A 144,179-nucleotide genomic window follows, 5' to 3' on the forward strand; every position below is an offset into this window, starting at 1 on the left:
TTTCATAAACATATCATTATCTATCGGGTTCATCATAAAGGTCATTCTAGCCATATTAGCAAAGTCTAACATTTTATCTATCCATTCAACCACATCTGGTATTGTTGTTTGCTTCCATCTTCTAGCCAAAATAACTCTTGCTGCTGTTGTAGCATACTTAAACAAATCTTTAAATCGTGAAGGTAAATCAGATGGCACTAAACTTAATAGAAAAACTTTTGGGTCCGTTGTATTTATTTTTACTCTGTAAGCTTCCTCAAGTAGGTCAATGGAGATACGGCATATACATTTTCTAAATAAATAAACACAGCTCCAAGCACGATTTTAGACACACATCAATGTGTGTGAATGCAACTGTGCCTACATTTCTGTATGCACTGTGGGATTTTTGTTTTGGTAAGACCGCCCTGACCTGGATGGCCCGGGCTAGCCTGATCTCATCAGATCTCAGAAGCTAAGCAGGGTCGGCCCGAGTTAGTATTTGGATGGGAGACCACCAAGAAATACCAGGGCTGCTATGCAGAAGAAGGCAATGGCAAACCACCTCTGCCTTGAAAACTCTACTGGGTTGCCATAAGTTGGCTGCAATTTGGCGGCACTTTACACACAACGTGTGCACTGATCAGCTGAGCTGGCCTAACGGCACAGAGGGGTAGGCCAGGCAGGGGGAAAAAAATCACTGGCTGCTGTTGACTGAAGTGCCCTGATACCAAAAGAAGGGCAGGTAGAGGTGAACGTGAAAGCCAAGCTGAGTCTCTGCACAGTGGAATTCTGTAGTCTGACCGCTTGAGGAATAAGTTTGCATTTTGGCCTGTTACTTAAAACAGAAATAGAAAATCTGTATTGTGAGAGAACGCCATACTAGATAATAAAGGCAGAGTAAAGGCCGCTAGGGTCTTTCATGCATGGGCACTTTAACTTATTTTCTCCGCTGGTCCGACTTGGTTTTTTTTGTTGAGGTTATGCATGAGTTTTGTGTCCCTTAGAGATGACCTTGCGCCCTGCCCACTCAATGTCCAGGTCTTTCCGATCATGTTGTAATGTGATTCTTCGATCTCTCCTGAGATCAGCTCAGGTCATATCGTCCCCATTTCTCCATGCATAAGCCGAAGTGCAGGAAAGGGGAGCTTGCGGGGGGGGGGAGTTTTTCTCACAGTAAGCGCTACAGACAATTACAAAGCAGCGTTTTCAAGGGGGAGGGACTCAGACGCGTATGGATTTCTGCTGGTGATTCTGCAGTACTCCGGAAACCCCAGGATTTCCTTCAGGGTAAACAACAACATGCATAGGATTTTTAGCATTTGAACAAAAATGTGTGGGTCAAGAGAGCCTCAACCCCCAGGTAAAACTCCCATGCATAAAAAGACCTAGATGTCTATCTAAGCTAGGGTAGAGAGAGATTGTAGAAGGGATGTCTGGCCCTCATGGTGGACAAAAGGAGAGAGAGAGAGAAGGGATGTGTCTGGAAGGAACCCCTGAGAGTAGCATTCTGGGTAACAAAGGGACAGTAGCAGGAGTGGACAAAGGAAAGGTCAGAGAGCAACCTATCTACCACTATACTAAGTCTCTACTGTCCTCCCCTGAAACGTCTGTGCTAGCATCAAGCTTCATTGCACAGTCCATTCCTTCCATTAAAAAGAAGCAGGAGTCTGAAGGTGAGTGGGGAATGTAGAGCACTCAGTGGTCCAGCAAGCGACCAGACGGAGAAGTCATAGGGAAAGCAAAACTGGAAAAGAGGACATGCGGTCATCAAATGTGGGTGCGCATAGGCAGGGATCACAAGGGAGGAGGAAGTTTGAAACCCACATTCAAATCACCCACCAAATGTTTTGCTGCACGACAAATGAGAGTGTTCTGGAACCAGGAACTTAAAAGGCAGCCACCAAATATAGAAGACCTTCCGCCCCAAGTATGGCTACAATCTTTCAGGGGCATCCTTCGGCAGAGTCAGCCACTGCCTTTTCTAAAAGCACAATCGGCGAAGCCCATTTTCTGTTCCGTTTAATGTGACAGCGGCCAACCTGCATCTCTCTCAGTCATGCAAAGCAGAGAGGATGGGGCATGTGAACAGATGCATGGGCAAGAGTGCTGAGAAGCAGGATTGGACTAGCAATATAATGTACTGGGAAAGTTCCCAATGGGCCGTTGCCCTGGAGAGCCAGCAGAACCAGTGGAGTTTTAGTTGAGATGTCAATGCTGTCGCAGCCCAAGTAACAAGGTGAACAACACACCCTGCAGCTTTGCCAGCACAGCAACAGCCACTTGGATCATCTAACTCCTGGGTTGCGTTCGCTTCCCAGTCTGCTCCTGCTAAACAGGGTGTCCCCTTGGGGCTTTCAATGGCTCGCTACACTGCTTTACACATATGGGGCAAATGGAAAGACACACATGGCTTTAAAAGGGGAGTGGACAAATTCATGAAGGATGGGGCTATTGGTGGCTGCTAGTCATGATGGAGATCTGCTCCCTCCAGTAGTAGAAAAAGAAGAGTTGGTTTTTATATGCCAACTTTCTCTACCATTTAAGAAAGAATCAAACCGGCTTACAATCACCTCCCCTTCCCCTCCCCACAACAGACACCCTGTGAGGTAGGTGGGACCGAGAGAGCTGTAAGAGCTGTGACTAGCCCAAGGTCACCCAGCTGGCTTCATGTGGAGAAGTTCTCCAGATTAGAGTCCACCACTCCAAACCACCACTCTTAACCACTACACCATGCATGCTGGCTCTCAGTACCAGTAGGCCTCATTGGCCTTTTATATAGGGACTGCTTCAGGTAGAGTTGCCAGGTCCCCCTTCTCCTCCGGCGGGACCTTTGGGGCAGGAGAGCGGTGCCCACGCAGCACTTCTGGTTTGCGACCAGAAGTGCCACCTTGTGAAGAGCCTTATGCCATTCAAACTTTTAGTTTGAGTGGTAAAGGGCCGCTTGTGATGCGGCATCTCCGGGTGTAAAAGCATTGCAAGCGGCCCTTTACCACTCAAACTAGTTGAGTGGCATAAGGCTCCTCGGGAGGCAGCACTTCTGGTTGCAAACCGGAAGTGCCGCCCACGCGCGCACATTTGCCCACTGACCCTCAGGTGGTCGGCGGGCAGATGGGCAAATTACCGGGGGTTTGCCCACCACCACCGGGCACCTGGCAACCCTAGCTTCGGGGCTTCCTTTTCCATCTGTCAGAGGTTGTCTCGCTCTCCCTGTGTATTTTGCCTGTTTTCCAGATGCTGTTTTAGCCATAATCTGGAAAATGTGGGCAAAACCCGCAGGGAGAGCGAGGCGACCTCTGATGGGTGGAAAAGGCATGCACAATCAAAAGGAAACCCCGAAGCAGTCAGGGGGGGTGACCGCGGGGAAACGTCCTTGCATAAAAAGCCTTTATATCAAATTCAGATACAATTAACCTTTAATGGCATAAGATTACAATTAATATAAATTTCACTCAGATATCAAACAACCATAGAAACATAGTTAAATACATCAGATTACCCCCAGTTCTCTTTTCAATGAATCTTTAGGACGTTATTAAGAAATTTGGCCACCTCCACAGTGATGTCGGGAAACACATCTTTCAGTACATGTCGTTCTTTAGCTTGATAAGTCAAGCCCATTAGATTAATAAAAATGGGGTCAATGTATTTAAGTCGAAGGTGCGTATAAAAAGGGCAATAGAAAAGAATATGCCCAATTGATTCTACGCTTCCTAATGCACATGTACAAAGTCTATTATCATAAGCCACTTTTTGAAATCTGCCATATAAAACCGCAGAGGGCATTACATTGAACCTGGCCAGGGAAAAGGCAAATGTGGGTCTTTATAAAGTTAAATTTATAAAGACCCAAATGTGAGTCTTTATCGAGTTAAGATACGGCCTTGATATCTAGGGTTGCCAGGTCCCTCTTCGCCACCAGCGGGAGGTTTTGGGGGCAGAACCTGAGGGGGGAGGGGAGGGACTCCAATGCCGACATTGGAATCCGAGGCATAGCCCTTCAATGGTTTCACTCTTTCCTCCAAGGTCGGGGACAAAGAGTGGCGCTAGGGGAGCAGGTGTCACAGCGGCACCCCTTGGTGTGTGGGGTGCCGCAGGGTGCAGTCCTCTCCCCTATGTTGTTTAACATCTTTATGCACCCTCTTGCCCAGCTTGTCAGGAGTTTCGGGCTGGGGTGTCATCAGTAAGCTGATGACACCCAGCTTTTTCAGCTGATGGACAGCCATCCGGACCCCACCCCGGACACACTGGCCAGGTGCTTGGATGCCGTGACTGGATGGTTGAAGAAAAGCCGACTGAAATTAAATCCATCGAAGATGGAGGTCCTTTGGCTCGGACGGGGTGGCCTTGGGGTGGGGTGCCGGCTCCTGACGCTTGACGGCTTGCAATTAACATCTGCACCTGCCGTCAAGAGTCTGGGTGTGATCCTTGATGCCTCCTTGTCTATGGAGGCTCAGGTCACAGCCGTGGTTAAGGCGGCCTTTTTCCATCTCCGCCAGGCCCGGCAGCTGGCGCCTTACCTCTCCCGCCCCGACCTAGCCACAGTGATCCATGCAACGGTCACCTCTAGACTGGATTACTGTAACTCACTCTACGTAGGGCTGCCTTTGAGACTGAACTGAAGGCTCCAGCTGGTGCAAAATGCCACGGCGAGGCTCCTTACGGGGTCCTCGCTGAAGGATCATATAACACCAGTGTTAAAAGAGCTGCACTGGCTCCAGCTGGAGTATCGGATCAGGTTCAAGGTGCTGGTTTTGACCTTTACAGCCTTACATGGTTTAGGACCGTCGTACCTGTGGGACCGCCTCTCCTGGTATGCCCCCCAGAGAGCCTTACGATCTGCGAATAGTAATTTACTGGTGGTCCTTGGCCTGAAGAATGTGCGGCTGTCCTAAACAAGGGCCAGGGCTTTTTCAGTACTGGCCCCGGCCTGGTGGAATAGTCTTCCTGGTGACATCAGGGCCCTGCGGGACCTTAGGGCCAATAACTGAGGACAGCCGCAAGAAAAAGATCCATTTTTACTGGCCTCCCCATCCCGCCCCCTTCTTGAAATCTGGGGCTGATCAGCTAATATTTGTCACTGTGGCACCAAGGGTAGTTACAGCCATCTGAGTAGGGTTTTTAATGGTTTTAATGGTTATGGTTTTAAGGATGTTTTAGATGTATTCTGGATGCGATCTGTTTTTAATCATTGTTATCCGCCCTGAGCCTGGCTCGCTGGAGATGAGGGCGGGTTATAAATTTGAATAAATAAAAATAAAATAAATAAATAAAATGCCATAGAGTCCAATTGCCAAAGCGGCCATTTTCTCCAGGTGATCGGATCGCTATCGTCTGGAGGTCAGTTGTAATAGCAGGAGATCTTCAGCTATTACCTGGAGGTTGGCAACCCTATTTATATCAGTTGCTGGGGAGCACAAGTGAGAGGATGCTGTTGCAGACTTGCAGGCTTCCCAGAGGCAGCTGGATGGCCACCGTGCAGACAAAATGCTGGACTTGATGGGCCTTTGGTCTGATCCAGCATAGTTCTTCTCATGTTCTTCTTATGTCCTTACGTCAGCCGCAGCCATGTGTCGTTTTGGGGCCCAAGGCCTGGCAACATTTTGCCAATAAAAAACGATGTGGGATTGAACAGAGGCACTGAAGGGCAGTGTGTGAGGAGGACAGCAGGAAGCACACGAGGCAATCCCAGCCGGTTTACGACTCTGGCTGGAGATCAAAAAGGGGGGACTCATCCTTTTCTCCTTGAAGTCACTCCCCCTGCCGCCACTCCCTCTCGGAGAGATCCTCATCATGCACGGCTCACAATCAGATACTCCTCGGTGGTTTAACTAGTGTCCTGTTTGGGTTAGGCCTCCAAGCAGAAGACGTGGGGCCACCAGGCTTAGGGCTGCCAACAATTATTAACGTGGATTTTGAGGAGGAACAGGAATGCCCTGCATCTGGAGATCGAAGGCAGATCTTGCAGTATATGAGATGAAAGAGATCAGAGTGAAAGCAAACTTGGAAGAAGTAAAACAAAATGGAAATGAAGGGGGGTAGATCAGCTTCACAATCAGTCTACCGCTCAAAGTGACATGGCCTTTTTCAAAGAAAGATGCTTCGGCTGGGTTTTGTCCTGGAGAGAGGATTACTACAGCCCAAACTTGAACGTAGTGTTTCTTATATTTTCAGTCCTTGGGGCAATTTTGTGTGTGTTTCTGCATTTAAAATGGAGGCACTTTTCATTCATGCACTTTTCATTCATGCTAATTCATTCAAGACTTTCTATTCCTTGGCTCCACCATCAACCAAAAGGGAGACTGCAGCCGAGAAATCAGAAGGAGATTGAGGCTGGGAAGGGCAGCCATGAAGGAGCTAGAAAAGATTTTGAAGTGTAAGGATGTGTCACTGGCCACCAAGATTAGACTAATTCATGCCATCGTATTCCCTATTTTTATGTATGGGTGTGAAAGCTGGACATTGAATAAAGCTGACAGGAAGAAAATAGATTCCTTTGAAATGTGGTGTTGGGGGAGAGTGTTACGGATTCCATGGACTGCCAAAAAAACAAATCAGTGGGTTATAGATCAAATCAAGCCTGAACTGACCCTAGAAGCTAAAATGACTAAACTGAGGCTACAGTATTTTGGTCACGTCATGAGACGACAAGAGACACTGGAAAAGGCAGTCATGCTAGGAAAAGTTGAGGGCAGCAGGAAAAGAGGAAGACCCAACAAGAGATGGATTGACTCAATAAAGGAAGCCACAGCCTTCAATTTGCAGGATCTGAGCAAGGCTGTCAAAGATAGGATATTTTGGAGGACTTTCATTCATAGGGTCGCCATGAGTCAGAAGCGACTTGACGGCACTTACACACACACAATAAAGATTCATATATACTTTGTGGATCAGGCCCCAGAACAAACGGGAAGGCAATTGTGCTATTTTTTGTTTGTTTGTTTGCCGCCAGTCACATCTGACTTATGGCGATTCCTGGTGGGGTTTTCAAGGCAAGAGACGTTCAGAGGTGGTTTGCCATTGCCTGCCTCCGCATCACGCCCGATATTCCTTGGAGGTCTCCCATCCAAATACTTGCCAGGGTTGACCCAGCTTAGCTTCTGAGATTTGATGAGATCAGGCTAGCCTGGGCTATGTTTGTGTGTTATGTGAAGTGTGGTCAAGTCGCAGCCGACATGACGACCTCTTATGGGGATTTCAAGGCAAGAGACTAACAGAGGTGGTTTGCCAGTGCCTTCCTCTGCACAGCAACCCTGGTATTCCTTGGTGGTCTCCAAATACTAACCAGGGCTGACCCTGCTTAGCTTCCAAGATCTGACAAGATTGGGCGATACCATGCTGCCTTCCCTCCAGCCTGGGCCATAGCCCACTTAGAAACTGTCTCCTGTTATCCCACTTTTTGCATGGTCATTCAGGATAGGTCTGTATTTTCAGGGTAATGGTGACAATCTGGAGATTCCTGACTATTACCACAGGAAGACATGAAGCTTCCTTATACTGACTCCAGGGATCCCCAACATCTTTGAGCTTATGGGCTCCTTTGGGATTCTGACAGTGTGGTGGGTGCAGCCATAAAAAGGCTGCCACAAAATGAGTGCCACAGAAGGTGAAGCCAGTAGGGTTGCCAACCTCTAGGTACTAGCTAGAGATTTCCTGCTATTACAACTGATCTCCAGCCAATAGAGATCCGTTTCCCTGGAGAAAATGGCCGCTTTGGCAATTGGACTCTATGGTATTAAAGTCCCTCCCCTCCCCAAACTCCACCCTCCTCAGGTTCCGCCCCCAAAACCTCCTGCCAGTGGCAAAGAGGAACCTGTCAACGCTAGAGCCAGCCATGCAATGGCTGCTCACAGTGAAGATACAGCTCACAGTGAAAATCCTTGTGCTGTGGTGGCACAGCCAATCAAATCTCCAATGGCCAGTCAGAAGCCATGCTGGGCAAAAGCCCCACCTTGCCCATACCTTTTAAGGAGAATCAAACTGGCTTACAATCACCTTCTCTTCCCCTCCCCACAATAGACACCCTGTGAGATAGGTGGAGCTGAGACAGCTCTAAGAGACCTGTGACTAGCCCAAGGTCACCCAGCTGGCTTCGTATGGAGGAGTGGGGAAACAAATCCAGTTCACCAGATCAGCCTCCGCCGGTCATGTGGAGGAATGGGGAATCAAACCCGGTTCTCCAGATCAGACTCCATTGCTCCAAACCACCGCTCTTAACCACTACACCATGCTGCCTGTCACCATTACTCTTCTGGCAGTAAGTCCACTTTTTAATCACTTGCTGTGTAAAGAAGTATTTCCTTTTGTCTGTTTTTCAGTGAGACATGCTGTGAATTCCCATATTTGGAAGGGTCTGATTCGGATCGGAACTGCTCCACGTGGAGAGGAGTATATGCCTTCCCTACCCATGCTGTTTTCCCAACCTGAAATATCCCCAAGGAGCCATGTGCCACAGTCTCGATCCAAATGAGGTCCCTGATCGCTGTGGATTAAGTTCCTAGCACAGAACGTCCAGTGCATGTCTTGCTGAATGTCCTCATGGCGGCCACATGGAAGACAGAAGGATTTTGTAACGTGTGAATCAGCCCTTTAAGCAAAGCGCATTCTAACACATGAACCTTTCCTCATATTGAATACCAGCATCCCTTTTAAAAAACGAAGTCATAATAAAAAGATAGTGCCTCTGAGCATGCGTAGAGTGCTTTTCCTTTGAAAAGCTCCATCCCATTCCTGGCCCAACTTAGGTTACATGTAAGAGTTGGGGAGGTGGACCGTGTCACAAAATGTGATGTTCAGGCAGGCTTAAGCCCCGGCACTGAACTGTATGAAATTAAGCACTGACTGTAAACATGCTTTTTCACTATTGGAGCGCAGCAGCAGAAATAGTATACAAAACTGTTGCTCCAGCCTGTGGGCATGCTCTTCTCTGATCCCCCCCCCCCCCAATTATCCTGTCTCTTCAGCTTAGGGGGAGGAATGTTTCATGATAGCAGAGGAAGAACGGCCGTCCCACACCCATTCGGTGCAGAGAGGAGATAAGGCCAGCTCATCCATTTTTACACCTCCCTTCCTGATCAGGGTGACAGAGTGTGTTTTATGCAGAAGCCATATACAAAGGCAAAAAACCACAATAATTGGTGCAAGGGAATTATATTTTAATAAATTCTTTAACCCCTACGTGTTTTGCACATGTTTCCTTAGGGGGAATCTAATGAATAAAAATAACACAATATTAACAGATATATGTGATATAGAGTTTAAAAAAACTATTTAAAAAAATTGTAAAGAATTTACACATAGGACAATTCCTGAGCATAAACAGAGTGCAATATTAAAATGCATCTTAGTATTGAAAACATTAACACAATACAAACAAGCCCATATTCTATATAAATTTACAACAAAAAAATCCCTTTTCTTGCTTGAAGTCATATACTAAACAGGTAGGGTTGCCAGGTCCCCCCTCTCCTCTGGCAGGAGGCTATTCGGCTGATATCAGGAATCGGTGTGCATGCGAAATGTGCGCATGTACATCACTTCTGGTTTAGAACCGGACGTGCTGCCTCGCAAGGGGCCTTATACCTCTTAGTTTGAGTGGTAAAGCGGCCCTTTACCAAGAGTTTGAGTGATATAAGGCTTCTCGCGAGGTGGCACTTCCGGTTATAAACCGTAAGTGATGTGCGCACGGTATGTACGCGCTCGTGCAAGTTTTCCCACCACCCCTAAGGTGGTCGGTGGGAAGAGGGGTAAATTGCCGGGGGTTTGCCCACCACCAGCGGGCACCTGGCAACCCTATAAACAGGACTCGTGTGCTTGGAAGGGTCTCAGAACAATTTCTGCCTGTGCTGCTGCTCAAGCCACACTGAAGCATCCAATCCATAATTTTCTAAAATATCAAACTGAAAGCAGAGCACGGGGATGAGCGGCCAAGTCCCTTCCTCTTTTCCCTTGATTTTGCCATCAGCAACATCATAGTTGTAAGCGGCAGTGCTGCAGTCCAAGCTCTGTTCATGACCTGAGTTTGATCCCGATAGAAGTCAGTTTCAGGTAGCCAGCTCAAGGTTGACTCAGCCTTCCATCCTTCTGGGGTCGGTAAAATGAGTACCCGGCTTGCTGGGGGTAAAGTGTAGATGACTCGGGAAGGCACTGGCAAACCACCCCATAACCATAGTCTGCCTAGGAAACGTCGGGATGTGACGTCACCCCTTGGGTCAGGAATGACCCAGTGCTTGCACAAGGGACTACCTTTACCTTTTTAACATCATTTGAGCTGAACGTTCAAAGCTGCTACACTGTCCTGAGCTGCAGGATCTGGAAAGGGGCAGGAAACATATGGGTGGAAATCCCAGGCAGACAATTAGTTCACACACATCTAGACCTTTGGCTGGCTTCAAAACAGGCCTAAGCTTCAAAACTTCTCTGAAGATTTTTTTTTAAAGTCTTAGTTATAGCCTTGTAGATAGATGCCTCTATCTAATAGTAAAGTGGCTAGCCACAGAATTGATCTCGAAAACCCCACAATGGGGCCACCCACAGACAAAGGAGGGGTCTCTACATTCTCAGGGGACTCCCCAGGTAAGCAAATATGTATAAAATTTTGGAAATTGACCAAAAGAAGAAAACAACTCTCAAAGAATGGACTGTTCCCAAATGGGAAGCTGAAGGGGGGAAAGGGGGGGGGGAGGAGAGCATTCTGACCACGCCAGCCCCTGAGAATTTAGAGAATCCCAGAGAAGGAGAATTTGGGAGTGTGAATCGTGGCATCGGATTCCCAAATTGAATATCTCCTTCCAGGATTCCTTGCCAGCCCCCTGTCTTTCGTAATATTTAACAGAAAAGTGGTTAGCTCATGTTATGATAACAGAAGCAGCAAAACCAGGCCACCCACAGCTGAGGATTTCGACAGGCGTGGGGGATTTCCAAGGGATGCAGAAAAAGATGACTTTGTAAATTAACCCAAAGGGGGGGGGAGCCTGAAAAAAAAAATAGCCTACAGAGACTGAAGGTGGAGTGGGAAATTCCAAATCCTCCCCCCCCCAAAAAAAATTGGTTCCTTGTGAGCTTCTGGCTTGTAACCTCCATTTCAGATGTGGACGTATATAAACAGTACTTAATTTCTGCCTGTGCCCAAGACTGCCTGAAAACCGACTAACCTTTGCCCACACTATTTTTTTTGTATAAACCAGAAGGAAAAGCTTGTATAGCTTTTCGTGCGACCTACCTTATTTTAAGAATCACACTATTTTCCTTCCTCCCAGCCAATATTTATAGATGAGCCAGCTAGCCAACACAAGACAGCTTCCAACATGAAACTGGGATGGCAATAAATGACAGACCAGAGATGTGAGTATCAGCAGCATTAAAACAGAGTATCAGCAGCACTAAAACATTCAGTAATACAAACAGAAGCAATAAAATTATTAAAAGACTTTTTAAAAAATGCAGATAAGGGTACCAATAATGACAGAAGCGTAGCAGCAATAGTGTTAAGAACCAACAAATAAAAATCACAATGAAACAAAGCTATTAAAAATTGACGAGGCAAACAAATAATAAAGAAGAAACGTGTTATCAACATTGAGAGAGTTCGCTACAGGGAAAGCCAAGTCCTGTCTAGCTGTATGTATAAGATTGTTGGCCGGTATCCTAATGTGCCACAGAGCAAAGTTGGAAGCCTTATCCCAGCCTAAAAAGCCTTCCTCCAATGGAAGAGCCACTTCCGTTGGAGGAAGAATGAAGGAATTTCCTCCATCCTAAGACTGGATACACATCATTCTTTCTAAGCAAATGAACATTGTTAGCCATTAGAGGACCCTTTAGGTTGAAACATATTAAACATTTTTTTCTTTCTGCAAGACAAACAGCAGAAAGGTATTCTAGCTATGGGGGAGGTCTGAGAAGGTCCTGCTTCTAATGTCAACACATCTAACCTCGGAAAAAAGGGAAGGTGGAGCAGAACCTTCAGATATGATCATCATTGCCAGGCAGGAACAAGAGTTGCCAACCTCCAGGTGGCACCTGGAGTTCTCCCGCTATTACAGCTGATCTCCAGACGACCAAGATCAGTTTCCCTGAGGAGGTCCCTCCTCTCCCCAGACCCCGCCTTCCTCAGGCTCTACCCCCAAAATCTCCAGATAGTTCCCAACCCAGCGCTGGCAACCGTAGCAGAAAAGAAGCAGGAAGTCCTTGAGCTATTCTGGTCCCAAGCAGCTTAGGGCTTTAACAGTTATAACTACCACTGTGAACTGGGCTAGAAGTGAATTGGCAACCAATGAAGTTGTTTCAGTATTAAGAGAAATATGCATTCTATTTAGGGTTGCCAACCGCCAGGTGGTGGCTGGAGATCTCCTGCTATTACAACTGATCTCCAGCTGATAGAGACCAGTTCACCTGGATAAAATGGCCGCTTTGGCAACTGGCCTCTATGGCATTGAAGTCCCTCTCTTTCCCAAACCCTGCCCTCCTCAGGCTCTGCCCCAAAAACCTCCCACCGGTGGTGAAGTGGGACCTGGCAACCCTAATTCTATTGGAGGTGATAGTTGAAAATCTGGCCACCATGTTCCACATTAGTTTCCAAACTGGGTTCGTGCCGGAAGTGACATCACAGCAATTATGTGACATCATTCATCACACACACACCCCATCTCCAGGGTTTTGCCAAAGCTGGGCTGCCAACGTTATCTGGCCCGGAAGGTGTGGATTTTCAGAAGTCCTGCTCACTTTCGGGCCATTTTTCTTAGCCCTGCACACTCTCCACTTTCCTTGCCACAACACTGGATCACTGCAACGAAAAGCCCAGAGATCCTTCCTTCAGCTGAGCCATGACTGAGCGGATCAAAAAAGGCCCTGTTAAGAGGGCTAAAAAGCAGGATTTTCAACTTCTAGGTGAGGCCTGGAATTCCTCTGGGATTACAACGATCTCCAGACTACAGAGAGTAGTTCCCCTGGAGGAAATGGCAGCTTCAGAGGGTGGACTGGCCTGGGTGGCATCTAGGGTTGCCAACCTTAGGTACTAGCTGTAGATCTCCCGCTATTACAAATGATTTCCAGCCGATAGAGATCTGTTCCCCTGGAGAAAATGGCCGCTTTGGCAATTGGACTCTATGGCATTGAAGTCCCTCCCCTCCCCAAACCCCACCCTCCTCAGGCTCCACCCCAAAAACCTCCCGCCAGTGGCAAAGAGGAACCTGGCAACCCTAGTGGCATCACATCTCTGAAGGAAGTGTAAAACCTCAATTTGTTTGGCTTTCATTGTGCAGCACAAGCTGAAATCCTAAGCACACAAGCTGAAATCCTAGAACCCCACTGAGTACCTGGGAAGACTGATGAATGCTATGAGGGGTCCGGGGGGTATGGACCCTGAAGATGCAACAAATAGCCGTTTGCTAAATTCACTGTTTGTGGGACAGGCAGCTAGTGACATCTGGAAGAAGCTGCAGAAATTAGAGAATTTTGAGGTGCAAAGCATAGTGTCACTAGTAGAGAAAGCTTGGAAGACAGATAGTAATAGGGATAAGAAGGCAAAGAAGGAACAGGAAATAATGATAGTACAGGCAGCGTAAGGGAAAGTGAAAAGGGAGAGAGAGAAGCAAAGGCAAGGGGACAAGGAGGAAAGGGAGGGCTGCAACCTTTAGGATGGTGCCCACCCTTAGGACCCAGTCAATGCACAATATGCAAGAAGGAAGGACATTGGGGTTGAGAATGCCCAGAGAGGCAGGGACAAAGGATCATGGTGGAAAGGGGGGAAGACAGACAGCTCCAACTGAAGGTGTTAGGGACCAGACACACCCCAGAATAATTTGGATAAAGGACAATGGCCACCAAATTGTAGTTTTGAATGTATTGTGTAGTACTGCTGCAATTGTTGTTGTTTTGAAGCAAAATAATAAATGGGATAAAAGGGTAAACCAGGATTTTAAAATGTTCACCCCTGGTGTGTGTATGGGCTAACAAACAGAAGTGGAAATTGGATTTCATTCCACGGATCAAATTATTAATGGGGATACAATGGCCAAGGTATGGGACAGTGTTGTCCCCTGGGGGAACATACATGATCCCCCCGGGGGTAAGAACTGTGCCCAGCTTAGCAAACAAATCAAATGGAGGGGAAACCAAATGTACTGGTAACTGGGAATTAAATAAGATTTTTCAGTGGAATAATTGTTTTAGATTTTAACCTAAAGAATGATTTGTATTGGGCTTTTTTTTTCTCTTTTATTGACAGCATTGAATGGCCTTGTTTCTTTTAAGTGCCAAGCTGTTTGTATTTTGTGAGGTCTGGCTGAAGCAACAGACACTCTCAGCCAGAAGGAAAAAAATTCCTCCTCTCTCCCTCCTTCTCATTCAACATATATGCCATCTCCTGGGCAGGAGCTGGGGTTTAAGGAGTGAGGAGGGAATGGAATTTTAATTTTTGGAGTTAATAATAATAACGAAAAGTGTTTCTATATAAAATTGTGTTCTCTATTGGAGGGGGGAGACATCGTTGGGTTGCTGTTTAGAGATTTAAGCTCCTTTGTTATCTAAATGCCTGTTCTACTGGTCTCTGCCTCAGCTGCCAGGCTTCACTGTGTCTCCCTTGAATAAGCTAGCTCACTGCTGAGATGCCACATCCCTGATGGGAGAGGGACACAAGTTGGCAGCTGCGGGGGGCGGGAGAGGCTCATGGACGCTCTATAAGCATGATTCAACTCTTTTTATTATGTTTTTATCTGTGCTCGGTATTTTCCTTTTTCTGTAAAAGACTGCTGTCTCTTGGTTGCTTATGCAAACTGTTGGAGCGGGGAGTGGGGGGGCAGGCAACTATAACCTTGTGAAAGTTTCCTTGTCTTTATCTGGCCACCCCTTCTCTCTACCATGCCATCTCCAGCCCTGGAGATAGGCCACTTACACTGCCAAGAGGAGGGCAGATTAAAAATATTTAAAATCTTGTAAGCATTGCCTTTAGTTTGCCATAACATCTGTGAGCTACTTTAAAGTGTTTATTTTCTTTTGGGTACAGAAAGAAGATATGATGTGAATATAATATGAGATTTGTAAATGTTTTGTGGTGATGTGAAGCAGATAAAGGGGTTTTGCATGTGGAATTTTGAATAATTGCTGTAGAAGTGTGAAGAGGGTAAGTTTTAAAAGTGGAAGAGGGGAGCTGTCTACTAGGTTCAGGTCATGACAGACTGTTGTGCTTGATGGATCTTGGTTTAATGAATGTTGAAAAAGGTGGTAAAAGTGGTTTGTGCATTAAAAGCCAAAGAGGCAATATAAGAAAGTTATTGAAAATGGTTTTCAAAAAGTGTAACTGTGCAAATAAATGAAAGGAATGAGAAAGTAAAGAAACGAGTAATATGTATTGTATACAGAAAAGCAAAAGAAGTTAAAATTATTTTTCCTGAATTTTAATTGACCTTTTAAGTTTGTCTTGATTAATAGACACAGCCTTAAAAGGTTTAACAACAATGTTTATAAGAAATATTATATATACACACACACACACACACACACACACACAGACCTGTTTAAAGGGGCCCCCGGGCGCCTTCAGGTGGCTCCCTGAAGGAGCGCGGGGAGCCCTTTAAACAGGTGTGTGCCTCCCGGCCGGGAGGCACAAATCTGTTTAAAGGGGGGGTGGAACAGATCTGTGCCTCCCCGCCGGGAGGCGCAGACCTGTTTAAAGCCCCCCCGCGCCTTCATGGAAGCCCCGTGAAGGCGCGGGGGGGGGGATCTGCTGAATTTATTCGCTGAACCCCCGAAGTCGGTGAATTCGGCTCCCCCGAATTCACCTTTTTTGAGTTTGGTTCGTCTCGAACCAAAAAACAGCCAAATCGGGGGAAATTCGGCTGTTTTTCGGTTTGGGACGAACCGAATCAACAGCCCTAGTTGCTGGTTCAACATAAGATCACTGAAGAACAATATTTTATTGCTATAAACAGAATTCTTGTTATGTACTTTTATCACTGTTATGTTTTTCTTGTTTTAATGTGTTTGGCTAAGAATGAGGGAAATCTGTCAATTCTGTGATGACAAACACAGATCTGGTAATTAATTTTGGGTCTCCTGGGTCTTGCAGCTCAGCACTTGTTGTGCGCAAAAGCTTGGCATGGTGGCTCATGCTGATCTAATAGTCATGTTAATTCTGATGTTAATGTGTTGGTGTAAACAATGTATTTTGTTGTTTAAATCAGGTCCCCACAGCATTTTTATTCCTAGGGGGAAGACTGGCTCCTGGACAGAAGAAGACATCAGAAGAAAAGCTTTGTGTGTTTTGGTGCAAGAAAGTTATCATGTCAAATGAATCTACTAAAGGCTATCCCCACAAGTGGATCAAACAATGCAGGGTTGAAACAACCCCCCATCCAGCTTTTAATGCCAGAAGTATGGCATTCAGGTACTGTTAATGTTGCAGTTTATTGCAGGGTTTCCATCAAAGACAATGACCCCTTTGCAGAGATGTTTTTCCTGAGAGTCGGAGGACGTGGTTTCCAGTGCCTGACCCTCTTCCAGCTTCATCATTACTCTAGCCCTTATCCAACACTCACAAAGACTGACTCCTTTTGAAATAGGGCTTGGACATTCATTACTGCTGCAAACGATGTCTGTTCTGACTTTGCTTTTTACTACAGGTGTTTAAAAAGCCTAAATACTCCTGAGGGCCTGTGCCAGCTATAATGTCATTCGAGGCGAGTGGGTGCTGATCCAGGAAATCTGCGAAAATGATTGCCTGAGAGCGGACGCTTCCAGGTATTGCTCAAATACCTCTTACAGTGGTCAACATCACGGAAAGGACAGCGTGGGGGCACGCTAGTCATATGGAAAAGGTACCCCAGATGCCTGATGCTAAATCAACAATGGGAATCTCAGGCCCTAACCCTCACCTTGTTCTGCAGAGAGGGAGCAAAGAGTTTACCAACTTAGGCACTCCTCTGGACGATGGGTGTCCTTCCTGAGTGTTTGAAATGTGATTTCTGGAAACAATTAACACTGACATTAACACTAACAAAAGGACTAAGTCTTGTTGTTTAAAGAGTTTGTGGACTGACTAGGATTGTGTCTGATTTTAATACGGACTTTGGCTACACATCTCCATCTTTCGGACTATACATTAAAAAAAACTAACTGTACGGACCATGCCCACATGTACAAGGCCAAGTGCCCGTCAGCCCTGAGTTATCAAAAAGTGACTACTGAACTGAAACCATCAACACAGGTGTACTAAAGAAATTGTGGGAATATCAAAAACAATGGTTTTCTAATCATCATAACCAGGACATATTTGGACTTAATAGACTTTTAATGTTGTCCATCCCACATGTTTAGTTGCAAGACGAACCACTTAAAGACATTTTGTCCGTGACATTCAGTTTGATACTCTAGATGAACAATGGACAATATTACAGTTGCAAGTGTTTCATGATGCATGTCAAGTATGAACTGGGGATTTATGGGGGGATTCTTAATATGTCTACATGGAAGGTTGTTTATTGCTTAATGATCCTTTTTGTTTTAAGTATGTGTTTTTATTGTATAATGAATTGCTATTCTCTGTGTGTTTTGCTGTGTGTTACAAATGGGGGGATTATGAAAACAAAGAAAAGAGCCTCTTAGGCTAAAGAAAAACTATCCTGGGGTTGTTTATCCATGACAATGGCTTACACATTGGTTACCCGATTTTAACTTGGTTCAAGAGCTTATTTAAGAACTGCAGCAAGTAATACAGGATAATCAAAGTGGGATTGGTAATTCCTGGGGGAGGTTGACAGCATGGCTGCCGAGTATTGATTGGTTAAAATCAGTATTCTGTGTAATCATTATGATCTTGAGCATAAGGCTAATTTGTTGCTTATGTATCCAGTGCTTACCTGCCTGCCTAGGCTTTTGTAAAAATTTGATTCCAAAGCCAAAAGAACCGACAAAGGCTAAAAGACTTGTAATGATGGTTCGCAAATGTGGTGTAGCATATAAAATCCACAGAGGCAAAGAAACAATGGATTGATCAAGGCTCAAAGTTTTGAGACTGATCAAGAGGGGGGACTGAAGGGAGTGTAAAACCTCAATTTGCTTGGCTTTCATTGTGCAGCACAAGCTGAAATCCTAGTTTATAAGGAAGGCATGTTATGCACAGCTTTATGAGCATAGGATAACGTTATGAGCACACATTATATATGTACCACCATGTAGTTGATGCCACTTTACTGAAATATGTCAGAAATATATGGAAAGCACTTTACTGAAGTATTTAAGAGAATGTATGTATAAGCTTTAGATATCTACATAGGCCAGGAGGAATCTGGCTCGCCTTAAAGGGTAGAGATCAGCAAGAGTTCATTAGGAAAGACAGAAGTTTAGAAACTACTCCAAGGGTTAGATCACACCTATTTAATTGGGAGTAGGCATGCCAAAATAACATTAAAAGGTATACCTTTCAAATGTTATCTCAAGCAGGATGAGCTAAGCAGGGGTCTTTGGCCAGTTTCAAAAGTATAGAGGTTGGCATAAAATCGAAGCTATGGTAGAGAAAAGGCCAAAGGCCAAAAGTGCTGCACCAGTTAAGCTAATTGATAATGTGAAATCACGGGCATGTGTAGAAGGCACCTAGGTGAGATCATGGGACATGCGTAGAAGGCACCTAGGTGAAATCATGGGGCATATGTAAAAGCACCCAGGTGAGATCATGGGACATGCGCAAAAAGCAGAAAGGTAGACAAAGAACTCAAAATTGTATAAATACTCCCATGTGTTGCATGGTGTCTTTGAAGAGTTGTATTTGACTGTCCTGAGACAGACTCTTCCTGCTGGCATAATAAATTACCTCTTGCTTCTAAAAAAATATCACCCATTCTTAAAGTAATCCTCACAATAGCTCTGCAAGGTAGGCCAGTATTTATATATATATTCCTGTTTGAATATTGGTTAGGGAATGTTTCCTCTGTTTTTATACAAGCCTTATCATATGCCTTGTGTCACAGATGTAAGGGGATAATTAGGGGTCCTCAGTCTAAGGGAAAGGCACTCTGCTTATGCTCAAAGTAAATATCCTCTTTATATCCTATTTCCATGTTATTGTCTATATATCCTATTTCCATCTATATCCTATTTCCATGTCTGGCCAGCCTAAAGGCAGAAGACTCTGTGTGCAAACTCATGTGCAGGTACGGATGATAGATGTTAGTGAGGTGTATATGTAAGGGGTAAGAGCACATGCAAATGGATACTGGGTACTTCCAAGGTATTGTACTAGGGTTGCAAGGTCCCTCTTCCCCACTGGCAGGAGGTTTTTTGGGCAGAGCCTGAGGAGGGCGGGGTTTTGGGGAGGGGAGGGACTTCAATGCCATAGAGTCCAATTGCCCAAGCGGCCATTTTCTCCAGGTGAACTGATCTCTATCGCCTGGAGATCAGTTGTAATAGCAGGAGATCTCCAGCTAATACCTGGAGGTTGGCAACCCCATTTGTGCGCAAAGCTAGAAATACTTCTGCTCTCCCGGGCCTTAAGAACAGATTCCCATGTGTAACACTGGGCGCTTTCACACATGCCGAATAATACATTTTCAATCCAATTTCAATGCACTAACGGTAGTTTGCAAGTGGATTTTGCTGTTTCAGACAGTCAAATCCAGCTGCAAAGTGCACTGAAAGTGGATTGAAAGTGCATTATTCGGCATGTGTGAAAGCGCCCACTGATGAGTCGCAACTCAGATTAAGGTCCTCTTTGCCGACACCCAGGGGGGATCCAGCGCCCATTGCTTAAATAGCTTCCCTTCTTTCTGAACTGTTGATCAGGTAACCTTAGTGGCAGTGGCCAAACACAAGCCCGTGCCTGCTGGAGGAATCCGAGTTCGGCTGCCAAGCGCATTCTATGCCTGTCCTTTGCCGGTGATGCCGTGCTGTCTACGCCTTTTCCTCCTGCTGAAAGGTACTATTATCAAACAGCTGCTTGAAATAGCTTGGGAGAGGCCACCCAGTAGCTGCGTGGGCAAGTCTATCAGGACAAGCCGGAGCAGCTCAGGCAACCAAACCACACCCCGGTGGGCGCTCCCAAGCTTGCAGGGCTGGCGTGTGGTTTGTTGAAAGAGCGCTTCCCCAAACTGGGCCATCCTCCTCCCTGCCCCTCCCTCCTGCCCCCGTGGGCTGGCCCTGCTCCTGGAGGGAGGGAGAGGGAGGGGACGCTCTGGCTGTTCCACATGGCTTTGTTTTCTTCCTTAGCAGACACACACTCAGACAGTCATTGGCCCAAGAAACTTTTTTACATGACAGAAGCTAGTTTCTGACAATGAAGGCGGGGGGGGGGGCAGTGGTTTGTAGTGGTTAAGAGCAGTGCTTTGGGGCAGTGGAGTCTGATCTGGAGAACCAGGTTTGATTCCCCACTCCTCCACATGAGCAGCAGAGGCTAATCTGTTGAACTGGATTTGTTTCCCCACTCCTACACACAAAGCCAGCTGGGTGACCTTGGGCTAGTCACGCTCTCTCAGCCTCACCTACCTCACGGGGTGGCTGTCGTGGGGAGGGGAAGGGAAGGGAAGGTGATTGGAAGCCGGTTTGATTCTGCCTTAAGTGGTAGAATATTCTGCATATAAAAACCAACTCTTCTTCTTCTTCTGGATTGCTGTGGGATGAGGAAAATTCACAATTCTTTATCAACGGGTCAGAGAATTGAGGATTGAAGTTGGCTGTGCAAAACCAGGGTTCACACTGTGTTGTTAGATGGGCAATTGGACACTGGATTGAGAGACTTCAACCATTGCCAGTAACAAAAAATAGAACACAACTTGATTAGACAGACAGGCTTAACTTAACTAACTGTACACTCTAGGCTTTAACTCTTATCTCCCCAGGAAGTGGCTCGAATCCAGGCTTCCCTTTCCCTAGGAACTATCCTCATACACCTTATACCATTTCCAGATCTCCAGGCTTTACCTGGAGGTTGGCAACCCTGCCTCATAATGGCCTTTGCTACAGCAATCAGAACCTAATATACATTACCTTCCGGCTCTTTGCTTGTGGCACACTGCAGCCTGGATTGTGTCAGCTGATCTGTGGGTGAATAAAAGGATCGAGAATCCTATCTTAAAGCCACAAAGTTGCCAACCTCCAGGTAGTAGTGGAAATATAGTACTGGGCTCAAACCAAGCACAATAAACCAATACTCAAGCAAGCTATGCAAACATATATTGTGAAAGACGTGTAACATCTACAAACAAGTGAAAACAACGGTGAATCTATATATACAAGCAAGTCCAGAGTGGAAAGTCTTTTCCAAGGTAAGTAAAAGTCTTATCTCTGGGTTGTTTCTTCAAAAAAGTAGCACAAGGAAAGCTGGGTGAGGATGAAAAAGTCAACAGTAACGCGGTCCGGATGCTCTCAAGTGTTTTCACTGCAAAATTGCAGCTTCATCAGCTGGAATCTTCATAAATATTAAATAATTTGTCTTTGTAGATGCAATAGTAGCAGTCTAATACAGAATTAAATAATCACACTAGCTGTGCCAGAAGGCTGCAGCCTTCTGGCGCAGCTAGTGTGATTATTTAATTCTGTATTAGACTGCTACTATTGCATCTACAAAGACAAATTATTTAATATTTATGAAGATTCCAGCTGATGAAGCTGCAATTTTGCAGTGAAAACACTTGAGAGCATCCGGACCGCGTTACTGTTGACTTCTTCATCCTCACCCAGCTTTCCTTGTGCTACTTTTTTGAAGAAACAACCCAGAGATAAGACTTTTACTTACCTTGGAAAAGACTTTCCACTCTGGACTTGCTTGTATATATAGATTCACCGTTGTTTTCACTTGTTTGTAGATGTTACACGTCTTTCACAATATATGTTTGCATAGCTTGCTTGAGTATTGTTTATTGTGCTTGGTTTGAGCCCAGTACTATATTTCCACTACTATCCTAGTAGTACTTGTGCATATTTCTCTCAGTTCAACCTCCAGGTAGTGGCTGCAGAAATCCTGTTTGATTATTGGATAGGGAATGTTTCCTCTGTTTTTATGCAATGGATCTCCAGGCAACACAGATCCGTTCCCCTGGAGAAAATGGCTGCTTTGGCAATGGGACTCTATGGCATTGAAGTCCTTCCCCTCCCCAAACCTTCCCCTCCTCAGGTTCCACCCCAAAAAATCTCCAGGCATTTCCCAACCCAGAGTTGGCAGCCCTATAAAACCAGCATGTGTTAGACATGATTACCTTTACCATGTGGTTTTATTTTTTTTAATATTGATTTGGACATGGAATTACCACTAATGCTGCTTCTATGCGGGGATTTCCCCCCACACCGAAGCCCTGATTTAAATGGGAGCATCCATACGTTGTTGTGCTCATTCTCAGCATGAGTCTCCCTGGTCTTTCCGGAAAAACTGTAAGATGCCAGCAGGTGAAGCAACTGTCAATCCTTGAGGACGCTCTGCCCACAGCTGTTATGAAGAGAAGCGGAACTAAACTTCACTTTCAAAATGGCAGAGTGAAGACTGGCATTCTGCCACTACTATCCGCCTCTGCCTTTTGAGCCACCGAAAGGGCTTATTTCTTTTCTCAGCTGAGCCACTCCGCAGCTTTATAGCACAGCTCAGCTGGGAAACAAAAAGGGAGGGGGAAAGCGTTGCCAGCACTGGGTGGGGAAATACCTGGAGATTTTGGGGGTGGAGCCTGAGGAGGGCGGGGTTTGGTGAGGGGAGGGACTTCAATGCCGTAAAGCAGGGGTGGGGAACCTTTTTTCACCCAAGGGCCATTTGGATATTTATAACATAATTCGCGGGCCATAAAAAATTGTCAACTTAAAAATTAGCCAACATAAGAACATAAGAAAGGCCCTACTGGATCACACCAAGGCCCATCAAGTCCAGCAGTCTGTTCACACAGTGGCCAACCAGGTGCCTCTAGGAAGCCACAACAAGATGACTGCAGCAGCACCTAATATAATAGGCATGCTCCTCTGATACTGGAGAGAATAGGTATACTAGAGAGAATAGGTAATTCTCCGTGGCCCGGGTGGGAAAGGGTTAACACAGTTTCTTGGGCAGTCCTAGCAGCTCCATAGCTAATGACTCTTCTGCAAGGAGGGAAAAAAGGTTCCTTTTCTTGGCAAAACAAACTCACATCTGCCTTGAATAGAAGCTATTCCTGTCCAAGGGAGGGGGCAGATTGCCAATCTTAGATCCTTCTGAGCTAGAGATCTGCCAGGACCCACGAAGGGCCAGACCAAATGATTTCACGGGCCTTAAATGGCCCCTGGGCCTGACGTTCCCCACCCCTGCCGTAAAGGCCAGTTGCCAAAGCGGCCATTTTCTCCAGGTGAACTCATCTCTATCGGCTGGATATCAGTTGTAATCGCGGGAGATCTCCAGCTATTACCTGGAGGTTGGCAACACTAGAGGGGAAAGGGGGGTGGAACTGGGAGGGAAGCACAATCTCTGTCACAATCTCTGTTGTGCTTTTGCGCAGCAGAGGGAAAGGAGGATGGAAGCGGTGTGAGAGGGCAGCAGCAAGCGGTACAAGGAAGGGGTGTTCCCATGCCTCCTGTTGCTGTCTTGGCAGGGGTGTGTTTTCACAGCCTTGTGTCAAGACATCCTACTATTGTTTCACTGGAGAATATTACTTCTAAAGTGGAGATGAAGTGGATGGTTCATCACGCAGTAAATCTGCAGTTGGGGGGGGGACAAATTAATATTAGCTCCCCTTAGGGTTGCCAGGTCCCTCTTTGCCACCAGCTGGAAATTTTGGGGGCAGAGCTGGAAAGGGCAGGGTTTGGGGAGGGACTTCAATGCCATAGAGTCCAATTGCCAAAGCGGCCATTTTCTCCAGGTGAACTGATCTCTATCGCCTGGAGATCAGTTGTAATAGTAGGAGATCTCCAGCTAATACCTGGAGGTTGGCAACCCTATTCATCACAAATTTCCCCCCAATCTCCAGGGTTTTGCCAGTGCTGGGTGACCAACGTGCTGGGTTGCCAACAGGCTAATAGCCTTCCGTTTGAATATAGCACGTATATACACCAAGCAATGTGATAGACATTAATCCATTGCGACTAATTCCCGATAGACAAAGCAATAGCAAAATGGGATTCATACCGGGTTCCCATCTTGGGGATTCTTCAATTTGATCACAACCTCCGTGATCCTTGTCCACTCTGATCCGCAGCTCAGGTAGATGCTCTACACCCGGAGCGGAGCTACACTTACCTCGCCTTGAGTGTTTCACCAGGAGTGTGGACTTATTTTTGGGGACTTTGTGTACCGTTCTTTGTGCCTTTTGTGATTGTGCGTTTGTACATCTCATATTCTTGTTATTCATTACCTTTGGGTATTGATTATATGTCCAGTTAGCCATCAGTGCTGTCCTTGTTTTCTTTAATACCTGGAGGTTGGCAACCCTAGCTCCCCTATCCAGTTCTTTCCCTGATCTGATCTCATCAGATCTTGGAAACTAAGCAGGGTCGACCCTGGTTAGTTCTTGGATGGGAGACCACCAAGGAAGTCCAAGGTTGCTATGCAGAGGCAGGCAGTGGCAAAACCACCTCTGAACATCTCTTGCCTTGAAAACCCCACGAGGTTGCCTTAACTCTTGAAATCCTCTTGGGAGGGCAAGAGGAGGAGGAGGATCACATAACTCAGTGTAGGGAGGGGAACCCACCTCAGCAGGAGAACACGTGGAAGAATGTTACCCACAGGAATAGGAAAGCCAGGAGACATTCTGTTCCTCTGCTGCTTAGCAATCGGTTTGAAAACCTCCCCACAGTTGTGGAGTCTGCACCATTGGAACAAAGGTTAAGCACCCAGTCCTGTCTGGTCTCTCAGGACCCTGAGGATGACAGGACTCAATCCTCTGCTCCCCATTGTAGAAGTAGACGAGTGTTGGTTATTGGGGATTCCCTACTGAGAGGGGTTGAGGGTAAAGTGTGTCGACCAGACTTGTCATCTCGAGAGTTGTGCTGTCTACCGGAAGCGCACATCCGGGATGTAATGGAAAGTCTGGATAGACTTGTTAGACCCACAGATCATTATCCCTTCCTGCTTATTCATGTGGGAACAAACGATATTGCCCAGTACAGCCCAGAAAGTATTAAAAGGGACTATACAGCTTTGGGTAAAAAGGTGAAGGAACTGGGAGCACAGGTTGTGTTTTTGTCAGTCCTTCCTGTAGTAGGCAGCAGCCTGGGAAGGGAAGGAAAAATTCTGGAAATAAATGAGTGGCTGTGTTGATGGTGTTGCCAGGAAAGGTTTGGTTTTTTGGACCATGGCTTACGCTGCCTAGATGATGCTCTTCTATCGGGAGATGGCTTACACCTCACAAAGGTGGGGAAAAATGTGTTTGGCCAGAGCCTTGCAAGACTGTTAAAGAGGGCTTTAAACTAAATCTTCCAGGGGAGCTAGACATAAATTTAAAGCCTCAAATGAAGACAATAACTGCAGATATAGATATGAAGGATTTGCGGAGGGTAGCACATACACAAGGAAAGACAGTTCAAAAACTCATCAGTGAGACGGAAACAATCTTAAATAAGCTGCCAAGAAAAAGGACCCGTGGTCTAAGATGCCTTTACACTAATGCACAGAGCATGGGAAATAAGCAAGATGAACTACAACTCTTAACAGAACAAAGCAAATATGATATAATAGGCATTACGGAAACCTGGTGGGACAAGTCTCATGACTGGAATGTAATACTTGAAGGGTATAACTTATTTCGGAGAAATAGACCAAATCGAAAGGGGGGAGGAGTAGCACTATACGTTAGGGATGATTACACCTGCGAGGAGGTCTAGGACTTAAATACTGAAAGCCAGCTTGAAAGGATCTGGGTAAAAATTAAGGGGGAGAAAAACAGTGATGTCATTGTGGGGGTATATTATAGATCCCCAAGTCAGACTGAAGAGTTGGATGATGCCTTCCTGGAACAGATGTCTAAACATTAAAAAAAGAGATGTGGTAGTGATGGGAGATTTCAATTATCCTGACATCTGTTGGAAGACAAACTCTGCCAGGACAATAAGGTCCAATAAATTCCTCACTTCCCTTGAAGACAACTTCATTGTCCAAAAAGTGGAAGAAGCAACAAGGGGAACAGCTATTTTGGATCTGATCTTAACCAATAATGATGACCTGGTTTATGGGGTGGAAGGAGTGGGAGTGACCATATTCTCCTGGAGTTTGTTATACAGCAGAAAGGAGAAGCAAGGAGTAGCAAGACATGTATTCTAGATTTTTAAAAAGCTGATTTCAATAAATTTAGGGAACTACTGGGGGTGATCCTGTGGATAAGAATACTGAAAGAGAAGGGAGTGCATGAAGGATGAAAATTTCTTAAAAGTGAGATACTGAAGGCACAATTTCTATCAGTTCCAATGAGGAGGAAAAATGGTAGAGGTTGGAAGAAACCAGGGTGGATGTCTAAAGAACTTTTGGTTGAGATAGGATTTTAAAAGGGCATGTACAAGAAATGGAAAAAGGGGGAAATCAACAAAGAGAAATTCAAACAAGTAGCCAGCATATGCAGGGAGAAAGTCAGAAAGGCTAAAGCGCAGAATGAGCTCCGGCTTGCCAGGGAAGCTAAAAACAACAAAAAAGAGTTTTTTGGTTATGTCCATAGCAAAAGGAAGATCAAGGTAATGATGGGGTCTCTGCATGGCGAAGACGGTGAATTATTAACAGGGGAGGCAGAAAAGGCAGAATTACTTAACACGTTCTTTGTCTCAGTCTTCTCCCAAAAGGGAAATAGTGCTCAACCTGGGAATAATGGAGCAGAGGATGCATTAGGGGAATTACAGCATAGCATAGACACTGGGGTGGTAAGGCAATACCTGGCTACTGTCTCCAGGGCCGGATGAACTGCATCCAAGGGTGTTAAAAGAACTGGCCAAAGTGATCTCAGAACCACTGGCAATAATCTTTGAGAATTCCTGGAGAACAGGAGAAGTTCCAGCAGACTGGAGGAGGGCAAATGTGGTCCCCATCTTTAAAAAAGGGGATAAAGAAATCCCAAACAATTATTGCCCAGTCAACTTGACATCAATACCAGGTAAGATACTAAAGCAGATAATTAAACAGACGGTCTGTAAGCACTTAGAGAGAAATGCCGTGATCACGGACAGTTAACATGGGTTTCTCAAAAACAGGTTATGCCAAACTAATCTCATATCTTTTTTTGATAGAGTGACAAGTATGGTAGATTAAGGGAATGCTGTAGATGTAGTGTACCTTGATTTCAGTAAAGCCTTTGATAAAGTCCCCCAAGATCTTCTTGAAGCAAAGCTAGTAAAATGTGGGCTGGACACTGCTACTGTCAGGTGGATTGGTAATTGGTTGACCAACCGAACCCAAAGGGCGCTCATTAACGGCACAACTTCATCCTGGAGAGGAGTGACCAGTAGAGTGCCACAGGGGTCTGTCTTGGGACTGGTGCTATTTAACATTTTTATAAATGACTTGGAGGAAGGAATAGAGGACATGATAATTAAATTTGCAGATGACACCAAGTTGGGAGGGGTAGTTAATACCCCAGAGGACAGGGTCAGAGTTCAGATGACCTTGATAGACTGGAGAGCTGGGCCATAAACAATAAAATGGATTTCAATAGGGAGAAATGTAAGGTACTTCACCTAGGCAGAAACACAGGTACAGGATGGGAGATAGTTGGCTTGACAACAGTACATGTGAAAGAGATCTGGGAGACTTAGTGGACCACAAATTGAACATGAGTCAACAGTGTGATATGGCGGCTACGACGATCAATGCAATTCTGGGCTGCATCAATAGGAATATTGTGTCTAGATCAAGGGTAGTATTACTACCACTGTATTCTGTATTGGTCAGACCTCGCTTGGAATACTGTGTCCAGTTTTGGGCTCCACAATTTAAGAAGGATGTTGACAAGTTGGAGCATGTCCAGAGGAGGGCGACCAGAATGGTCAGAGGTCTGGAATCCATGCCCTATGAGGAGAGACTTAGGGAGTTGAGTTTGTTTAGTTTGGAGAAGAGAAGGCTGAGGGGAGACATGATAGCCATGTTTAAATATTTGAAGGGATGTCATGTTGATGAGGGAACTAGCTTGTTCTCTGTTGCTCCAGAGACTAGGACCCGGAGTAATGGATTTAAACTAATAGAAAAGCGATTCCACCTAAATATTAGGAAGAACTTTCTGAGAGTGAGGGCGGTTCGACGGTGGAATGCCCTGCCTCGGGGTGGGGTGTGTGGAGTCCCCGTCTTTGGAGGTCTTTAAGCAGAGGTTGGATGGCCAACTGTTGGGAGCACTTTGATTGTGGGATCCTGCATGGCAGGGGGTTGGACTGGATGGCCCTTGTGGTCTCTTCCAACCTTGTGTGATTTTGTGATTTGTGTGAAGTCAACTGAAACTACATGGCTATACATACACACACACACATTTAAAAATCCACTTCTCACCCCTGGAATGTTCTAATTTTTATATGGAAAGAATGGGCCGTTAGATTACTCCCAGTGACCTTGTAAAACTGTTCACCATCTTTGCAATGAAATAAATGTAGTTTTGTATTTTACACTGATTTTTCCTAGGGAGATAGATGGTGAATGTTAACCTAAGACAAACTCCCTGAAGTGGTGGATTGGCTTATATGTATCTTGGTCTGGGATCTGAGGACACTAAAGTTTGTTAACCTCCTTCTCATCCCCATAAAGTTGAGCATGATATGGTCTCCTGGTGCCTATTCCTTTTTTACTGCCTACATCCTTCTTCTGCTTAATTATAATTATTTAATGTAATAATAACACAGGAAGGCTCTATAAAATCTTCCAAGGGTTCGATGGCGGTCGTAAAAGGCATTGGGTCAAATGAAACTGCATTTTCAGTAAACCAGCAATTAATTGCCATGACTCGGTTCCCAATGAGGCCATTCAGATCTTCCTTACCTGGATTAGGAAATGGACTCTGATATCACCAAGCTGCCATTTGCCATTAGCCTGTGAGGTTGCTTGATCCAGACCGGCAGAGGCCACGTCTAAGGCTTCAAGAGGCCACAGCAGCTCCAATGCGTTGTTCTCATGTCTGCTTAATAAGCAGATCTATAGTTGCGGCTGACAGCAGTGAAACAGCAAGGTTGGGGAAGTTCCTTTAGTTTGTCAGAGCCAGGTTTGTAGACAGCCATGAGAGCGAGGGGAGGGGCCGTGGCTCAGTAGTAGAACATCTGCTTGGCATTCAGAAAGTCCCAGGTTCAATCCCCAGCATCTCCAGTTAAAGCAGGGGTGGGGAACCTTTTTTCCGCCAAGGGCCATTTAGATATTTATAACATCATTCGCAGGCCATACAAAATTATCAACTTAAAAATTTGCTGACCAAGCCCCAAGCAGGCAGCTGCCACAGATGATCACCCCCACGTGGGCAAGCAGGCAAGCATCCAACCAGTGGCGCACTCGCCCACCTGGTGGCACACGATGGTCTGTTGCACCAGCCAGGCATAGCTGTCCAGCTGCACACCAGAGTTGCTCCTGCTCCACATGGTCGGGGCCAGATTCAACAGCCGGCTCCTGCTACCTCCACCTGCTGGGATGAAATGAGGACACACTGGCTAAGAACTCCCCCCACCCCGCAAATTCTGGCCCTGCCCCCTTTAACCCCTCTATTGTAGCCACTTCCGCCCCCAGCCCTCTTGTAGTGGAAAAGGGTTAACACAGTTTCTTGGGCGGTCCTACAGCTCCATAGCTAATGACTTTTCTGCAAGAGGGGAAAAGGGTTCCTTTTCTCGGCAAAACAAACATCCACCTTGAATAGAGGCTATTCCTGCCAGCGGGAGGGGGTGGATCACCAGTCTTAGATCCTTTTGAGCTAGAGATCTGCCAGGACCCATGAAGGGCCAGACCAAACGATTTTGCGGGGCTTAAACGGCCTGCAGGCTCGACGTTCCCCACCCCTGAGTTAAAGGGACTAAGCAAATAGGTGATGTGAAAGACCCCTACCTGAGGGTAGGAAAAAATGTGATTGGTGAGAGCCTTGCAAACCTGATCAGGAGGGCTTTAAACTAAATCTTATGGGGGAGTGAGACAACAACTTAAAGCCTTGTATGCTGACAATACCTGGAGACGAGAACAATAAAGATTTGTAGGGAGTGGCATGTATGCAAGGAAACATAAACTCACAGGTAAGTACAGAAACAAAAACCACGGGGCACATAAACCATGGATGTCTGTACACTAATGCAGAGTATGGGAAACAAGCAGGAAGAACTCAAAGCCCTAATACAGGAAGGGGATTTTGACCTAATAGGCATTTCTGAAACTTGGTGGGATGTCACACATGATTGGAATATTAAGATTGAGGGGTACAACTTGTTTAAAAGGGATAGACAGATAAGGAAGAGGGGAGGAGTAGCACTGTATGTCAAAGATGTGTATACTTGTGAAGAAGTACATGAATCTCAGCATGGTAGTGCAGTCGAGACTATGGGTAAACATAAAAGGAATAAGAAATAATCGTGATATTCTGGTGGGGGTCTGCTATTGATCGCCAAACCAGGCAGAGGACTTGGATGGGATGCTCCTAGACCAGACCACAAAGTTCTCAAAGAGAAGGGACTTGGTGGACATGGTGGTCATGGGAGATTTTAATTACCAGGATATCTGTTGGAAGTCCAACGCTGCTAAAAATGCAAGATCCAATAAATTCCTGACTTGTCTTGCTGACAACTTCCTATTCCAGAAGGTGGACAAGGAAACAAGGGGGTCTGCTATCTTAGACTTGATTCTCACCAACAGGGAAGAACTGGTCGATGAGGTTAAAGTAGTAGGCACCCTGGGTAGTAGTGACCACGTACTCTTGGAATTTACAATCTTGGGGAAAGGAAAACCTGTACATAGTCAGACATATAGGTTGCACTTTAAAAGAGCAAATTTTAACAAACTTAACCTTATGCTAGGTAGAATCCCATGGTCGGAAATACTTAAGGAGAAGGGAGTTCAAGAAGGGTGGGCGTTTCATAAAAATGAAATACTGAAGGCACAATCCCAAACCATGCCTATGAGAAAGAAAAATGGGAGGACCCTAAAGAGGCCAGGGTGGCTCCATAAATAGCTTTTTAAAGAGTTGAGAAATAAAAAAGTCTCATTTAGGAAGTGGAAGGAGGGCCTTATAACCAAAGTGGAATATAAACAAATAACTAGTGCTTGTAGGGAGAGTGTTAGGAAAGCTAAAGCTCAGTATAAACCTAGGCTAGCGAGAGATGCTAAACGCAACAAAAAAGGGTTCTTTTCCTATGTACAGAGTAGGAGTAAGGACAAGATAAGCCCATTGCGTGGACTGGAAAGTGAAATTGTAACAGGAGATGGAGAGGGCAGAACTCCTCAATTCCTACTTTTCCTCAGTCTTTTCTCGTGAGGGAAGTGGTGCTCAACATTGTTGTGCCTAGAAAATGTTACCCCAGGTAGATCTAATCAAGGATAACGCACTGGAGATCAGGAATTACTTTTACAACTTATGCTATTTAATGGTACCAGTTTAACAATACAAGCTGGGTTCAAATTTCTCCAGCCGAGACCAAAAGACAGAATCATACTGCAGAAAGAATCACATTGTCATTCAGAATTGATCAAGCTTTATAGACTTCTAACAATAAGGATACATTTTCTAATTTTCCCACTGCATCTTTCTTAGCTACTGAAATCAACAAGCAGTTCTACAAAGCAAAGTCTTTTGCTGAGACTCGAAGGTCCCTTTAACGAGATAAACTAGCGAAGCCCAAGGAAGCCGGCAGTATTTTGAATGTTGCAGATTGAGGAATGTATGTGCTTTTATGCAGACTTCGTTTTCTTGAAAGGAAGAGAAGACAGAGGAAGGGGAGGCGGTTCTTGACATGCATTTATCTACATGGGTGTCGTGTCTAAAAGGAGGATTCCTACACCTGTTCATGTACACAGGGGCAGTTTATAGTGCCACAGGTAAAAGACCTTTATTTGGGGCACTTCAACATGGCATAAACAGAACATGTGATGAGGTAGGGATTTGCAGCCTAGAATTGGCATTGGGATGGTGCACAAACACCTGGTTTCTTTAAATGAAACAAAATCCTCTGGGCCAGATGAACTGCACCCAAGGGTACTCAAAGAACTTGCAGATGTAATTTCGGAACCTCTGTCCATTATTTTTGAGAAGTCTTGGCAAACAGGTGAGGTGCCATAAGATTGGAGGCAGGCAAATGTTGTCCCCATCATCAAGAAGGGGAAAAAGGAGGATCCGGGTAACTACCGACCCATCAGCTTGACTTCTATACCAGGAAAAGTGTTAGAACAAATCATCAAACAGTCAGTCCTTGAGCATTTAGGTGATCACCATCATAGACCTTTAATGGCATAACAATTATTACAAAAGAATGGGATCATAGAACTTAATAACAATAATTTAGAAGTAGATAAAATAAGGAACAATATGATCAAAGATCGGGACTTCCAAGATTTTGCACTCTCAGCACATCCGCTAAAAAATTGGCAACATCCTCAGTAATCTCTGGAATTGAATCATTCAATAAAAATTGACATTTTATTTTATTAGACAAATGACGTTTGGAATATAACCAGGTTTTAACCATTTCCCACAGGATGTTTCATATAAAGAACAATCAAACATTATATGTTCAATTGTATCTAGGGAGTTGGAACCACAAGGACAAATCCGTTCCTGTTTTGGAATTTGATGGTACCTTCCACGAAGCATCCTTGATGGAAAAGCATTAACTCTAGCAAGAGAGAATACTCTACGAAGGATAGGGATATCCAGATTATAAAAATAATGGGTGTACTGCCAAAATTATTCTTAAGGCCCAACATTGCAGAAGAGCAAACATAAGGTTGGATTGAATGCATTTTTTTGAATCTCCATATCTAAGAAAGTTGTTTAATAACTTTTAAAATGTGGGCTTCAGTAGTTAGAACCAAATCCTCCAAAGAAACACCAATGGATCTTATTTTGGTTAAAATTGTATGGTCCCAGGAGATATCCTTGCTTTGTGTATTTGCCGCAGGAAACCATGCTGCACATACAGGCAGCGGAGTTTACCACAAAGCCAGAAGGTTGCTTGAGGATTGTACCCATCAGGTATTTCTAGCCTTCGCGGAACTATTCCTGACCCAAGTGATATTAGAACCGCGGGCTAATGGTCCATTTTTGCAGCCAGGACACTGTAAACTTGCACAGAGCTAATAAAATGCACTTCAACAAAGACAAATGTAAAGGTCTGCATTTAGGTAGAAAAAATCAAATGCATAATTACAGGATGGGGGAGACTTGTCTGAGCAGTAGTGTGTGTGAAAAGGATCTTGGGGTCTTAGTAGACCAAACACTGAACATGAGTCAGCAGCAGTGTGACGCGGTAGCTAAAAAGGCAAATGCAGGCTTGGGCTGCATCAACAGAAGTATAGTGTCCAGATCACGCGAAGTGATGGTATCGCTTTACTCCGCTCTGGTTAGAACTCAACTAGGGTACTGTGTTCAGTTTTGGGTACCACAATTTAAAAAAGATGTAGACAAGCTGGAACATGTCCAGAGTTGGGCAACAAAGATGGTGAGGGGTCTGGAGACCAAGTCCTATGAGGAAAGGTTGAAGGAGCTGGGTATGTTTAGCCTGAAGAGGAGAAGACTGAGAGGGGATATGATAACCATGTTCAAGTACTTGAGGGGCTGTCATATTGAGGATGGTGCCGAGTTGTTTTCTGTTGCCCAAGAAGGTCGGACCAGAACCAATGGGTTGAAATTAAATCAAAAGAGTTTCCGTCTAGACATTAGGAAGAATTTTCTATCAGTAAGAGCGGTTCCTCAGTGGAACAGGCTTCCTCGGGAGGTGGTAAGCTCTCCTTCCCTGGAGGTTTTTAAGAAGAGGTTAAATGGCCATCTGTCAGCAATGCTGATTCTGTGACCTTAGGCAGATGATGAGAGGGAGGGCATCTTGGCCATCTTCTGGTCACTAGGGGTGTGAGGGGTGTGAGGTAGTTGTGAATTTCCTGCATTGTGCAGGGGGTTGGACTTGATGACCCTGGTGGTCCCTTCCAATTCTATGATTCTATTCTATGATTCTACTGCAGGCCTGATCAGGATGGGGTCCTTGCAGCATTTTTAGACCACTTTAAAATGGTGGCGGCAACAGCATCCCTGCAGTGGACACAAGAGATGTTGTCATGTCTAGTTTGGCCCCTAGTCATAAGAACGTAAGAAAAGCCATGCTGGATCAGACCAAGGTCCATCAAGTCCAGCAGTCTGTTCACACAGTGGCCAACCAGGTGCGTCTAGGAAGCCCAAAGAGAGAAGAAGAAGAGGTGATTTTTATATGCCAACTTTTTCTATCTTTTTAAGGAGAATCAAACTGGCTTACAATCACCTGCCCTTCCTCTCCCCAGAACAGACACCTTGTAAGGTAGGTAGGGCTGAGAGAGTTCAAAGAGAACTGTGACTGGCCCAAGGGCACCCAGCTGGCTTCATGTATAGGAATGGGGAAACAAACCAGGTTCACCAGATTAGAGTCCACCGCGCATGTGGAGGTGTGGGGAATCAAACCCAGTTCTCAAGATTAGAGTCCGCCGCTCCAAACCACTGCTCTTAATCACTACACCACGCTGGCTCTCACGCTGGCATTGTGTAGAGAGCCAGCATGGTGTAGTGGTTAAGCACGGCAGAGTCTACTCTGGAAAACCGGGTTCTTTTCCACACTCCTCCACATGAAGCCTGTTGGGTGACCTTGGTCAGTCATAGTTCTCTCCAAACTCTCTCAGCCCATGCAGAGGCAGGCAATGGCAAACCACCTCCCAACGTCTCTTGCCTTGAAAACCCTATGGGGTCGCCATGAGTCAGCTGTGATTTGAGGGCACTTTCCACCACCACCACAAAGAGGACAGAGTGTAACGGACTGGAGATTGTGGTCCGTTGCAGACCTTACCTCATGAGGTCAAGCAGTGGATCCTGAAACACCTTGTGTCAATAATCCTGAAAGATGTTCAAAACCCCTCCCAGCTCTCTGATTTCTATTCTGGATGTCCAATCAGAAAAGAGTAGTGATGGTCATGGAGAGTGGAAATTTTTTTCTGGCAGGGTTCCTGTGCTGCACACACCAAGCCAAGATTCAGTAGCTGCATCATTTCCCAGAACAGGGATGCTCTGGAGGGGAAATCTTCAGTGGCTGGGTTTTTGCCAGGTGTGCTGCCAACAGAAAAGGTGGTCTTGGATATCCCGATGAGATCTTTTCCTGCTTTGTCCCTTTGTGAGGAGGCTTCCATGAAGGCTCTCAGCCGCAGGTGCAACAACAAACTCAGGCAGTCATAGAGTTGGAAGGTCATGACAGGCCATCTCAGCTATCCTGGCATATAAACCACATAATCTGCCCCTCACTACAGTGAGGTCTTTTGCCCAGGACGTGGGCCGTGCTTTTGATCAAGAAACTATCAAAGTCTGTTGCCGGCCTGTAATTCAAGGGTTTCTTCTTTTTTAGGGATGCCAGCATTGTGGTGGGACGTGGGGATCCCCCAGAGTTACAGCTGATCTCCAGACTACAGAGATCAGTTCCCCTGGAGAAAATAGATGCACTCTATGGCATTGTACTCCACTGAGGTCCCTGTCCTCCCCAGGCTCCATCTCCAAATGTTTCCCAGTGTGGCTCTAGCAATCCTACCCCCCCATCCCCTGCCAGTGACCCTGAGAACCTGACAGCCCTACTTCTTTTCCAAGAGCCCAGAGACCCCCTCCAAAATGGCTACCTCTCCAAAGCCCCAGAGCTTGCTACAGTGCCCCAAGGAGGTTTCTATGTTCGCCAATGATCCACAGAGACCCTGCTGAGCCCTTTCCTACCAAGCTTGACTTATGAATAGAGTTGCCAACCTCCAGGTGGGGGCAGGAGTTCTGGAATTACCACTGATCTCCAGATAACAATGATTAGCTCCCCTAGAGGAAATGGCTGCTTTGGAGGGTGGACTCACTGAGGTCCCTCCCCAAACCCTACCATCCCCCAGACTCCACTCCCAAAATCTCCAGGAATTCCTCAACCTCAGGTTGGCAACCCTACCTCACAAAGCACCATTCACTGGGCTGAATACGTAACCAGATGGTACAGAAGCAGTGCCGTTGCTTATCCATATTTATTTATTTATTTTACTTGTTCCACATGCAGTATGTTTTTGTCCAAGAGTATTCACACAAAAAAACTTGAGCTGTTGACTATTAGTCTGCCTGCGTTTGACTTGCCCTCTGAACTCCACAAAGAGTGAAATGAAAACAATCTCTTCGGATGGGAATGGGGCTGTGAGGTCATGCTTGGTAAAGGCAGAATTTTCCAGCTGCTGATTTAGCATGGATGGAAGCTGCTCTCACGTTGCATTTGGGGCTGTCTCGAAGCCAGTGCAAAGTTGAGCGACAGAACAGAAATTTGTCTAAAATCAACAAGAGGGGAAAAGATTCATTCAATCCCACCAGAATTATGGGCAGAATTGTATGAAGTAGCATTTTCTCATATTTTCTGGTGCAGTTTTTGTTGTTTATGAACATGGGTGCAGTTGCAGGCATGATACAATTCTCAAAACCCGTCTAGGGCTTCCCTTCCCTCATGTTCTCTCAGTAGAAAGTGACATTTGACCCTGCAGTAGACAGGTTGAATATCCCTTATCCAGACTGCTTGGGACCAGAAGTGGTCTGTATTTTGGATCTTTCTGTATATTGGAATATTTTTTTAAAAAATTGCATATACATAATGAGATATGTTGGGGTTGTGACCCAAAATCATTTATGTTTCACATCCACTTCATACACATAGCCTGAATGTAATTTTAAACAATATTTTTAAATAATTTTGTGTACATTTGAATTATCAGAAAGCAAAGGTGTAACTATCTTACCGGAATACTTGTATCAACTGTTAAACAAGAGCAACAACAAACAACCAATGGCAGGCTTTCAGTCTTCACCTATGATGTACCAGGATAGTTTTAAAACCATTACCTGGGTTAAATATTTGGCGACCTGATGGATTTTCTTGATAGCCACCTCTAAATCTGATAGGAGAAAGGGAACGATCCAGGGTTCAGAGGGAAGATTGTACTTTGTTAAGATAGGTGTGATCCTGTTTTGTACCTTAGCAGTTCCAGGGTCTGAAATGGCAAGGTGGGCACGGCTTAAGGTCTTATACACGTATACACGTGCATGCTCAATCACCTCCAGGAGGGAGCAGCTGCCTGAACAATGCCAGGTCCCTCTTCCCTGGTTTTTGGGGCGGAGCCTGAGAAGGTTGGGGTTTGGAGAGGGGAGGGACTTCAATGCCATAGAGTCCAATTGCCAAAGCGGCCCTTTTCTCCAGGTGAACTGATCTCTATTGCCTGGAGATCAGTTGTAATAGCAGGAGATCTCCAGCTAGTACCTGGAGGTTGGCAACCCTACTTGCCACTCATAACAAACAAAATTCTAATACAGTATCTCAAAGGCAAAAACGGACAGTGGTTTCTAATGGACAGGAATCAGCAAATCAGGCTTCTCCTTGTGAATAGGGGGCAGATTATTCATTTTCATCAATTCTGGCAACTTTCCGTTTGTGAAAGATATGGGGCGTTTACCACACTTTGTATTCCCAGCGATGTATTAAGAGTTTGAAAACGTTGTAAAAAACATCGCTTCGAAAGGGTTTTTGGATACCACGGCTTATAAATGGTTGGAAGACGTCTTCACAGCTAAAGGGGCCAAACAAAGTGCGAACAGTATTTTTTATAACGTTTTAAAACTCTAATACATCGGTGGGAATACATAGAAAGTGCGAACAGTATTGTAAAAAAAGTTTTCAAACTCTTAATACATCGGTGGGAATACATAGAAAGTGCGAATAGTATTTTTTAAAACGTTTCCAAACTCTTAATACATTGGTGGGAATACATAGAAAGCGCGAACAGTATTTTTAAAAACGTTTTCAAACTCTTAATACATCGGTGGGAATACATATGGGGGTTACCGCACTTTGTATTCCCAGCGATGTATTAAGAGTTTGAAAACGTTGTAAAAAACATCGCTTCGAAAGGGTTTTTGGATACCACGGCTTATAAATGGTTGGAAGACGTCTTCACAGCTAAAGGGGCCAAACAAAGTGCGAACAGTATTTTTTATAACGTTTTAAAACTCTAATACATCGGTGGGAATACATAGAAAGTGCGAACAGTATTGTAAAAAAAGTTTTCAAACTCTTAATACATCGGTGGGAATACATAGAAAGTGCGAATAGTATTTTTTAAAACGTTTCCAAACTCTTAATACATTGGTGGGAATACATAGAAAGCGCGAACAGTATTTTTTAAAACGTTTTCAAACTCTTAATACATCGGTGGGAATACATATGGGGGTTACCGCACTTTGTATTCCCAGCGATGTATTAAGAGTTTGAAAACGTTGTAAAAAACATCGCTTCGAAAGGGTTTTTGGATACCACGGCTTATAAATGGTTGGAAGACGTCTTCACAGCTAAAGGGGCCAAACAAAGTGCGAACAGTATTTTTTATAACGTTTTCAAACTCTTAATACATCGGTGGGAATACATAGAAAGTGCGAACAGTATTGTAAAAAAAGTTTTCAAACCCTTAATACATCGGTGGGAATACATAGAAAGTGCGAATAGTATTTTTTAAAACGTTTCCAAACTCTTAATACATTGGTGGGAATACATAGAAAGCGCGAACAGTATTTTTAAAAACGTTTTCAAACTCTTAATACATCGGTGGGAATACATATGGGGGTTACCGCACTTTGTATTCCCAGCAATGTATTAAGAGTTTGAAAACGTTGTAAAAAACATCGCTTTAAAAGGGTTTTTGGATACCACGGCTTATAAATGGTTGGAAGACGTCTTCCAGCTAAAGGGGCCAAACAAAGTGCGAACAGTATTTTTTATAACGTTTTCAAACTGTTAATACATCGCTAGGAATACAAAGTGCGGTAACCCCTATTGTCTTTGGGTGTGTTTTTGTTTGTTTTTTAATAACACCTTACAGAAAAACAATAAAGGTAAAAAAAAAAAACGTTTAAGAGAAAACTTTTGCGCTGGCAAATAATAAGAACGATGAAGTTCTGGCCTGACATAATAAGCCCCTTTTTCACCGATTCCCGGGAAGGGAAAGCCCGCGCGTCACTTCTCGTTATATAACTCTTCTATTAAATGGAGGAAAAAGGCGGGACTTTTGCTCCTACGCCTGATCTAAAATGGCGCCACGTCCGTCACTCGTGGCGCTAGTAACTCCGGCAGAGACCGTCCCTGCGATTGGGCCATTTAAGATTCTGCGCCTTTTTCATTGGGGGCAAAGGTCTCTCCTCGACGCTCTTTGGCTACGCGTTCCATCGCTCTGAAACAAACCCGCCCATCTCCGATCGTTCCCTGAAGGCTGATTGGCTCTGCTTCATATCGTTTCTTTCTCCTAACGCAACGCTTTTAGGACCCCCGCCCCCACTCACGTCCAATCTTTGATTGGATTAGAGGCAAGTCAATCAGAACGCGACGCCGCAGTTTCATTTTACGGACTCATCTCTCTTGGGGGGAAAAAAACACCCTCCCGCCTCTCTTTGCCATCGTCGATTGGTCTCCTCCTACGTCAGTTATTCGTCTCTTGCCTCATCCGCTTGGCACGATCCTTCGTGCTCTCCGCCTCCTCCACCCTCCCGCCATTGGGTGGAGCTTCCTCGAGAGGCGTTTCCCGAAATGGGGCACCGCCGCCGAGCTGTTCGTCAACTGCGCCCACTCGCGCGTTCCCACCTCCCCCTCACGTCCTCGTCCCTCGTCCCTCCGCCCTGCCCCTGCGAATGGCCGAACGAGGCGTCACTCAGCGCGAGCCCCGCCCCCGAACGCCGGCTCCCGGCGCCGCGATTGGCCGCGCCGCAGGGAGGCGTGCCCCTGGGCTTGCGGGGCCGTGTCGGCGCAGCTCCCTCCCCTCGCCAGCCCTTTGGCGGTCACCGGTGGGGTTAGGCCGCCTCGTCACCGACTTCGCTGCCCCCGCCCCGCCCACCCCTCCGGCGCCACTTGGGCTCGCCTGCCCCCCTTCAGCCAACATGAGCGGTAAGGACGGGACCATCCTGGCCGGGCGGGGGGCGCCGCCCGCCCTCCCCCTCGCGCGCGCCCCGCCCCGCCCAGCCCCCCGGGCGGAGGGACCCGGGCGGGGGAGGGGTAACGAGCCTGGGAGCAGGGGAAAGGCCTGGGGGAGGGGCCCCGAGGAGGCCAGCGGGGCTCGTGATTGGGGGGCGGAGGAGGCGGGGGGAGGGCGGCTGGCCCGAGGGAGGGAGGATCGCGGGAGGGAGCAGGTGGGGCAGCAGTAGAGTTGGGGGTGGGGATTGCTCGGCGGGGATGCGGCGGCCGGCGCAGGATGGCCTTCTTCTCCGGGGTCGGCGGAGCGTGAGGGGCAGGCCGCGGAGGGGCGCCGGGCGGATGGTACGCGTGAGGGAGGAAGAGAACGGGCTTCGTCCGAGGCGCCTTCTCATGAGGTGGAGGGGCCTCTGCGCATGAGGGAGGGGATCCGGGACGGTTTCTTTCAAAATGATTAGTTTCCGGGGCCCGACTCGGAAGCCGCTTCCCTCCTGGTGAGGGTGTCGCGACTCTCGACGAGGCTTGCGGCCTACCACCCCCCCCCCGGGCGGGGGGGGTGGTAGGCCGCAAGCCTCGTCGAGAGTCGCGACACCCTCACCAGGAGGGAAGCGGCTTCCGAGTCGGGCTCGGATCCCCTCATCTAACCCGTCAAGAAGGGGCGACCTCGTGAGAAGAGTCCCGCCTTTTCGGTCCCCTTACAACGCATGGGTTCTCAACCTTTTTTTAATTATTATTATTATTGATACGGCAAACGGGGGTTCGTGGGGGGAGAGGGAGACCTGAGATCAATATTTCAAGAAAACAGTTTACTTGCAGCTGCTGACTCAGAGGCCCTAATGGGCAGAAATCTCTGAGCCCCGATCGTACCGAGGAAGGGATATTTATCCCAATTCAAGATATATGACCACCCATCAACATTCCGGGTAGCGCTGATAACACTCCAGACATCGAGGCGGCGCAGTACAGTTCAGTTCTATCCAGTTCTTGTTATGGTTTACTGTAACCCTCCATGACTCTTGCCCCACTTCCTTTAGCACACAGACATACAGGGATATTCTGCCCCGCAACAAGCTATTCCCTTGCTGTCCTAATACATTTTGCAGATAGGAAAAGAGATTATTACAAATTGCTAAATCAGTGGATCTTCCATAGTCAGGGGAAGTCTACCTGCTGTCACATTATTATTTGCTCCATTTCACCATGGCTCAGAATATAATTCCCCCTCCCCCCCTTCCCAAAACGTGTGTGCGAAGTGCCGTCAAGCCGCAGCCGGTTTAGGGGCCGCCCCTTATGGGGGTTTCCAAGGCGAGAGGCTGAACAGAGGCGGTTTTGCCAGGGCCTTCCTCTGCACGGGCTTCCTGGGTGGGCTCCCCTCCAAATGCCAACCAGGGCTGACCCTGCTTAGCTTCTGAGATCTGACGAGATCAGGCTGGCCCGGGCCGCCCAGGTCAGGGCCCTTTCCCAAAGTAGCCTGTCTCAAAAGGTGCATTCCAAATAATACAAAAACGAAATGTTTAATACGGTCCCAGACCAAATAATTATTATTCCAAATAATATGCGCTTTATCGTCGAAGGCTTTCACGGTCAGAGTTCATTGGTTCTTGTAGGTCACTGGTTTCCAACCAGGGGTCCATGGACCCCCAGGGGTCCGGGAGAACTAAATTAAGGTCAGCGAAACAAAGTTATAAACCCATAATAAATTAATATTTTCAATTAAAAGTTCTCCATTATAAAATATATATATTCGAATATAATTCTAAGTTTAACGTTTAACTAACAGTTATGATTAAAGTTTATTTTCAAATTCCCGGAATTTTTATTTTGAACCTTGGGGTCCCTGCACTGAACAAAAAAGTCCTAGTGGTCCCTGGTCAAAAAAAGGTTGGGAACCACTGTTTGTAGGTTATCCGGGCTGTGTGGTTCTTGTAGGTTATCCGGGCTGTGTAACCGTGGTCTTGGTATTTTCTTTCCTTTGCTGAACAGTGGTCCCAATTCCCCCCCCATCCTAAAATTCCCCCTCCCTCGGGGGGAATTCCCCCCTTGTTGGGAACCCCTGCCTTAACGGCTATGAGCTTAAGAGAGTGCAGCGCTATTTAGGATTGCCCTGTAGGTTTCCTAGACACCCCCCTTCCATTCTACTCCCCTTATCTTGTGTGTATTCTCTGCGTTTCTAGGTGTCCAATTATACTGACATTTGGTTAGGGTAGGAGCATGTGGATTCTGGCCCAGTGTGGTGCGGTGGACTCTGATCTGGGGAACCGGATTCGATTCCCCGCTCCTCCTCATGAGCGGCAGAGGCTAATCCGGTGAACTGGATTTGTTTCCCCACTCCTACTCATTAAGCCAGCTGGGTGACCTTGGGCTAGTCACACTCTCTCAGTCCCACCTACCTCACAGGGTGTCTGTTGTGGAGAAGGGAAGGGAAGATGATTGTAAGCCGGTTTGAGTCTCCCTTTAGTGGTAGAGAAAGTCAGCATATAAAACCAACTCTTGTGTTTGGTGTCGCTTCCCTCGATGTATGCTTTTGGGGTATTGGACATATGGCCTGTGAATCACAAGTTTACTTTCTTTATCTCCCTGGCCTGCTTGATACAGCTCTTCATGACTGTTTCATTTCTCCTATCATCTGAATTTTCTTTTAGTAATCTTAACCCAAGGGAAGCTTTACATGTGTATCTATGAGCTGGGAGGGGACTGTGCGTGGGTGATGCTTGCCACCTTGCGAAGAGGTATGCTGTGAAGGGATTTATCTAGGGAATTTTTAATAACTGATCAGTGAATCCTAGTACTTTGGGCAGTGTATTATGAAAAAACATGTTAAAAACAGGCATAGCCCTCCCCAGTTTCTGTTTCATGCGGGAAAGCTACAAATGCACATGTAAGGTTGACTCTGAAAAAGGGTCCTGAATGAATAGATTCAATATTGGATCATATTTTCTATCAGATTTTAAAACAAAAGCTTGCTTACATGGTGGTAAGAGAGCGCAGAATACAGTGGGGTCTGTTCCCAAGAAAATGTGCTCTCTTGTTTAACTTGTATTTCTGAAAGCAAGCGATCTTGCAAGCCTTGCATTCTGACAAGAAGAGGAAGTGCCTGCTAGGATGGGTTTTGAGGTGACACATCAGGCTCATTAGCTCCACCCAGCACACTGGCTGGCCTTATTTGCCATCTCTCAGCCTGAGCCGGCCTACATTGGCGTGAGTCTGAATACTGTGAATTCCTGTAGTAATAATAAAATAAATTGGTGCAGTCTTACTCACTTGCATCTTATTCTTAGCACTGTAGCATCTTCCCCCATCATCTTGTGCTCTAAGATCTGACTTAACTTTCCTTTGGTGGTGCTTTACACGTGCCACAGCTTGCAGGGTGGTGATTTAAGTCCTTTAAATGCCAGCCACGTTTTGTATGTTCATTTGTGTCCCAGCCTTCCTCAGCAGACATCTGGGTGGCATACATGATATTCTCAAAACGCCCCTGTGGGGTAGTTTATGCTGAAGAAGAAGAGTTGATTTTTATATCCCACTTTTCTCTCCCTTTAAGGAGTCTCAAAGCGGTTTACAATCGCATTCCCTTCCCCTCCTCACAACAGAAACCTTGTGAGGTAGGTGGGGTTGAGAGAATAAGAAAAGTTGGTTTTTTAGATGCTGACTTTCTCTACCACTTAAGGGAGGCTCAAACGGGCTCACAATCACCTTCCCTTCCCCGCAACAGACACCCTGTGAGGTAGGTGAGGCTGAGAGAGTGTGACTAGCCCAAGGTTACCCAGCTGGTTTCATGTGTAGGAGTGGGGAAACAAATCCAGTTCACCAGATTAGCCTCTGCCGCTCCTGTGGAGGAGTGGGGAATCAAACCCGGTTCTCCAGATCAGAGTCCACTCCTCTTAACCACTACACCAACACTCTCTCTCTGCGAGAACTGGGACTGGCCCAAGGTCACCCAGCAGGCTTCATGTGGAGGAGTGGAGAAACAAACCTGGTTCTCCAGATTAGAATCCATTGCTCATGTGGAGGAGTGGGGAATCAAACCCAGTTCTCCAGATTAGAGTCTGCCACTCTTAACCACTATGCCACGCTGGCTGGCAGGAATGTGCCATTCAGCATATTCACATTCAGGACCATTCAGCATATTTCATGACTAGGCAAGGATTTGATTGTGGCACTGCTTGATGTAAATCTGATTGGAACAAGTAGCTCTATCTAGTTCCCTATCCATTTTTCTCCTTCACCTACTCCCCATCCCTTTTCTTTATAGTAAATCTTAACTTGGGGTTGGATCTCCATGGTGCTTGCTGCTTTTGTGTCTCAGACAGTTGTGCCCCAGTATCCAATTTGCACCCAGTATTTTGTGTTGTCTGCCGTAAAGAAATTCCTTACCTGTAGCTGTCTAAGATGTTGAATGCTCCAGTTTTTAAACACTGTTCCACCTGTGACCATTCAGTTTTTTACTCTCTCACTTTCTCCCCCACTTTCTCCTCCCAACCCCACTTTCTCCTCATGCAGACCATGATATTTCAGAAGAAATGGTTATTGTCAAGACTGAGAAGATAGAAGAAAGTTGCAGCAATGACGGAGGGAACTGTGAGGGCCAGGTGAGTGGGGGTTCTTAAAATAATGTGTGGCAACAGTTGGCAATCTTTTTGGGGGAATATCTCTGGTCCCTTGTTAATAGTGTGATATGTTCTTATGAATGCAGTTCTGTTTTCTGCTTCATGGGATCTTCTCAGCAATTGACTCTATTCCCTGTTGCTTATTTGGATTTTGGACTTGTGATATATTTTGCCCGCTGAGGGCAACTGAGCTAGATTGCTATTGTTTATGTTAATGTTATATTGTTATTAGTTATTTATTCTGTGACCTATTTGAATCTGCTAGTATTATAACTATTACAAATTAGCCAGCGTGCTGTTGTGTTCTGTAGAGGGACAAATTTTTAAGGCGGTTTTGAAAATCACTCCTTCTGGGGAAGGATCTCTTTGGAAATCCTCTTGCAGATGGCTTTCCTTCTCTTCCAGCGTACTGTGCTCCCGAGTAAAGTGATTGCAGTAGACGCTTTTAGTAGTGGGCGGGTCAGTTATTTTTGTCAGGCTCTCTGCAAGTATGCTCCTCCCCTGTTTTTTCTGTCTTGTTCTGCACTACCCGCACAGTTGGCAAATGGGCTCTTGACTCCTCCTCCTTCTGTCTTTCCTGTTAGGAGTCTCAGCCTTCCCCTCTGGCTCTGCTGGCAGCCACGTGCAGCAGGATTGAGTCTCCCAATGAGAATGCCGACGGCTCACAGGGACAGCAAGGGGGCTCAAATGAACTGGACCTTGCTGCTGCTGCAACTCAGATGTCCCAAAATGGCAATGGCTGGCAAATAATTTCAACTCCCTCTGGGACTTCTGATTCTCCAAAAGACCAAGGGACTAACAGCAATGATGAGAGCGACTCGTCAAAAAACCGACCCGCTGCCACCGGGCAGTATGTGGTCACCACCGCTCCCGGCATGCAGAATCAGCAAGTCCTGACAAGTTTGTCGGGAATGATACCCAATATTCAGTATCAAGTGATCCCCCAGTTTCAAACTGTGGACGGACAGCAGTTGCAGTTTGCCACCGGCCCCACCCAAGTCAGCGTCCAGCAGGATGCCTCCGGCCAGCTGCAAATCATCCCCGGGACAAACCAGCAGCTCATTGCAAACAGGTCAGGGACCAGCAACATCTTGGCTGCCATGCCAAACCTTCTGCAGCAGGCTGTCCCCATCCAGGGTGTTAATGCTCTCTCAGGGCAAACTCAGTATGTCACCAACGTCCCACTAGCTTTGAACGGCAATATCACGTTGTTGCCTGTCAACAGCATCGCAGCCAGCTTGGCCCCCACCTCTCAGTCAGTTACCTTGAGCACCTCCAGCTCTCAGGAGGGCAGCTCTCAGCCAGCCACTTCCGGTGCCTCCATCAGCTCTTCCGGCGGGGCCATTTCCCAGGCCAGCTCGGGCTCTTTCTTTACCAACGCCAACAGCTACAATGCCACCACCACGAGTAACGTGGGCATCATGAATTTCTCCACTGGCACCCTGGGAACAAACGTTCAGGTGCAGACGTCTCAGAGGACGAGCGGCGCTCAGAACGCCGACGCTTTGCAGATCGCCGGAGTCGCAGGGCAGCAGAAAGATGCTGATCAGAATCAGCAGCAGCAGCAGATCCTGGTGCAGCCTCAGCTTGTGCAAGGAGGACAAGCAGGCCAGACCTTTACTACCCAAGATGCTTTGCAGAACTTGCAGATCCAGACTCTCCCCAATACCGGTCCCATCTTTATTCGAACGCCCACCGTGGGGCCAAATGGGCAGGTCACCTGGCAGACGCTGCAGCTGCAGAATCTTCAGGTTCAGAACCCGCAAGCTCAGACAATCGCCCTGGCTCCGGTGCAGGGAGTGTCCCTGGGGCAGACCGGGAGCACCAACACAACGCTCACACCGATTGCTTCCGCCTCTCTGCCCAGTGGCACCGTCACTGTGAACGCCGCTCAGCTGTCCTCCGTACCAGGCCTCCAGACAATTAATCTCGGGGCCTTGGGAGCAGCAGGGATCCAGGTTCATCAGCTGCAAGGGCTCCCACTCGCAATAGCAAATGCCACCGGTAAGTGGAGGGTTTTATTTTTTTAGCGATTGTTGTTTTTGTGTTCTTTTTGTCTCTATAGCAAGAATCCTGAGCATCCATAGCAAAGCTTTCAACTCACATTTCCCTTTGTCACTAGCTAAGTGGTTAGATTGATACTCCTGTTGCACTGAATAGCAGGGAGAAGTGGTCATTATGCAACCTCTGAGACTTTCCATGGCTCGCATGGGTTTTTTATTTTAAATATTTTTTTAAAAAAAATTACACATACACACGCACACACCCATTTGTTTACAAATTGGGCTTCTTCCAGGGCAATCAGTTAACATTTTTGAATAGTACCATGATTAGTCAATGCCTAACATATATGCTTAACAATGCTAATACAAATTAATACATCCTCTAATTGCTTCCAATTCTTAATTCCAAGGTTTTTATTACTAACATTATAAACATGTCTAATATTTCTATTTTATTCTAACTTATAGTTTCCAGTTAGCATACTCAAAATAACATTCCCATTTCTTTTGAAATTCTTCCATCGTTTTTCCTTTCAGCATGTTGGTTAATTTAGCCATCACTGCATATTCTGTCATTTTCTGTTGCCATCTCTCTAAGTCTGGAACATATTCTTGTTTCCATACCATACTGTTGCCAGTATCACTCTTGCTGCAGCCGCCGTGTAACTGAATAGTTCTTTAAGGTTCTTTTCCAAATTTTCTGGTTCTATTCCCAATAACATATTTTCAGGATTCGGTGGAAATTTAAGACATTCTGCATTTCTTGGTGAATCTGGATCCAAAATTTCTTAACTTTTTTACAAGTCCACCACGAATGAAAGTAAGTTCCATCCTTATCATTACATTTCCAACAGCGGCTATCGTATGTTTCACAGCGGCTATCATATGTTTCAGCTTGCATGGGTTGATGAGTTCAGGATTCCTTTTACCTGTTTTTATCTGGCATACTAGCCACAAATAAAATTTATTTATTTAGTTAGTTAGTTAGTTTAGGATTCCGGGTTTTAAAGAGCAGATTTCAAGCCCTCGTGGAGCAAAGATGGCAGTGGTGGGATCCAGCCGAAAATTACTGCTGATGGGATGGGGGTGATTTTTGCCAGCTGCAGACCTCCCCCCCCCCCCCCGGTCTCCCAGTTGCAACAGCTTGTGGGGTGCAACTGGGGCTGCAGTGTGAGGATTTCCTTCCCTTTTTGAGGAAACTATTTCAGGATTTTAAAAGCGTATAAAATGTCCAGATTATAGTGTAAGCATCTGGCATATTAATGTTACACAGACACTAACAGTTTCAGCAATGTGATAGATTTCTTGTAGAGTCCTCTGTGCAAAAGAAGCTCTTCGCCTCCACCATGTGCTTTTCCTACAGGATAAGTATTCTGAATAGGTTTCAGACAACTATCCTCACTGCACTGGTTACGAATGACCAGCTTTTTGTGCAGTGTTCAGCTTTGTGGCAGCACATCTGGCCTACCACAGTTAGAAATGTGGGGGTACGGCAGCATGTGCTGCGGTAGAGCATCTGCTTGGCATGGCGAAGGTCCCAGGTTCAGTCTCCAACATTGGTTAAAAGGATGAGGTTGTAGGTGACATGAAAGACCTGTCTGAGACCCTGGAGAGCTGCCGCCAGTCTGAGTAAATAGTATCGACCTTGATGGACTGATGGTCGGATTCAGGATAAGGCAGCTTCTTGTGTCCTGTTTTCATATACCCGCAGCTGCATAGGAACCATTCCTTTTAATTCTGTGTGTGCAAATGCTGCAGTCACGTGAGCAGGATGCACTATGGGGTCCAGTCTTCACACATAACTGCAGCCACATCAGATAGCACCATGAGGATACAGTTACTGCAAAGCAACAGGAGAATGAACAGGTCCTATTTTGTGAATGCCACAAGTGCTTGGCCGTCTATATAGTGGCCCTTACCACGTAAACAAATCTTAGCATAAATGGTAATCTGAATCAGAAATCACCCTCTAATCTTCGTGGTCATGAACGAAGTACAGCAGGAGATAAAAGACACCTTTTGCTGGTTTAGAATTCCAGTCGCTGAGGAAATGAGCTGCCCTGCTTGCTGAGCTCAGTTGGTTCCAAAGTTCATCAAGGACACTTTACGGGCTGTTAACTCCTTGACTGTTCAGTGACAAGAGCCTTGCGAGTAAACCCTTGTGATTTGGGAACTGAGGATTGCACATATAGGAAGGAGGAAATAACAGAAAATTGCTAGAAATGAGAGAGGGGAGGGAGCCAAGGTATGCATGTGTCTGGGGAGGACAGATATCACATTGCCACCCGTGGTTCTCCTGAGTAAGTGAGTTCTGTGTCACAGCCTTAACGTGCTACCTGTTCTCCCAATAAAAAATGCTGAATTACAACACAAATCTCCAGGATCTGTAAGCTGGAATTAATTTTCATATTGGCTCTTTGCTAAGCTCAGTAAGAGACTGGGTGAGTTGCGAGGGGAAATACTTTGGAAATCCCATCCCACCTTCAGAATCTCTTCTCCCCCACACACACACATCTCCCAGGATTGTCTAAGCTCCTGGGTTTTAATAGGCTAACCCCCCTTCTTTTATCTGACTTAAAACTGCTCTCCATGTTCTGCCCATCCTGGAGCATTTTCAGTTTCCATCAGGCCATTTTTTAAAAAAAATTTCTTTTCCTTTTGATTAATTTACAAAGTAATATTTTTAGTGCATACTGAAGGTGTACTCCTGATAGCTAGATACCTCTTCTAGGCCTATGGGTGGCTCTGTTGGGCAACTTTCATTACCCACACAGGGGCCAAAAACCTGACAAATATTAATAGTTGGAACTTGGAAACAGTATAAGTTTCATAAGTTCATTATTTTTAAAGTACATGTTCTTCCTGATCTTTGCAGGTAATCCTTAGAGTTAGCAGTTTATCATGGAGCAAGTTATTATCACTATTTACTGATGAAGTAGTTCTCTATCTCCATTAATGGGAATAAACAATTTGTGACCCAGTAACTTCCAGGTTTTTTGCACAGCTGCTTCCACAATCTTTGATTTCCAAAATCGTGTTTGATAGATTGTATTTTGTATATATCAAATAAAAGGGTTACTAGAACTGGCATATTACTGCTAGTTAGATGGCTCTTATGTACAACGCTCACGTACATGTGAACTAGTCCCAGCTTGCCTAGATTTAGGAAAACAGCATTTCATTGAGGTTTCTACAGATGCAGTTGTGGAATTTTGGCTACTCAAGAATCGGAAGGTTCTAACCCTTGTAAGCTGCAAAGGAAAGACTTTGGGTTGTGCATTGTCAGAAACCAGGAATGGACTCATTTAAGGGGTCCAAGAATTGGTCTCCTGGCGTGTGGGTTTTTTCCCCCACATGCTTCTCTCAATCAGTGGAAAATGGGGCAGCTGGCTTATAGCTGATGTTTATTACAGGCTCCTTACAGAGGAGAATGCAGAGGTATTCACAGTGGCAGTGGAGCATCCATGCATCAATTTTCCCTGCACTTTTCTTGTTTGGACACCCTCTCCCCCCCCCCCCCCCGATCCACTGGAGGACGTTAAAAAAAGGGAATTGCTAGATCACTATAACGCAATAATGTTAACATAGTCTATTGGCATGATCCACCAGTTTTCAGTTTTCATTTTTTAAAAGTGAATCTGTAGCTCTTTTCATTTGGAATTATATGGGGAAAGGTTTTCCCCTATAACGACACAATGGAAAGGGCTTGAGTCTTTAATTTAAAAAAGAAAGCTGGAAACTAGCCCATCTGGCAGTACAACATGTTAATGATGTTGTGCTATAGCACTCTAACAATTCCTGTGTTGTTTTTTTAAGCCCTCTTGTGAGTGGAGGAAAATGAATGGCCGTAGGTACTGAGGGAAGGACGATGGTGCAGAAAGGCACACCTTCCCATTTACACCACGTCCAAGGATGCTCTGATTGCGACCTTTCCAAAAAAGATAGTACCCAACCGTGTCTGGGAAAGACTGGAGCCAAGCAGAGGCACAGGAGCAGGATGACTAGAGGACAGCATGTTCCCAATCCCAAACAGGAGTCTGCGTGAGGGTCCCAAATACACAGTTTAAAAAAAAAATCTGTGGGAGGGGTGTAGGGAGTCCCTGACGTGTCGTCCGACATTCAGACTAGCACAAAGCCTCCCAGTTGTTACAGAAGGTCATTGATAGTACGGTTTGGTTCAGAGTGAGTAAAACTCAGGGTCCTAGAGGGATATACTCATTCTTGGCCATCAGATTGTGTCGCCTTGTTTTGAAAGAGCAGATCTTGGGCTTGGTTGTGAAAGTGATACTTTGGAAAACCTGTCTTGTTTGTTCTTGTTCCTGCTTTGCATTGTTCCCGGGGATGGTGCATATTTGAAAAGTCTCTCGTTCAGCTGCAGTCAAGCTCCTACAGCAGCTTCAAAGTTAGTTTTACATGTTGTCGGGTTTTATTTTTTATTTCTTTCCCAGATGATGGATAAACTGCTTGGAGCGCAGGGGGTGGGGAGGAGAATGAATTTGTAGCATGCAGAACTGCTGCGCATTTGGGAAGATTTTTGTTCTTGTACTGGTGGCTGTGGCATCTTTCCTGGAAGTGTGTGCCTCATTAGTAGCCAAGGGCTAGGCCCATCCTGCTTCTGTCACATTGTTTGCAAAGAATTTTGATGCTGAGAGGATTAGATCGTATTGAGATTGTGTTCCAGGATGTGTTATTCCATGTTTAGTTTAAAGTGCTGGCTGCACCCAAGCAATCTAAGTTCTGCACCAAGGAAACTGAAATTCCAAAGCCTGCCCAGCTGAAGTAAATGTGTCTGATTTCTCTGTTCTTATGTCTGCAGTTTTCTGTTGTTTCATGTTAGTTCTGCCCATCGCTCGGGGACAGAGAGCTGTGTAGGCGCTGCAACCCTGATTCTCTGACCACAGGAAATCTTATTTAGCAACTTCTGAGATTTCAGCAAGCGTTGCTTTCAAACCTCTAGCATTTGCAGTCCTTTTCACGCAGCATTGTCCAGTCTGTAGGTCCCGACCCAAAAGAAGGTTGCAAAGCCTGTGAAAGTGGATCTTAGTTTTATTGATTTGCAGTTTTATTAATTTTGTGCACGCTTGGGTTTTACCTCATTATGCCCTTTTCTCCTTTTTCTGCATCCCAACAGAATTTAGGCTTAAACAGACCTGATTATGAATATTCCATACTCCATTGTTACTCGTGTTACTCCATTGTAATGTCCCTTAGTGTAATGGCCAAGTATGAAGGGTATGGCTGTCATGCCTCCAGTGTGGGTCCTGCATGGTGATATTTTTAAAACACCCACAATTTCATTTTAGAGCTGCTTTGAATGGTTTCTTTAATTTCCATCGAAATGTCGTGCTTCTACACATAGCTGTTTCCTTGCAGTCACTCCCCCCCCCCCAACTGCTTTGGGGTTTTGATTTGATCCATGCCTTTCCCAACCATCAAGGGTCTCCTCACTATCCCGTATGTTTCCGTGCATTTTGCCCGCATTTTTCTGGATGCTGGCAGCATAGGACGTGCGGGGAGAGCAAGGTAACCTTTTAGGTTTGGAAAAGGCATGCACAATCAAAGCAAAGCCTCGAAGCAGGGAGGTGACCGTAAGGGAAACAGCCTTGCATAAGACAGACCTAAGCCTTTAGTGGCTTCAACTAGGAACAAACCAGAACAGTTACAGTTGGAGCTGAATGTAAGCTGTGTGGAATTGGAAATCGTTATAGATTTAGGTCATAGCCTTTCACTGAACCTCTTAACCCAGACTTTTGGTAGCTGTAAGTGTTTATCAATCTATAATTGGATATTTCACAAAGTTTTCTATGCATCAACACACTTGAAACCCAGCACAGTTTAGAACTCACTGTGGGAAATGGCAGGAAGTCTGATGAGCCACGGTGCTAGGCTTGGAGCCAGGAACTGGTGGGTTCCTATCTTAGCTTTTCACCAGCCTGTCTGCTTTCATCATAGTTCTTAATTATCGTTGAGTAATATTGCATTATTGCTGGCAACAAGGAAAGTATTTGTATTTTTTTAATCCTGCATTATCATTGTTCATTATTTACTTGCTCTTTGCGTACATGTGCTTTATGGCATAGTACCCACAAACAAAAGGAGAAAATAGCCAATGAAAAAAGGCAGAGCCAAAGAGGTTGAGAACACAGAAAACGGGGGAAATGTATGATTGCAACACACAAATGAACCAATTTTTCCACACAACGCATAGTTAAATTGTGGAACTCTTTGCCCCAAAATGTGGTGATGGCTGCCAACTTGGAAGGTTTTAAGAGGGGAGTGGACATGTTCATGGAGGAAAGGGGTATTCATGGCTACTAGCTAAAATGGATACTAGTCATGATGCATACCTATTCTCTCCAGGATCAGAGGAGCATGCCTATTATCTTAGGTGCTGTGGATCACAGGCAGGATGGTGCTGCTGCAGTCGTCTTGCTTGGGGGCTTCCTAGAGGCACTGTGTGAACAGACTGCTGGAGTTGATGAGCCTGGGTCTGATCCAGCAGGGCTTTTCTTATGTTCTTATGTTCAATTCAATTCCGTGTGCAAAGTATAACACTAGTATTTTAATATGTTAACAAGTTGAAAACGGGAAACCATTGTGCACATACAGTAAGATAAAGTAATGTCAAATAAAATAAAACATAAAGACAAACGTGTTTTGGCCCAAAGCCTTCATCAGTGGCTTATAACCATAATTAGCACAGTCATATCCCACTCATACCATGAGAAACATAATATATCAGAAGAACCATTAACTATCCTTAACAGCCTTGCTCAGGTCTTGCAAACTGAGGGCCGTGGCTTCCTTTATAGAGTCAGTCCATCTCTTGTTGGGTCTTCCTCTTTTCTTGCTGCCTTCAACTTTCCAAGCATGATTGTCTTTTCCAGTGACTCTTTATTTCCATGAAATAAAAATATATCTTTTTTAAAAAAAGGAATACCTATGCATACTTGAAATATAGTAGGAACTCCTTATGCAGTATCAGTCTCCAAGAAGCTTTAGATTCAACACAGGTTGATGTACGCACATCCAGAAGCATTGTTCATTTTGCATCAGATTGTGTGAGCAACTGTCCAAGTGGCAAGACCTACAATTTGGGTTACAAATTCACATCAAGCCACAGAAAATATTAGTTTAAAATATTTCATAAGGTTTATTTCCGGATGTGACTTTTATAATTTTATGTATTTATGACCACGGAGGAAGGCCTACTCAGGCCAAAATGCGTCTAGTCAAGCACTGGTCATTTACATTGCTTTTATATATCAACTGTGCATAAGAATTTTATAACCGATATTTTTATGTGTAGCCTGTATTCCAGGCCCTGTGTTTTTAACAATTTTATAGTGTACAATAAATGTAATTATTTTGTTATATTGTATAGTTTGTAGCTCAACCTTTGAAATTCTCTCTCTCTACATATTTGGTTGAGTTTTTTCCCTTTTTTGTTGTTCCAAGAAGCTTCCCATCTGAAAATGGGCAAGGGTTGGAATTGGGAGAAGCCAGGTTAGCAGGTGATGAATGTAGGCAAATACAGTCACAGACATTTTAAATAAGGAAGCTGATCAAGACAGCTGGGCTCTTTCAGTGGCTGTGCACAGGCATTTAGTATGTGGTTGGGCAAAACTAGAAGGAGTGGCGCAGAGTGGTAAGCTGCAGTACTGCAGTCCAAGCTCTGCTCACGACCTGAGTTCAATCCCAATGGAAGCCGGCTCAAGGTTGACTCAGCCTTCCATCCTTCCGAGGTTGGTAAAATGAGTACCCAGCTTGCTGGGGGTAAAGGGAAGATGACTGGGGAAGGCACTGGCAAACCACCCCGTAATCAAAGTCTGCCTAGAAAACGTCGGGATGTGACGTCACCCCATGGGTCAGGAATGACCCGGTGCTTGCACAGGGGACCTTTACCTTTTGGGCAAAACGATCATAAAACACACATGAATGCATGAAACTGCATTACACTGAATCAGACCCTTGATCCTTCAAGGTCCATATTGTCTACTCAACCTGGTAGTGGTCCTCAAAGGTCTTATAAGTCTTTCAAATCACTTGCCAGCCAATCCTTTTTTTTCTGGAGCTGCTGGGGTTTGAACCTGGGACTTTCTGCACCGCAAGCGGATCCTCTGCCACTGAGCTACAGCCCTTCCCCATGCATACCGTGACAAAAGATGCAAAATAAAAAGAATAAAATAAAAAAGTGCCACATCGAAGCAGCTCACCTGTTTTTCCAATAGGCGTGCTCGATTCCTTGAAGTAAAGGTTGATGGTTTTTAAAAGCAAAAATGGCATTTTGGTATGCAAATCTTATGTAATATGTTACTCCTAAAGATTCACTGATGCTCAAAAGTATGTAGCCAGTCCACAGTGCAAGGTACAGATTTTGATGGATGTATGTATTTTACTGTATGTACTTCTGTATTTTACTGTATGTACTTCTGTGCGTACAGAGCAAAGAGTCCTTTGAGCCTTTCATCATAGCCATCATTATGTCTCTGTGACCACTTCCTTTAAAAATGCTCTCCGTAGGTCCTATGCATTAGAAATGTAGGCCTGTTCAGAAAAGGGGAACTATTTCACATAGAGCAAAGAGACCAATTTTTATTAAGAGTGAGTGGGGGTCGCAGGAATTTATGGCAATAGTGGTTAACCTTTCAGTTCTGAAGATTGATGACACATAACCCATTAGCAGAAAGGGTTCTTTTGGTGATACAGACAATCCGGTGGTAGTGATTAACTGTATAAAAAAGTGCAAGAGCTGGACTTGGAAAAATGTTCTTAGGGAAGATGTTTACCGCTTTGGAGGACAGCTGGATGCATTAAGCCAGCGGTCCTTGAACTTTCCAGACTTTGGACACACTGAGCAGCAGCCATATGACAGGTTGTCACATGACAGGAAGTGGGGGAACCAGAGTTATATTCTAATAGGTGTCAAGGCTGGGACCGTGAGGCACAGATGAAGAAAGCCTGGGGCAGGAAATGCAGAGCGAGCACAAGGAGGTACACTAATTAGGAACAAGGCACAAGTCAGAGCCCTGGATGACTCTTCTTCACTGCTGAGTCTTCCTCTCAGTGGGCATGCATATAAAGGCAGGAACTGTGGCATTCTTGCTGCTACAGCACATGCAGAGAAAGCGAATCTAATGAACAGCAGAAATAGGTGACTCTGTAGGAGCTTTTGACCCAACAAGTAGGGTTCTGTGTTTCACCTGAGGGTCATCATCCATGGGCTGAAGAGCACTGCATTAAGCCATGGTTGGCCATCAGCATGGGGTCTGCAAGTAGCAAATGTTGGCACCCCTTGACTGAAGCACGAAGGCACATAGGCCTGGCTATAGTACAGAACTAGGTCTGCACTTCTGGATTCTCTGTATACTAGAGGCAAAGCTATGCCAAGGATCCAAGGGCTGTGTTACAAGGCTACATACACCAGAGTAGGGCTATGTCAAAAAGGCAGGCCTACCACAGCATTACATTAAAAGCTGAAGGAACCATGCTGTAAAACCACAGTTTTAGCTTACCTGTTAGTAATCCAGCTGTTTGGATAGGAACAGTTATTGTGAATAATTAGGCTGCAGAAAACCCAAAATAAAGCAGTTTAAAATGTTTTTAAAGACTGAATCTGGTAAATTTGGGATCTAAAGTTATTAATTGCCTTCGTGTCATTCCAGTTGTCTTAAGAATTATAGGGTGAATCTCAAAAGAGAAAGGTGTGGTAATAATAAAGTAAATAAATTAAAATTCCATGGATTGACCTGTATTTTATGATAACTCAAGCAACTGATGCAAAAATAGCATTTCATTTGTGATCGTTTGGGAGCATGTGAAATTCAGGGGAATGTTGAACCCACTGTTTCCCCCTTTCCCATTATTTCTCAACCATGGGGGGTTGTTTTTGTAAGGCTCTCAACTGGTCAAAAAGGATTTAGTTGATCCTTCTGATCAATTGAAACAGCATATTATTGTCAGTATAGGTTACTTGTTGAGCTATTCCAGGAAGGGCAGGAGGATTTAATAAATGTTTCTACCTGTTTTCAGAAGGAAATCTGTAATGTTTTCTTTCTTCATGTTACCATTAAATGGAATCTTAAGGTAACTGTTGTCCCCTGTGCAAGCACAGGGTCATTCCTGACCCATGGGGTGACATCACATCTCAACATTTACTAGGCAGACTATGTTTACAAGGGTGATTTGCTTTTGCCTTCCCCAGTTGTCTACACTTTACCCCCAGCAAGCTGGAATGGAATCTTAATATACTGAAAAATAAAACTAGTATGCCCCCAATTCGCAGCCTCGTTTAAGCATGGCTCCTGCCAGTGAATCAGTCAGAAGTTTAATTGGTCTACCAGTTAAAGCTTGCAGCCATGGTATTTGATGCAGCTGTCATCTATGGTACAAGCCGTGAAATGGATCTGTTTTACACCTTTGATTTTATAACTGGCATCTGTGCTGTAGAAAAGAGCAAGAGTCCAGTAGCACCTTAAAGACTAACAAAATTTCTGGTAGGGTATGAGCTTTTGTGAGTCACAGCTCACTTCTTCAGATATCTGAAGATGTGAACTGTGATTCACGAAAGGTCATACCCTGCCAGAAATCGTGTTAGTCTTTAAGGTGCTCTTTTCTACTATTACAGACAGACTAACACCCATCGTAATCTGGCTTCTGTGCGGTATCACAGTACTCCTCTTTGGTTTTGGGCCCCTGTGGCTCTAAAGGGAAGAACAATGTGTTGCTTGTTTAGATTATCAGGGGAGATTCTAACTCTAGAGGTGGTGGTTTTGTGGCAAACGTTGACCAAAGCCGAATAGCAGACATCTGATAAGAGAAAACTGGGTGATCTGAATTGGTAATAGTAACTTGATGAGATAATGGAGGATGCAATTTTTTTCTTAATCCTGTTGGAGTATCTGATTCTGAGTCTTGGAAATAGGTAGGAATGAGACATGCTTGGGCTTGTGTAGTTTATCCTTTGACTGCCAGAGAACGGCTGCTGTGTTTACTCATAGATTTCTGCAAGCTTGTCTTGAAGCAGTGGCTAGAAGTAATGCAGAAGGGCAGAGTAACAGTCCAGAGTAATATATCCAGGAGTAACAGTCACTCAAAGATTGTGTATTCCCTATTGCTCTGTTTTGACGGCAATCAAGATACTTTCGTGAATGTAGTAGTAAAAGTAAGTCCCAGGACTTACAGTTTTAAGCAAACAGAGAACTTGAACTCTGTCATGTAAATCAAGGCTTGTTTAAGTTTAAATGGGGAATTCCTCAGTTTACCTAGGACATGCATCCTGATTTTAAACATTTGTGAAGGGGAAGCAAGCATAAGATTGGTTTGTTCGTTGACATTTCTTCTTCCAGCATCCGTTGAATCCATCCTCACTGGGGCTGTTTTGTTCTCTTCAACAGTGCAGCCAGTTGATTGATGTCTCAAAAATGGGGCTGTGTAATTGCTGTCTGGTTTAGCTGGCTGTCCACTTTCCCTGTATTATGATGCAGTAGTTTTGGTACTTTATGCGTGGATGAGATGTCTAGTCAAACAGCCGGCTGACTCTGGACTAAAAGTGGAAGCTGTGTGCCAATTCCTTTACCCCCATTTACAGTTTTCATCTGTAGCGAAAGTTATATTAACGTTTAGGCCTGGAGAACTTGACAGTCATTCTTCTTATGAGAACTTACCTAATATAACTGAGCGCCTCCATGTCACTTAAAGCAGTCAAAAAATTGTCAAGTACAAGTAAAGGAATGTGTGGTGGTTGCTGGGAAGATCAGAGGCGGTGGGTTATCGCTCTGAGGAGGAGGGCATCTTGGAAGATGTTCAGGGAGGCAGGACTAATGTTCTCACTTCCTGTCTCCCAGGCAGGCATCTCCTAAGCTCTCAGTTTACTTCCTGCCTCATCGCTGTGGTTGCTTCCAAACAGGGATGTTTCCCTACAGGAACCCCCCTTAAAACATGTTCTGAGCACAGCTTGCATGCTTTTCCAGACTTTCACCTTTAAACTGGATTTTTAAAAGATCATACTTGGATCTAGTTCAAAGGGGAAACTGTAGGGTGGTTGTGGATAGAGTTACCATCTGAATACTTCACCCATAACCTCTACCCCTTCCCAACCTCCTTTTGGCCCTTTAAAGGGCATAAAGGAAGACAGAATTGAAATTTTACCCTGCTAATTCAGAAACTCCTGCAAATGCTTGTGTTCTCCTCAGTTGCATCAAGCATTGTAAAATGGAGGCTTTATATGGATTCAGCTGAGAAAAATACATTTTAAAATCAAACTTAGTTTGAAGTGTCTGTCCTTGTGGTGCTTGGATTGGGCTGCGTTTAAATCTTCTTTAGAACTGTGCTTCTCTGGAAAGTAGTGATGATGAAACAGCAAAAAGCTGAGTTGTTACTTCTACAGCGTAAAAAGTTCAGGCATACTGGTATTACAGGTCTGGTGTTTGCGCAACTGATCAGAGTTATTTATACCAGAACTTCCTCCTTTGGTACATGTCTGCCCAGTGCAAAACCCACAACATTAACAAGGGGGCAAGCGCATATTGGACAACTGTAATGACTTGCTGTCTTTAAATATTTGTAGGGCTGTCACTTAGAGGAGGACAGGCAGCTGTTCCTCCTGTTGGCAGCACAGCACAGGACAGGACTCACAATAATGGGTTTAAATTTCAGGCGGAAAGGTACCGGTTCGATATTAGGGGGAAAATTACTACAGTAAGATATGTTCAGCAGTGGAATCAGCTACCAAGGGAGGTGGTGAGCCTCCCCCTCTCTGGCAGTCTTTAAACAGAGGCTGGACAAATACTTGTTAGGGATGCTCCAGGCTGGATCCTAGCATTAAGCAGGAAGTTGGACTAGATGTATGTAGGGCCCCTTCCAACGCTTATGATTCTATGAAGCAAAGCTTTATTTATTCACAATAGGAAATGCTCTTAAATTGTTTCATTTTAGTCTAAATAACATTGGCTTTTCTCCCTTCCCACATGGACATGTTTTTAATTTGCTGTCTAAAACAACATCGTGATTAAGGGATATTGGGAACCATAAATACTTTCAATACAACTACTTAGTCTGCTGCTGTTTAACCTTGAAGCCTATCACATTTCCACTGTGTGCCAAATATTCCCCCCCCCAAGGTCCCCAAAACAAAGAGTGATTAACTGTTGAACCAGCAAGGGCGTTCTGTAGACTAGTATAGAAGTCAGAGGAAATGAAAAGTGAGAATAACATGTGGTGTAGCGAGCTGCATAAAGAGCCATGAACCTCTTAAAAATAAATTGTCAAGGCTTTCACGGTCAGAGTTCATTGGTTCTTGTAGGTTATCCGGGCTGTGTAACCGTGGTCTTGATATTTTCTTTCCTGACTTTTCGGCAGCAGCTGTGGCAGGCATCTTCAGAGGAGTAACACTGAACGACAGTGTCTCTCAGTGTCAAGTTTGTAGTTATATATGTCTCACGTATGGGACTTGTGCATGCACAGACCAGCTGTGGAATCTTCTAGAGTGTGTGATGCACACACACCCTTCTCAACCAACAATTTGACCAGCCTTTCCTCATGCGGAAGAATCAGGAACCCATCTTCGCTCCTGCCCTGAGAAGTTTTTTGGACAGTTTCTCTGGTGTTGGAATAGCCCTAAGATTTTTGTGTTGACCCCCCCTTTCTCCTCTTGATGATTTTGTTAATTGTCTGGATTGCTTTGAGTGCATAAGCGGTTTGTTAAAAAAAGAATTGTGCTTGGTATGATGGGGAAAATGACAGAATCTGGCAAACACTTCATGCACTCAGCCCAAATATGTTCCCTAGCATGGGCAAACAAGCTGGGAGCACATGAGGATCATTGGGAGGAGGTATAGTTTGGAAATTCCCACCCTTCAAACTCATACAGGGTGCTTTAAAATGTCAGGAGGCTGAGCAGGGCAATGTTCCCCCTCCCTACTCCCAACACCCCATCCCTTCTGAAGCACTTTCAGTCTTCCTTTGACAACTTTTTTTTAGGGTTTTATTTCTTGTGTTATCTGTGGAGTCGCCTAAGGACATAGAGAGTGATACCTTGGCTTGTGAGTAGCCTGGCTTTGTGGCTTTTGTCATTCACATAGGAGCCAGCCAGATTGAATGAGGTACTTTTAGGTCAACAGTTTACTCCCAGATCAAGTGGTTGAACCTCTGGACTGAAAATTGTGTTGTGGGAGAGGGTCTTGGCTGGAGGAGATAGATACGACTGCCTCAGGCCAGACTGTGAAGTCTGTATCTGGTGAGCTCCCACAGAAGTCTGTTCCAGCTCTGCCAGAGTTGGCAGCTGTTCTGAGATCTAAATGTAACTAGCAGAAACAAATTGGAGGAAAGGGCAAGTAGGAACATGGGGTGGCTGAAGCCCCAACCCCTGACCCCATGAAGTTTCTGTAATCTCTGATTTCCAAAATTCTACCAGATGTTCCCTGTATGCTTATGCAAGATTATCTTTGTAACTGTAAGAGCCAGATGCTTAGAGCACCAATATTTTAAGGAAGCTGAATTCTGTGCCCAGTGCCATATTTGTTCTGTGTTTGCATAAACTGGCAGCCCATGTACTACTCTGTGTATCTGTGTGTAAATAAAAAACCAACTCTTATAAACTCTGCATATAAAAACCAACTCTTCTTCCCCAAACTGGTAATGAAAATCAAGAAAAGCCATTGCAAATCAAATCCTGTGGCCCTAACCCCCTCCCTTTTGTTCAGGTTTAGTTGCCTGCATGCTGGGGGTAAGAATAGGTGAAGAAGATGTCTTGTGCTTCCCCATGTGTAACAGAAAAGGGCTTTTGGGGGGGAGTGCTCAGGTGATTTGTATGATCGCTGGTGCCTTTATTATGAAATTTCCTGTGTCTGGTTTTGTCTTATCTCTGAGGTTGGTAAAAGTGCTATTTAGCAACGTCTACCAACTTATCTCGGGAACCTTTACAACAGCCCTTTAATGTATACCGAAATGGTGGTTCCCATGTTGCCGATGAGGGCAGGGCTGAGACTAGGGTAGGGGACTGGACCTTAACCCAAGGCTACTTAGAGAATTCTTCACTGAGAAGAGGGCTTCCTGGCTGAATGGAAGCATGACACGCTGCTCTTCGCAGGCTTTATAAATAAAGGCTTGCCAGTGCATCAGATATCTTGATGCAGTTATAGCGCTTTCCTCTGGATTGTCCCACTTTTGAATTGAACTAAGGGGTCTAAGTCAGGGATCCCTAACCTTCTTGAGCCTCCAGGCATCTTTGGGATTTTGACACAAAATGGTTGCTGCAGGAGGCGGAGCTACCCACAAAATATCAGGGAGAGTATAATTGTTATAGCCCCTCTTAACATTTCAGGCAGGAACTCTGTTTTAACAGGGTGCCTTTTAAAACTAACATATTATTTATAAATATTTTATTGCATACACAGAGTGTACCTTCAAGCAGTGGTTTTGCTGTGCTCCTTGTGTTGTGGTGGTAGCTGCTGCCGAAGCAATATTTTTTCTAACGGAAAGTCAGAGAAGGCTTGCTGGGCAATAGCCCCACCTGTCTGCATCTGCTTTCTAAAAATGTTTGGGAGGCATCAGGAAGGGTGTTGGTGGGTGGCACTAAGTACCCCTGGTCGAGGTCTTGCTTTTGTTCAGGGCCCAACCAGCAACAGTTGATTAGGAACTGAAACCTTGTTTTGCTGCTCATGCCTCATTTCCCGCAATATGCACCGCTTGGCAGCCTAGAAAATCCTCCGTGGAGCTGCCTTGACCTAACAACTGCAAGCTATAATTGCAACTTACGCTTCAGTGAATGAAGGGTAGACTTTCACATATGATGCACAGTTTGTATCTGATGCACTGGTTGGGGAGGATTGTGCAGTTATGTACAACATAGGTGACGTGCTTTTATAGCCATGCACTCCACCCTAACCATGTGGGTGGAGGACATGCACATAGTGGGAGCAACCACAGGGCAGGGAGCAGCGGTGCTTCTCGGGGTGACATGCAAACTGAACCTGAGGGTGGGGGAGAACCTATCATAGGAGTGATCTTTGGTTTGGAATATGCCCCCTCAGAGAGCTGGTGTAGTATAGTAGCAGAGAGAGTAAACTTCCATCAGGGATTTAAAAAAAAATTATGTTACAAAATTTATACATTCTGTCCTTTCTGTCCTCATAGGGACCATCACAGCAGCAAACAAATTAAAAACATGCATAATAAAACCACATATTAAAAACCATTAAAACCAACAGAAAACATAACCATTAAAACGATTAAAACCAGAGCTTAAATATGCATACATATTTAAAACATAGAAACTACAGTTAAAACATTGGGCAAGAAGGAGGGATCGCTGAAGGAATAACAAATGAAACAAAGTTTTTACCTGCTGGTGTAAGATGGCAACAGAAGGGGACAGCTGAGTCTCCCTAGGGAGAGAGTTTCAGAGTTTGGGTGCCACAACCAAGAAGGCCCTCTCCCAGTTTGCCACCTGCCTAAACTCAAAAGGCTGGGGGCACCTGAAGCAGGGCCTTGGAATATGACCAGTTCATTAGGAAGTAGGTAGTCCTTCAGATATGTTGGTCCCAAACTTTATAGGGCTTTTAAGGTCAACACCAGCCCCTTGAGTTGTACCAATAAACAGATTGGGAGGCAGCGTAGATAGGCCAAGACTGTAGCGATATGATCCCTATGACCCATTCCAGTCAACATCCTGGCTGCAGCATACCGCACCAATTGAAGTGTCCAAACATTTTTCAGGGGCAGCCCCATGTAGACCGCACTGCAGTAATCTACTCTAGACCAGGGAATGCACCCTGGTGGCCAGAACGTCTGCCCAGGGAAGGCCGCCGCTGGTTAACCAGTCGATGTTGGTACAAGACGCTCCTGGCCACAGTTGCTTCCTGTTTATCTAGCAGTAGGCCTGGATCCCAAAAGCGGTTCCAGAGAACAGACCTGTCCCTTCAAGGGGGACTGCAGCCCCATCCAGAACACCTTAAATCCCAGGTCAGACCTTCTGCTCACCAGTAGCACTTGCATCTTGTCAGGATTAAACTTCCGTTTATTATCTCACATCCTCCTGTGCTTCAGCCACCAGGTAATCTTCTGTCCCTCATTTGCAATTTTGGGACGAGAATGCTGGCTCTGGCCTACGTTATTACATGTTGAGTATCCCTTATCAGAACTGCTTGGGACCAGAGATGGTCTGTATTTCGGATCTTTCCGTACATTGGAATATTTTGGAATTTTTGCACATACATAATGAGATACCTTGGGGATGGGGCCCAAATTCTTTTATGTTTTTATACACCCTTCATACACATAGCCTGAATGTAATTTTAAACAACCTTTTTTGAATAATTTTGTGAACACTGAACCATCAGAAAGCAAAGGTGTAACTGTCTCACCAAAATACCTGTATCAGCTGTTAAACAAGAGCAACAAGAAACAATCTAACAACAGCAGGCTTTCAGTCTCCACCTACGATGCAGTGTCCACTGTATTTTATTTTTGGGGGTGAGAGGAAACATTGAAAGCAGGCAGCATGGATCTGCCCGCATGCCGGTTCCTAAGGGTCTGGTTTTCGGATCAGTCCGGATATGGGATGTCCAGATAAGGGATACTCTACCTGTACTGTGTTTCTGTCCCATTACTCTGCTTGGTTAAGGCTTTTACGCTGCAAGCTACTGACAGCGTTGGCTTCAGTAAGCTTTTGCGTGCATTCTTTTCAAATGGCAGCCACTTCACAGCCCTAACTTTTGCACGCTCCTGAGCGTTTGGTGTGCCTTGGTCTGATGAGCATGGACCGGCCTGCCGGCATATGTTAAATCACCTCTGGAAACAGATTGCTCAGCCTGCTGTGTTTTGCATCTGTGACTATTTGCGTGGGGTTTTCTCTCGCTCTTTCTCTCCCCCACCTCCCCCAGGTTAAAATAATCAAGCAGAGAATCTCGCAGGGAAATAAACTATTTTGGAAAGTGTAGCTGGGAATTATGGAAGAAGGCAATTAGATGACAACATAAGCACGGCCCAATAAAATGGAAATGAAAACGGATGGGCTCGAAAGCCTCCCCACTCCTCTGGCGCTCCCCTCCCGTTAGGAAATGTTTTATGTCTTCCCCGGCATTTGAAAAACTCATCAGCGCCTCGCTATAATTCCTATGGTTTTTGTAATTGGATATTGGCTTTTGAGAAAGAGGGAGAGGGAATGTGGTGCACAGGCTGTTAACAGATAATTTTTCAACTTTATATATCCTTTCTGTGATCACAGTAATTAGCAGCTCGTGAGCTCCCCCAAACCCCCCCTGATATCTTCCTTCGCACAAGCTCCATTAAAACTGTTCTCTCTCTCTCAGGCTGCTGTATTTATTGCCTTTTCTCACTTTATTGTTGGGATGGTTTGCATCTGTTCTGTAGATTAGCTCCCGGGGTGCCACTACAATCATTTCCAGCTAAACAGATACTTAAAAAAAAAAACCCACGCGCGCTGCATTCTTTCTGTTGAGCCCAGCACTTTGCAAGTTCCCAAACAAAGAAACTTTGCCCTGAACAAAACAAGCTTTCCAGATCGTAAGAATCTAGGCCCCAATACAGCTTACCATTCTGGTGTGATATAGCAGCAGAGATCTGGGAGGAATGGGCTTGGGAAATATTTGTGACTTAAACCACAAAAGTACAGCTTTTAGATAAACGATTCCGAGTGAGGACAGACGAAGAACTTTAAAACCCCGTTCCGCAGAACAGCGCTGATTTCCTTCTGGTTCAATACCTCAAAAGTGCAATTTATTTATTTGTATTAGTGCATTACACACTAATGGTATGTGTGGTGTTGGAGGAGAGTGTTACGTGGGTTATAGATCAAACCAAGCCTGAACTGACCCTAGAAGCTAAAATGACTAAACTGAGTATTTTGGTCACATTTTGAGAAGGCAAGAGTCACTGGAATAGACAATCATGTTAGGAAAAGTTGAGGGCAGAAGGAAAAGAGGAAGACCCAACAAGAGATGGATGGGCTCAATAAAGGAAGCCACAGCCCTCAGTTTGCAAGATCTGAGCAAGGCTGAGGACATTTTGGAGGATTTTGATTCATAGGGTCACCATGAGTTGGAAGCGACTTGACGGCACTTAACACACACACATTACACACACACCCCAGAGCTTAATACAGTGGGATGTATCTCCCTCCATTTTATCCTAACAACCACCCTGTGAGGCAGGTTTGCCTGAGAGACAGAGAGATTTGCCCCAGATCACCCAGTCAGCTTTGAGGCCATGTGGGGTTTCCCCAGTCTTACCTCATGCTGGCTCCGTTTTCTCTAGTTTTTGATTCTCTTTTCAGTGCTTTCTGGTAACACTTGAAGCCACCTATAGTTGGCTAAAGTGCAAAGCAGATCACACTAGTTTGGTTTTACTTCAAACTGGGTAATCCTTTTTTGGGTGATTGAATTGCTCCTTTTTGTGTTTGCGTGTGTGTGTGTGTGTTGACCACAGAGAAAACAGCTAAGTGCAAAACAAAATGTTTCCTTGCAGGTGATCATAATACCCACCTCAGCCTTCACAGCGCTGGTGGTGATGGGTTGGCTGACGACGGCACCGTCCTGGAAGAAGGGGAGAACAGTCCAGATGCCCAGCCGCAGCAAGGCCGAAGGTTACGCAGGGAAGCATGCACTTGCCCGTACTGCAAAGACAACGAAGGAAGGTAAGGTGGAGTCAGCATAGCCTCCTGCACACTAGAAGTGTGCTGTGGTGGTGGTGGGGGGGGGAAACCCATAAGCAAGGAGGGGTCGAGTCAGCTCAGGGTTCTTGGGTAGCTTTTTTTATAGCCAGAACAGCAGCAAATCCATTCTTTCAGAAGCCCCAGTTTTCATAAGGGGGAGCTGTGGATCTGAGGTGTCTAGAATACAGTCTTGCAAAAATGGCTCCCCAAAAGTCTTGTGGATTGTAGGGTTTATTAGAGTTGAGATATTTCTGCTAAAGACTTTTTAGTCTCATCATCTACAGATTTCCAGGGATGCCTGGAGAGAAAATTACTAAAACTTCAGTCTGTGGTATAGCTTTGCATTGAGGGTGCAAAGCCAGAAGTTGACTGAGTATAGTCATGCCCACCCCCTACCCCCACCCCCAGCTCAGGAATGTTTCTGTTATGCTGTGTGGGTGGGATAGCCAGCAAACTTGGGTGACGTTGGGTGTCTTTTATAGCCTCACCCTTTTCTATAGGCAAAGCTTTGTAGAGATTCCATTATGTGTCAACACAGGGGCCACAGCCAGGCTGCGTGCCTTCCCCCTGGTTTGGCATATTAGAAAAAGACTCCTGCAACTCGTATGTAAAGGTGTCCATTTTCAAGAACTAGATGAAAGAAGAAGAGTTGGTTTTTATATGCCGACTTTCTCTACCACTTAAGGAAAAATCAAACCAACTTAGAAACACCTTCCTCTCCCCACAACAGACACCCTGTGAGGTAGGTGGGACTGAGAGAGCTGTGACTAGCCCAAGGTCACCCAGCTGGCTTCATGAGGAGTGGGGAAACAAATCCAGTTCACCAGATTAACCTCCGCCGCTCATGTGGAGGAGTGACGAATCAAACCCTGTTCTCCAGATCAGAGTCCACCGCTCCAAACCACCGCTCTTAACCACTACACCACGCTGGCTCTAGTTCTCCTAAAAGCTACTGAAGATGCTTGAGAATTCCCCCTCACTTTTTGCTCTAGACCTTTGGCCTCTTTACCCACTATTGTGCTCCTTTTTCACAAGACCTTTGGCCTCTACCCACTATGGTGTTTCTTTTTCACTGTCTCCGTTCTTCTCCAACAGTGTCTTTTGCAATCCCTGATCTGAAAATACCAGATTCCACAGTAAAATAATGCAGCTTCTGTGACAAAGCTGGTTGTAAATCAAATACATATGCATAATTCAATCTGCTGCAAAAATCTGGTTTCCTTGTTATGGAAGCTGCTTTATAGTTGGCAGCATATGTTTAAGTGAAGTTGTGTGGGAGCCAGTGGTTACCAGCAGCTAGGAGCTCTGTTATCCATTGGCTGTCCGAAGAGAGGCTCCTTTAATTTTTTTAGGCATATAATTTCACTTTTTGACTTAACCAGAGAGCTTTGAGGTGGCTTACAATTAATCAGATACCATTTTCTTAATTGCATAATTATTACCTAAAACAGCATTAAGAAGATTGGAGTGGAAATGGTTGAAATGGGGAGTTTCCCCTGTATGTCTCCCTAAGCTCTTGGAATAAGTTGTGCTACACATGTGCAAAGCAGAGACGGCCAAGGAAACGTCTGGCCACCAGCTTCAGAACCGGAATGATCCTCAAGTGGTCTAACGCTGGCTGCCTGATCACTTATGTAAATAAATAAATTTTATTTGTGGCTAGTATGCCAGGTAAAACAGAAACTGACCACACAGAGTAGATGTTTACAACCAAGGCCAACAAAATTAGGAATCACCCAATTTTACATTTCCACAGATGAAGGAAGTACATTAAGGCGACTTCATTGCTACTGCACAGTATTTTGCGACCTGGGTGGTGATTGGTGAGCTGTCTCCCAGCAGAAACCTTTTGGTCTATTCACCCTCATCACCACAGCCCATTTCCCTAATCAAAGGGTCAATAATATTGAAGTGGGCTGACTTGTAGAGGGGACATCTAAAAAATACTTGCTCGATGGTTTCCAGCTCCCCTGTGTTACACCGGCAAAGTCTCTCCACCCTGGGGATCTTCTTACATCTCCCTTCTAATATGGCAGTTGATAGGGCTGCACATCTGGCCAGTATATAGGCCCTCCTATGTGTGTTCCTTTCTAGGGAGTATAAATATGAAGCTGGTGCTAGAATATACTTCAAATGTTGAGGTGATCACTTATGTGGCTGTAGCTTCTTGTTTTAGAAAGGTCCCCGTGATGTAACAGGGCCCCCCAAAGTAAGTTGTACATTTTTTCCCAAAAGAGTTCTGGTTTCGAGCTCAAAGCTGGCAAATCAGGAAAATGCAGAGGCAACAGGGAAAGCAAGTTTCCCTTGAGGATATGTTGTAATCGCTGGAAACAGTTAGCATAATTTATTTCGAAGGCCTTGAGGGAATTTTCAGTTATAATAATAAAAAAGGGATTCTAGGGGAGATCAAGTCTGTTGGGGGGCAAGATGTGGTGCCGTTTGCTGAGATATTGCTGGGAAAGTAGGTCTAAGCTAAAGCATGAAGCACGAGCTGTTCAGCAGTGCCGTGTGCTGGTAATGGAAAACTGTCAGGAAAAAGAATCCCTCGACATTTATTGGGGGTTTCTTTAGGTGGAGCCTCCTGTTTTCCCACCTAATGATGAGTGGTTCACACAGGGGTGGGAATGCGTGTGCATGAGTCCTTTTCCATTTGTTTCGAAACCCTCTAGGAGGGAGTAGACTCCCTTGCCAGCACCTGGCTGCAGCCAGTGCTCACCCCTAGTAGGCAAAGGCAGCTGATTGCAGAGTAAGCCGGACATGACTGCCTTCAAAAAGCTATGCCTTGTGGTAGCCAACCCAGAAGGAGGTTCCTTTTCTATAAATGCTGGCCTCCCTAACCTCCATCGCTCACCCCTTATGCTATCCCATGGGGACTTGTTTACCTGCTCACCTGGTTGTAATCATATGGTGTACACAACACCAGCGTGGTGTAGTGGTTAAAAGCGGTGGACTCTAATCTGGTAACCAGGTTGGTTTCCCCACTCCTCCACATGAAGCCAACTGGGTGAACTTGGGCTAGTACCAGCTCTGATAGAGCTCTCTCAGCCTCACCTATCTTACAAGGTACCTGTTGTGGGGTGGGGAAGGGAAGGTGATTGTAAGCTGGTTTGATTCTCCCTTAAGTGGTAAAGAAAGTGAGCATATAAAAACCAACTCTTCTTCACCTTATTATTATTATTTACTGATTTTATTATGAAGTATATTGTGTAAGCCGCTCTGAGCCTGGCTTTGGCTGGGGAGGGTGGGCCAGAAATTTAATTAAATAAGATGTCTGTATGATGGTGGTGCCTCCTCCTTGCCACGAGGGAAGAGGGATCAGCGAGCCAGCCTTGTCTCCTGTTCCATTCTGATTTTGTGTGTTCTGCTTTTTTGCAGGAGTTCTGGGGATCCAGGCAAAAAGAAACAGCATATCTGTCACATGCCAGGCTGTGGGAAAGTGTATGGGAAGACCTCTCACTTGCGAGCCCACCTTCGGTGGCATACCGGGGAGCGGCCCTTCGTGTGCAGCTGGGTGTACTGCGGCAAGCGCTTCACACGCAGCGATGAGTTGCAGCGACACAAGCGGACACACACAGGTAACTGGAAGGAGCCGTTGGGGCTTGGGCTGGAAGCAGTACCTAGTGACGTGAAGGGGAGCCTGTCCCTATAGAGCCCCTTTGTACACAGCATTTCTTTTAAAGGTAGTCCCCTGTGCAAGCACCAGGTCATTCCTGACCCATGGGGTGATGTCACATCCCAGCGTTTACTAGGCAGACTATGTTTTTTACGGGGTGGTTTGCCATTGCCTTCCCCAGTCATCTACGCTTTACCCTCAGCAAGCTGGGTACTCATTTTACCAACCTCGGAAGGATGGAAGGCTGAGTCAACCTTGACCTGGCTACCTGAAACTGACTTCCGTCAGGATTGAACTCTGGTCAGGAGCAGAGCTTTTGACTACAGTACTGCAGCTTTCCACTCTGCGCCACGGGCTCTTAATTTCTTTTACCCTTGTCCAGTCATTCGCTGGGGGTAAACCAGCTCCTTTCAGGCCCACGCTTGGTGCTTTTTCTGCCGTATAAATCATCCTCCAGAAGAGCCGCTTTCGTTAGAGGAAGGCTCCTTAAGCTGGAAGAAGGCTTCCAGCTTTGCTTAGTGAAGTGATAGGATAATGGTCCACCCTGCTATCTGTCATGACCACATTGAATATAAGTAAGGTTCATGTGTGTCCACGGCTGCTTGAGGTATGCAGCAGTGGCATTCCTTCCTGGGTAGAGTACCAATTCAGACTGCTTGTGTATGTAGGTATTCACGCCTGCACAAATTGTGTGTCTGATTGCTATTCCCTGCTCGTAGAAAACAAGCATGTGGGAGAGAAGGGTTTTACCCGAGGCTTCTCCCATTCCTGCTAGATTTTTGCATGCAGGAGTGAGTGAGTTTAAAAAAAATTATGGAGATGACATGGGGCAGCGCAACAGCTGCATATATGTGGGGATGAAGGTGATTAGATTTGTTCTGGGGTTAAAAACTCCCCAGAAATTAACCTAAAAAGCATGGAGCTGCAACCTTGACTGATTCAGAATTGTTTACAAAAAGGTGGGGACCACTATGGGGGAGGGTTATCCAAGGCTAAGTAGCTTTTGAAGTTGCAGTACTTGGAGTACACTCCCAGCTCTGCTGCATACCTTTTTGTCAAGGCTGATCTCATTTAATGAAGGAGGGGGCAGGAAGAAGAGAGGGTATCCCAGAGGTCCTTAATGATGCATTTCTTGGTTTGTACTCTGGAAGCAACGGCTGTACAGTCCTTGCTAAGTGGGTGAACGGACCTCCTCTTTCTGATGGGGGTCAGAGGCATCCTGAGAAGGGGTGGAAAATGCCCCACTGCACATAACGTTCTCAGAAATGTGGGATTGGAGGAGGAATACGTCCCTAGAAGCTGCTATTCCTGCTTTGTCCCAGTTGCATTTAATGATAATAGAAGAGTAGCTGTTAATAAACTGGAGCAACTGGGAGGACATTGAGTTTGTCGTGCTCAGAGTTCTTGTTCAGAAAACAAAAGCTTGTTTTTGAGCTGCTTCTTCACATTTCTTTTTTAAAAAAGTTGCCTTTCCAGTATTTGCACAGAGTGGCATGTAAAGATAAAAAACAGAGAGCAGAAAAGCTTATTTCATAGAATGGAACAGGCCAGCTGCTGAGACTTTACTATCAAGCAAGCTTGAGTGGCAGTGGGAAGGTGATTAAAATGCACTTAAAAAATAATTATTATAGCCAGCCAAAGGCGAATACAGCCAAAGGAGAAGAGTCTGAGGAAGACTGTGCTATCCAGCGGTGGACACAACAGGCAGGGTGACATCCTGTGCATGTTGTGTTGTTTATGGGTGGCACCCTAAGCTGATATTTTTCAAAAGCAGCGCAGCTTAGAACCATTTTATGGTAGACCACCATGAAGAATGTGGATAACTGTATCCAGACTTAATTTACCTCTAATGGGAAGGGGTGGGATAATTCCTACAAATTCCCTTTTCCTGCTGCCGCCCCCCTCCCAATTTGCGTCTCATGCTGTTCCCGAGAATGCCCTGCCCCCCAGGAAAAGCGTTTTGGGGACATCAGTGGGCTGCGGGGAGGGAGGGAGGCAAGAACACTCTGTTCCACTCACAGATGCCTTGCGTAAGCAGGAAGTTTTGTTTGGATTCAACCCATGGGTGGCCAAACCCTAGCTTCTTATGAGCTAGCGCTTCTTAGATCTCTGGCCATGGAGTGCAGAGTGAGCCTGTGCAAAATTCTTGCTGATTTTCCTCCGTTCAGGAGAGAAGAAGTTTGCCTGCCCGGAATGTCCCAAACGCTTCATGAGGAGCGACCACCTCTCCAAGCACATCAAGACCCACCAAAACAAGAAGGCAGGCCCGCCCAACAGTGTGTCCATGGACGTCTCCATGGACCCGGGCGCTTCCATGGAGGGTGCTGGGGCGACGCCGTCCACCCTCATTGCGACCAACATGGTGGCCATGGAGGCGATCTGCCCCGAAGGCATCGCGCGCCTGGCCAGCAGCGGCATCAACGTCATGCAGGTGGCGGACCTCCAGTCCATCAACATCAGCGGCAACGGGTTCTGAGGCAGAGCCGGCCGCACCGTGGAGGCGTCGCGCAAACGTGGGATTCTCAAGGTAGCGAAGGGTCCAAGAGATCAGGTCTTCTCACTGCGCGGGCGGTGGAAGCCCAGGGGACTCAGCTGCTCTGCCAGCCCTCCAAAATCCCAGTTTGGTGTCCCAGGAATGCTACATGCAGAATAAGGCCCGCTGCCGTTGGGGGTGGCCCTCAGATGCCTGATGTTATTTACCTGGGGGAAATGGGGATGGGCCAGAGCTCTTTGACTCCTTTGTATTGTTCTCTCCCCCCCCCCTTTATAAAAGTCTCTTCACCCTCCCTAAGTACCCCAGATGCCATCATGCCTTGGTTCTAAATGTATATGATCACTGAAATACTTTTTAGCAGAAAGAAATTCTATATTATTATTATTATTATTGTAATTATATAAAACTATAAAATATGTTCTTTTTTCTTTTTTCCTTTTTTTCTTCTTCTTTTTTTTTTTTTTTGAGAGGTTAAAATTGCTGTGACCAAAGTCTTTGGTCATTGTTCGAATGCCTTAACTTTGAACTATTGAGCTGTTAGGCGGGCGCTCAGGCTTATGTTGAGATGCTATATTGCAATTTACATTGTAACTATATAAAATATATAAATTTAGCTTTTTTTGTATGCTTGGCTTTTAGATTTGAGTTTTTCTTAATTGTTTGGGCAAATTCCCCCACTTCAGTCATTTTTTTTTAAAAAAAAACCTTCCTTTGTTTTTTTTAACCTTAATTTTTCTCTATTTGGAGAGAAGCTTATCCATGAAATCCACTGTATGTCTGTTCTTGTACGTTCACACCAGCCATTTTTCTGAGAGGTAGGGTCCATGACCCATAATATGATCTGACTTTTATAGGGAAGTGAGGTGATGGGGAAGAAGTCATGGAGGGAGATAAGCAGTTGAAAGAATTAATGTTTAAAAGAGCTTGTTCATGCAGTTCCTTTTTTAGGCAATCCAGATGGGTTTAGCATCACAGTTGCATTTGGTCACCAGTGAGGGGGAGGGAGTCCTTTTCAGTTTCTTTTAGCCACACCCACTAAACTGCAACGGAAATAAGACCCAATGAACTTGGTGCCCACCCAAGTAGCAGTGTGCCAGGTACGTTTTGTGGGCTGTTACCTTTTCATTTGAAAAAGGGAGGCGTTCCTGTGGGTTTTTGATTGCCCAGCTAAGGAACTTTGTACTGTGGAACAAGTGGAAGCTTTGCGGCCTGGGTTGCAGTTTGGGGGGGGGGGGCTGTCCAGTAGTGAACGCTCCAGTCATATAATAAGGGGACATGCTCTGAGGGATTTTTAAAGATCAAGATGCTGCATTGCTTTGAAGCACCGTAAGCACTTCCCCCACTCTGCCCAGCCACACTGGCCGGTGTTGTTCACTGACACTGTGAGGTCAGTCAGTTTACACACACACACCCTTCTCCTCCCGAGTCACCGTTCCGTCTTGTGAACCTGTTCAACATCTTAATCCCTTGCAGCCGTCTTGTTCTCTTATTGATTATGCACGTCAATCCAGGCCTGTAGGGAAGACTTAGCAGGTGGGATTGTGTTGCTGACAGCCACCGCGAACAGCAGACACCTGTAAGGCCCGATGCTGATGTGGAGCGGAAGAAGCGGAGGCTGGTTGGAAGAGGCTTGCTTTCCAAGCCCACCTGTTCAGGAACAAGAGCTTTATGACCTCCTCTTCCGAACAGTCCTCTTGACGGTTTTGGCATTTGCCCAAAGCCGTAATGATTGGTGTTCTGGGGCGGTTCTATGACAGCTCTGTCCAATGCCGTAGTAGGAGGCCATATTACATCTTCACTCTCTTCCTCCCGTTTCTCTCCCAGCTATTAAAAAAGTCAAACCAAAGCAGCTACTCTCCAGATAGACTCTTCCCTGGAAAAAAGAGTCACGCAGCTTCCAACGAACACTGAGCAAACAGCTGATCGTGAATTGCGAGGCAATGCCAGTTAAGAAATTTCACAAGGCTCCATCCTTTTACTACGGGCATTATGGGCAGTTGGCCCTTTCGTGCAGCTGCCCTTCTTTTCCTTAGAACGTTCAAGAGAGGATCACAAGTTGTGACCAGGTTTAATAGCCGGCCGTTTACTTTTGCTTGTGGGCGCTGCTCCCGTAGGCTGCGCCTTCATCGCGCTCCTCAACAAGAAGGTTGGCATCTCCCCCTTCCCCCCAGCATGGCCTGGCACCCCCATCTCCCCATCTCACCAACATCATCCTACCTTCACCTGCCAGCTCCCGCTCATTGGGTCGCTACTCTCCTGGACAACACGAGGAAATATATACCATGTGTCAGAACAGCCAGGTGGAACCCTTCCCTTCGCTGTGTGTTCTGCCCCTGGCTCCCTTTCGGATCTTTATGCCAACTGCAGCCTTTTAGCAGGACTGGGCCAGATAAGAGTTTTTGTGGGGCAAGCAAGGAAGGGACTGGCGCTGCCATCGGGAGGTGGCCAAAATAAAAGCAAACGTCGCCCGTGACTGTGTTTGGGCGTCTCTGGTGCTCGCTGAGCCAGGCGGTGAGTTGAGCTGGCGTTACCTCCCGTTTCAGATTTTGTAAGGAAACTCAGCAGCTATGAGGGAAGATGGGAACCTTTTCTAGGACCAAGGTATGAGATGGCCTAGCGGCACTCTACTTGGCTCTCATCCTTTAAATTCAAAAAGGGGGAGAAACCCTAGGAGACTGCCGCAGAAGAAATAACTGTGTCTGTTGAAGAGTTCTGCAGCAGAGGTGGAAGATTGCGTAAATAGCCAGAGTAGCCAATGCAAAGGGGCACAGAGAAACGGGGCCTAGCTGCTGTGTTGCTTCGCTCCATTGTACGAGCCTTATTAAAGGCTCTTCATACAAGCATTGACAAGGGGATGCTAGCATCCCAATGCCTTTTCTTTTCCCCTGCCCTTTGACCCAGACATTATGTGTATGGAAGGTGTTCACTAATATGCCAAGTCCCTCAAAGAAGCCCGGGTATCAAAACGTGGTAAGCAGGTGCCCGGAACTTCCTGCAGTTGGATTTTTTTAAGACCCCAGATGGTACCTCTAAATGGTAACATCCTTATCGAAAGTAAATAACGCCGGTTGCTCTAGACGCACTGTCTGCATTTCAGATCAGACACAGAAAAGCCGTTGAAACTTTCATGAGCTTGTCTTCTAAGTAGCACAAGTCCAACTTCCCCCTCTCCCCTCTCCCACTACAGCCCCACCTCCAGACCAGTATAGAGAGCAGAGTGGGAGGGTTGGCAGAAATCCCCCCCTCACCACCAACTGGAAAACTGGGCCACTGGCAGAACTCTTTATTGACAGCAGAAACTCAAGTTCCGACCCACAGTGGCGAATGTTATGCACTTAGGCAAGTTGTATGTTTTTTTAGTCTTTTAAGATGGGGAGAGGATACTGTTTGTTGAAATGCTTCTGGTATTTATATGCTAGACCACATCTGGTATTCGGTGAATTGCCTTGATATCAGATAACCTTATTGGTGCGCAACCCTAAGGGAAAGGCTTGTCCAAGGTTGGCTGCAAAGTTCCCTCTCTGAACCCAGGGTGGCTTCAAAAACAAGAGGGGTGTTCTCAAGTCAAATCTTGGGGAGCCCTCGTAAACCAGAGTTCCAGAGAAGCAGGGATTTCAGAAGCTCAACTGTCCATCTCACAATCTTAATCAGCTTTTACAGTGTTGTATTTCAGGATGCCATCAAGGACAAGGTAACAGTTTTTGTTACCGAACGTAACTAACTGAAGCGTTCTTCGGGATGCCAAAGGGTGGGAGGGAGTAGGGTTTTTTCTGCATGAATTTAAGTACCAAATGGCAAGCAATTATATAAAACTGAAAAGCACCCAGGCTTCATCTTCGCTCTCCCATTTTGCTTCCCGTTGCTTTCAAATTTATTGGGACTGAAATGTCTTGCAGATGTCCCTCTTTTTATTCATTTGCTGTTTGAACACCCTTTGCCAGGAGCCGTTTGTCACATCCTAGGAGGCCCGTGAAAAGTGTTGATTTCCAATTAATGTTTTCATTTTCTGGCTCCTTGTTTATCCACAAAGGAATTAATAGAACCCTGGAAAGGGCACTGCACAGTGACGTCACCTGGTCTCTCTTCTTGGGGACTGCCGCTATCAACCCTGGGCCTAGTGCCTTGTCTGTCTGCACAAAAAATTATTATTCATGATTCTTCTGCACATTTTCTGTAACTAAGGAAACCTGAAATTCTTTAAATCTGTAGGAAGTTTACTTCGTTATTCCAAATGGGGGCAGTTGGTCTGGGGAAAGAAATCTAGCTAGTGGCTACATCGTTTGTCAGTGTTAAATTGTCCACTGAATGCCATTTCTGCTGCCGCAGATGGCCCATCCAAAGATTTATAGGTTTTTCATTTAAATTTCTACATTTCCAAGAGCAATATTGCTTAGTTTACAATTCCTGCAGGGGGCCACCTTGTCTGCAAAGCAGACTTAAAGTGTATTCTGGCAGGGAAAGAAACTAAGCAAAACAGTAAAGCAAGCCGAGAAAGGGAAGAAGCCCCTATATCTTTCATCAGTTGATTTCTTTCCCTTTTCTTTCCTGCATTGTGTATTTAAAGTGAAGACGTTTGTATTTTTTAAAAATATAATCTATAAATCTTTAGAAACTGCAGTTGCATTGGAAAGGCAGCATTTTGCAAATATCGGAAATTCCAGACCCCTTGGTAGACTACAGTATTTATTTTCTGAAAGTTCTGCAAAACTGCCTTGCTGGGACACCCCAGTGGTATTTCACCTGCTCACCTGCACTGCCAGTTCTCCGTGCGCACCCTTCTGTAAGAATTGGAGCCCAGGACAAACCATGGCATTGACTTTACATGTCCAAAGGCTCTTTCTGTCAAATGTTAGCGGAGCTTTAGGGAGGTGGTGTCTCTGCAAAGGCTGTTGAGAGATGGCCTCAATTGCCTCTCTGCATGGCAGGTTAGCTTTGTGGCGCTCTTAGTAACCAACCATGCCTTGATTACAATCTTGTGTACCGTCAAACTCCTGTCTAGAACTTGCTTGGGTATAACCGGGAGCAGGAATACATCCTGCATCTTTAGCCTTTCTCAGAATTTCTCCTCTGTTGCCAAGGTAGATTTAGCCATTACCTTTAAGTATCCTCTTCTCTCCCCCCGCCCCCAGTACACCAGTGAAGGATTCAAATCCTTCATATCTTCCCTTCTAGCCACACCTCTTTGCACCCAGCACAGCGGGCGAATGCACAGCACATGAGCTTCTGGGGAACTGTGACCTTGCTGCCGCAGCGATGGCTTTATCTCAGCCAAAAGTCTTTTTGGATGAGGAACCTAACCACCAAACACCTCTGGTGTGGGAGAGGTCTGAAGTGTCATTTTAAAAGTTGGCCAAGAGACGCTCTGGGCTTTTCGAAAAGGAAATAGACTATGCCGCTGAGCATCTTTGTCCTTCTTGGGTGCTTTTTCCTGCCTGTTTTATCTTTTTTGAGGGGTTGTTCTCGACCCTTTCTGTGATGGGGCAGCCTCACCACCTGTGCCAGAAAAATGCTGTGACCCTTGATTATGCACTGGCTGACAGGGCCTTGGGAGCTGCCTCCCAGGAGATGGTCTCTGCTCAGAAACACGCGTTGCCAAGTTTTACGCAGAAAGCTGAGATGAGGCCACATCCTTTGCTGGGCGTAAGCTTAAAACAAAGCTCTGCTGTTGTCAGATGTCCAACTCATTCACTGCGTTAAATCGATCGTGGTGTGTGAGTTTGGTTCATGCCATAGGCAGGCTGAAGTGGAAATATGTACCTGTGCTGTCCTTTTAGGGAGCTGTGTTCATGGCTGCTCCCCCGTGTGTGTGTGCGTGGGGGGGGGGGTGATTCCTTGCATGAAGATAGCCAGCATTTCAGGAAGAGATCCAACCCTGCCTCTCAAATATACATACACATAATTAAAAACAACAACAACCAGTGGAGCCCTTACAACTCTTTAGAACTATTTGCAGTTATAATTTTGGAATTAAATGTGCCTTTCCTATATATATATATATATACACACACACACACACACACACACACACACACAAGGATTCTATGCTGCCAAGCCAAGGGCTGTCAGCCTTAAGAGACTTTGTCTAGCATTCTGTGCCTTGAAACAGCCTATTCTAGCTTTAATCTTGTCACAGTCTGATTGAAATCGGCAGCAGGAGTTCAGTAACTAATTTGTTTTCCCCCAACAACTGGTGATAGGATGTGCTATTTTTCTTCTTTGCATGCTTTGCCATGGAAGAGGGGGAAGTGGAGTTTCTGTCTGATTGCCGCTCGCTCATGCTAATGTTCAGTAAATGTGGGTTTTTTTGCTTGTAATTCTCTTCCGTAGTAACATGGCTGCCTCTCTGATCCTCTCCCAGGAAGGGAGACCACGAGGGTAGTAATCTTAAGTCTTTTTTGGTGCTTACAGCACAATTCTGCAGACACTTAAGCCAACCTGTAACACTGGCAATAAAATAATTCTTGTATATCGGTGTAAAAGTCTTGTTTTATCTTGTAATAATGTATGTGCTTTTTTTTTAAAAAAGGAAAAAAATCCAATTACTGATGTAATGATGTCTGAAACACTTTTTAAAAGTGCTATTTTTGTACAAAGATTAAAGTAGTTTGGCTCCTTTGTATACTGATTACAATTTTTTAAAATGAAAGGAATAAAACAATTATCTACAGAGTTTGTATTAAGCTGGTTGGCCCCATGGGATTGTATCTGCGTGTGTGGTTTTTCTTTCCCCTCTGCTGCTTTTTGTGGTGTGCTCTTTTGGAGCTGATGAGTGTCCTCAATCAGTAATTTATCTTTTGTTTCTTCGATTAATATGGTAGTTTCATGTATTCTAGTAAACGTCCAATGCAGTTAACAGTAAGATTTTTTGGGAGTCCTGGGGGGGAAACATCAACAATATTTCAGTCATGAGATTTGTTGAAATTTACCATCACGCCACAGAAAATGGTAACATCTGGACACCTACTGGAAAGTTCATTTATCTTTGAGCTTTGCTAATAGGGCAGAATTTTCTGATGTTCTGTCTATGCCTCTCCAGTACATGTTAGCAGTCTCTGATTTTACTGACGACATACATCGTATATAATCAGTCATACATCTGCTTTTGCGAGTAACAAGTTTTTTGTGTGAAGAGGTAAGCAGAACTGAGTGTATTCTGCCTGAAAATAGTTCAAGTTCTGCAATTGCTGGGAAAAACTTAAAAGAGGCATGCTTTCATAATTCCTTGTTTTGTAAAGGTCTGCTCCTTCGAGACCAGACAGGATCCAGCTGGGATACACATCCTGTGCTCTGGACTTGTAAGTTCCAATAGAAAGGAAGTCTTCCCTTTTCGTGCTGTTCCTTGTCGCTGGTTCACGAGTGAGAATGAGAAACTGCATTGGCCCCTGCTGCAGGCTGGCTTTCCAGGTTCAGTTTAGAAGGGTACCCAACTCAAATCTGCTTTTACAATTTTTTTAATAACGCAAGAGGGCAGTGTTGCTGAACTAGCATGCTTTTTCAGCAGTTGCAATTCAATTTCCTTTTTCCATAACCCCCCCAGCATTTCCTTGTATTCCCTCTCAATGCAACAGAAGTCTGCAAGCATGAAGTTTTTTTGGGGTGGGGGACGGATCGCTAGGTGTATGAGAAACATGGAGACATTTCGGATGCTGGGATATTGCAGCTCCTTGATGCATAACAATCTGGTGCAAAATTTCCTGTTGACAACATGATATTGAGAATACGTACCAGGAAGACACTTGTTCTGTCCCCCCACCACCACCAAAGGCCTGAAGATGGTGTGTAAAGGCACCCATAGTATGGTCATTCCTGTTCTCTTGTAGTATAATCTCTGGAAGGTTTAATCTCTAAGTATTCTTTACTAGAAAATGGGCTTTCATAGCAAGTCAAGGTTTAGTAGGAGTGGCAGTTTGGAGAGGACTTTAATTGCTTTGAGCCTGGTTATATATAGCAAGGGCTGGATACTTAGACTGTTGCCCGTTAGCAAGATTCTTACTGACCACATAAAGTTTGCTTGGTGCAAGGATTTCTAGATTGGGCCAGATGAACTTGTTTTGACCCAGCTAGCAAGTTATTAATGTACTTAGGCAAGGATTCAGTCAGAATCATTTAACTCATACTACTGACTTCGTCATTGTTAACCTGGATTCAAGTCTAGTAGCACCTCAGAGACCAACAGGATTTTTGGGATATAAGCTTGTCGAGATTCACCGTTTCTTCATCAGGTATGACAAAGGGAGCTTTGACTACCAAAGCTTATTCCTGGAAAATGTTGGTCTCTAAGGCAGGGGTGTCAAACATAAGGCCCGTGGGCTGGATCCTGCCCCTTGAGAGCTCTTATCTGGCTGGTGAGGCAGCCGCCACCACCACCACTCTTGATCTGGGCTAGTGAGGCATGGCCCAGCCCGACCAAGTGACATCATATCCGGCCCTCATAACAATTGAGTTCGAAACCCCTGCTCTAAGGTGTAACTAGACTCGAATCTACCTGTTCTACTGCAGACCAGCATGGCTACCCTTGAGAGATCTTGAGTGCACAGTCTTGCTTCACAAATTAAAAGTGCACGGTAGGCATTCTAGTATTTTTTTAAATGTCTGGAACAAAAATAAAGACTATACAAGTCTGAGCTCACTCCACTTTCACTTCAAACAAACGTCTACCTGAAATGTCCTAATCACAGAAGGATAAGGAAGGCCGGCACTGGGAATACCAAGTGGAGGACTCCTGAAGTGACAGAGCTGTACTCTAGATGTTATGATGCCATTGTCACCGGTCCCAAACAAGGAAGTAGTGTTCCTCATCTCACTAATGCCATCTGTGTCAATATGCAACACAATAATATTGGTGGTGCATGTTTAGGCTAATGTTTCTTGGTAATGTACAAGGAAAGAAATTTTGCAGAAATGGTTGCTCTCAGAGCTTACTGTTAAATGAGAATTTGAACCTATACCATCAAAGCAGGAATCTTGCCTTTTCACCAGCTAAACGCAAAATCCTTAGATGAGTACACACTGAGGTGGTATTCCAAACAAAATGTGGTTCCTCAGTTCTTCCACACTGATCTTTTCCGGTTGCACATTGTGATCTTCAGTGTATTCCATGCTCATTGCGCCCCTGTGTGGAAAAAGCTCTCAGACAGACCAAAGCAGAATGATGGTGCAAAGCAGAGGTTCTCCTTGGAACCAAGCTGAAGTCCCATGGTTGATCTTAAGCAAACTATACCTATTCAAGTATCAGGCTTGAATACAGGAGACCCAGGTTAAATTTTCTGTTGAGCAGGTAAGCTTTCTCGGGGACCACATCTCATGGATGTGGGAATATGAAGCTGCCTTAAAGCCAGCATGGTGTAATGGTTAAGAGCGGTGGACTCTTAATCTGGTGAACTGGGTTGGTTTCCCAGTCCTACACATGAAGCCAGCTGGGTAACTTTGGGCCAGTCACAGTTCTCTTAGAGCTCTCTCAGCCTCACCTACCTCACAAAGATGTCTGTTGTGGGGACAGGAAGGGAAGGAGATTGTAAACTGGTTTGATGCTCCTTAAAAGGTAGAGAAAATCGGCATATGAAAACCAACTCCTTAAAGGTAGCTAGACCAGATGGTCCACATATTTGGTGAACTACTAGGCCCTTCTGGAGATATGGTATTGGGCACTCCCACAAAATGGCTGCCATGGGGTAGGGAAACAACAGAATTGACCAGGAAAGGCTGGGTCCACTCACATAACATCGGGAGGCTTTACAAAATGTCAGGAGGTTTCAAGACAAACATGTTCTTATCACAGAGATGTCTGCTTCTGAATGGGAGCTCCCTCCAGCCACAAAGGGTGATGTCTCCTAGGCTCTTTTGAAGCACTTCTTGTTCCAGTGAGGTGGAGAAAAGCCAGGGTTGATTCTTTGCTTCCCGAAAGAAGCAAGTGGGCACCAGGAAACACATTGGAGATCATTGGTCTACTCCAACCAGCAGCAATTTCACAGGTTTTCAGACAAATCCCATAAGTGAAGATGTTGGAGGCTGCAGACTGAACCAAGGACCTTTTAGATTGTAATGCACTAAGCTGTGACACCACCACCACCCCAAATAAAATGAGATAACCTCATGTATACGACTCACGGTCTTTGGAAGAATAGGATACACATTTCCACTGATTATAGTTGTTCTGTCCTGAAAGACAGTTTCTTATAGAAGTACTACTACTGGAGGCAGGGACCCAAACCTTTTATTTCAGACCACATTCTTGGAAGCGCTTACATTTCTGAACAATCCCCCGATTCTACACCCTGAGTGGCTACAATTATAAACAAATGGGCCTATATGCAAACTATAAATGACAAAAGCAGAAATACCAAGGCTCAAAAAAGAAGCTGTGATAGTGCTGATCTCATTTCCTATCTTTTTTTTTTTAACGCAGTATAAGGTAAAAGCAAAATCTAAACAAAGGGTTTTTTATGTTTGCAAGTTAACCTTCGGTGTATCCAATGGCTTTCAAACCTTGCAGGGACTTTTCCTCCCGCTCATGAAATCTCTGCCACCCAAGCACCCGCCCAGCGAAACTTGAAAAGCTGTCCTTGGCCTATATATTTGCCACCTCAAGCTAAGACAGCTGAGATTACCTCCTTCGGTCCGGGGAATGATTGCGGCTGCCTTGTGGGAGGGTTGTTTTTTTGTTTTGTAGTATGGTGGGTTAGTTGTCCCAAAATGCCGGGAATAAAGACGAGCCCGTTGGAGTTTCATCTCATCCTTCTTGGCTAGACACAGTGCCTTCCTCCCCTCCTTCGCTGCCGGCGGCCGCTCGCTGACAGCAACCAGCCCCATCCCACACTCCAAAGTCAGCCAAATCCTTCCCACCTGGGTCTGGAGGAGGGACACCAAGGCGGGCAAGCAGGGCTTGCATACCCAGTCCAGGTGGTGCTGGAAAGCAGATGGGGACCTACAGACTACTCTGCAGAACAACCTTCTGGCTACTGGCGCAGGGACTGCAAAGCATGTGGACCGGCGCCCGGGCTAAAAACCGGACCTGCTTCTCCTATGGATCTGGGGCTCTGGCGGAAGGCATGGAGCATCTCCGGGGCTTAATTCTGGAAGACGGCCGGAACGGCACCATCCAGTGCCCCCACAATCAGTGCTGCTTTGGCATTTGGAACCTGACCCAGGGTCGGCTCCGGGCACAGTTGAAAGGTGAGGACCAGTTGCAGAAATAGGATTCTCCCCCACCACCCCAGGGAGGGGTGAACCCGAAGGGTGTTTGGATACTAAAGCCTGAGGATGAGAGGTCTGGGAGCCCAAATGGCTTCCAATCCTGGCTGTCGGTGGTGGGGTTTCCCCCAACGTAATAACGTGTGGATGGAAACGAAGGCTTCACGTTTCTGTTGCTTTGTATAGGGTTAGATGTGTGGGCGCCACATCCTCCTATTCCCCCCCCCACAAACAGAGTTGTTAGAGTAATTGGAAGACCATTGAGTACCCCCCTCCCGCCAGTGGGGCCTCTGCATCGCCCCCTCCCTTTAAATTAAGCAGCCACAACGGTGCTAGACCCAATAGGCTGGTCCAAGTGTATCTGGCCTTCATGAGGAAATGAAACTAGTAAATGAACAGTGTGGGAGAGAGAAATGCTGAAAGAGCAGCCCTCTGTTTCTGTCAAGCTCATCTTTTGATCTGGGCTGTGTTAAGAGGCATAAAGAGAGCCCACTATACCTTGCTACAGAAAGCAGCAAAAGTTTTTATAGGGAGAAAGGGGTGATGAATGGACAGTCCTGCCCTATGTAGGAGGAGAGGGTGGGCTGAGTTCCCTTCTTGGTTCCTGTCAACTCTAGGAATTATATGGGCTGATATTTAGATCCATATCATATCACTGGATGGTTTGCATCTAAATATATTATTTTCCTCCACTGAAGATAATTGTGCTTGCCATGATGCAAGGAGATAGGATAATCTGGGGCTGGTTCATTCGAGCATTGTTTGATTATTACAATATTAAGGGGTGGCTTACACATAATATGAGCTGCCCCGTGGCGCAGAGTGGTAAGCTGCAGTACTGCAATCCAAGCTCTGCTCACGACCTGAGTTCGATCGCTATGGAAGTTGGTTGCAGGTAGCCGGCTCAAGGTTGACTCAGCCTTCCATCCTTCCGAGGTCGGTACAATGAGTACCCGGCTTGCTGGGGGTAAAAAGAAGATGACTGGGGAAGGCAATGGCAAACCACCCCGTAGTCATAGTCTGCCTAGTAAACGTCGGGATGGGACGTCACCCCATGGGTCAGGAATGACCTGGTGGCTGGTGCTTGCACAGGAGACCTTTACCTTTTTACACATACTAGAACGTGGGGTCATCTGCTGAAGCTGGAGGGTGAGAGATTCAAAGCAGATAAAAGGAAGTATTTATTCACACAATGCATAGTTAAGTTGTGGAACTCCCTGCCCCAGGAAGTGGTGATGGCTGCCAACTTGGAAGGCTTTAAGAGGGGAGTGGACATGTTCATGGAGGAGAGGGCTATCCATGCCTACTAGTCAAAATGAATACTAGTCATGATGCATACCTATTCTCTCCAGTATCAGAGGAGCATGCCTATTATACTAGGTGCTGTGGAAGAAAGGCAGGATGCTGCAGCAGTCGTCTTGTTTGTGGGCTTCCTAGAGGCACCTGGTTGGCCACTGTGTGAACAGACTGCTGGACTTGATGGGCCTTGGTCTGATCCAGCAGGGCATGTCTTATGTTCTTATGCAAATAGGCTACAGAACAAACAACCACAGGTACAACATTCACAGTACCACAAAGGTGACGTTTTTCAAAGGAGCCAGTTCACGCATTTGGCTGCCAGTCATCCTGACTAGAGAAATCAGGTGTCACAGAGGCATGCGCTGGTTGATCAGAGATCGAAATTCCGGGGGCTGCCAACTCTGGGTTGGGAAATTCCTGGAGATTTGGGGTGGAGCCTGGGGAGGGAGGAGCTGAGGAGTGGAGGGGCCTCAGCAGGGTCTAATGTCATAGCCCCACGCTCCAAAGCAGCCATTTTCTCCAGGGGAACAGATCTTTCCAGTCTGGAAATCAGTTGCAATGCTGAGAGACCTCTAAACCCCACCAGGAGTTTGGTAACCCTAGCAGATTCATAAGTGCAAATTATCATTTGGTAATGTGCAGCCATCCACTGATAAGCATGCATGAGAGAATTCAAGTTCCCTGAGCCTAAGTGATTGGGTGGCTTATAAAATGTATGTTTGTCCCATTTATGTACACATGCACCTAATTTCCCTGGGGGGGGGAGTCATGGTTCCCTGAAGCCTAGGGATGCCAACTTCCAGGTAGTAGCTGGAGATATCTTGATATTACAACTGATCTCCAGCCGATAGAGATCAGTTCCCCTGGAGAAAAGGGCCGCTTTGGCAATTGGACTCTATGGCATTGAAGTCCCTCCCCTCCCCAAACCCCGCCCTCCTCAGGCACCGCTCCAAATATCTCCAGGTATTTCCCAACCCGGAGCTGGCAACTAGAGTTGCCAGGTCCCTCTTCGCCATCGGCGGGAGGTTTTGGGGTGGAGCCCGAAGAGGGTGGGGTTTAGGGAGGGGAGGGACTTCAATTCCATAGAGTTCAATTTCTCCAGGTGAAATGATCTCGATCGGCTGGAGGTCAGTTGTAATAGCAGGAGATCTCCAGCTACTACCTGGAGGTTGGCAACCCTACTGCAACCATTTCAAGTTGGACAAATGGCTTGGGAGTGGGGGGAGGCCTAATGCTGTCTCTTAGAGTTGACAACTCTGGAAAATTCCTAGATATTTAGGGGTGGAGCCTGGGGAGGGTGGAATTTGGGGTGAGGGGGACCTCTGCAGGGTATAATGTCATAGAGTCCACCCTCCAAAACAACCATTTTCTCCAGGGGAACTGATCTTTTGCCTGGATATCAGTTGTAATTCCAGATCTCCTGGTCTCATCTAGAGGTTGGAAAGCCTACCCTTTCCCCATAGTCACAGTCTGAATCAGCCCCCCCACCCCACATGCCTGAAAATTAAGTTTCCACATGAATTCCTAGGCCATGTTTGCTTTACAGGATCTGGTATAGAGTAGAATAGCCCTTGACCTGGATAACTCAGGTTAGCCCCATCTCAAGATCCTAGAAGTTAAGCAGAGTCGGCCCTGGTTAGTACTTGAAGGGGAAACCACCAAGGAAGTCCAGGATTGCGACGCAGAAGAAGACAATAGCAAACCACCTCTGAAAGTCTCTTGCCTTGAAAACCTTACTGGTTTTATAAGTTGGCAAGTGACTTGATGGCAAAGAGAGGGAGAGAGATAGGGTTGCCAGGTCCCTTTTTGCAACCGGCGGGAGGTTTTTGGGGCGGAGCCTGAGGAGGGCGGGGTTTGGGGAGGGGAGGGACTTCAATGCCATAGAGTCCAATTGCCAACGTGGCCATTTTCTCCAGGGGAACTGATCTCTATTGGCTGGAGATCAGTTGTAATGGCAGGAAATCTCCAGCTAGTACCTGGAGGTTGACAACCCTAATGGCAGAGGAGGGGATTCCAACTTGGGTCTCCCAGATCCTACTCTGACAGTGTCCTGCTTTGTGACGCCCACGGTTCAGTGACATTTTAATTGATCCTAATAAAAGACATCACAAGACTTTGGGGGGGGGGGAACTGTCTCTAAGAGGCCCGATTTAAAGGTTAAGACAAAACAAAGGAAGGGAGAACAGTACAAAGGTTTCCTCCCTCTCACTGAACAACCTTCTTACTTCCTAAGAAGCAGATATCTAAAGAGAACACACGGCTCAAAGAAAAAAGACATAGGCAATAAGTTGAAGGACAGTTCAAAAAGGGAAAAGCAGAAGGAAAACTCCACACCTCATAGATACAAGGAGTTCTGTGCTACGGTGAGCCTCAATGAGAAACTTTTGGAAAACCGGGTCCCAAATTCTGTCATTTGAATTGCTAACACCATGCAGACATCTGAGATCAAATCCTAGCACGGCCATGAGCTCCCCCAGTAGCCTTAAGCAGATAGCTAACTCAGGTCCCCATGTGTTAAAGAAGCATAATACTGGCCTACCTCGCATGGTGGTTGAGTGGATGATTCAACCCACCCTTAAACCACAGCAGTGTAATACTTTGTACTGGAAGCCACAAAAATGTCTCAAAGCAGTGAACAAGTTTTCAAGTTCTATGGATTTTAATACTTTTGGGGGGGGGGAAACTGCTGGGGGAGAGAAAAAAGATTTTTCTGCGCATGAAGCTGTCTTGTACTGAATCAGACCCTTGGTCCATCAAAGTCAGTGCTGTCTATTCAGATTGGCAGCAGGTCACTAGCATCTCAGGTGGAAGTCTTACACTTTACCTACTGCCTGATCCTTTTAGCTGGAGATACCAGGGACTTGAACATGGGACCTTTTGCATGCCAAGCCAATGCTCTACCACTGAGCCACAACCCCTCTTCTAAAGGTTCCTTTGATTTCATAGTGGACTTCCAGGTTAAATATGGGGTAGAATTGTGTGAATGAGACAAGAATGGCAAAGTACTTTTCTGTAAGTGGTTTTTCCGTTTTACTTTTCCATATATGGGTGTTTTTTTTTTTAATTTAGGTATCAACTTGGGTAGATGCATTCAGAGTACCAAAGACTAGAAACTGATCCCTGCTCTGAAAGGTTCAAATCTAATGAAAGAGGGAACAATCCTACAATCATAGAGTTGGAAGGGACCACTAGGGTCATCTAGTCCAACCCCCTGCACAATGCAGGAAATTTACAATTACCCTCCCCCCCACACCCCCAGTGACCCCCCACTACATGCCCAGAAGATGACCAAGATGCGTTCCCTCTCATCATCTGCTTAAGATTATAGAATCAGCATTGCTGACAGATGGCCATCCAACCTCTTCTTAAAAGCCTCCAGGGAAGGAGAGCTTACCACCTCCCGAGGAAGCCTGTTCCACTGAGGAACTGCTCTATAGAGGGTGGGATGGTGCAAATGATGAAAGATAAATCTAGTTTAGTTGGAATTGCACTTAGAAGTATTGCAGTTGCAATGTTCCAAACACAGATTGTTTGCAGTTACGGTGAGAGAAAGGAAGCAGCCTGGGGGGAAAAGAGGAATCCAGCTCTAAGTGGCTTATAATAACAAGGACAAAGCTTTGCCAACCTCTAGGTGAGCCAGAGATTTCCTGGCATAACAATCCATCTCCAGACTACAGAGATGAGTTCCCCTGGAGAAAATGGCTGCTTTGGAGGGTGGACTCTATGGCATTGTAGCCCACTAAGGACCCTCCTCTCCCCAAACCCTGCTGTCCAGAAGAAGAAGAAGAAGAGTTGGTTTTTATATGCCGACTTTCTCTACCACTTAAGGCAGAATCAAACCAGCTTCCAATCACCTTCCCTTCCCCTCCCCACAACAGACACCCTGCGAGGTAGGTAGGGCTGAGAGCTCTCCAACAGAGCCGTAACTTGCCCAAGGTCACCCAGCTGGCTTTGTGTGTAGGATTGGGGAAAACCAAGCCAGTTCACCAGATTAACCTCCGCCGCTCATGTGGAGGAGCTCCATCCCAAATTGCTGGGAATTTCCTAACCTGGAGTTGGCAACTCGGGGGTGTGTGTTGATCATAACACACCAATGTGTAACAAGAAAGAAAAGTGGCAAGTAAGCTATTCACCATGTCAGAAATAAGAGATGCCAACTCTTTTGGGGTTTTTGTAATCCCCGTTTTGGAATCCCCAAGAAAGTGGCGGATTCCCCACGATGCTTGTTGCTCTGGCTTCGCCCCCAGGTTGCTGGATCAGCGAAAAGGAAGCCACGTGCGACTCCCCGACCTGCGAGTCGCGATCCGACGAGGACACGCTGACGTTGTCCTGCAGTTGCCGGGCTGATCTGTGCAATGGCAACATCAGGCATGACGGGAGGAGACGTGGTAAGAGACCTTCGGGGTCGGTGGGGTCAAGGAAGGTGGTATGGCCGGAGGAGGCAGAGATGACGGAGGACTGCTGTGGGAAAACACTGCTAGAGCTATCAGGGCAAGAAGAGAAAGCTAAAGGAAATCTGTACGCACACAACCCCCCCCCCAAGGTTTTCTTCCAAATTCCTTTCCTTTCTCCCTACCTTCCCTCACCGTTGTTCCCTTTCTTGCTTATCGCAGGCCACCACAGAGTTTTTGGGTTCTGCCCTCCCCCACAACAGCGGGCACAGTCCTACACACCGCTTTCTGTGCATGAATGGGGTCTATGCGCTCAGCAGTGACCTTGAGGGTGTAGGGAGGGAACCTCCAGATGGCTGAGTCGGCCTGATAGCTGCCGTTTGAAGAAAGCAGAGCTGCCCGCTCTCAAGGAACTTCTCATGAAACCTATTCCCCGCTGCCTCCATCCTGGACCTTTCTTTTCCCCCTTCTTGAAGATGGGGATGACATTTGCCTGCCTCCAGTCTTCTGGCACCTCACCGGCTCTCCAAGAATGCTCAAAAACAATGGCCAGAGGCTCGGAAATTACATCTGCAAAATCGTTTAGTACCCTCGGATGCAGTTCATCTGCCCCGGAGGACTTTGTTTCATTTAAATAAACTAATTATTGATGTAGCACAGCTAGGCCGATCCTAGGCTGCAACTCTCTTCCCTTGTCAGGTGTTCTGTTTTTGCCATGTGGAGCACAAGAGAAGACCGAGGGAAAGTAGGAATGGAGCAGTTCTGCCCTCTCTTCGTCACCTGTTACAATTTCACTTTCCTGTCCCCACAATGGGCCTACCATGTCCTTGTTCTTTTTCTTACTTTGAACATAACCAACAACAACAACAAAAATCCTTTTTTGGGGCATCTCTCGCTTACCTAATCTCATACTGAGCTTTAGCTTTTCTAACACTCCCCTACAAGCATTTGTTTATGCCCATGCCCTCTTGGAATGCCGATTTTACGAGGATCTTCGATCACATTATATCTCTCCCCTTTTAACATATAAATCTAATGCCTCTGTGTCTGACATAATGCCTTTTTTACGAAGTGACAGGGATCCCAAGGCTACATTGTCAGTGGCAAGATTTGTTTCAGTCCTTACTTATATCCCTCAAGCATTAGATATATGCTGCTCAAGATCAATGGATCAAGGAGCTTCTAAGGGATAAAGGAAAGGTTATTTGTTTATATTCATCTCTGGTTATAAGGTCTTCATTCTGTTTCCTATCGACCTTGGTTTCCTGGTACAAAGACACACATATTTGTCAATGCATAAGGTGCAGATCCACCTGAGTCACTTTGGGATACAAATGTGACTTTTTTTTGTTGCCTTCAAGTCACAGCTGACATGGCGACCCCATAGGGTTCTCAAGGCAAGAGACCTTCAGAGGTGGTTTGCCAGTGCCTGCCTCTGCATCATGTAGGGTTGCCAACCTCCAGGTGGTGGCAGGAGATCTCCTGCTATTACAACTGATCGCCAGCCGACAGATCAGTTCACCTGGAGAAAATGACCGCTTTGGCAACTGGACTCTGTGGCATTGAAGTCCCTCCCCTCCCCAAACCCCACCCTCTTCAGGCTCCACCCCAAAAACCTTCCACCCGTGGAAAAGTGGGACCTGGCAACCCTAGCTGGCAAAACACACACACACTTGTGGCCATTGCTACATCCATTGGCAGTGAACTCCACGATTTAATTATTCATCTAGTAAAGTAGTATATTTTTTTGTCTGTCCTAAAAATATTGCCCATCACCGAAATTGGGTGCCCCTGAATTCTAGTATTATGGAAGAAAGAGAGAGAAATTCTGTGTATCCAGTTTCTCCGCTCCGTATAAAATTTTATAAACCTTTAACCTGCCCCCTCCCCAACCATCTTTTCTTTAAAATGAGAAAAGACAGATGAGAAAGATTAAAGGTTTATAAAATTTTGTAGGGGGTAGAGAAAGTGGATGCAGGCTTAGCTCTTTGAAGTACATGCCCCGCCGCCACCCAAAACCCAGTTGTTTCCTTTAATCCTCAAGGAGCGAAATTCTATTGGCTACAGAATCCATCACTTTTACGAGCTGTAATGGTTCCCTCCCACCTGCTGCGCTGTAATGCCACAGTGTGGCCGTGGCCTTCAAATAGAAATGATGGGAGGATACTGGAATGTTGGCTGCCGGAGATGAGAAAGGGTCGGCGGTGTTACGCGGGGAGGGAGACGTCTGCTCCCCAGCTTTAATTTTAATTAAAACATCAGAGGAAAGTCCTGTGAAGATGGGAGGGAAGCCGATGCCAGGGGCGGGCAGGGAGGGCACGCAGAGAGCCATGCGCACCTGGGGGTGCGGAGGAGTGGCTTATGGGATGGGTGCTCGAGGCGTGGAGCCAAGAAGCTTGGAAGCGCACCCAGTTGCTTGGTGGGAAACAGGTTAAGAGAGATTATTCCCCCTCCCCGAATGTGGAATGCCAGTTCTCCCATCTTGGTACAGCTTCCGTGACCTCTGTTTTATCTTTGTAGCTGACTCCTTGCGTCGTTCCACCGGGACCGTCTGGATCATCTCAACATGCCTTGTTCTGTTCTTCCTTGGCTTCTTGGCGTTTCTAGGTACTGTGCCATCAAGACAACTTTAGCATAGAATGATAAGGTTTGGCCCCACAATGGAAAGGCAGGGTGTGTGTGTGTATGTATGTGTGAGAAGCACACACATGCTTCTTCCTGTGCACCTAGGGTTTCCAGGTCCCTCTTCTCAACCAGCGGGAGATTTTGGGGGTGGAGCCTGAAGAGGGCGGGGTTTGGGGAGGGGAGGGACTTCAATGCCATAGAGTTCAATGGCCAAAGAGACCATTTTTCTCCAGGTGAACTGATCTCTATTGGCTGGAGATCAGTTGAATTATCAGGAGATCTCCTGCTACTACCTGGCAGTTGGCAACCCTATGTGCACCCCAAGATACTCGCAGGGACTTCTTTTCTCATGATGGGCTCCTAGCATTACACACAGGGCCATTAAGAGGCACACATATGCATACTTTCATTTTCTCATGAATACACTCCTCCCCGCACAGAGATACCGTTTTGTTTTCAAAAAGCAAGTACAGTCCTCGGGCACCCAAAGGCCGCAGTTCCACCTGCAAGGCAGAACAGGATCACAGGGGGTTTGATTAGGGTTGCCAAGTGCCCGGTGGTGGCGGGTAAAATCCCACCAAACCCCCGGGCTACCCGCCGACCAGCTGAGGGCTGACGGGCAATGCGTACGCGCGTGTGCACGTCACTTCCAGGTAAACCCAGAAGTGACGTAGGTGTGTCGCGCGGGGTGAGCGTGCCACGGTCAGTCCCCGGGAAAGCTCCCGCTGGTGGAGCTACGGGGCCTGGCAAGCCTAGGTTCGATATGTATTGCACTGACAATTCAACCTAAGGTCAAGCTGTGTATATTCAGCAATTGATACTGTATTCAATATTAGCTTCTTCTTTTTTAAGCAGCAAGTTTCTAGTCCCTAGTACTTCAAAATGTAGCCCAGGTTTATGAGCAATCCAGGATGAAGTATGAGTAATTGGAAGGGGGTCTATGCAAGATTTCTTCTGGACAGGAGTTAGGGTTGCCAACCTCCAGGTGGGGCCTGCAGATTTCCTGCTATTACAGTTGATCTCCAGACTCCAGGCAATAGAGAACATTTCCCCTGGAGAAAATCACTGTTTTGGAGTGTGGACTCTATGACATTATACCATGCTGAAGTCCCTCCCCTCCCCAAACCCCACCCTTTTCAGGTTCCACCCCCCAAAATCTCCAGGTATTTCCCCATCCAGAGCTGGCAACCCCAGGGCAAGCAGGTCAGTGGCCGAATACTCTGGCTGACATCTTGGGCTCTGGGAGCTGCCCCGCTTCAGGTAAGGTTGCCAACCTCCAGGTGGCACCTGGAGATCTCTCACTGTTACAGTTGGTCTCCAAACAACCAAGACCAGTTATCCTGAAAAAAATAAGTGCTTTGGAGGATAGACTCTATGGTATTATACCCTGCTGATGACCCTCCCCTCCTCAAACCCCTCCCTTCCCAGGCTCCACCCCCCAAATCTCCAGGAATTTCCCCTCTCAGAGCTGGCAACCCTAACGGGGGTGGAGCATCATTGATCAGCATATCTTACTTCTTCCTTCAGGAGAAGCAGAAGTTGAATAAATTAAGCAAAATCCATGAACATCTGCATAATCTATGTACAATAAAAAACTTGGATTACCATGAAATATAGGGTTGCCAGGTTCCTCTTTGCCACAGGTGGGAGGTTTTTGGGGTGGAGCCAGAGGAGGGGGGGTTTGGGAAGAGGAGGGACTTCAATGCCATAGAGTCCAATTGCCAAAGCGGCCATTTTCTCCAGGTGAACTGACCTCTGTCAGCTGGAGATCAGTCGTAATAGCAGGAGATCTCCAGCTAGTACCTGGAGGTTGGCAACCCTAATGGAACATGGAGGGGCAAATCTCATTTTTTCCTCTTCTAGTAGGTCTCAGACTGTGGAAAGGCCCAGCATTGCTAATCAAACCAGAAGAAACGGGGGAACTCACTAAGATCACAACAGGCAAGGAGAGATGCAGCGAGAGGAAACTGCCCAGGCAAGAGCTTCCAGACCTCCAGTTCCACAAGGTATCAACCACTTCTGCATGTGTCAGGACTTTAAACATTTATTTCTTTCTCTCAAAAACAACAGAAAAAAAGGAACATAAAAGGGAAAAAACTCAAAATTCAACAACTAGAAAAAGAAAAAAGAAGTATATATAAAGCAGAAACACAAATATAACAGCATATGCTTCTATAAATAGGGTTGCCAGGTGCTCGCTGGTGGTGGGCAAACCCCCGGTAATGTGAGGGCTGGCGGGCAATCGTGCATGCGCACGCCAACGTGGCACTTCTGGTTTACAACCAGAAGTGCCACCTCGCAAGGAGCTTTAGACCACTAAAACTCTTTGTTTGAGTGGTAAAGGGTCGCTGCGGCCCTTTACCGCTGCGGCCCTTTAACTAAGAGTTTGAGTGGTCTAAGGCTCCTTGCGAGGCGGCACTTCCGGTTGTAAACCACCCCATAAACAAAGTCTGCCTAGTAAACGTCGGGATATGACGTCACCCCATGGGTCAGGAATGACCCGGTGCTTGCACAGGAGACCTTTACCTTTAGTGGCTGGAGATCTCCCGCTATTACAATTAATCTCTAGGCAACAGAGATCAGTTCACCTGGAGAAAATGGCCGCTTTGGAAGGTGGACTCTATGGCATTCTACCCCATTTCAGTCCCTCCCCTCCCCAAAACCCCACCATCCTCAGGCTCCACCCTCAAAATCTCCAGGTATTTCCCAACCCAGAGCTGGCAACCCAAGACAGATCCCTGAGGCACTCCACTTGTCACTCCTCCTCAAGGTGATGAGGAACCATTAACAAGCATTCCTTGGGTGTGATTTGTCAACCAGTTACAGACCCACCTAACAGTAATAGGATCCAAACCACATTTTACCAACTTGTCAACAAGAATATTACGTGGAACCTTATCAAAAGCTTTGCTGAAGTCAAAATAAACTATGTCTACAGCATTCCCCTGATGCAGCAAGGTAATAACTTGATCAAAAAAAGAGATAAGGTTAGTCTGCCATGGCTGCTTCCTGAGAAACCCATTCTGGCTCTTAGTAATCACCGCCACCCTTTCAAAATGCTCAAGGACAGACCGTTTGATGATTTGTACCTGAGAGGGAGGGCAGGAAGGGTTGCATCAGTGCTTGGCTCTCATGGCCCTTTCTTATATGCCCAGTGAAATGCCGATCACTACTTTGGGATCAGGAAGCAATTTTCCTCCAGGCCAATTTGGCCAGGGATCCTGGAGGGGTTTTTTTTTTTTTTTTTTTTTTTGCCATCTCCAGAGCGTGAAGCAGAGGTCACTGGGGGCATGGGGGAGAGGTAGTTGTGAATTTCCTGCATTGTGCATAGGGTTGGACTAGATGACCCTGGAGATCCCTTCCAACTCTATGATTCTACATAAACTTCTAGTTACTAAGGTGTACACCCTCCAAAGCAGCCATTTTCTTCAGGGGAGCTGACCTCTGTTGTCTGGAGAGTAGTTATAATTCTGGGAGCTCTCCAGGCCCCACCCGGAGGTTTGCAACTTAGTACTGAGTGATTTATTGTGCAGTCCAGACCTTTGTAAATCCACTTAAGTCAATGGGCTTAGAAAGATCTTGTAACTCCCCTTAGGTTTGCACCGTTAGATTCAGAACCAAAATGTGTTTGCTGCGAATGAAAAGATGGCATTTTCAGTTCCAGAGGGGTCAGTGTGTTAGACTGTAGCAGCAGAAATAAACAGGACTCTCTTGGCACCTTTAAAAGCAGAAAATTTTATTCGCGCATGACCTTTCGCAGGCTAGAGCCCACTTTTTCGGATGCAGTCAGCGGCTCCTTGCTAGACAGTAGTTTAATGTAGGCAGTTTGACACAGGAGATGTGTGCAAGATCAGGTGTTAACATCAGGGCCTGAAAACATCTGTTTTCCACCCTTCTGTCTTTAAAAAAATGTTTTTTTTTTGTAACATCCAGCCTGACGAAGAGTTCTAGTGAGTTGCACAATGTTTGGTCCTAATATTAGGATCAGTCCTAATAGAAGGTATTGCCATGACCTGGATAGCCCAGGCTTGTCAGATCATGGAAGCTGAACAGGGTTGGCCCTGGGCCCTCCAAAGAGGGTTGCCAACTTCCAGGTTGGGTAAACCCTTTGTCGGGTCTACCTCGCTTTCCTTGTTTGATTCACCTTTATACTTGTACTCAAACGTTTGGCTTCTATAGTTCTGTACCTTCCGGCTGTGTCCGGCTTTCTATGGTTTGCACATATGCTCTATTTCATTTCTAGAACCAGTGTGGATGCTGGTTGTTCTTTATGGTACCAGAACCTTATTTTCTGGCTCATTTTTCCAACTTTTTCCAACTAATTTCTGTTTAGACGGTTAGTCTGCCTTTTTGTTCGGACGATTAGTCAGCTAAGCATATTGTGTGCTAAGGCATGAAGTTAATGCCTTCTTTGTTAATTTCCTTTTCCCGTTGGGAATGTATGTATATATTTCTTTAATTTATTCTTGACTATCAGTAAATTTAGAACGATTTTTTCTGGTGTTTAATTTGAGCCTTCCTGCTGTATATTTTTTATAACCTCCAGGTGGTAGCTGGAGATCTCCCACTGTTACAACTGATCTCCAGCTGACAGAGATCAGTTCACCTGGAGAAAATGGCCACTTTGGCTTTCTACCCCACTTGCATGGTGCAATTGAAAATAATGGAAGTGCCTGGCCTATAGTTTGCAAGCTGAGGTAAAGGAAGTTTCCCTCTTTGTCCTGACAGGTTCTTCACGAGGGGCAGTGCTCTAAGGTGTGGCAGGGGGCATTCCACCAGCAGCCTGTCGCCATTAAGACCTTTCCTCGGTCTTGCTACCGGGAGTTTGCCTCCGAGTGGGCCGTGCACAGCCTTCCACTGATGAGCCATGACAACATGGTACGGCTCGTGGCTGCTGGGAGTGGAGGGCCAGACAAAGAACAAGGTGGTCTCTTGGTGCTGACCCTGTACCCGTTGGTGAGTGCTGTGTGCAAGAAGCACTGAAATGACTCAGGTGTGCACGGTCGCTTTAGCCTCCTTTATTCCCTGTTTCAACTAGGATTCAGCCAGGATCGAACACACGTTCGGTGAAAACGCATGCGTTTGATCCTGGCTGAATCCTGGCTGAAACAGCGAATAAAGGAGGCTAAAGCGACCATGCGTTTTCGCCCTCCATTTATTGTTTGCTTGTGTCTGATTCCACAACATTGTCTCATGTATGTGGTGTCATGGGTATGTTTAGGGTTGCCAGCTCTGGGTTGGGAAATACCTGGAGATTATTGGGGCGGAGCCTGAGGAGGGCAGGGTTTGGAGAGGGGAGGGACTTCAATGGCATAGAGTCCAATTGCCAAAGTGGCCATTTTCTCCAGGGGAACTGATCTCTATTGGTGGGAGATCAGTTGTAATAGCAGGAGATCTCTAGCCACCACCTGAAGGTTATTCAACACTAAGCAATCACTATGGCTTCTTAAACCAAAAATAATGATATCGATATTTATATAAATAAAGAAGTTTTAGATTCCTTGCTGAAGATTTATAGAATCTTTATAAATAGAAGATTTATAAATCTTCAGCAAGGAATCTGAAAATAAAGAAGACAGAGGATTAAATATATGTGGACTTTACCAGCTGATGAAAATAATTATGAAACAGGATACTTACCGGAAGCCTGTCTGGTTGATAGTCCGGGAATACTGTTAACTCATATATGTTTGTCTTTGTGAAGAAACAAAAGACTAATACAGAACTTCTTTATTTATATAAATATTGATATCATTATTTTTGGTTTAAGAAACCATAGTGATTGCTTAGTGTTGAATAACCAGATATTGCAGTCCAAGTTTGTGTGTAAATTGTAACCACCTGAAGGTTGGCAACCCTAGGTATTTTATATACCCACAATTTGGCCAGGCAAGCAGGGAATATGGAATTCCGAGACACAAAAGTCTGCACAACTGGATTCTTGGTTGCTCGTGTGTATATTTGTGTGTGTGTTTGTGCAATCAGCAAGATTATGGAGAATTTCTGAGAATTTTCTTTAAGATTATGGAGATCTCCCAGAATTATCACTGGTCTCCAGACAACAGAAGTCAGTTCCCCTGGAGAAAATGGAGGCTTTGGAGGGTGGGCTCTATGCCATTATACACTGCTGAGCTCCCTCCCTTCCCGAAACCCCACCCTCCCCAGGCTTCACCACCACAAAGTCCGGGAATTTCCCAAGCCAGAGTTGGCAACCCTACACACACAAAATAAAATTTGAGAAACTGAGGTGTCAAGAAATGTTTAAGCACAGCAGCTGAATTGTCTTTCCAGGGGTCCTTGCGGCATTTCCTCACTCAGCATGTTTGTTCCTGGGATGTTGCTCTCCGGCTAGGATCCTCCCTCGCCAAAGGCCTTGCTTTCCTGCATGGGGAGCAGTGGAAGGAAGGTACTGTTACCAGGGGGTGTATGGATGCCTCTTTCCCCACATTCTCTCCTAGGCCATGTTTACTAGGGTTGCCAGGTCCCTCTTCGCCACTGGCAGGAGGTATTTGGGGCGAAGCCTGAGGAGGGCGGGGTTTGGGGAGGGAGGAACTTCAGTGCCATAGAATCCAATTGCCAAAGCAGCCATTTTCTCCAGGTGAACTGCTCTCTATCAGCTGGAGATCAGTTGTAATAGCAGGAGATCGCCAGCTAGTATCTGGAGGTTGGCAACCTTAATGTTTACCCATCTAAGTGTCCCCCTTTATTAGGGTTGCCAGCTCCAGGTTGGGAAGTATCTGGAGATTTTGGGGGTGGAGTCTGAGGAGGGTGGGGTTTGGGGAGGGGAGAGACTTCAATGCCATGCCATAGAGTCCAATTGCCAAAGTGGCCATTTTCTCCAGGGGAACTGGTCTCTTTCGCCTGGAGATCAGTTGTAATAGCGGGAGATCTCTAGGCACCACCTGCTGTTTCGTCACCCCACTGTTCTGTTTACACTGGTCATCATTTTACAGTTGGTGGGGAAGGCTAGGGTTGCCATGCCTGCTGATCATTGTTGCAGGAAAAAAAGGGGGGTTGCATCCAAGCCTGGAAGTCATTTCAGTTCTGGGTGACGCTCTAGGAACCCCTCAAATCTCTATGGTAAAGACCATAGAGATTTGGGGGGGGGGTTCCCAGAGTGTCACCAGTCACTTCTGAGTTTGGAAACAACCCCACCCCCACTTTCTCCCACTGGAACAATTAGCATCAGTGGGCAGGTGAGTGGATGACAACCCTTGTGAAGGCTGTTGATTTCAATGAACTTACTGCTCTTCCCTTTGGTGCCAGGTCTGCACAAACCCGGGGTGGCACACCGAGACCTGAGCAGCCAGAATGTGCTGGTTCAGGAGGACAGGACTTGTGTCATCAGTGACTTTGGCCTCGCCACGACTTTACCAAAGTGCCATGAGCGGTGGAGAGAGGGCCCCACGGAAAACGTTGTCCGCAAGGTACAGTACCTGCATTGCTATTGGGTCGAGTAAAATGGTTGGAGAGGAGGAACATCATGTTTGTCCATAGCCAGAATAAGGGCCCAGCAATGTCCTTACACTATTGATCACCACTTTGGGGTCAGGAAGCAATTTTCCTTCAGGCCAGATTGGTCAGGGATCCTGGAGGGGCTTTTTTGGCCATCTTTTGGGAGTAGAGTGGGAGTCACTGGGGGTGTGATGGGGAGGTAGTTGTGAATTTCCTGCATTGTGCAGGAGGTTGGACTAGATAACCCTGGTGGTCCCTTCCAACTCTATGATTCTATGATCAAGTTTGCAGGGTGCACCACCAATCTCAGCTGGCCCTGTGGTTGCCAGCTCCAGGTTGGGAATTATCTGGAGATTTTGGGGGTGGAGCCTGAGGAAGGCGGGGTTTGGAGAGGGGAGGGACTTCAATGCCATGGAGTCCAATTGTCAAAGCGGCCATTTTCTCCAGGGGAACTGTAATAGTGGGAGATCTCCAGCCATCACCTGGCGGTTGGTAGCCCTAGCTGGCCCCACACACTGCTAGGAGCAGAACCAGGCCCTTCTAGCAGACAGGTATTGATCTATTTCTCAGGATCAAACTGGAAACCAAGAGGCAGGTATTACTCTAGTAGTTCCATCTTTATGCTTGTGCCCACAGGCTGAATCTAAATCTTGCCCTTAACCTCAATGCCCCTCTCATTGATGGCAGCCAAGTCGGTAGGCATGGAGACTGTCACGGCTTTCCAAGGAACTACATGTTCTCCCCCCACCCCCCACACATCTTTTTTGACCCACAATGCAGCAAATATATTTGGGTGCCTTGCCAATTTTAAGCAGTCACCGCGCTGTCCATGGGTTTGGAAATAATGGAGGGGGGGGAGGGGGGACAACATTGGCTCTTCCATACCCAAATCCTAGATGTCTCAGAGAAAACAGAGAGGATATTGAGCGTTGGGTTTCCTCTTTGTGAGACACAGCGAAGTACGAGCTGCGTGCACTTAACCTTTCCACAATAGGACTGAAGTGATGAAGCATTCTGGGGAATGCAGCTGTTGTTTCAATAATAACAAGAGGGGAGGGGCTGTGGCTCAGTGGTAGAACATCTGCTTGGCAGGCAGAAGGTCCCAGGTTCAATCCCCGGCATCTCCAGTTAAAGGGACTAGGCAAATAGGTGGTGTGAAACACCTATGCCTGAGACCCTGGAGAGCTGCTGCCGGTTTGAGTAGACAATACTGACTTTGATGGACTAAGGGTCTGATTCAGTAAAAGGAAGCGTCATGTGTGTTCATGTGTGGCTGCAATCAGGACTGGTTCAGTTCAGTTCTTTATTATTACAGTCCATGACCAGTAGGTATATAAAAGGAAACATTAATTGTGTGTGTGTGTGTGTGTGTGTGTGTGTTAAGTGCCGTCAAGTCGCTTCCGACTCATGGCGACCCTATGAATCAAAGTCCTCCAAAATGTCCTATCTTTGACAGCCTTGCTCAGGTCTTGCAAATTGAGGGCTGTGGCTTCCTTTATTGAGTCAATCCATCTCTTGTTGGGTCTTCCTCTTTTCCTGCTGCCCTCAACCTTTCCTAGCGTGACTCTTTTCTAGTGACTCTTGCCTTCTCATAATGTGACCAAAATACGATAGCCTCAGTTTAGTCATTTTAGCTTCTAGAGTCAGTTCAGGCTTGATTTGATCGATAACCCACTGATTTGTTTTTTTGGCAGTCCACGGTATCCGTAACATTAATTACAGAAAGAATAAAATTTATATACAAATAATTTTGATAAACCCAGGGTAGCCCTAACAGATACTAGCTAAAACTACACATATCTGTCAGCAATTTAACACTTCAACATTCTCCTGGGCAAAAAGTAGAGATTCGGTCATTTCAGGAACTAAAATCTCTGCCACTTTTCAGGATTAAAGGCCCTTCTCAATTTTTCTGTGATTACAGACCTGGGTGCAAAACCGGGCAACCAATCAGGTTGTTTGGTGGTTCTCATCTGACAGAAGATATTCAAGTGTAATTTTGTTAGATCTTCCAGGAAACCTTTCTAGCAACAGTCCGATAGTTTCGCTATGAATGTTATTGTGTAAGGTACACTCAAATAATAGGTGCTAATCAGGACTGGTTCTGGGTTTAAGGGAGCCCCAGGCAGGGAGGGGGCCTCCACCTATCCAGGTATTTCCCAACCCAGAGCTGGCAACCCTAACCTCAGGGTATGCTGACACCAGCCCTGGCTGCAACAACCAGCTTGTCAAGATACCACAACAGAGATGGCCAATGCCTGTGTTCACAAAGGCCATAATGACCTCTAGGCAGTCTTCGGTGAGCAGAAAGTGTATTATGATACACAAATCTACTCATTCAAGGTCTGCTATGATATAAAAGTGGTGTCATCAAACAATAAGAGCTTCAGAATTATGGAGTGCTGGCATAGTATTACATCCAGTTTTGTAGATTTATGTATTATATAGCAAATATTTCTTCACACAACACTTTGTTAAATTGTGGAACTCCCTGCCCCAGGATGTGGTGATGGCTGCCAACTTGGAAGGCTTTAAGAGGTGAGTAGACATGTTCATGGAGGATAGGGCTGTCCATGGCTACTAGTGAAAGTGAATACTAGTCATGATGCATACCTATTCTCTCCAGGATCAGAGGAGAGGATGCCTATTATATTAGGTGCTGTAGAACACAGGCAGGATAATGCTGCTGCAGTCTTGTTTGTGGGCTTCCTAGAGGTAACTGGTTAGCCACTGTGTGAACAGACTGCTGGACTTGATGGCTCTTGGTCTGATCCAGCAGGGCTTTTCTTCTGTTCATTCTATGCACATCAAAAATGGGTTTTGTTGGTACGTTTCTGAGAATGGGCAGTAGTCGCTTGGTTTGCAATCTCCCCCAAGTAATCACCTCACAATCTTCCTAGGCAGGGGCTCCACGCTACACTGCTCCTGAGATTCTGGACGAGAGCTTGAACCTGCAGGACTTGGGCTCAGCACTGAGGCAGGCAGATGTCTACTCCATGGCACTGGTGTTATGGGAAACCCTGATGAGATGCTCCATACTCTTCCCAGGTGAGCAAGGAAGGGACAGCCAGAGGGAGAGGGAGGGATAGGGGCACCTGAATCTCTAAGGTGGGGAGGAGGCATGGCTCAGTGGTAGAGCATCTGCTTGGCATGCAGAAGGTCCCGGGTTCAATCCCCGGCATCTCCAGTTAAAGGGACTAGGGCAAGTAGGTGATGTGAAAGACCCCTGCCTGAGACCCTGGAGAGCCGCTGCCGGTCTGAGTAGACAATACTGACTTTGATGGACCACGGGTCTGATTCAGTATAAGGTAACGTCACATGTTCATGTGTTCAAACAAAACAGACAGCTAAAATCACAGCAAGGAAGGGATAGGTAGATTAGACAGGTTTACCGTTTAGTAGCACTGAGGCCAAACACTATCTGTTTACTTCATTTATACCCCACCTTTCCTTCCAACGGGGACCCAAAGCACCTTACTTTATCAACCATTGGCAACCCCCAGGATCTTTGGAGAGTCAGAGACCCCAGAAATGGGCATGCAAATGCAACACCGTGATGTGGCTTCTGGTACCTGTAGTGACGTCAAGGCGTTGCATGACCAGCATTGCCAGGCTCAGGTAGGAGGGCTGGGGCTGGGGACATGGGAGGGGTGCAACGTTGCCGATGTTGCTACGCCACAAGTTTCTAGCCCTTAAGGCTGCCCTGAGTGGCTTGTAGGAAAGACCAAGTATAATAAATACATATGAGCAAATGTATACTTTATACCAGAGTGCTCGCGTTTTATAAAAGGAACACCCTTTGCTCCAAAAGAAGATAGACAATTTCCTGCCTGTTGCTGAGAATGCCCTGGTTCCCTTGTTTAAGGGCTGCCAATCTCCAGGTGGGGCCTGGCCTCCTCCCAGAATTTCAACTGATTTCTAGCCTAGACGACAGAGATCAGTTCCCTTGGAGGAAACGTCAGCATTGGAGGGCTTTAAGAGGGCTTTAAGAGTGGAGTGGACATGTTCATGGAGGAGAGGAGTATTCATGGCTATTAGTTAAAATGGATACTAGTCATGATGCATACCTATTATCTCCAGGATCAGAGGAGCATGCCTATTATCTTGGGTGCTGTGGAACACAGGCAGGATGGTCCTGCTGCAGCTGTCTTGTTTGTGGCTTCCTAGGGGCACCTGGTTGGCCACTGTGTGAGCAGACTGCTGGACTTGATGGACCTTGGTCTGATCCAGCAGGGCTTTTCTTATGTTCTTATTGGAGGGCAGGCTCTGTGGCATCTCATCCCCACTGAACTCCATCCCATCCCCAGAGTCTGTGTTCCCCAGGTATGACCTCCAAATGTCCAGGAATTTCCCCAGCCAGAATCGCGAACCCTTGCGTTCTGCTTTAGATCCTCCTGTGGACAAACAGTATAGATAAACAGGGCTGATCTTGAAGGGGCTGTGATGGTGGGGATTAGGCTGCCACCTGGTGGGGTTTTAGGAGGTATGCTGTTGATGGGGAAACAAAAAGGTAAAGGCTCAAGGTTGACTCGGCCTTCCATGCTTCCAAGGTCGATAAAACGAATACCCAGCCTTGTCCTGAGGATAAAATGGAGAAAAGCAGGACCAGTTCACTTCTCGGAGGAAGGGTGGGATAAAAATGTAATAAATAAGGGCATGTGTTTATCCAAATCAGACAGAAAGCACTTAATCTTTTAAAAATCTATTTGCTTAGTGATTCCTCTATAATCTCTCTCTAGGGTCCCTATATAGGGAACATTATAGGATGTAGTGAGCTAAATTCTTTGGTGTCTCTTAGTCGCATGCACATAGCTGTTAGTCTACTGAGACTTGTTGTATTTACCATTGAAATAAGTTGAGGGCATTGTCTGAATTCGTTAAATGCAAGCTTTCCTTTGTGAGCAGCTTAAAACCTTCGGTCACCTCACAATCATGTTCCTTGTGAGTACATATGTGCCCAGTATTAGATAATTTCAGGTCTTTAAAATACCTGGGTTATGATCCATGTTGAAAAAGAACAATATTGGTGAGAGAATTAACGTGATTTCCATGATCGATTGTGGGTCTCAAGCATAGGTTCTTTTCACTGTCTCTAGGGCCTGCTGTGTTGGAAGTGAAGGACTTTATGCTGTCTCTTACTTCAGTGGCGGACTTGACTAGAGAGTCAGGGAGATAGAGGGATCAAGGCACTGGGCATCCTTTTCTCTACTGTTCTCACACTATCCCTTTGATGTATAGATTGCCATTCTCAGGAAACTAACTTCCTCCTTTTTTGCACCTCCACTCACGCACACACTCATTCTTCTTCATCTTGCAACCATGAGGGCAGGATGCAGGTCCTGTATCTACCTCCACCCTAGAAGAAGAAGAAGAGTTGGTTTTTATATGCCAACTTTCTCTACCACTTAAGGGAGACTCAAAACAACTTACAATCACCTTCCCTTCCCCTCCCCACAACAGATACCCTGTGAGGTAGGTGGGGCTGAGAGAGCTGTGACTAGCCCAAGGTCACCCAGCTGGCTTTTTGTGTAGGAGTGGGGAAACAAATCCAGTTCACCAGATTAGCCTCCACCGCTCATGTGGAGGAGTGGGGAATCAAACCCGGTTCTCCAGATCAGACTCCACCGCTCCAAACCACTGCTGTTAACCACTACACCACACTGGCTCCCCAGTTTAGTTTGACTAGATTAGAAAACTATGTTTACTCTATTCTATCCAGAAATGGAGTTGTGATAATAAATGAACTACATTAATTTGTATAGATAAAGTTATTTTGTTCCTTAAAAAATATTTTTTGCTTTATTTAAGAAGGTGGTTAAGCATTGAAAGTTAGAGAATGAATTTCTTATTCCTAAATTATTAGATTTTTGAATTTTCTGCCTACAGGAATGTAACTCAGGCGTCTGATTCCATTTTACTTCACTTAATTGTCTTCTGTTTTGTAGATTTCATTTCTAACTGCTCGCCAAGGCAACATATTGGTAGTGTATCTGTGATCATTTTACCACAGCTACAATACTTTATGAGGGGGCACAAGGCCTTGACTTTCCACACAGTTTTCATCTTGCACATACTTCACTTAATTCTTGTATTAATTCCTTGATTGTGAACAAACAATCCTAAAAGGAAAATAGTGCCCATTGAACTTCGTGGGGCTTTTTTCTGAATAACCATGTTTCGGTTGAGCCTCACAGTAATTTTGTTCCTGAGCATACACAGAGATCAGATGGGCTTTGCTGCGTACAACAGCCTTTGAACATCCTGCTAAATTGCCAGATTTTATATGAAAAATCTACCATGCTGTAGCTCTGCAGCTTATAATGTTGTATAAGGCTTCCCCACCACATTTAGCCCAGCTCTTCTCAGCATCCTCCTCCAGCAGAAATTGGGTATTGATTCTCAGCTTTCTTGGTGTAATCTGAACCAGTGCAATAGGGCGCTCCAGGCCGCTTTTGCTTAATGGAAGGGTGGGCACTTCCTGCATCAACAGTGTATCAGATAAACCGTTACGAAAAGCCAGGCAAAGCTGGTTTTGCATTACCTCTAAAGAGTGAACGTCAACCAATCTGCAGTTTTGTTCAGTATTTTGAGCAATTAGTCTCGCCACCTTACCTCTTCTGCCCCCAAGAAGAAAAAAATCTGAACAGCCACAGAGGTAACAAATTCCATTGCTATATCGTGCTGTTTAGAGGAGATAGAGTTGCTGAAACAAATCCTTCTGAGAAACTGAGAATCTGTTTAACTCAAAAACCAGTCAGTTATGGCTCCGACCAATTTCATTGGTGATCCCAATGAAATTCATGGCTGAGGGGGGATTTGTACATAGGTGTCCCCAGTCCTAAAATGACTCTAACCCGACCATCCTACTTGTTATGCCCCCGTGAATCAGTGGAGGACTAAACCAGTGATCCCCACTGTGGTGCCCATCGGTGCCACGGGGAACACCAATATGTTTCCAAGCACCTGCCTGCTTCTTCCCCGAAACATCTCTTCCTCAAAGCAGAGAACAAATCCTGACTAACTTCCACCTCACTGGAATAGAAAATACTTCAGAAAACCCCTAGGAAATATCACTTATGGGTCTTCAGGGAATGCCCACTCAGAAATAGCTGCCCCTCCTTTTATCAGATCTCTGTGAATTATGTGAGGGGTCCTGGTTACGCTGCCAGGCTGGTGACGGCCTTGGGCTCTGATGATGCGCCATTAGTTATATTGAGCTGGTCAAGTTTGTCGTGATTTTTATGCTTTTAGATAACTATATTGTATATTTTATTGTATTATGTTAGATATAATGGTGTGAGCTCCCCTGAGCCCAGCTTTGGCCGGGGAGGACAGGATAGAATAGAGGACAGGATAGAAACAACAACAACAATAATATTAAGATGATTAGCTTGGGTATTCTCTACCTTTTTTAATGACCCCCTACAGCAACCATTTCGTTATTGGTCCCTCCCCCATGGCAGCCATTTGGGGGTGCTGTCCACTAATCTTTCTCAAAATTCCAAAACTGGCCATAGAGTGGGGTTTGGGGAGGGGAGGGACGTCAATGCCATAGAGTCCAATGGCCAAATTGGCCATTTTCTCCTGGTGATCTGATTTCTATCAGCTGGAGATCAGTTGTAATAGTAGGAGAGCCCCAGCTATTATCAGTAGGTGGGCAACCCTAGCAGCAGGGGTGTCAAACATAAGGCCCGCGGGCCCCTTGAGGGCTCTTATCCGGCCCACAAGCCAGCTGTGGGCCGGATAAGATCTGGGCTGGTGAGCCCACTACAGGCTTGCCAGCCGGGGCAGCCATCCCCCCAGTCCTGATTTGGGTTGGCAAGTATGCTGCAGACCCTCCAGTTGAGGCAGCAACCTTCCCCAGAAAATACGGAACTTCTTGCTGGTCGTTTTTCGGGGAAAACCCCCCCTGGGCTCAACGTATTTGTATATGCGGTAGCTCAGTGGAAGATCTACTTCATTACACCCTGGTCTGCCCTCTCTATATCGAGCCTCAGAATAAGTTCCTGGCAAATATTCTTTCCACTTTCCACTTATTATCTGATGCCGATAAACTAATTTTCTTGCTTTCCGATATTGACCCTTTTGTTTCCCAGAAAACGGCACTTTATGGCCTTGTGGCCAGGAAAATCAGGGCAAAGAAAGCCATCGAATGAGGGAAAGAGCCAAATTGGTGTATTTTAATCTTAAAACTTTTCATGGTTTTATATATACTTTAAGTTGTTGCAATAGTGTCTTGATTGTAAAGGCCTATGGCCATGCACAATAAACATGACTGACTGTAAGAGTGTTATTGTTTGAAGCATGTTTGTATTTTAAGTAAAACATAAAGTAAAAAATCATATCATTAACTGGCTTTGCCTGTGTCTTCTATCAAGTTTGTATATCTGGTACCTGGCATTAATAGTACACATGGCTTGGCCCGGCCAAGTGACATTTATGTCATATCTGGCTCTTGGATAGGGTTGCCAACTCCCTCTTCACCACCGGCGGGAGGTTTTTGGGGCAGAGCCTAAGGAGGGCAGGGTTTGGAGAGGGGAGGGACTTCAATGCTATAGAGTCCAATTGCCAAAGCGGCCATTTTCTCCAGGTGAACTGATCTCTAACGGCTGGAGATCTCCAGCTAGTACCTGGAGGCTGGCAACTCTACCCTTGGAACAAATGAGTTCGACACCCCCTGCTATAGAGTCTGCCCTCCAAAGCTGCCTTTTGTTTCAGGGGAATTGACTGCTGAAGTTGGGAGATCAGTTGTAATTCCAGGAGATATCCAGGCCTCACCTGGAGGCTGGCAACTGTCAGGACATATGAGTCACAAAAATTCTTTCTCTAACTTCATTCAATTCTTCCTCTTCAGAAAACAGTATCCCTGAGTTCCAGCTGGCCTATGAATTGGAGTTGGGCAGCAACCCTACATACAGCGAACTGAGGAGGCTGGCTGTCGAGGAAAGGCTGAGACCAGCCATTCCACCTGCGTGGAGGAGGATGGGACAGGTAAATACAGGTTTGGAAGGGGGGGCTGCAGAGAGCAGGAATAAATGTTCTGCCATCCAAAGGGGAGCTATTCAGAGCTCACAGCCATTAAAGGGTTGTAATGGGAAAACATTAACTTGATTTTCATGGCTTAAGCAACGGTGCAAATCAACCCACCAAAGTGATAAGCACATTAAACATTTGATTTGCCTGCCTGCCTGCTATGCCCACACACATCTATGTCAGTCTCTTGTGGCAAGCTGAAGGCCTAAAAACGCCAAGAAAAAAAGTATTTTCTAACAAAAATGACTCCCTCTTGTCATCTACTAGTGAGTCATGGTTTATAATTCATACGACTTCATCAATGGACATGCCACTTTTCAGAATTTCACGTGTAAAGGGGAGAGGGGGTCCTAGTCCCAAGGAATTTATAAATGTTTTTACTCCTTAGAGCATAGAGCTTGTTATGTTGTGGGCACTTTTGGAATTTTGAGAATGGGTAGTAGGTAGGTTTGCCAACTGCCAGGTAGTAGCAGGAGATCTGTTAATTCAACTGATCTCCAGCTGATAGAGATCAGATCACCTGGAGAAAAATGGCCGCTTTGGCAATTGAACTCTATGGCATTGAAGTCCCTCCCCTCCCCAAACCCCGCCCTCCCCAGGCTCCGCCCCAAAAATCTCCCACTGGTAGCAAAGAGGGACCTGGCAACCCTAGTAGTGGGTGCCACGAGGGATGAGACCAATCACAGAATGGCTGAGCCTAGTCACTGAACGGTGGGAGGTTGTGAGCCAAGGATCCTCTTATGATGGAAGCAGCTGCTTCTCAACGGATGTTCTCTGCAGAAAAGAAAGTGGTGGTTCTTTCAAAGCACCTCATGCTCTAATGCGGCGAAGAAAGCCAGGACTGGCTCTTTGCTTTGGGAAAGAGTTTTACTTTATAGAAGAAGCAAACGGGCACCGGGAATAGGGCTGCCAACTCTGGGTTGGGAAATACCTGGAGATTTGGGGGATGGAGCCTGAGGAGGGTAGGGTTTGGGGAGGGGAGGGACTTCAAAGGGTTATAATGCCAGACCTTCCAAAAGCAGCCAGTTTCTCCAGGGGAACTGATCTCTGTCACCTGAGATCAGTTGTAATCCCAGGAGATCTCCAGCCATCACCTGGAGGTTGGCAACCCTAATCGGAACACCAATCAGCATCACCACTGGTACAGAAGCAAGACAACAAAGGGTGTAAGAGAGACGAGGGATGAAGCTGAGCAAATGGAGACGTATGTCCGTAGGCTTAGAGAAGTTAAGCCAAAGTCTTCAATGAAGTTTAGAGAAGGGATCTGAAAAGGTAGGCACCATATTCCGGGGGAGAGTTCCAGGCATAAGGGGAGGCCAGAATCAGCGCCAGCAAGTGGGCCTAAGACAGCTGCTGAGGCCCACGGACTGAAAAGGAGCCCATGTAGGGTTGCCAACTCTGAGTGGGCAAATTCCTGGAGATTTTGTGATAGAGCCTGGGAAGGGGAAGGAGCTCAGCAAGGGTGCGATGCCAAAGAGTCCACCCTCCAACGCAGCCATTTTCTCCAGGGGAACTGATCTCTGTAGTCTGGAGATGAGCTGCAATTCCGGGGGATCCCCAGGTCCCACCTGGAGGCTGGCATCTCTATCCCACCCCAATGAATCATCCCTTGACAGTTCTTCTCCTTCCCTGGCCTTTCCCTTAGGTTTCTGTCTACCTACAAGAGCTTCTGGAGGACTGCTGGGACCCGGAACCGGAAGCTCGCTTGCAAGCCGAGTGTGCCCAACAGAGGCTGCAGAGGCTGGGTGCTGCAGACGGGGCAAAAGAGTGCTGTTGAGGCCCAAGTATTATGATGTTGTACAATCTGGTTGCCTGGACATCAAGTCAAGAATTCTTTTGCCTTTAGTGCAAGCAACAAAAGGCCCTTAAGGAACGTCCTTCCAGGCACAGCTTCTCTATAGGATCTGATCTGAATGTCAGTGGGAGAGACACGTCTCTTGGCGCTGTGCAGCCTGATGAGCCTCTGCCCACTTAATCAACTTGAAGTAACACTAAGTAGAAACCACTGCTAAGGATGTACACTCCAATGCAGCTGATGAAGTGAGCTTTGATTCCCAAAAGCTTTGGTTGGAATAAAAATATTTAGCTACTGGATTCCTTTTTGTATTGTGTATGCCCTCATTAACTAAAGCAGGGGTGGGGAACGTCAGGCCCGGGGGCCATTTAAGGCCCACGAAATCATTTGGTCTGGCCCTTTGTGGGTCTTGGCAGATCTCTGGCTCAGAAGGATCTAAGACTGGTGATCTGCCCCCTCCCGTGGACAGGAATAGCTTCTATTCAAGGCGGATGTGAGTTTGTTTTGCTGAGAAAAGGAACCTTTTTCCCCCTTGCAGAAGAGTCATTAGCTATGGAGTTGCTACGACTGTCCAAGAAACTGTGTGAACCCTTTCCCACCCAGGCCATGGAGAAACATATTCCCTCTGTACTACAAGAGGGCTGGGGGCAGAAGTGGTGACAATGGAAGGATTAAATGGGGCAGGGCCAGAATGTGCAGAGTTCTTAGCCAGTGTGTCCTCATTTCATCCCTGCAGGCGGAGGTAGCAGGAGCTGGCTGTAGAATCCGGCCCTGACCATGCAGAGCAGGAGCAACTCCGGCGTGCGGCTGGACAGCTATGCCCGGCTGGTGCAACAGACCATCCAGTGCCACCAGGTGGGCAAGTGCGCCACTGGTTGGATGCCTGCCTGCTTGCCCATGCGGGGGGGTCATCTGGGGCAGCTGCCTGCTTGGGGCTTGGTTGGCTTATTTTTAAGTTGATAATTTTGTATGGTCCGCGAATGATGTTATAAATATCCAAATGGCCTTTGGCTGAAAAAAGGTTCCCCACCTTTAAACTAATGGGTCCTTCCCTGCATCTTCCCTCTTTGCTCCATCTAGCATTTCTTACAGTCTCTGGTCTATCTGACCAACTCAATGCTCAATACTTGGGGTGCCTCCAGGTATTCTGCAAATTGAAGCACCTTAAGTGCAGAAACTGGCAATGGACATGGAATTTGGCATCCTAAGAAGATCCGCTTTCTTTGAAACAAAACCCAGTAAAATCCAAGGTTTCAAAAACGATCTTGAAAGACTCTGTGAAACTGCTGATGAATTTAGGGCTGAACAGAATAAGAGGACCACATACGGGGTGGCGTTTGCAGAAATCCCTCCCACCACAGCCTGCGGACTTCCCAATTCAAAAGTACGGACTTCCCAATTCAAAAGTACGGAAGCCTGCTGTGATCCCCAAAACTGTGCCTCTGGGGATTAGAAGAAGAAGAGTTGATTTTTATATGCCAACTTTCTCTACCACTTAAGGAAGAATCAAACTGGCTTACAATCACCTCCCCACCCCACAACTAACACCCTGTGAGGTAGGTGGGGCTGAGAGAGCTCTAAGAAAGCAGTGACTAGCCCAAGGTCACCCACCTGGCTTCCAATTCACCAGATTAGCGTCTGCCGCTGATGTGGAGGAGTGGGGAATCAAACCTGGTTCTCCAGATCAGAATCCACCGCTCCTAACCACTGCTCTTAACGACTACACCATGCTGGAAGTCCCCTGGGAACGGTGCAGGGGACCTGCAATGTGATGTAGAATTAGGAAAAATTCCCCCTCTTTTCCCACCAGCAGAATTATGCTCTGCCATCAGAAAACTGGTTGGGATCTAACTCAATGTCTGTTGGGCACCAGTTCCCTGTGAGGCTTCTTGTCACTTTCTGTGTGCAGCAGAAACAGAATATATGTAAATTTAACAGCCCCCCCCCCAAGAAAGGTGCTTCCTTTGCATTATTTAGACAGATCTCAGATTTTTGCTCATGATGCAACATGAGAGATGAAAGCCTTCTAAATAACGTGTCCCCTTTGATAAATAACATTTAGCCATTCCTTAGGAGAGCTTTGTGTGACGTCTCTGGAAGAGCAGACTTTGGTAGCATTATTTGCATTTATTTATTTATGTCCTGCTTTTTTCCTCATAACTGGCGCTCAAAGCTGTTTTAGAACATCATTCTTCCCTCCTCCATTTTCTCACAACAACAACACTGTGAGGTAGGACAGGCTGAGAGTCGACAGGCCCAAGGTCGTCCAGCGAGCTTCTATGGTAGAAATGGGGTTCGAACCCGGGTCACCCAGGGTCCTAGTCTGCCACTCTATGCCCGCCTACACCATACTGGATAAGAAAAGAGAAAAAGCTAAAACAAGATCTGTTGGATTTGTTGGGCTCAACGCCCGTCCCTGGCTGCCAGTAAATATGAATCCGGCGAAGCTAGAAGATGTCTTGCCTACCCCCTTTTTTGCTCACAGCTGCTGAAAGTCATCCCTTCCCCAATATTTTTATTTTTTATTTATATCCCCACCTTTCTCCCCAATGGGGACACAAAGCGGCTTACGTTGTTCTCCTCTCCTCCGTTTTATCCTCACGACAACCCTGTATGGTAGGTTAGGCTGAGAGTGTTTAAGTAGCCCAAGGTCACCCAGTGAGTGTCAGGCTCAGGCGTCTATCCCTAGCATCCCAAAAAGCACACACGCTCAGGCAGGTGATCCTAAGCAATGCTACTTTATGAGGAGCAAAAAGACAGATTAAAAGAAGCTGACTGCCTCACACACAGGTGAGGTTCTAATGACTTAGGCATGCGAGGTACAGGTTAAAAGCATTCTAGGCAGGGAAAGCAAAAAAGTGAAGTTACTTCGAGATAGTGATTCCCAGGGAGAGAAGCCATAACATCATACATCTGAGATAGTCAGAGGAACCGAAACTGTACACAGGAATAATGAGCATGAGAATCAGACCTTGAGAAGTAGCCAGGCTCTGGCCTTGAACGGAAGCCAGCCCCTGGCCTGCATATGTCTTGAGCCTGTATTCCAGTAGGTAGCACGGACCTGACAGTGAGCTTCCATGGCCCAAGTGGAGATTTTAACCTGGACTTCCCAGACCCAAGTCCTATACTTTGCACCACACTGGATAACCGCCTCACTTCCATCTTCAAGGAACTGCTCCGTTAGCTGAGCTTTCCCGATGGACTGATCTCTTCTTTCCCCCTCCCATTCCCACTAGGTCTTTTTTTTTTTTTTTAATGTAAAGGTGCAGGCATGGCCATGTTTACTTTTATTTCTGCAAAGCATGAAGCATGCTATCAATGCTGAACAAAAATTAAAAGATTCCGATAATACTTAGCATTTATATAGCATTTAAGAGTGCTTCCCGTACATTGCCTTACAACAATCCTGGAAACTAAGATCAACATTATTATCTCCCCACTGCCTATGGAGTGCCATAGCTAGGAGAACATAGAACTTGCCTATTGAGTGAGTTAATATGAGAGAATTCACGGTGGGTAGCCGTGTTAGTGTGTCTGCAGTAGTAGAAAAGAGCAAGAGTCCAGTAGCACCTTAAAGACTAACAAAAATATTTTCTGGCAGGGTATGAGCTTTCGTGAGCCACAGCTCACGAAAGCTCATACCCTGCCAGCAAATATTTTTGTTAGTCTTTAAGGTGCTACTGGACTCTTGCTCTTTTCTAATATCAGAGAAGTGAGATTCAGTGAGATCAATGACTTCCCAATTCAAAAGTACAGAAGCCTGAAAGGGCATTATATTGGTTAGACAAATGATGACACAGGCACTATCCAATAGGCGGCCGTGCCACATATTTTGCACCATCGTTTCACACAGGGCTTATTTTCACAGACGGGGGACAATATCATGAGACTCCGTTGTTTTAAAGGCAGGCTGCAATGCGGTTCATCCACTTTGGTTTTTTTTTTTTTAACAGACCATATTTCATAAGCTGAGAAACTGTGTGGTTTAATGGTCTAAGCTATTCGACTTCGGCCAGAGGGACCTGGTTCAAATCCCCACTCCAGCAAGAACTGCCCCTAAGTTCTTTGGGTTGTTTATGAATAAGTTAATATATACGAAGCCAAGCTCCTTTGAGAGATATGAATATGATAAAACGAAGATGTGTTGCGCTCTGCTTCAAGGCGACCGGAGGGAATTAAGCAGAGCACAAAATTCTTCCGCTCAGCTAGGCTCCCCTTTTGACCTTCATCTGTCAAGTAGAATTGCATTCTTTGCAGTCTCATCAGAAGAGAACGGGTGGGTGTGTTTCTAGATCTTGCGCCAGGCTATTTGGCTGGACGCCAGGAGCAACCAGAAAAGCAAGGCTTGTATCTTTGGCACAGGTGTTCACACATACAGCGGACTCTGTTCTCTGTACTGGAGCCTGGCAAAGTCCTTTTGACAAAGTAAGTGAATTAAACCCTGCCATGCGATGGAAGTTTTACTTAACCCAAAGTTGTGTACAAGACATTGTGCAGGAGCTCCTGTAAGATCAAGCACTGATTTCCCCCCTCCCCCCATTTCTGATCCGTGTTAATGTGTACAAAACCCAAAAGGCTATTTGATGCGGTCACCACACGATGTATTTTGGGTGTGCAATATGGTTTGATTGAAGGAGGTCATTACTGGGAGGGGTTTTTTGCTGACGTATCCCTTGCACAACGTCTTGTTCAAGCAGAAACACCAGCTGGAACTAGGGTTACCAACCTCCAGGAACTAGCCGGCGATCTCCAGCTATTGCAACTGATCTCCAGCCGATAGAGATCAGTTCCCCTGGAGAAAATGACCGCTTTGGCAATTGGACTCTGTGGCCTTGAAGTCCCTCCCCTCCCTAAACCCTGTCCTCCTGAGGCTCCACTCCAAAAATATCCAGGTATTTCTCAAACCGGAGCTGGCAACCCTACTGCAACCATTTCAGGTTGGGCAAATGGCTTGGAAGGGGGGGGGGGTAATGCTGTCTCTTAGAGTTGCCAGCTCTGGGAAATTCCTGGATATTTGGGGGTGGATCCTGGGGAGGGTGGAATTTGGGGTGGGGGGGACCACTTCTGCAGAGTATAATGCAGGGGTGGGGAACCTTTTTTCACCCAAGGGCCATTTGGATATTTATAACATAATTTGCGGGCCATAAAAAATTGTCAACTTAAAAATTAGCCAACATAAGAACATAAGAAAGGCCCTGCTGGATCAGACCAAGGCCCATCAAGTCCAGCAGTCTGTTCACACAGTGGCCAACCAGGTGCCTCTAGGAAGCCACAACAAGATGACTGCAGCAGCACCTAATATAATAGGCATGCTCCTCTGATACTGGAGAGAATAGGTAATTCTCCGTGGCCCGGGTGGGAAAGGGTTAACACAGTTTCTTGGGCAGTCCTAGCAGCTCCATAGCTAACGACTCTTCTGCAAGGAGGGGGAAAAGGTTCCTTTTCTTGGCAAAACAAACTCATATCTGCCTTGAATAGAAGCTATTCCTGTCCAAGGGAGGGGGCAGATTGCCAATCTTAGATCCTTCTGAGCTAGAGATCTGCCAGGACCCACGAAGGGCCAGACCAAATGATTTTGCGGGCCTTAAATGGCCCCTGGGCCTGACGTTCCCCACCCCTGGTATAATGCCATAGAGTCCACCCTCCAAAGCAGCCATTTTCTCCAGGGGAACTGATCTGTTGCCTGGATATCAGTTGTAATTCCAGGAGATCTCCTGGTCTCACTGAGAGGTTGGAAAGCCTACCCTTTCCCCATAGCCACAGTGTGAATCAGCCCCCACCCCCACATGCCTGAAAATTAAGTTTCCATGTGAATTCCTAGGCCATGTTTGCTTTACAGGATCTGGTATAGAGTAGAATAGCCCTTGACCTGGATAACCCAGGTTAGCCCCATCTCAAGATCCTAGAAGTTAAGCAGGGTCGGCCCTGGTTAGTACTTGAATAGGACTTGACCTAATACACTGCTTGATACACATCGTCAAGAGCCCGGCATGTAACAGAAGGGGAGACATGGAAGCCATGTTCTAGTATATAAGGAATAAATAAACTTACAGGGAGCTTCATTATACTATAGAAGGGTTTTTATACATTTTTTTACTGTTTATTATGGCACAATTATATCATTAGGATGTGTGCTAGATTATAACTCTATGACTGACCACTGAGGAAGGCCTTCTCAGGCCGAAACGCGTTTGGTCCTTTTTGGATCCTACTTTGGTCAATGTAAGATTGTACATCGCAGGTGTTTAAGTTTGCATATATTGAATGTGAAAAATCTTGCCTGTGCTAGAGGCCTTATGTTTTTAACTTGACTGTGCACCTTATTAAAACTTATATATTTGCAATTTTGGCATTTTTCAGCTCAACCTCTTCGGTTTGGATAGAATAGAAAGCCCTTGACTTGGATAACTCAGGTTAGCCCCATCTCAAGATCCCATCTCTCTAAAACCCGCCCTCCTCAGGCTCTGCCCCCAAAACCTCCCGCTGGTGCTGAAGAGGGACTTGGCAACCCTAGCTGGAACAGAGTCACGTTAGCTTTCTGCAAGGGGCTACTTGCGATGACATTCTTGTGCTTCCACTTGCGGAAGAACTCTTGCACAAGTGGAAATGTTCATTGGGAGCCAACTCCGTGGACGTAATGATAATATTAATCATTCAAATGCAATTGTGTTGAGATGAGGGGCGGAGGGGGGGAAGCAGGAGATGCTTTGATAGTTATGCTTCGTGGTTAAGAGTGGTGGTTTGGAGTGGTGGACTCTGATCTGGAGAACCGGGTTTGTTTCCCCACTCCTCCACATGAGCGGCGGGGGCTAATCTGGTGAACTGGATTGGTTTGCCCGCTCCTACACACGAAGCCAGCTGGGTGACCTTGGGCAAGTCATTCTCTCTCAGCCCCACCTACCTCACAGGGGGTCTGTTGTGGGGAGGGGAAGGGAAGGTGATTGGAAGCCGGTTTGATTCTGCCTTAAGTGGTAGAGAAAGTTGGCATATAAAAACCAACTCTTCTTCTTTGCCGGATACAGAGCACCCTTCCAGCAGGGAGGGATAACACACCACTCTTGAGAGGAATAACACACCTCTCTTCACATCTCTTGATTGGAGGTTTGATGGGCGGGAGCCCCAAGGCTTAACACCCAGATTGGCTGAAGACCCCAGAGCACACGTGGGGTAGGGTCTGAAAAGGAGAGCTTTGGGGCTTCTTCTTGGTTCGAGCTCGGTGGGGGGGATCCTTGTTGGGAACTCCTTGGAGCGGGTGTTTTGCCATGAAGGACAACAGAGGTGAATGATGCTAAAGAGAGTTCAAATGCACCAGGGCAGAGTAGGGTTGCCAGGTCCCTCTTCGTCACGGCAGGAGGTTTTTGGGGCGGAGCCTGAGGAGGGTGGGGTTTGGGAAAGGGAGGGACTTCAATGCCATAGAGCCCAATGGCCAAAGCGGCCATTTTCTCCAGGTGATCTGATCTCTGTCGGCTGGAGATCAGTTGTAATAGCAGGAGATCTCCAGCTATTACCTGCAACTACCCAAATCAGATGCAACCTGGATTGTAACTACTTTAGTTTGCACCTGTCTTTATGTTTATTTTCCTTAGTGTGCTTAGATCCTGTCTGTGAAGCATTTTTTTAAAATCATGTATATATTTGTATATATAATTGTAAATAGAAATATATTAGAATGAATTTAAGGTCTTTAGGTATATTAGAAAGCCGAACAATCATGCAAATTCAGGCTTTGTAAAGCTAACCCATAAAGAAGAAGAAGAGAAAATAAAGCTGTTGTATTGGTCCCTTCGCCTGGTAAGAAAAAACCAATCAGGCAGCAGGGAGAGAGTAGCAATCCTACCGGTCCGTTTAGCAATCCTTGATAGGAGCCAATCAAAAGTTAGATTTTGCAAAACCCACCCCCTTAAACCTATAAATAGAATTAGCCTAGTCAGCCAGGAAGGCAGAAGAAGAGCTGTGAAGGACATCAGAAAGCAGGGACAAAGCTGAAATCTAGATGCTTGCAGTAAAGAATTTCATCAGTAGGTGGAAGGTGCCTGAGAGCTGTGGACCAGAGAGGGCTGAATAGCTGTGGAGAGCTAGGCTCCAGCAGCCTGACTACATCCAGTCTCAAGGCAGTCCACGAAGGAAGCTGCCATAGCAAAGTCCTGGGGAGAGGAGATTCCCTTCCCCATGAGAATGCTGGCAGGAAGGGCCTCAGAAGATTATAAACTGGAATTAATACAGAATAAAAACAAATGCATCCTGACCTGGATGGCCCAGGCTAGCCTGATCTCGTGAGATCTCAGAAGCTAAGCAGGGTCAGCCCTGGTTAGTATTTGGATGGGAGACCACCAAGGAAGGCCAGGGTTGCTGTGCAGAGGAAGGCACTGGCAAACCACCTCTTGCCATGAAAACCCCAAAAGGGGTCGCCATAAGTCGGCTGCGACTTGACGGCACTTTACACACACACACAAGAACAAATGCAGCTCTCTTGTACCCAGTTCTGCATTTTTCTATTGTTCTTATCAAGTTGGTGTTAAATGTTAAAGAATATGGTTTTGTATGGATCTGAAGAGAAACGAGTCGTTCTTTTACTTGGGAAGCAAGCACCTAAGGCCTTACTGCTTTAACCACCCCAGAGTATCCTGACACTGTCTTTTGCAATGCCCTGAGTTTGTGCCTTGTAGAAATAAAGTTTTGTTTAACTCAAGAGAGTCTGCAGAAGTCCTTACCTGCCTGGCTCCTTGACATGTTACTGAGCGGTACCCCTGTGAGGCTGGCTTCAGGAAACCACGTGAGAGAGAAGGTAGCTGGTTTTTACCCAAAGTGGTGGTGGTGACTGAAAGGAAGGGGCGAAACAGTGGCTAGCCTTACCCCACAACGTGACAGAGACCATGACAGCAACATTAGGCAATTAGTCTTTTAAATATATCTATGGAGATTTGCTGTAAAGTGGTGTGGGAAATTTATCAAGGAGGATAGGGGCTGTGGCTCAGTGGTAGAGCATCCGCTTGGCATGCAGAAGGTCCCAGGTTCAATCCCCGGCATCTCCAGTTAAAGGGACGAGGCAAGCAGGTGATGTGAAATACCTCTGTCTGAGACCCTGGAGAGCCGCTGCTGGTCTGAGTAGACAATACTGACTTTGATGGACCAAGGGTCTGATTCAGTATAAGGCAGCTTCATGTGTTCATGTGATGACACAGTATATTCTGAGAGCAGAGTTGGGCACAATAGCAAACATGGGGCTGCTACCAAAAACTGGTAACTTTGCATGATCATCTCCTCTAATATGAAATTTATGATATGGCATCATCAGATCATGCATCCCCCCCCCAAGTGATAGCCACTAATGTGGAACAAGGAACAACATGCAGTGTAGTATCATGTCAGATGTTTCCGAACATGGAAAGGAAGGAGAACTGAAATGGGGTTGCCTTTTTGGTGGCAGACTGCATTTGTAGTCATGTCAAGTAGACAGTATATTTCAGTCTCTTCAGATCTGGGATTTGGGTTATTAACTGCCAGGTGGGGCCTAGTGTTCTCCCAGAATTACAACTGATCTCCAGACTAGAGAACAGTTTCCCTGGAGAAAATGGCAACTTTATGGTGGACTATATGGTGGACTTTATGGTGTACTATAGCAGTTGTTCTCAACCTTTTTCCGACCGTGGCCCCCTTCCGACCTTGTTTCCTTCCTGTGGCCCCCCTGTCCTAACGGTAGAAAGGTAGCTATTTAAATGTTTTGTTTGTAAATAGCCAAGGAACAAAGAAGCATAAACAGCCACACAAAATGCACACATGCAGTTCTTATGAGGAAACTGAAGTTTACCCAAAAAAAAAAAAAAAAACCCCACAAAAACGGAATACAACTCGCTAATATACAACAATGTTCACATACAAGGGAGAACAAAGCCTCTACCACCGTTGCACAAGATTACAGTGATACAAAAATCCACAGTTGCAAACGAGGCATAGAAGTGCAATGAAGAAAGTCATGTGTTAGGTTTTCATGTTTCTGTCTTCTTCACTTCTCACTTCCTTCTGTGGCCCTCTAGTCTCGTGCCGTGGCCCCCCATTTATGCAATTTTCTCCTGGGGGCCCCCTTGGAATATCCTGGGGCCCCCCAGGGGGACCGTATGACCCCAGGTTGAGAACCACTGTACTATAGAGTCTAGGAGAACAGAAGAAATCGCATTCCTGCGGAGCACCCTCCCTAAATTCTGTCCTCTATAGGCACCACCGCCAAACCTCCAGGAATTTCCCAAGCCAGAGTTGGCAACCCTATGATTGCCCATTGCTACTTTTAACTGAAAGCAGCCCCATGTAATCTCTAAGGGATGTACCCTGGCACAGTGAGGTGTCAGGCAGCAGAACCAGCAGGAGTAACGGATAGGGGAAGAGTAACTTCTTCCGCTACCCATACAATTAGATGTGCTTTGGGTCTGTCTGTACAGGGATTCTATTGTGCCCTATGTGTGTGACCTATCAAGCCAGATTCAGCCTACAGCCATGCTAACATGTGCTGCAAGATGCTTGTCACGCACTCCTGCCTGATTCAGATCAAGTAGCAAAACACAAACAAACATACAAACAAAAAAAACCCCTCTGTTTTTATTGAGCCCCCCACCCCTTCCCCATGGGCTACCTTACATGTCTTGCTTTGTTTGAGTAACAAGTTGTGCAGATACGTTATCTCTCTGCTGTCTGTGAAAACACTGCCAGAGGAACTGAGTCCTCTCCAACCCAGCCCCTGGCACCTCTAGAGAACAGTGATCTTCAGCTCATGGGCATGCTAGGGCTGCCAACCCTTCAGGCGGGGCCTGGAGAGCTCCTGGAATTGCAGCAGATCTCCAGACGGCAGAGATCAGTTCCCATGGAGGCAATGGATGCTTTGGAGGGTGGACTTTATGGCATTATATCCTGCTGTGGTCCCTGCCCTCTCCACCAAATCTCCAGAAATGACACCAACCCTAGGTGTGAGTTTCCTGCATTGTGCAGGGGGTTGGACTAGATGACCCTGGTGGTCCCTTCCAACTCTATGATTCTATCCTATGATATGATTCTATACAAAACTGCCGTTTTGGGTGCCTTTTGGAAGGACTTGAGCTCCTCGTGGTACACCACCTCCTGGTGCTTGGCTTGTGCTTTCTGTTTCTGTCTTTTTCCTTCTGCTGCCGACGGCCATAGCCTCCGGCTCCCCTTTTTCCAGGCTCCAGTATCACATGACTCCCAGATGGCATGCTTGCAGCTTAGCAGGTCCCAGGTCTAGAGAACGAGAAGACCACTTATTCAGAAAGTAACTCTTTCAAGAATGGAAGGAGCCACTTTCTGTATGTGGTCTTCCACAGAACAGAGAACTTTTGTCATGTCACATGCAATAAAAATATAGTAAGTACACATACTTGCTTCCAGCACTGTGGCCACGTGAAGTATAAGAAGTTGGGTTGCCAACCTCCAAATGGGAATTACAATAGACTTCCAGATTACAGATTTCAGCTCCCCTGGAGACAATGGCTGCTTTAAAAGGTGGACCCTCCCCTCCCTCCCAAGACTCCACCCCCAAATCTCTTGAAATTTCCCAACCTGGAGTTGGCAACCCTACTCCAAGTGGGGCCTGGAGTTCTCCCAAAATTACTACTGACCTCCAGAGAACGGAGATCAGTTCTCCTAGAGAGAATGGCAATTCTGGAGGGTGGTCTCTATGGCATCACATCCTCACTGAGCTCTCTCCTCTCCCAAAATTTTACCCCCCACCTCCATATCTCCAGGAGTTTCCCAAACTGGATTTGGCAACCCTAGGAAGGGTAGAGGCGTATTACTCTGAAGGCCCCACTGGGAGGTTGGCAACTCTTTACTGGAGCAGTACAATTGCTATTAAATATGGGGCTTACTCTGAATGAAAGAGACCTTTATCAACAGCAAATCGACTCCTGCAACAATTCTTTGTGGGAATATAAACTCAGGAATTGGAGATACCTGCTAAAGGCAGAAAGCGGTCCAACCCATTTATAGGGTTGCCAGTGGGTTATAGATTAAATCAAGCCTGAACTGACCCTAGAAGCTAAAATGATTAAACTGAGGCTATCGTATTTTGTTCATGTCATGAGACGACAAGAGTCATTGGAAAAGACAGTCATGCTAGGAAAAGTTGAGGGCAGCAGGAAAAGAGGAAGACCCAACAAGAGATGGATTGACTCTGTAAAGGAAGCCACAGCCTTCAATTTGCAAGATCTGAGCAAGGCTGTCAAAGATAGGACATTTTGGAGGACTTTCATTCATAGGGTCGCCATGAGTCGGAAGCGACTTGACGGCACTTAACACACACACACAGCTCCAGGTTGGGAAATACCTGGAGATTTTGGTTGGGTGGAGCCTGGGGAGGGCAGGGTTTGGGGAGGAGAGGGACTTCAATGGGGTATAATGCCATAGAGCCCAATTGCCAAAGCAGCCATTTTCTTCAGGGGAACTGATCTCTGCCGCCTGGAAATCAGTTGTAATAGCAGGAGATCTCCAGCCACCAGTCTCCGCTTCAACTGGAGCCGCATCGCCATTTAGCGTAACATCACGCTTTCTGCAAATTTTACAGGTTTTCTCGGGACCAATTGGTTTTTCTGTATATTGTTATATATTGTATGGGATTGTACCTATATCATTATATAAGTTAGTAGAAAAGGGCAAGAGTCCAGTAGCACCTTAAAGACTAACTAAAATATTTTCTGTATATTGTTATATATTGTATGGGATTGTACCTATATCATTATATAAGTTAGTAGAAAAGGGCAAGAGTCCAGTAGCACCTTAAAGACTAACAAAAATATTTTCTGGTAGGGTATGAGCTTTCGTGAGCCACAGCTCACTTCTTCAGATACAGCTAGAATGTGAATCCATCTGTCTTTAAGTAGAGGAGAGTGAATTCAGACAAGCATTAGTATGTAAATATTAACAGTATGTAAATGTGAATAGCAGGTGTGGTATGCAGAAGAGTCTGTGATGTCCAGGGGAGAGATGGGTGTGGAGAAATCAGCATTAGTAATGAGCCATGAATGCAAGGTCTTTATTGAGCCCAGGTAAATGCTTTGACTTTAGTTTGAATATCAACTGTAATTCAGCAGTTTCTCTTTCCAATCTCCCTTTGAAATTCCTTTGTACCACACCTAATCCTATCACACCTGCTATGCACATTTACATACAATTAACATTTACATACTAATGCTTGTCTGAATTCACTCTCCTCTACTTAAAAGACAGATGGATTCACATTCTAGCTGTATCTGAAGAAGTGAGCTCACGAAAGCTCACACCCTGCCAGAAAATATTTTAGTTAGTCTTTAAGGTGCTACTGGACTCTTGCCCTTTTCTACTAACATATAATGACATAGGTGCAATCCCATACAATATATAACAATATACAGAAAATATTTTTGTTCGTCTTTAAGGTGCTACTGGACTCTTGCCCTTTTCTACTACTGCAGACAGACTAACACGGCTACCCACTGTGAATGATATAAGTTGTGTGCCATCAGTGCTGGTTGTTGGTTGTTAAACCACCTGGAGTTTGGCAACCTTACGCACTTAAGATCTCCCCACCATCACCACTTTCCCCCCCCGCGCTTGCAACACACCCTGTCCGAAGGGCCTTTTGCTAGAAGGCCCGCCCGCCGTGACGCCGCGGCCTCTTCTGGCCTATAGGAAGTGGCCGACACAGGCCGCGAGCCAATAGGACGCAGGGATCTGGAGACCGGGCCAGGTGCAAGGAAGGCGTCCCGGAAGCGGCCGCTGCAGAATTGTGCGGCGGCGGAGAAGCGAAGGGAATTCCATAGGCGGCGGCAGCAGCAGCGAAGTCGGGTGTCGTTTCGGTGGGTAAGGCCGGGTCCGTGCAGGGCGGAGGGCTTCCTTTGGAAAATATTTGCAAAACCAGCCTCCCACCTGTATTTTTTTAAAGCCGCAATGCAACATGCCTCCTCCTGGGAATAAAGCTCGCGTAACTCCATGACACTTGATTTCAAGTTAAAGGGGCAACGGCTTTAAAGGCTGCTCCGGGTTCCTGGTGCAAGTAAGGGTTTTGCCGCGATTGGCACCGAGCTGCCTGTGTCCCGCCGTTTCATCCTCCTGGGACTGACGCTTGCGGTGGTAGTAATACAAGAGGGGGCCAAGTAGGGTTGCCAACCTCCAGGTACTGTTATAAATGGCAGCACGTGCTGCCATTTATTATAGTTTCTGCTATTTCCAGCATAGGTATTTTCTTCTTCCAGCCAACCTCCAGGTACTAGCTGGAGCTCTCCTGCTATTACCCCTGATCTCCAGCCGGTAGAGATCAGTTCACCTGGCGGAAATGGCTGCTTTGGCAATTGGACTCTACGGCATTGAAGTCCCTCTCCTCCCCAAGCCCCGCCCTCTTCAGGCTCGGCCCCAAAAACCTCCCGCTGGTGTCAAAGAGGGACCTGGCAACCCTATGGCCAAGCTGGCTGATCTGAAGCCATGTATGATAATTTTAAGAAGTTTGAGCACTCAAATCAATCAAATCACACCTTTATTTGGCATAAAAAGTACATACTGAGGTTAAAGGTTTGAGCACTCCAAGTAACACAGGTGTAGTTTTTTGTTTTCCTAACTCAGCCGTATTAAAAAAGTTAAAATTATATCTACTTCTTTCTATCATATCCCAAAAACTTTTTTTCATTGTTACTAATTTTTTTCTAGTCTTATTGCATTGCTTATTAGATGTCTGATACTACTTGAGTGCATTGACTTGTTTACTATATTTATGCCCTGCTTTCCTCTCTGTTGGGGGCCCAAAGTGGCTTACAACATTCTTCACTTCTCCTTTTTATCCACCCAACAACCCTGTTAGGTGGGTTAGCCTAAGAGTGTGTAACTGGCTAAGGTCACCCAGCAACCTTTTCTGTCAGAGTGGAGATTTGAGCCTAGGTCGCTCAGATCACACTCTGACACTCTAACCATTACACCATGCTGGCTGTTACACTGTGTAAACTTCCTGGAGGGTCAGTGAGAAAGATGGAGTATAGATAAAAATAGGACAAAAACCCTAATAAACTATCTCAGTAGGTATGGTATCTCAGTAGGGTTGCCAACCTCCAGGTGGTGGCTGGAGATATCCAGTGATTACAACCAGCCGATAGAGATCAGTTCACCTGGAGAAAATGGCTGCTTTGGCAATTGGACTCTATGGCATTGAAGTCCCTCCCCTTTCCAAAACCCACCTTCCTCAGGCTCCCCCCCCCCCAATCTCCAGGTATTTACCAATCTGGAGCAGGCAACCCTATATCTCCGAAAAGCAAAATATTAATATATAATGAACAGAGTTTTATAATTCATGGTTTATTGGGCCTGGACCGAAAGAAGGTTGATAAACGGCCTAATAACTAAATCAATACTAGTGGATTACATAAGGTAACCGAACAGAACTTTAATGAAAGTATGGTCCTAATTTATTCCAGTATCGAAGAGGGAAATATTTGGATTAATGAACTGGCCCTACTTCATGAGAGTGTATTGTAGCTTAATAGTTTTGGTAATTACAATCTTAAATGTTATAAATTGCTTGCACGATAAATTAAATTTTAAAAATCTTTCCACTAGTCTTGCCCCACCCCGGTTTTAAAGCTTGGTCAGTGATCTTGTACTTTGTATTTTAAATACTTTTACTTTATGGTATGGAGTTGTACCACTGTAGAAGGCCCTGTGGCTGAAATGTGTTCGGGTTGAATGAAAAAAATTACTATTGTATTAAAGATCTGTTAGTTGATCTTACGTAGCTCACTGGTGTTCATACTGCTATTCGGCTGTTTGCCAGCCTTCTTTTGTGTACCTGGTTTTCCTGGGTTGAGGTTTTTCTTCCCCTTTTTGTGTTGGCTTTATTGGGCCTGTAACCAACAGAAGAGGGGGAGAAGGGAACCCGAGAGCCCTTCAGCTCTTGAAGCATGTTGATGGCATGAGGAGAGAAAAAAGACACGTCCAGGGGAGAGAGAAAAGGGTGCCTGAGTGTTGTAGGAGCTCAGCTGTATTCCCTGGGCCTTGTTTGGCTACCCTTGTAAAAAATTGCACTTGTGGTATAATTAACTATTAGTCACTGTCTAAGAAGGTGATACATGATTCTTTCCTCCTCCTGCGTTATCCCGCCAGTAACCCTGTAGGATCAGTTAGTCTGAAGCAACGTCCTGCTCAGCTTCGTAAAAGGGGGTGGATTTGAACCCGAGACCCTTCCGTTGTAGTCTGCCACAAAAGCTGTAACGAACCACTATAACAGGTGGTGTTATGTAACATTAATGTAATGGGTCCAGGGTTTAATCACCTGGCAGCCTTCTTTCGGTAATCTTTACCTTCGTTGTTTTTTTCCCACCATTTGGGGGAGAGTGAGTGTTGGAGCAGAGGGGGCTTGCCTGAAGTCATCTCCGGAGCTTGTGACGGAAGGGAGATCTGAACCCGGAACTTTCTGTTTTCCCTCTTCAATGGATTTAGAAGGGTGTGACTGTGCTTAGGACTACTCTGTTAAAATTAGGTGCATATATGGTAATATGGTATTGATACTTTTTTTTTTGTAAGCAGTAGAAGAAGAAGAGTTGGTTTTTATATGCTGACTTTCTCTACCACTTAAGGGAGACTCAAACTGGCTTATGATCACCTTCCCTTCCCCACAACAGACACCTGTGAGGTAGGTGGGACTGAGAGAGAGTGATTTGCCCAAGGTCACCCAGCTGGCTTCATGTGTAGGAGTGGGGAAGCAAATCCAGTTCACCAGATTCGCCTCCGCCGCTCCTGTGGGGGAGCGGGGAATCAAACCCCGTTCTCCAGATCCGAGTCCACTGCTCCAAACCCCCGCTCTTAACCACTACACCACGCTGGCTCTCTTAGGACTTATCTGTGTGGAATAAGGGTTAACCTCAACAGTATGAAGCTTTGCTTATGGTGGCCTACCATCTTTCCTAAGACTTGTAGTTAATGTTTCCTTATGGCCTCAACAGCCTTACAAGAGGGGCTTCTCATTCCCTTTTTAGGGATAGGATAGCCGAGGCAAAGAGAGAATGCTAGCCTCCTATAGTAAATGACAGCGGTAGAATCTGAACCCAGATCTAGGTGCAACCCTTTGATTTTATAAGTCAGGGCCCCCCAACATGGTGCCTATGGGTGCTGTGGCACCCATTAGCACCTTTTCTGGCGCCCACCAAGTGTTTTTCAAAAGTGGGCAGGGCCAGGTGGGTCTTCTGCCCAGCAAGGCCATTGTGTGGCTGTGCCCACCACACTGTTTCAGAATCCCAAAGGTGCCTGCATAGGGTTGCCAGGTCTTTCTTGGCCACCGGCGGGAGATTTTTGGGGTGGAGCCTGATTAGGGTGGGGTTTGGGACGGGGAGGGACTTAAATGTCATAGAGTCCAGTTGCCAGAGCGGCCATTTTTCTCCAGGTGAACTGATTTCTATCGGCTGGAGATCAGTTGTAATAGTGGGGGATCTCCAGCCACTACCTGGAGGTTGGCAACCCTATGCCTGCAGGCTCAGAAAGGTTGAGGACTGCTGGTATAAGTTATTCTAGAATGTCTCTTGCTGGCGCTCAAGTCACTGCAGGCTTAACTATCTAGCTATTTAGGGCAATATTGGCTCAATCAGATTGCTTTGTTTCCTATCTGGGGCTATTGGACTCTGTTAAGAGTTTGGAAACCTTAATCACCCCGCCCTGTTTTATTGATATAAATTAAGCATTGGTAATAAGTAACTGGCTTGCTGCATTTTTTGTAGATGAATAAAGTATCATAAGAATGCCCTTTGCGCAGTAAAAGGGCTTGTGTGTAAAGCACTGGTTCCCAACCAGGGGTCCGTGGACCCCCAGGGGTGCGCGAGAACTAAATTAAGGCCCGCGAAACAAAGTTATAAACCCATAATAAATTAATATTTTCAATTAAAAGTTCTCTATTGTAAAAATAGATATTCAAATATTATTCTAAGTTTAATGTTTAACTAACAGTTATGATTAAAAGTTGGTTTTCAAATTCTCAGAATTTTTATTTTGAACCTTGGGGGCCCTGCACCGGGAAAAAAAAGGCCTAGTGGTCCCTGGTCAAAAAAAGGTTGGGAACCACTGGTGTAAAGAGACGGCATAAGTAGTAGTACCTATTACTGCCCAGAGGCAAGCACTGCCATAGAAGTTGGCTCCCAGCCTTACAGCTGGTTAGCAGCACAGTCCAGGTGGGGCGGAGGCACCCAACTTTGGAGTATGACCTCCACCTCTTGATTTCATGGATGTATGGGCTGGGATGGTCCAAAGGCCTTTTTTTAAAAAAAGTATTAGTATTGTGGTTGGGCTGGGGAATAAGGAACAAGGAAGTGCAAACAGGGAACTGAAAAGCATCTTCGTCCTTTCAGGAAAACTGCTCAGTGGTGAGATATGCACATGAAACCTGTGAGGTTTACTTAGAAATGCAGGAGGGGGGGGGGAAGGAGGTGCAAGGTAGAGCATTTTGTTAGACCTTTTAGATCCCAACGCGTTACAAGCTTTATCAGGGGATCTTACACAGAAACCTCTCTGGCTCTCAGTTTGTCCACGGTGGGAGCCAGAGAAGTTTCTGTGTAAGATTCCCTGACAAAGCTTATAGTGAAATGCATTGGGATCTAAAATGCTCTATTTTTTTCTCCTACCTACCGTTCCAGCCAAAAAACAAATCAGTGAGTTATAGATCAAGTCAAGCGTGAACTGACCCTAGAAGCTAAAATGACTAAACTGAGGCTGTCGTATTTTGGTCACATTATGAGAAGGCAAGAGTCACTGGAAAAGACAGTCATGCTAGGAAAAGTTGAGGGCAGCAGGAAAAGAGGAAGACCCAACAAGAGATGGATTGACTCAATAAAGGAAGCCACAGCCCTCAGGACCTGAGCAAGGCTGTCAAAGATAGGACATTTTGGAGGACATTGATACATAGGGTCGCCTTGAGTCAGAAGCGACTTGAGAGCACTTAACACACACACACACACACACACACACCATTCCAGCCCTTTCCTGTTTACTTAGAAATAGCCCATGTTGTTCAGTGGGTTGCCTGTTGAGTTCCAGGTCCATAAGAGTAACAGCCTCGGGCTGCAGACTTTTACAGACCCTGGGGATAAGGATACTCTGATGCGTAGTGGTGTAGTGGTTAAGAACTGTGGTTTGGAGCAGTGGAGTCTGATCTGGAGAACCGGGTTTGATTTCCCCACTCCTCCACCTGAGCGGCGGAGGCTAATCTGGTGAACTGGATTTCTTTCCCCACTCCTACACACGAAGGCAGCTGGGTGACCTTGGGCTAGTCATTCTCAGCCCCATGTATCTCACAGAGTGTCTGTTGTGGGGAGGGGAAGGTGATTGTAAGCCGGTTTGATTCTCCCTTAAGTGGCAGAGAAAGTCGGCATGTAAAAACCAACTCTTCTTCTTCCCAAACTTGTACCATCTAAATCCTCAGGGGTCCCCAACCTTTTTGAATCTGCGGGCACCTTTGGAGCTCTGACTCAGGGTACTGGACATGGCCACCAAATGGCTCCAGCAGGAGGCGGAGCCAGCTACCAAATGGCTGCCACAGCCTGACCTTGAGTCACCCAGTGAAGATCTTTGTACTGTGATGGTGGCTGCCACCAAAACAAGGTTTTTAAAAATTTGCACAGCCAGTCAAATCTCCAGTGGCCAGTGAGAAGCCTTGCTGTGCAAAAGCCCCTCCTGCCCTTGCCCAGTGTCTAAAAACACTTGGCGGGTGCCATGCAAGCTATGGGCATAAGAACACAGGAACATAAGATAGGCCATGCTGGATCAGACCAGGGTCCATCAAGCCATTGTGGCCAACCAGGTGCCTCTAGGAAGCCCACAACAAGTCAACTGCAGCAGCATCCTGCCTGTGTCCCACATCACCTAATATAATAGGCAAGCTCCTCTGATCCTGGAGAGAATAGGTATACTTCAATACTAGTATCCGTTTTTACTAGTAGCCATGGATACCCCTCTCCTCCATGAACATGTCCTCTCTTAAAGCCTTCCAAGTTGGGGACCTCTGCTGTAGCCCAATGGTTCTTAAACTTTTTTAAATGTTGTGTCCCACCAATCACTCTGTCAAAGTACTTAGGTCCCTCCATGACAAAACAATAAGCACACGTTTTTGCAAAGAGGACATTTATAGGTTTACAGGCGTTCTGTTAATATTTTATCATGTATGTCATGTTTTATGTGCATAATAAATTCTGTCACTGTGGCTTTAAAACACAAACAAACAAAAACAATGCCATCAGTAGCTGAAAACTGTAATGATACCGTTGGGTACACATTTTACTGCTATGGAAACTATAAAACATCTAGATAATTTTTTTCTTTTTAAATGGCAGTAGTGAGAGAGCAAATTCTTAGTAATTGTTATAAACACCCTGTGTCCCGCTTAGACTACTACTATGTCACAGTGGGGCTGCTGGAATTTCGGCTGAAAACCAGGGCTTTAGCGCACGCTTTTCATCAAGTCCCATGTATCTGTCACTAATAGGGGAGACCTGGAGATCTGCTGCTGTTACAGTTGATCTCCAGATGACCAAGATCAGTTCCCCTGGAGACAATGGCTGCTTTGGAGGGTGGACTCTATGGCATTGTGCCCTCCCCAAATCCTGCCCTCCTCAGGCTCCAGCCCCCAAATCTGCCGGTATCGCCCAACCCAGAGCTGGCAGCCCTAGCCACTGGTCTTTGCCAGCTTGTGGATTTCCTGGGCCGTACTTTCTAGCTCTCTGTGGGTATCTTCTTCTCTTGTTTGCTCCCCATCTCATTTGTTTGCGCATGCTTCATGCACGGAACAAACTGTGGCCGCATGTGGATTTTTGCATAGCTTCTGTGGTTTTTGTAGACGGCAATAAATGGAATCGTGACCGTGCAGCCCGAGGCAGATGATGTAAGGGCCGGTGCTCTTCTGGCAGCAAAACAACAAATACCTCTAATGGTTGTAGAACTGGGCCGGTGGGCAGCAGGCTATTTCTTTCAAGTTCAGTAAACACAGTTTTGGCCTGATTTCACATTCTGTGTGTGTGTGTGTGAAGTGCCATCAAGTGGCTTCCAGCTTATGGCGACCCTATTTTCTCTAAGGAGACTCAAATTGCCTTCCCTTCCTCTCCCCGCAATAGACACCTTGTGAGGTAGGTGGGGCTGGGAGAGTTCGGAGAGAACTGTGACTAGCCCAAGGTCACCCAGCAGACTTCATGTGTAGAGTGGGGAAACCAAAGCACCGCTCTTAACCACTACGCCTCACTGTATCTATACTGCTCTCTATCCCTGAAGTCCCCATTCATTGAGAATCAAGCCTAGTCCTAATGGCATGGCCTGATCATTTCTTGCATACACTACGGTGTGAGAGAGCGTTAGGAACTAATTTATATAAGAGATACTAGTCATTTCGCATCAGCAAGCTGAAAAGATTGGGACGTTTGAACTCCATGCCTTTTTGGCCTGCTTGGGTAATTTGGGGGCTGTATCAGAATATTTATTTCCATACTCCCATGGAGGTGAAGAAGAATGCGATCATAAATTGATTAGTTCCTATGGAAATCACTTTAAGAAATGGTTGTAGCTGAGATGCATTCAACTTTTTATCTCTTGGGACATTGCTGGCCCTACAGAATTGGATGAGGTTGACTGTAGGAAATATAGATTCTGATTCCAAATGTTGGTGTAGTTGCTCTTTTTTTAGAATGGGTTGAAACTACTGCTTCCTTTAGCCATAAGGGCTAGAAAGCTTATTTTTGATTGAGATCCTGAATTCTAATCAGAGCTGTGTATTTTGCGTTGTCTTTCCTAAGTAATATTGTTTTGCTCCCTGGTAGAATGTATCTACAGCAGGGCTTCTTAAACTTTTTCCACCCGCGACCCCTTTTTGCCCGAGAAATTTTTATGTGACCCTGGGTATACAGGTATATCAAAGATGTTCAGAAACTTTTTACTGTTGCCAATTTTTTTTGCGACCCCCACATTCAGTTACGCAACCCCATATGGGGTTGCGACCCCCAGTTTAAGAAGCTTTGATCTACAGCACTTGCCACTGTTGGACCCATATCATCTAATGAAGTTTGATCTTTTTAGAGTCTAGACTCTGCTCTGAGGTGATTTACACAATGCTGATGGCGTTCTACCTGATGGATCTAATAGTATCTTTCTCTCACCAGGTGACAAATTCTCTCCTTGCGGACCATGTGGAATCCCAATACAGGTAAGTGTTTGAATCATCCTTGATGGGTTTCTCTAGAGTGCCACTCTGTGAAAAGCACATGGTGAGGTGTAACATAATGGAGCATTGCTTTTTAGTTATTTTGGGGCAAGTTGTAGGTGGTGTCTGGATTGGTGGCATTTTAATAAGCATCGTCTGCTTCCAAGAAGAGTTTTGGTGCTTCCTAATTGCTGAGTGATTCACTTGTAGCCATAGGTTATAATATGGTGCCTTTAAAACACACCTTATACTGAGATCCTTGGTCCATCAAAGTCAGTAGTCTACTTAGACCAGCAGCGGCTCTCCAGGGTCTCAGGTAAAGGTCTTTCACATCACCTACTTGCCTAGTCCCGTTAACTGGAGATGCTGGAGATTGAACTTGGGACCTTCTGCATGCCAAGCAGATGCTCTACCACTGAGCCACGACCCCTCCCCAGTAAGTAAGTGACTCAGTAAGAGCCAAGTTTCAGCTTTTTGCCATCCGGCTGATACATTTCACCAGCACTTAAGTTTGCTCTGATGGCAAGGGTCTGACCGAGGAGGACTTGAACATTCCACCCAGAGGTAGCATACTGTTCAGGCCAGCTCACTTTCCATGACTGAATTAGCCTTCCTCTGAGTTGGAGATGATTGTTCACTTCGTAGAAGAAGGAAGTGCGTGCGTGCCTTGCTTGCTGTATGCAAGACGCTGTCCGTAGTGACTCCACAGAGTGTTTCTAGTCATGGACGTCCCATTTGTACTTGCTATTTGCTACCAGCTTTTTGTAAAATCTCTGAATGCTCTCTGTGCATAGCATTCCCAATAGCAACCTCTGATTTGCCTTGGAGGCTGCATCCGGGGTTGCCCGCCCTGGTTAGAGTTAGTGGGTGACTGTCTTTCAGAACACCGAAATCATTGGATGGATCTGGACAACTACATTTGCTGGATGAAGAACAGTGAGCTTTGTACCCATTTTAGCACAGGGGTCCCCAGCCTTGTTAAGCCTGTGGACACTTCTCAAGTTCTGAGAACAGGAAGTAGGTGCCAACACAAAATGGCTGCCATGGGTGGGCTCAGCCAATGACAAAATGGTTTCTTTGAGGGCTGGGACCAACCCCTGTGATGGATTCCAAATAGGGGCGCTCTGTAGACACAAACCGATGCCTCCTGGGTTCTCTTCTGAAGTACCTCCTGGTCCAGCGAGGTGGAAGAAAGCTAGTGGGGTTTTGGCGAAGTAGGGAGTGGGTGCTAGGAAGCAGGTCAGAAGGTGGCATAGTGGGGATCAGTGTGTTATTGGGAAGTTAAATTGCCTGAAGGTGTTGATTGACTGATGCTCTTTCCCCAAAACAGTGGACATAATCTGCAGGGGAAAGTGAAGCTTGCAATCTTGACGGGCTGAAGGTTGGACTAGAGACTGAATCTACCAGGTAGCCGTAGGGATGAGCTGTTCAGAGAATACTGGGCTGCTGTTAGGTTAGCAAATATAGTTTCCGGGTCGGCTTCAGCCAGCTTGGTGTAGTGGTTAAGAGCGGTGGTTTGGAACGGTGGACTCTGATATGGAGAACAGGGTTTGATTCCCCTCTCCTCCGCATGAGCGGCGGATGTTAATCAGGTGAACGGGATTTGTTTCCCCACTACTACACACGAAGCCAGCTGGGTGACCTTGGGCTAGTTTCAGCTCTCTCAGCCCCACCTACCTCAAAGGGTGTCTGTTGTGGGGAGGGGAAGGGAAGGTGATTGTAAGGTAAGTTGGTTTGATTCTTCCTTAAATGGTTGCGAAAGTTGGCATATAAAAACCAACTTTCTTCTTTCTTCCTCCTCCTTCTTCCTCCTCCTTCTTCTGCAACTGGGTGGTCGAAGATGACTGCAGAAAGGATTTGTGAGTCCTTGCCCAACTGATCAGAATTTTCCCTTCTTTTTTTTTTTAGGCCAGCCTGGTGCCTACCCTGGGGCAGCCTATCCTCCCAACCCTGCTTCCTACCCTGCTGGCTCCAATCCTGCATATCCTCCAGCGGTGAATCCTGGTTTCCCCCCAGGCCCTGTGCCTGCTGGCTCATACCCCGTCCCCCCAGTAGGGATCCCCGGCCAGCCTGCCTACCCCCCGGGCCATTCTATTCAGCCACTGTATCCCGGTCACCAGCCTGGCTACCCTGTCCCACCTGGTGGCTCCTACCTTCCGCCTGCTCCGGGGATGCCCGGAGGGATGGGGGTTAATCCTTTGCTGCCTGGAGGTGTTGCCATGGGCACCTGTGTGTTGGATAAGAAGGCGGAGAAGAAGATGAGGAAGAAGATGAAGAAGGCTCACAAGATGCACAAACCGCACAAGCTGCACGGCAAGGTCTGTGGAAGCTGAGGGGCAGGGGCTCAACCATGCAATTTGGGCTTATTTCACCTGTGGCGTTGGATGGGGAGCAAAGACTGCCTGTTTGCCCTCAAGAGGCACTGTTATCTTTCACCCTTAGGATGATGGTTGCAAGGTGGTCAGAATTAAAATCATTTTATTGATCTGCTTCGTTTATATGCTGCCTTTCTCCCCAAAGGGGAGGAGTCGAAGCTGCTCCCCTTGTTATTTTCCCCCCTCCAATTTTATCCTCACAACCACCATATGACGTGGTTTAGGCTGAGAGGGTATGACTGGCCCAAGGTCATTCCATGAACTTCCATGGCGGAGTGGGGATTCTAACCTGGGTTGCCCAGATCCTAGTCTGATACTCATAGAATCATAAGAGTTGGAAGGGACCACCAGGGTCATCTAGTCCAACCCCCTGCACAATGCAGGAAATTCACAACTACCTCCCCCCCACCCCCAATGACCCATACTCCATGCCCAGAAGATGGCCAAGCTGCCCTCCCTCTCATGATCTTCCTAAGGTCATAGAATCAGCATTGCTAACAGATGGCCATCTAGCCTCTGCTTAAAAAACCTCCAGGGAAGGGAGAGCTCACCACCTCCTGAGGAAGCCTGTTCCAGTGAGGAACCGCTAGGATTCCTAGGAGTCAGAACTTCCAACCCCATAAGGCCCCATATACAAGAGCCAACACTGCTTTTGTGGCTGAAAGTCATGCAAAATGCTCTGATCGCAGTCATGAGTTTTATTCTGCAAGAGGGATGCTGCTAAGTCCCAGACACACCGTTTGAAGAAGGACGCATGAATGACGCCACCCTTGAGAAAAGGATGTTCCAGGCAGCTTTTCTTGTCCAGAATTACAGAATCATAGAGTTGGAAGGGACCACCAGGGTCATCTAGCCCAACCCCCCTCCACAATGCAGGAAATTCAGAACTACCTCCCCCCCCACACACACACACCAGTGACCCCTACTCCATGCCGAGAAGATGGCCACGGTGCCCTCCCTCTCATGATCTGCTTAAGGCCATAGAATCAGCATTGCTGACAGATCTAGGCTCTGCTTAAACTTCCAGGGAAGGAGAGCTCACCACCTCCCAAGGAAGCCTGTTCCACCGAGGAGCCGCTCTAACTGCTAGAAAATTCTTCCTGATGTCTAGGCGGAAACTCTAACCATTGCACCACATTGGTTGTTTTGAGGCCTACCTAGTATCGAAACTCATCTCCTTGGGAAAGAGAAGCCGTGCTCTCCCAAACCCTGGACTTCCAAGCCAATTGCTGATGTGCACAGAAGCCCTTTTAAAAAAAAAGCCTGTGACTGCACTGGGGGAGGAAGCCTGAATCTGCCTCCCCTCCCCCCCCCGCCTCAAATGGCTGATGAATGCAGTTACTGCTTTCTCAAGAGGGCTTTGAGCCTATAGCCCTGCCACTGCATCAGTAGGAGGAGCTGTGTCTGTGCAATCTGTTCATGGTTCCTCCCGTAGTGGGGGAAATGCACGCTAATGCCTTCTTCCAATGTTGGCCATTTCCTCCCCGAACACATCTCTGCAACCTTAAAGGCCGCAGTTTTGCTTTGGAAACCATTTCAGGAATTTGTAATTGCATTGGGGTGCTGGATTTTCTTGCAGACGTGTGGAATGTTAACACCAGTTGTTAAACTGTTTAGGTGGGGGGTGTCAAATGTAAGGCCCGTGGGCCGGATCTGCCCCCTTGGGGGCTCTTATGTGGCCAGCGAGCCAAATAAGACCTGTTTTATAACGTCTGTCTTCTGCTACTTGGATGAGCCTTTAATGCCTACAGAGTCTCAGAATTGATTTCTCAGGCCTTTTATGCAGGGACGTTTCCCTGCGGTCACCCCCGCCAACTGCTTCGGGGCTTCCTTTCGATTATGCATGACTTTTCCGCCTGTCAGAGGTTGCCTCGTTCTCCCTGCACGTTTTGCCCGTGTTTTCGAGGTGCTGTTTTAGCCAGAATCTGGAAAATGCAGGCAAAATGCACAGGGAGAGCAACGTGACCCCTTTATGGGTGGAAAAAGCATTCATAAGCACAAGGAAGCCCCGAAGCAGTCGGCGGGGGTGACCGCGGGGAAATGTCCCTGCATAAAAGGCCACGGTCTTTCCAGGATTCAGGATTAACCCCAACATGCCAAATGGGATCAATTTTTAATCCTTTTGAATGTCAAGGTCAAATACCTAATATTGGGGCTCTGTGGTCTGTGCCTCAATAAGGAACCAAACATGGCTGTTTAAAAGAAGAAATGAAATCTGTAAGTGATTTTTGAAGGGGTAGGTGGGTTGACAAAATTACCAGTATATGAAGGAAGTGGCAGGCAAAAGATTTGTATGGGATTAAAGGGATTCTTGGAGATGCTTTACAGGAAAGGAAATAATAAAACTGTACAGTTGCTAGGAGGCCAAGTTTGGACCATGTGCAGAACTGTGCTACTGCACTGAAATAATTTTGCAGCCTGCAACTGTGTGTGTTTATAACTTATTGTGAGACCTTGTGTGCACAACTTCCTAAGCAAGGACTCGCAGCAATTGCATGAACACATGAAGCTGCCTTATACTAACCCAGTCCTATGAGGAAAGGTTGAAGGAGCTGGGTATGTTTAGCCTGAAAAGGAGAAGACTGAGAGGGAATATGATAACCATCTTCAAGTACTTGAAGGGCTGTCATGTAGAGGATGGTGCCGAGTTGTTTTCTGTTGCCCCACAAGGTCGGACCAGAACCAACGGGTTGAAATTAAATCAAAAGAGTTTCTGTCTAGACATAAGGAAGAATTTTCTAATAGTTAGAGCGGTTCCTCAGTGGAACAGGCTTCCTCAGGAGGTGGTAAGCTCTCCTTCCCTGGAGGTTTTTGAGCAGAGGCTAGATGGCCATCTGTCAACAATGCTGATTCTATGAACTTAGGCAGTTCATGAGAGGGAGGGCATCTTGGCCATCTTCTGGGCATGGAGTAGGGGTCACTGGGTGTGTGTGTGTGTGGGAGGTAGTTGTGAATTTCCTTCATGGTGCAGGGGGTTGGACTAGATGATCCTGGTGGTCCCTTCCAATCTAGGATTCTATGATTCTAGACCCATGTTCCATCAAAGTCAGTATTGTCTACTCAGACCGGCAGCTTCTCTCCAAGGTAACAGGCACGGGTCTTTCACATCACCTACCTGCCCTCGCCCCTTTAACTGGAGATGCTAGGGATTGAACCTGGGACCTTCTGCAGGCCAAGCAGATGCTCTACCACTGAGCCCTTCAATGTTTGGGTGATAGAAACTTTATGAATAGTTAATCCATATGTCCATTATTAGCTATTCTAAACTGTATAGTTTCAGTAATGCAAATGGACTCTTGCATTGAGTTTTTGCTCTGAATTTTGATGTCATTTGGCTCTTTAATAGTACAGGGTTGCAGGCACTTGATCTATGTAAAGCTGTCTTTCCTTCCATGCCTCCCTTCTCCTTCTTGGTCCACAAGGGGAACATAATACACTAGTGCGACCTATGTTAGTCAAGGTTGAAGTCCGCTGACGGAAGATCAATAGATTAAATTATGGTTTCAAGTGACAGTCATTACCTCTTTGCGTCCCTTTTCACAGATGAAAAAATGAAAGATGACAGACGTGTTTGCCTGATGAAACCTGAAGCTACATCACTGGCCCTGAAGAGCTTGGTTAGAACTAGAGAAGGTGGAAGTTAGGGACCATCTGACAATTGTAGTACTGGTACAAAAGAAGCTGTGGGGAGAAAAGGGGAGTAGACTGTAAGATTAGTCCAGACTCCAGAGCTTATTAAATCAACAAATGCTCAGTTACTGGCTTAGGTTCTTTGGGATTTCATGATGTCTAACCTTGTAGAGATGGTGCCACATCCCAGCAAAAAGTGTTCCTGAGAACTGGCATGGATTTGTGGAATGCTGGAGCGGCAATAGACTTCTCTCCCCACTCCCATGTTCACACCCATAACTTGCAATTTACTGTGACATTTAATGTGTAAAGGATAGGTGTTGCTGAATCCACAGTCCCAGACACTTGGAGCTTGCCTGTAGTGATTTGCAAAGAAGTAGTCTGTATGTCTTTAAAGACAAGTCTGCTCATCTGATCAGCAGGGAGAGCAAAATGAATGCTTTCAGCTGATGGCATTCACTTAATCTCCCCCTATAGACACTTTCTAGGAGCCCCGTGGCGCAGAGTGGTAAGCTGCAGTATTGCAGTCAAAAGCTCTGCTCACGACCTGAGTTTGATCCCGATGGAAACTGGTTTCAGCCGGCTCAAGGTGGACTCAGCTTTCCATCCTTCCGAGGTCGGTAAAATGAGTACCCAGCTTGCTGGGGGTAAGTGTAGACGACTGGGGAAGGCAATGGCAAACCACCCCATAAACATAGTCTGCCTAGTAAACGGCACGATGTGATGTCACCCCATGGGTCAGTAATGACCAGGTGCTTGCACAGGGGACTAAGTTAACCTTTTACCTATAGACACTTTCTGGACTGGAGGCTTGGGTTCAACCTGACGACTCTAGTAAGGATGTTGATGTCTCATAATGTGTTTGTCTCTCTTTGCTCTCCGCAGCATTCCTCCTCTTCCAGCAGTAGCGATTCTGACTGAGACTTCTCCCGCCTTCCAGCCGTACCTTCTTCCCTCGAATGCCGACCCTCTCTCCACTTCCTGCTTCCATCCAATGCTAATCTATTGAATAACCACCAGATAAAAAAAATGATTCCTCCTGTTCTTACAGGTTTGGGCCAAAATGTTAAGATTATCCCATTGGCGTGCCCCCCTACCTGCAAAGCCTGATGGGAATTCTGGTGGTGGTGATTAAATACAGCTGGAGTGTTCAGCTGCTATGCCAGAGCAGGAAACCATCAAGCTGGTATAAAGGGACAGTGGAAAATATATAAGCTACGATGGTGGCCATAACCTTCTGAAAAGGTCGGCTCACCATTGCTGCAACCAATCAAGTCATTTCTCAGCAACTTGAAGCGTTCTGATTGGTTCCAAAAGTGTCTGCAGAAACGTATCACATTATCACTTTAAGCTGGAGTTTGATTGTGGGATCATGGCTTTGAGTTGGCCAAAGCGCTTTTGAAATCTCCCTCACTCCCAAAGCAACTGCTCGTCCTTTTCCATCTTGCATGGGAAACAGTCAATCGAAAGGAGAGACTGCCCTATATTTGAACTGTATGCGACAAATGCCTGTTGTTCACTATAAAGGAGCATTATAGGCTTCTTACAATAGCAAATAAAACATGTTTCATCAGGGATAATTATGCACTTCGCATGTGCGTATTTTAAGGGCTTTATTATGTGATTTGAAGGAGAAATTAAATTAATTCTTCGTAGGATTGTTGAGGATAAAAATCTTGTTTTGAATGTTCCCTAGGAAGTTGTTTATTTCAACCTGGGTGTTACTCACCATTATGCTTAATTTTAATATTACATTCAAAGGGAGCAATTCTTATTGGTCCAGAGTGAGCATTTGGCTTGAGGGGACTGGTAATGTCATTACCACAAGGGGTATGTGCAGTGATATAATTTTTACATATCCATTCCATTTTCCATTCCGTTTGGAAGGAGCATGGCCTGATTTTGTCTTTAACCCATTCTGGACCCTGCAGCTGGTTGCCGGTGCCCTGTAGAGGAAAGACTGCTTAGGTTGCATCCAGGTGTTGATCTTAGGCTTGGAGGAAAATCAGTCAAAAGCTGTATGTGGCCTGCCTTTACATGACATTTCTGGACCTCTTGGACTGAGGTGAATGAAATTGTCCAGGACAGATGCTTCTGCTATTTTGCAGGACGCAGGAAAGAATGCCAAGCACTGACAGATCGATGTCTTACTATGACAGCTTGTTCCCTAGTTTGTGAATTCTTTCCACCACCCACCCACCCCCAGCTGTAAAACTATGTGTGTCCAATGCTCCCTGGCTTAAACTTCTTTCTTGTTGCCTTTGTTCACAATAAACAGATTTGGATTTAATGCTTAATAGGAATTGTGGTGTGAATGTGTTGCTATTTATATGAAAATAATTTCAGTTGGGTAACTGTTGGTCTGCAGTAGAAGAGCAAGATTCGAGCCCAGTATCACCTTAAAGACCAAGAAGATTTCCAGACGATAAAATTTCGAGTGTCAGCGCTTTGATTTGCGAAAGCTTATACCCTGGAAACCTTGTCAGTCTTTAAGGTGCTACTGGACTCAAATCTTGTTCTATTTATTTCAAAACGTGTGGGTTTTTGGGTACATTTTAATCCTACCCTTCCTCAAACAAAGTTCAGGGCAATGTGCATGTCTCCTTTCTCCCTACCCCTCATTAGGTCCTCGCAAGAACCATGTGAGGTAGATTAGGTCGAGAGAGTGAGTAGCCCAAAGTCACTCCGTGAGTTTTGAGATAGACAGGGATTTGAGCTTGGGTTTCCACAGGCCTAGTCTGACATTCTGACCATCGGGTCACGCTGCCCCCTGGCATGAAAGGTTTGAAAGGAATCCAAGTAGAATTTGTAAGTGATGTAGCAACCAATCTCCTTGTCCACAAATGCAAGGTCAGTACGTTGCTGTGTTCAGTTGCTCCTTCCTTTATTGATTCTTCAAACTTAGGTTGATTTCACCTTTAATCTCAAGGCCGAATTTAAACTGTGCTGTTCAGAGCAAGGCAAATTTGTTTGAAAATGCCGTAACATTAGCCTCTGTCTGGCTTAATGTAATCAGAATCCAATTAAGGGACACCAATGAAAGATTCTATCTTTTTAAATAAAGGTCTCTCTTGTATTTTTGTTCCTGAATTTTCTTCCTTTAGGCAGCAAAAAAACCCCTCATATAACCTTCCTTGCCAATTTACTGAATTCCATCTTGGAAAGTAATGAAAAAAGTTAAAGAATAGCTCCACTCAAGATTTCTCCTTCAAGGACTGGTTTGTTAGTCGCAAATTGAAAACTGCATTGATTATCATGCCCAGAATAGTGACTGATAGCTTCTTTTATCAAGTGTTCTTCTCCAGTTTAACCATCAAGTACTTGATGTTTCTCAGCCAGAAGGAGAGGCTATTATGGATTTGGCTATTCAATTAACTTTAAAATTTCTAAAATTTAATACAGATACATAACTCCCCCAATTCCTGCCTTCTACATCACCCTCCCAAAATAAATAAATAAATGGGATACAGTGATCCCCAGTGTGGTGCCGTGGTGTCTATTAATGTATTTTCTTGTGCCCACTGGCTTGTTTTCCAAAGCAAAGAGTCAATCGGGGTGCTTCAGAATACCCTCAGGAAAAAATCACCTTTGGGACTGCAGGGAGCCCCTAGGTAGAAATAGCTGTTATCACAGGAGGATGAATGGCTTGGGAACTCTGAACTTTGTAGTTACCCCCATGGCAGCCATTTTGTAACCTATCTTACCTTCCATGGCAAGCATTTTGTGGTGGTGCCTCTTACCTGTTCTCAAAATGCTTAGGGTCCACAAGCTCAACAAGATTGGGGACCCTTGTCAAAGTACAAAAGAGCACAGAAAGGGAGAGTTTGGAGGGCCACAGTGCTATGACTTACATTCGATTTCCTGGACTTCAATCTGGGGGAAGAAACTTAGTAATCTGGGATAGGAAGCAATCCATCAACCATCTGTTCCATATGGTTTCAAGTGTCTCTAGTGCAGAATGGATCCTGACCATGCCACTACTCTGTGAACACAGAAATCAGCCCTCAGTGACGCCTTCTTGGTTGGAACGTCGAACCCGGACCTTTACATTAGAGTTCAAATCCAATTTTAGCTGTGAACTTATTGTGCTGCCTTCAGCAAGCTGCTTGTGGTGGGGGTAGGTAGTGGTTGGTACAGATTTATTGTATATAGCCAAAGGCCATTACAATCAGGTAAACACAACTTGTGGTGGGGGAATAACCTATCACACAGGCTAAAGTATATTCAAAGCCCTTTACTTACTGTGATGGACAGCTGCATTCTGAGGAGCCTTCCCGGTCATAGAACCCCTTGACTGATGGAGTTTGAATGGAATTCTAAAGATGGCAGTTAGACAATATACATTTGAGAACTGGCAGTTGAAGGAGAGCAGTTAACTGACAGGAGTTGGAGACCGCAGAGTCTGTACGGGATTCTCCTCTGGGGTGAGAGGAACACACTTTGGTTTAGGACCAAGCAGGATCCATACCCAGTTTTAAAGGGAAATGGCTCTAGTGAAAAGAGTGATCCCAGGCAGTTGAAAGAAGAAAACTAGGAAATTATGTATATTGTCTTAATTCCTCAAACTTAAGAACTACTGTTTGAAGAAGCTTATGTTTATGAAACAGTGACTGCCAAGATTAATCAATCTGAGTACATAATAAAAGTATCAACGGTTGTCTATGAACCACCTTAGATCCACCTTGAATTACAAAATATCACTTGTATATGACCAACATAAGTTCCTCATTCCTGTTGTTCTGTTACAAGCCACGTTCATAGTATGACCGTTTTTGTTAACCTGACCTTCACATTCCCCCTCAGAGGAGAAAAATAAAACCATTTTAAGTTTTACTTCAAACAGCCTCTCGTGCCAAATATTTATGACCTTAATATAAACCAAAAAAAAAAGAGCAATCTGACATACATACTAACAGTTCACACATGTGATTAATGATTTTTAGCTGGGGTACCTTTTAAGAGTGGCCTTGTTTTTTGGTGGCCTTGTTTTCTGTGTGTTCACAAGAGCAAGAGAAAGCGTTACAGAGCGTAAAACAATTGGCTTCAACAATGCACTGTGCTGTGGTCTCTACAGGATGCAGCAAAAAAAAATTGGCTGGGGAAAAGTATCACAGTTCTATATCTGTAGCACATTAGCGGATCCTAATCATCAACACACTAATTACTGTGTATTGGGATGAGTCATTTTCTGCTTGTTTATCTTAGTTTGATATTCTGTTAATTCAATATGTGGATAATGGCAATTACAGAAATAACCCCGGGACTGATCCTGCATTGGTGTAAATCATTAGGGTTTCACACATTTATGTCTTCCCTGGGTTTGGTCCTGCTGGCTGTACAGGTAGCAAGCTTGGTGGTAAAACAGTTATTTTTCCTCTGGTTTTTTTCACCACAATCAAATCTAGAGATGATGTCAGTGTATGAAACCCTATTGATTTACACCGTTCCGTATAAACAAGCCTGATAAATGCGTCTAATGGGTTTGTTTATTGAACCAAATGTGATGCGCCTAAAATTATTTCTTTAGAGTTCTTATTTCAAAAGGTCTAGGGGGTTAAGTAACAAAAGAAAAATCAAGGCTGAAATACAGAACAGTTGGACATTAGACAAACATTTTCCTGCCATTCTGCCCTGCCCCTGTGGACTCCAGTTATGTTTGTAAATAGTTATTTGGCTGGCTGGTTGTGGCAAGTAAAAATTAACTCCAGTTAACTAGGGATTGCAGAAAACTACGGTGGATCTCCAGACTAAGGTTTCTTCTGGATCCACCCTCTCCCCTTCCAGATCCAAACCAAACATTGTATGAAAA

General features: G+C 45.9%; 3 protein-coding genes across 3 annotated transcripts; all 3 read left to right on the forward strand.

The window, feature by feature from the left end:
• Positions 1-39,827: 39,827 nt before the first annotated feature.
• On the forward strand, positions 39,828-72,379 carry SP1 (Sp1 transcription factor). Its single transcript, XM_056860563.1, has 6 exons — positions 39,828-39,981; positions 44,506-44,594; positions 45,197-46,616; positions 66,101-66,269; positions 69,663-69,862; positions 72,069-72,379. Exons 1-6 carry the CDS (start codon positions 39,975-39,977, stop codon positions 72,374-72,376), a joined length of 2,193 nt encoding a protein of 730 aa, XP_056716541.1. The 5' UTR covers positions 39,828-39,974; the 3' UTR covers positions 72,377-72,379.
• A 10,994-nt stretch (positions 72,380-83,373) lies between these two features.
• On the forward strand, positions 83,374-110,164 carry AMHR2 (anti-Mullerian hormone receptor type 2). The gene is made up of 10 exons (XM_056849260.1): positions 83,374-83,566; positions 89,131-89,271; positions 91,795-91,881; positions 93,766-93,905; positions 96,628-96,855; positions 98,191-98,305; positions 99,166-99,326; positions 102,255-102,402; positions 108,209-108,345; positions 110,033-110,164. The coding sequence occupies exons 1-10, from the start codon at positions 83,374-83,376 to the stop codon at positions 110,162-110,164; spliced, it is 1,482 nt and encodes a 493-aa protein (XP_056705238.1).
• Positions 110,165-132,338: 22,174 nt separating this feature from the next.
• Positions 132,339-139,291, forward strand: PRR13 (proline rich 13). Its single transcript, XM_056849265.1, has 3 exons — positions 132,339-132,368; positions 134,274-134,683; positions 139,256-139,291. Exons 1-3 carry the CDS (start codon positions 132,350-132,352, stop codon positions 139,289-139,291), a joined length of 465 nt encoding a protein of 154 aa, XP_056705243.1. The 5' UTR covers positions 132,339-132,349.
• Positions 139,292-144,179: the final 4,888 nt, after the last annotated feature.

Source organism: Euleptes europaea, chromosome 1 (assembly GCF_029931775.1).
Source record: "Euleptes europaea isolate rEulEur1 chromosome 1, rEulEur1.hap1, whole genome shotgun sequence".
In the NCBI taxonomy this organism is placed as follows: domain Eukaryota; kingdom Metazoa; phylum Chordata; class Lepidosauria; order Squamata; family Sphaerodactylidae; genus Euleptes; species Euleptes europaea.

Coding starts and splice junctions, on each gene's coding strand:
- SP1 (XM_056860563.1), top strand. Junction 44,595..45,196: donor GAGGGAACTGTGAGGGCCAG/GTGAGTGGGGGT, acceptor CTTTCCTGTTAG/GAGTCTCAGCCTTCCCCTCT. Junction 69,863..72,068: donor ACACAAGCGGACACACACAG/GTAACTGGAAGG, acceptor TCCTCCGTTCAG/GAGAGAAGAAGTTTGCCTGC.
- AMHR2 (XM_056849260.1), top strand. CDS start 83,374: ATGTGGACCGGCGCCCGGGCTAAAAACCGGACCTGCTTCTCCTATGGA. Junction 102,403..108,208: donor ATGCTCCATACTCTTCCCAG/GTGAGCAAGGAA, acceptor CTTCCTCTTCAG/AAAACAGTATCCCTGAGTTC. Junction 108,346..110,032: donor CGTGGAGGAGGATGGGACAG/GTAAATACAGGT, acceptor CCTTTCCCTTAG/GTTTCTGTCTACCTACAAGA.
- PRR13 (XM_056849265.1), top strand. Junction 134,684..139,255: donor CGCACAAGCTGCACGGCAAG/GTCTGTGGAAGC, acceptor TGCTCTCCGCAG/CATTCCTCCTCTTCCAGCAG.